Source organism: Podarcis liolepis (assembly GCF_965112155.1).
Source record: "Podarcis liolepis genome assembly, chromosome: 7".
NCBI lineage: Eukaryota > Metazoa > Chordata > Lepidosauria > Squamata > Lacertidae > Podarcis > Podarcis liolepis.
In genome coordinates this window covers 31071157-31207126 of record NC_139561.1, presented here as the reverse complement: position 1 = coordinate 31207126, position 135970 = coordinate 31071157, and the positions used below count along the sequence as shown (strand labels likewise).

The 135970-nt window shown below is 45.9% G+C and overlaps 6 protein-coding genes and 1 long non-coding RNA gene across 10 annotated transcripts; 2 read left to right on the top strand and 5 right to left on the bottom strand.

Annotated features, from left to right (window-relative positions):
• Window positions 1-1431: 1431 nt before the first annotated feature.
• Window positions 1432-13937, bottom strand: YBX1 (Y-box binding protein 1). The gene is made up of 8 exons (XM_083513230.1): window positions 13447-13937; window positions 10752-10815; window positions 7238-7271; window positions 4538-4627; window positions 4061-4363; window positions 3537-3619; window positions 3171-3436; window positions 1432-1806 (listed from the first exon to the last, which is right to left on the bottom strand). Exons 1-7 carry the CDS (start codon window positions 13703-13705, stop codon window positions 3202-3204), a joined length of 1068 nt encoding a protein of 355 aa, XP_083369356.1. The 5' UTR covers window positions 13706-13937; the 3' UTR covers window positions 1432-1806; window positions 3171-3201.
• Window positions 13938-19385: 5448 nt separating this feature from the next.
• PPIH (peptidylprolyl isomerase H) lies at window positions 19386-30157 on the bottom strand. The gene is made up of 10 exons (XM_083513350.1): window positions 30007-30157; window positions 29829-29893; window positions 27082-27105; window positions 25977-26021; window positions 25439-25481; window positions 23989-24081; window positions 22002-22089; window positions 21062-21102; window positions 20493-20579; window positions 19386-19512 (listed from the first exon to the last, which is right to left on the bottom strand). Exons 1-9 carry the CDS (start codon window positions 30070-30072, stop codon window positions 20511-20513), a joined length of 534 nt encoding a protein of 177 aa, XP_083369476.1. The 5' UTR covers window positions 30073-30157; the 3' UTR covers window positions 19386-19512; window positions 20493-20510.
• A 1667-nt stretch (window positions 30158-31824) lies between these two features.
• CCDC30 (coiled-coil domain containing 30) lies at window positions 31825-71942 on the bottom strand. 3 transcript variants are annotated; one of them, XM_083512888.1, is made up of 26 exons: window positions 71111-71942; window positions 67307-67489; window positions 62657-62777; window positions 57769-57959; window positions 56664-56753; window positions 55909-56062; window positions 54137-54190; window positions 51890-52005; window positions 50889-50999; window positions 49684-49775; window positions 48789-48981; window positions 45394-45486; window positions 45102-45227; window positions 44719-44835; window positions 44237-44406; window positions 43449-43695; window positions 42205-42366; window positions 41292-41501; window positions 40361-40518; window positions 39532-39697; window positions 38755-38876; window positions 37950-38091; window positions 34849-34985; window positions 33531-33645; window positions 32765-32832; window positions 31825-32484 (listed from the first exon to the last, which is right to left on the bottom strand). In XM_083512888.1, the coding sequence occupies exons 1-26, from the start codon at window positions 71126-71128 to the stop codon at window positions 32277-32279; spliced, it is 3564 nt and encodes a 1187-aa protein (XP_083369014.1). In that variant the 5' UTR covers window positions 71129-71942; the 3' UTR covers window positions 31825-32276. The 3 variants fall into 3 exon arrangements, with proteins under 3 accessions (XP_083369014.1, XP_083369013.1, XP_083369015.1); XM_083512887.1 differs by having other exon boundaries at window positions 70549-71177; XM_083512889.1 differs by lacking the exon at window positions 71111-71942 and adding an exon at window positions 70744-70865.
• LOC310711505 lies at window positions 40490-43356 on the top strand. Its single transcript, XR_014528510.1, has 2 exons — window positions 40490-40564; window positions 43012-43356. It is a non-coding gene; the product is annotated as an uncharacterized lncRNA (long non-coding RNA).
• A 2376-nt stretch (window positions 71943-74318) lies between the features above and the next one.
• PPCS (phosphopantothenoylcysteine synthetase) lies at window positions 74319-77762 on the bottom strand (the record flags this gene model as incomplete). The annotated part of the gene is made up of 3 exons (XM_083513266.1): window positions 74319-74866; window positions 76543-76646; window positions 77246-77762. 3 exons carry the CDS (start codon window positions 77760-77762, stop codon window positions 74549-74551), a joined length of 939 nt encoding a protein of 312 aa, XP_083369392.1. The 3' UTR covers window positions 74319-74548.
• A 125-nt stretch (window positions 77763-77887) lies between these two features.
• ZMYND12 (zinc finger MYND-type containing 12) lies at window positions 77888-88486 on the top strand. 2 transcript variants are annotated; one of them, XM_083513221.1, is made up of 8 exons: window positions 77980-78121; window positions 83292-83433; window positions 83733-83904; window positions 84488-84657; window positions 84877-84999; window positions 85296-85416; window positions 86205-86350; window positions 87872-88486. In XM_083513221.1, the coding sequence occupies exons 1-8, from the start codon at window positions 78006-78008 to the stop codon at window positions 87989-87991; spliced, it is 1110 nt and encodes a 369-aa protein (XP_083369347.1). In that variant the 5' UTR covers window positions 77980-78005; the 3' UTR covers window positions 87992-88486. The 2 variants fall into 2 exon arrangements, with proteins under 2 accessions (XP_083369348.1, XP_083369347.1); XM_083513222.1 differs by lacking the exon at window positions 83292-83433 and having other exon boundaries at window positions 77888-78121.
• A 394-nt stretch (window positions 88487-88880) lies between these two features.
• On the bottom strand, window positions 88881-129892 carry SLC2A1 (solute carrier family 2 member 1). The gene is made up of 10 exons (XM_083513085.1): window positions 129561-129892; window positions 106908-107000; window positions 99732-99892; window positions 98370-98610; window positions 96226-96388; window positions 95659-95846; window positions 95168-95272; window positions 93732-93833; window positions 92344-92551; window positions 88881-91498 (listed from the first exon to the last, which is right to left on the bottom strand). Exons 1-10 carry the CDS (start codon window positions 129579-129581, stop codon window positions 91302-91304), a joined length of 1479 nt encoding a protein of 492 aa, XP_083369211.1. The 5' UTR covers window positions 129582-129892; the 3' UTR covers window positions 88881-91301.
• Between the last annotated feature and the right edge of the window lie 6078 nt (window positions 129893-135970).

Below are 135970 nucleotides of genomic sequence, written 5' to 3'. Positions count from 1 at the left end.
AGTTGGGCAACTGGTTAATTTTCTAGCACTTTGGAATTATTATTTTTTTTAAAAAGAACCGTTCCACTGACAAAGTTCCTTTTTACAATTTGCAACAAAGCCTGGCTGATCGTGACGCTGTAGATTTTCAAGGGAAATTCATGAAACTAGTTTGTTTAGATGCAATACAGTGGTGCCTCGCAAGACGAAATTAATCCGTTCCGCGAGTCTCTTCGTCTAGCGGTTTTTTCGTCTTGCGAAGCAGCCCTATTAGCGGTTTAGCGGCTATTAAAGGCTTAGCGGCTATTAAAGGATTAGCGGATTAGCGGCTAAAAGGCTATTAGCGGCTTAGAAAGGGGGGGGGGAGCGAAAAAAAATCGGAACACTTGCAAGACGTTTTCGTCTTGCAAAGCAAGCCCATAGGGAAAATCGTCTTGCGAAGCAGCTCAAAAACGGAAAACCCTTTCGTCTAGCGGGTTTTCCGTCTTGCGAGGCATTCGTCTTGCGGGGCACCACTGTATGTGGATTATGAACAAAAAAAATTGGGGGGAAAAGGTATCCCAAAGCAATAGAAATTAGGGGGGTGGTATCGCATTTCTAAATTTCCAAGATGCATTGGTAATGCTGTGCCATCTTCTTGGCTTGTCTGCTGGGCCTTTGTTGTTGCCTCCTCAAATAACCCCCCTTCCTCCCAACTTAGCATCAGCAGCCATAGTTTCTTTCAGCTCCACATTAATAAAGGTTGCTATCAAGGCATGAGATAAAGCAACCTCCTTCTCCAACTGCTGAATATGCATTTAAAGAAACCAGTTGATACTTTGTTAAGAGCTAGGGAAACTCTTCCAGAGTGCTAAAACTTATTGGCAAGTATGAGCCCCGCGTGAAAAAAGGCTATTTCCAAAATATCTACAATGACTCCACCCCCACCACAAGCCTACAATGTTTGCAGCCGGTGCTGAGCCTCCACAAGCCAAATGATGCAGTATGCCAAAGGGAGGATAGCCTGCTTGAGGATTAAGAGAGTTGACAGTTTCCCAGTATAGGGAATCACCTCACACACCAACACCTGGATACAACAAAGATGCACCTGAAGCTGGCAAGTTTACACCAAGCCCAAGTCTTCAAGAAGTGAAAAGGCCTGGTTTAAGTATGTCCAAAAAGCCCCAACATCTCAAATTCCTTGTTAATTTGGCCCCATTTATCTGTGTTCTGATTTGTGGTGGCAGGTTCCACCCCAAAATGCCCCCCCCCCATTTTTCAGAGCCTTTTGTATTAATACTCAACTAATCCTTTAGTCCAGGTGGTTTAATTTCAGCACTATGTTTTACATCAGACTCACAACACATTAATGTCTGGGGTTTTGAGAAAACATGTCCTCCTCTGAGCTTCTGAAACCATTTATGTGGAGAGGGTGGGGAGGATCAGTTAAATCATAAACACACAACACCAGGCAATTCTTAAGACCTTTATTAAGAGATGCTTGCAGTTTGACTTGAAAAAATCAGGTGTATATTTCATACAAATTAAAAATGAGGTTCTTAAAAATCCGAACTGACCAGATATGAAACAATTTAAAAACCTTTAAAGGTGTATTGAGAAAAAACAGGCCTTTAAAAAACATGTTTGTCGCTCCAAAAAGGAGACCACTTTAGGTAAAAATAATAAAAATCCCATGCTGCATAGATAATGCAGAGAGTTCGAGTTATCTGGTCAACAGCAAAAAGCAAGCACTTAAGGTCTTCAGTTCCAATTCTTCTGTTCATTTCTTATTGCTGGAATTTCATATTCTCTTTAAAATTTCATATTCTCTCTTCTTTGATGACTAAACTGTAAAGAGAAAAACAAGAAGTCGCCTTACCATACTGGGTAAAACCCAAACCCCACAAGAGTAGGTCCACAGATGGCCTCTGGGCTCCACTTACACACCACCACCACATAGTGCAACATCTCGGCTGCACAACCAAACCTAGGCATCATGCATAACACTCTTTGGACTACAATGGGGAACTTACAGGGTGGTATGCTCCTCCAGCACTGAAGTGCTCTTTGTGCATAATAGAAAAGGAGACTGCCTGGGAGCACAGTTCTAACCTATCCATCTTGCCAGGCTACTTTTCTATGTGCAGGATTTCTGTTCTAGCTGGCGAAGAATGCAATCATGCCATTCACCACTTGAAGGCTATAGTGGTTCAATCCAGACTCAAATTAATGCCCTTAACTGTGGAGTGACAGAAACTAGGGCTGTGATTCAGCCTCAGTCAGGACATGTGGTTTGGCAGCTCTCCAAGGGCCAGGATTCATGAATCTTAACACACTACTGACTGCTTCTTGGAAGCCTCATTTAGACTCAGTACCATCTAAACACGAACTCAGGAAAGTTGCTTGAAGGAAATCCTGTTAAAGCCTTTGGGGTGAACTTCCAAGCATTTATTTCAAAGGGCTTGTGTAAGGATCATCTTGTAAGCCTTCCTAAAAAGACCACAAGCTGTCCAATGGGAGTGCCCCCAAGAGTTTCTTGGCCGATTTCCCATAAATTTTGTCTTTCCATGTTTGACCTCTAGAAAACTAGAGGGAAGGCCTGCAACTGTCTCCTGTTGTGAGTACCACAGAAGGTTACTGCTTGGCCTTGCCAATTCAAAACATTTCATCTCAGCTGTAGGACGTCCTTTCTGGGGTCTCTCACCCTTCCCAATTTCACCCAAAGTGACAATGAACATCTACCTGTCAAGGTGAAAACTGTTCTACATGTTGCAGACAAAAAATACAACTTTGCCTGACCGTACACACAGCTCTTTTAATCTTCACAGTGCAGTGAGCCCCCTTCTGGGCTATTCACTTAAACCTCTGCTTGACCAAGGTTTCTAAAAGACCAACTCAGATATTCACAATTTAGACTGCATTGGACTCCTTTCACATGGCATCTTAGAACAGCCAGGGGGGATCACTACCACCCCAAGCCCCTTTTTGTTTTTCTTACTACCCAATGAATTCAAAATCTCATTTACTCCTTTGTGTACTGTGGTTGGTCCTAAGAGCTTTCTTATGAGCTGCATTGTGTTTTTATCACCACCTCCAATTCATTTAGCAGGTTTCAAGTGCCTATCTAAGGGCAACATTCCTGCCAGCTGCCTACTAAACAGGGCTCTGAACCCATTTTCCCTCTCTCCTGGTGGGAATTGCAGCCCACTTACCCGGATGATGGTAGAGATGGTAAGCCGGCATTTACTCAGCCCCGCCCTGCTCGGCCTCGGGAGCGGACGTGTTCTCAGCTGATGGTTCGGCTGCCTTTGTCTCTTTGCCATCTTGTGGTTTAGGGTTTTCTGGGCGTCTGCGTCGGTAATTGAAGTTACGGCGGTACCGACGTTGAGGTGGCTGCTGACCCTGGGCCTCATCACCCTGGTTCTCTTTGTCTTCTTCATTGCCTTCCTCCCTGGGCTGTCGTTGGCGAGGAGGACCCCTGAAAGGTGCAGCAAAGCTGTGAGCATCTTACTCCCACTTCTAGGGGCAAAAGCATTTAAAGCGCCTGAGGGTAGGACATGCTCTCTGAGGGAACTCACCTGCGATAGCGTGGTCTGTAACCCCGATACACGTTCTGTCTGACAGGTCTGCCTTGTTCTCCTGCACCCTGGTTGTCAGCACCCTGGAAGATGGAAGAGGTTATAAAATGGATTGTGGTTTGCATTTAGGAAAAAATCCTGCCCTAGGCAAACTGCAATAAAAAAGCAATTCATTTTAATATGTAACGAATTCTGAATTTGACTCACACCAAGATTAAACTGATTTTTTTTTAGGGTCACCTCAGTTTAATAGAAATAAAGCTGTATTACTTGGCTTCACTGTGAGGAAAGAAAAATGCCAAAATGTTGTAACTTGCAGGTAGCACAGTGTAACCTGCTGGTTTGGCAGGTATAACTTAAGAATATAGCAACCCCCTGAATTTCAAAAAGGCCAGCGCACAAAAGGCAGGTCTACTAGCTTCTGGTCTGGGTATGTGCACTACTGGCAAGGAATCCCATTATTCAGGCTAGAGTTTCAAGTTTTCAAACCCGGCTCTCAAGAAATCTTCATTAGTAAAAATTACCTCCACTATCTCGCCTTGCACAGGAGCATTGGAATACTGTGGCCGCCGGCCGTAGGGCCGACGCATGTAGTAAGGTGGATACCGCCTCCTGCGGTAGGGGCGGCGCTGTTGGGATTGGCCTTCCGGGAGGCTCTCTGACCCCTCGTTCTTTTCCCCACTCTCACTGTTTTGGTAATTTTGCTGGTAGTTGCGTGGAGGACCTCGACGCCGTGGATATCGTCTGTACTGGTTACGGTCTGCTGCATATTTACTGCCTTGCACTGGAACGCCACCAGGACCTGTAACGTTGGCTGCCTCTGCTCCCTAAAAATAGCCATCAAGAGACAACATGAGCAAGTGTCAGCTGCGCCAGCACAAGCACAGAGAAACCTCCCTGCTGCACCCCAGACAGAAGGAAGCTGCTGGCCTTCACTTGCTCAGCAGCTGAGATCCAAAGAGCAGGAAAGCCCCAGAGTCAGTCCAGGACAGCCACCTCACCTTTTCTCCTTCAACCACATCAAACTCCACAGTCTCTCCATCTCCTACACTGCGAAGGTACTTCCTGGGGTTATTCTTCTTTATAGCAGTCTGATGAAAAAACATTTCAGATTTAGACTTGTAGACATGTTGTGAACTCACCTGAGATCTATGGGTGGTTCACAAATTTAATAAATAATAAATTTTAAAAGTGCAAGTTTTCTAGATTAGTGATATACCCATGAAAGACCAACAGCAGATGTATACCCTGCAATATTGAACATATAGAAGGAGCCATCAAATGTGTGGTAGGTCCCCTCCCAGTAACCTGTCCAGGGTACCTTGGGAGTAACTATGTGCCACAAAGACTTTGCAGTCATGCCAGAGATGTATAGGAAGTACATTCTGATTTACTATGTCCCTTCTAGCCCTAATTTTCTACCCCAAAGACATTAACAAGAAAAAAAATTAACTGGTGTTTCCTTCCAGAAGTCAATGTAATTCAGGGCAATCAGTGTAAAAACTCACATGAGTGTCATGAGCTAGTCTTTCTCTAACTAATAGAACAAATTCTGTCTTTTTGAGTGGCAGAAGCTTTAATTCTCAGCCACTCATGTGATCACACTCTATTAAACTGACCTTCATAGTTTTGCTTACCAAACAATTTTCAGTGTCAATAGTAACAGCTGCACTAGGAGCAAAGTTAAATAGTGCTGACAACGTATTCCTGGTACCCTGCTTCTGAATAAGCAAGCACCACTAACCCCATTTGCAACTAACAACCCTAATGCCCAATTCTTAAGAGACAGAACTACACCAGGGGAAAGAACAAGTTGTTTCTCATAGGGCTTTCATCCATTTAGGCCTCCCAGCAAGGAAGCCATCAGACAACCCAGGGAAGGGAAATTTATCCACCACCAAGAAACAGATGGAAATGTATCCCAAACAGAAATCAAAGAATCACAGAATCATAGCTGGAAGGGACTCAAAGGGTCATCAAGTCCAACCCCCTGCAATGCAGGAGGACCTTCCTTAATCAGACACCAGAGAATGATACATACTTTTTGAAATTGAATTAAGAGTCCTTGAATTGAGAATAAGACATTTGTCTTTAGCTCCATCCATTCCTCCTAAACAAAAACTGAGCACTAAATCATATTAATTTAACAACTGAATCAAAGCCAAAAATTAGTTACTGCCCCCCAGCCACTCTTATCAAGTTCAAAATGTTCCTCCCGGGCTTTTCTGAGGAAAAGGCCAGTAGGGAAAGCAGTTGATTGGCTGCTGCTATTGGAAGGGCTCTGTGCACCTCCAGCAGTGATGACAGTCCCCTGACTGCTGGTCTTTCCAATGAAAAAGTTTGGCAAGGAAGACATGAAGGCACCCTGAGCACCTTTCAGCAGCTAGCTATAACTCTCCCCCCACCAAACATTCCTGCTTCATAGCAGGAAATGCTGGTGTTTGCTGGGGCTTTGCTGATTTGGAACCCACAGCCTTCCTCTGCGTGGGGAGAGCCATAAAAGCAGTGGGGCAATCTCTGCCCAGCTTCAAAGCTGGGAGGGTGGCTCTTTGCTGAACAATGGATGGCCTCACACTTGCTACTGCAGATAGAGCAGGGGTCACCAACCTAAGGCCCATGGGCAGGAAATCGCGTCTGTGCATGCGCAGATGCTGAAAATCATGTCTGCACAGACACTGAAAATCATGTGTTAACAACTGCGGGTGAGCATGCTCATGTAATCTGGCCCACGGAGGGATCTCCACGGGACTGATCCGGCCCAGACAAGATAAACCTTGCCGACCCCTGAGCTAGAGGAAACCTGTGCAGTGGGCAATGTTTCCTTCTCTTTTATCACTCTGCTTTGCCCCACCCCCAGAAAAATATTCATATTTGACAAATTATCACCCTGGTTCTTTGTTTACAAAGAAAAGTATCCTTAAGGAGAAGGATTCAGCTAACTGGTCCTGAGAAGACCTGGAGGAGAAGGGGATTGTTCCATCTGGCAAACTGAAAAGCATTGGCTGAACAGAACAGCTGCTGCAGTGCTACACTGAATTCTTCCCAATGTGTCTGGCAGAGGCACCCAAGCAGCACCATTAATTTTTCAAGTGGAGACCAGGTCATATAAATGACAGCCATTGGTGTACAGGAAAAAGCAGGCGTCCCCAAAAAGGTTGGCACCCAACCAATATGAAGTCCCCAAAAGCCTGTGAGTGCAAGGATAGGTGATAAGAACAAGGATAGTTTTGCTATATTTTTTTAAAAAAACTTAACAGTACCCAATAACCCAATCAGACAGAACAAAAAATAGGCATAAGCCATTGTGTGACTTGCGGGACGCAAAAGCAAAGGGATAAAGACCAAAAGAGGACAAGCAGGACATGGGTGGGCTGCAGGGAAGTCCTGACCACTTAAGCACTGCAGGCAAAGAACAGAGGGAAGAAAAGCACAATGAAGAGAGAAGGGGCTTGAGATGCCAGGTAGGCAAACAGGCACAGTGTGTTGAGCATTCATAGGCTCTTAAGACTGGGTTTTGGCTACCTTATGTCAACTGGTTTCCCCTATAAAAATTCCACACTTCATAACTTCAGTTCTGAGGCAACACTGACTTCTCCCAAGAGCAACAGAACTGATACTTTTCCACCCCTTTCAGCTAATGCACAAAGTGTATCATTTCATCAAAATCCAGCATATCTTGTTGTACAAGGAAACAGTCTCACCTGGTGGACAAACACATCTTCCTTGGTGTCATTCCTGTAAAACAAGGAGTTTCATATTCAGAAAACATGACACAAAAACCCAGCATTTTCCAGGAAGGAGTGGCACTCAATTTTGGACGGAGGCCAGCCTGTAGCATTGGGGGACTGCCAAGGAACAACACATATCACTCCTCACTCCACACCCATGACTTTCTTGTGCTAAAAATACTGGGAGTGTATTAACTTGGAAGTTTCGTATTTCTTTTTGCGGACTCTTGCAATTCTGGCTACAATGATCAAGCAGGTGTAAGTTGAAAGTTTGCCAAAATGCCTTTTTGACAGACCTTTCCTGCAGAAACGTTTTCATTAATATTTGATTTACAAACACTCTCACACTGGAACACAAACATTAAAGGAATATTCCAATATATGCCTTATTATTCTATTATATTTTTACTTCCTAAAGAGGGATTATTCTACTTTCTCAGTAGAGATTAAAAAAGAACAAATAAAAGCAGGTAGGGTTTCTACATGTCTCAAAGCACCAAGTATAGTCATCAACCCTTCCCCTATCCTGCAGTCACAGAGCTGTACAGGAGGAATTACAGGATGTAAACACAGTCACTGCCAGAAGACTTTCCTACCACACTGTATTGCAACAGCAGAATGAACTAGGTGGAGTTTATGACTGGACACGGGTGGGGCTACAAGTAGGACAAAGATTTTCAAGCGTGATGTGGATAAATACAATGACTTTGTACAGAGAGTGATTTCTGATCAGGTGTATCAACTACACAAGGAAGTTACATGCCAACATTAATTCATAGAATTACAGAATTGTAGAGTTGGAAGGGACACCAATGATCCTGTAGTCCAACTACCTGCAATGGGGAATCACAACTATAACATCCTTGACAGATGCTTAAAAACATCCAATGAAGGAAAGTCCACCACCTTTTGAGGAAGTCTGTTCCACTGTCAAACAAATCTTCCTCATGTTTAGTTGGAAACTCCTTTCTTGTATCTTGAACCCATTGTTTCCAATCCTACCCTCTGGAGCAGAAGGAAACAAGCCTGCTCCATTTTCCATGTGACAGCCCCTTAGAAATTTGAAGATTGCTATAACTCCTCTCTTTAGCCTGGTAAACACACCCAACTCCCTCAACTATTCCCCATAAGGCTTTGTTTCTAGACCCTGGACCATCTCAGTTGCCCTACTCCATACATGTTGCAGCTTGTCAATATCCTTATTAAATTACAGTACCTAGAACTGGACATAGTATTCCAGGTGTGGTCTGACCAAGGCAGAATAGAGCAGTACTAGGACTTCCCTTGATCTGGACAGTGGGCATCTACTGATGCAGCCTAGAAAAGAACCAGCTTCCCCCCCCCTTTTTTTTTTGCTGCTGCATCACATTGCTGATTCATGTTAAGACCCCTAGATTCTTTTCATGAGTGGCTGGGTATAAATAATAAATTATTATTACTATTATAAAAAATATAATAAAACACTGTTGGAAAGCCAGGAGACCCCCATCATATATTTGTGCACCTAGTTATTCCTTCCTAAGTGCAGAACATTACATTAGTCCCTACTGAAATTCATTTTTTAGTTTTTGCCCAGTTTTCCAATCTGATAACCCTGATTCTATCTTCTGCAGTATTAGCTACCCTTCCCAGTTTGGTGTCATCTGCAAATTTGATGAGCACCCCCTCAATATCTTTATCCATATTGTTTATTAAGATGTTAAGCAATACTAGTCCCAGGACAGAACCCTGTGGCACCCCACTTTTTACAGGATAATGAGGAACCATTAGTGAGCACTCATTTGGTTTGGCCCATCAACCAGGAGCTGTCTCATTTCAACTGCCATTTCCTGAAATAACTCATAGCGCCTTTAAGACCTGTGCATGGCCCCTTTTGCCACACTGCCCATGTAATATCATGGCCCTGCCAAGTCATATTCAGAAGTACATGACTAATGGAGCCCATCTCAATATCTATCAAGGCCCATTTCAGTCCTGCCTACCAAGACCCTCAACTGATTGGCCTGAGGTAAACCAGACCCACCTGTATAGAGGCCAAACATACTAGAATAACTACTGTTTCATACATGACTGCTATTGAAACACTACAAAAAGTGCTGCCAGCTGTAGTGATGTGGAGAAATGTCCCCAAAGAGGCAGCAACAGCCGCCCTGCCTTTGCACTTAATTGCAGCCATGGCATATGAAAAAGCGAGAGGAAAACTAATCAAATTCCATATAAACTGAAGTCACACTAATCTAAGGCCTTAATATAGATCAATGCCATTCACAAGACAGATTTATATATGGCAGGCAATGCAGCAGGGCACCTACATGGACAATCTGCCAGAAGGTACATGTATGGCAGAGGTGGAGGAACCATTTAAGCTTTTTATTGTTTTTTAATTACCTACATGCTTTTCATTTGCCATGTACTTTAGAGAAGCCCCTGGGGCATTTCTCTGGGTTAGGCATAATGACCAGGAATCTAATTAACATAGTTTACTCACACCTGGTTTGAAAAACAACCCAAGGTAGACCCAACCCAAGGCAGACAGCTAGCAGCACTTTATTTTAAGTGTGTATGTTATACACACACTCTGTAAGAACATCTGTAGATAAAAATCAACTACCCTGTATGACCAGGGGATCTGGTTTGCTGTGTGCTCCTTTGGCCAATGTTCAGAGGCCAATTAGCAGGAACCGTATGGCTATTATCACTGTGGACAGTCCTCACCAGCCTTTATAGATCTTTGGACTTGCCTTTCACTCTCATTTCTGATTTCCTTATTGAGACTGAGGGACCCCAAAATGAACAAAACCACCACATGGTATTTTACTAGCCTTCAGCCAAGTATAATCATTTCCTAAATCTGGCTGTCTCTGTTACAGTATGCTTGTTGAGTCATGCTCAGTTTAGTTCTAGCACTCTCTAGAAGTTCTCCTGTCTCAACTGCTCTTTCTCATAGTTCACCTCCCTTTTTATACTTCTTGGCTCACATTTGATTTATTATGCCCAGTCTTCCTCTAATTTACATGTTGGAAGAACAGAAGTTACGAAGAACTGCCAAGGTACCATATTAAGGAAGCCATCTATGAGTAACATCTGCACATACAGATACTAGACCAGTGGTGGCCAAACTTGGCCCTCTGGCTGTTTTTGGACTACAACTCCCATCATCCCTCGCCAACAGGACCAGGTCAGGGACTGTACTAAACCAATCCACTGAGATGTACAGCAAAGAAGCTGAAGCAGAGTGGAATCGGTATCATTAAATCCTGTGCACAAATCTAGCTCAGCCTTCAGCCATCTGCTTTTGAACTACAAATCTCATCAACCCCAGCCAGCATGGTGCCATGATATGAGTTTTAATCCAAACAGCTGGAGGGCATCAAGCTGGGAAAGCCTGATCTAGCTTGATACTCAGAGGACAGCTTTAGAGTGAAAAGGCACATTTCACTAGCCTAAATCAGCTTTCAAAAAATGATCACATCCAGCCCCTTCTCACCTGTTGATGAAGCCGTAGCCGTTCCTTACGTTGAACCATTTCACTGTCCCCAAAACCTTCGTTGCTACAAAAAAGAAAGAAAGAGTGACTGCAAGTTAAGATGTATGCTCCCCCTGCTCCCCCCCCCTCTCTCTCACACACACACACACACTATGAGGGGCCATTCAAAAAGGTCTAAGCCACATATAGATGTTTATCACTGGACTGCAGCATCATGGCTGCTGCTCTCATGTACCAAAAGATGAACTTTCCTGATGCCATGGGTCACACATGAGTAAAGAAGCTTGTTGCCTTAGCCATGAGTTCAGTTTTGTGGCCTCAGGCAAGGTACCCTAAACCCTATCACCTGCAATAAGGGATCTTTATTGAGATAATTTTGTACTGCATTTGCACACACATATAGTGCAATTACATATGTGTGTGTGTACACACACTATATACGTGCGTTTATAATTAAAAACTAATTTATAATTAAAAACTAATTTATAATTAAAAACTAATTTATAATTAAAATATAGAATTTATAATTAAAATATGATGTATTTCAATCTATTTGAAAACATGAAAGGAAATGAAGATAAGACACCGTCAATATTAAAAGAACTTCACAAAACATGCAGCCCGTTCCTATACATTCACTATACTATACCCATTCAATAAGGTAGATGTATGACTGCAGCTTTCAGATTTTTTAAAAAAAGATATATATAATTTAAACAAACTTTAACAGTTTTTTTAAAGGCTTTAAGTTGCAGGAATGAAACTTCAAAACTGACTCCAATGGGCCTTGTGACATCCCAAAGTCCTGAATCAAGGGATGAGCAATCAAATCATGTGAACATTTCTGTCAATTTGCCAACAAGCCCCCAAAAATAACAGCAGCAAAGCAGAGCCTGGCCTGCTCTTGTGCACTGAAAAGCCATTTGATATGTGGAAAACAGATGCAGCTTTTCACAAGGAAAGGAGCATGATTCACCCGCACACCAAATGGCTATTTAAAAATGGACAAATAAAGGGGAAGGGGAGACTCAAAAGATGACAACCTGCTAATGGACAGTGGCATGGGAAACGCTACTGTCATTGGTGGGTTTTTTTGTAAAAAGAAAAAAATGGATGTAGCTGAGCACATACTTTAGCATGCAAAAGGTCAAAGAATTAATCTCAAGCATCTGCAGCTAGGGCAGAAAAAGTCTCCTTTCTGAAACCAGGCAGAGCTGCTATCAGACAGCAGATTAATATTGAGCTCAGTGTAATTCAGTGTAAGGCAGTTCTTCCTACTCACACTTTAATGGCAAAACACAGCTTTTGAAGCTGGAAGGTCTCATGTTCAAACTCCAGCATCTCCAGGTGAGGCTGGGAACATCTACTGCCCCAAACCCTGGAGACCTGCTTCCAGTCAGTGTAGTCCATTCTGAACTGCATGACCCAAAAGTCTGACATGGCAAGAGGCAGCTTACTATATCTCTATAACCCTCAACCTGAATCTACTCCCCATCCCTGATTAAGGTATTTTTTTAAAAATATTAAAACTGGCACTCCAGTAAATAAAACAAGCAAATTTAATTAAAACTTGCAGTAATAAACTATCAGTTATATACACAAGCACACACACTCTCCCCTCAACTGTCACACGGTGGTAACCATTCCATCAGTGGGAAAACTGAGAAGCAGAGTTCACTCAATCAGCTCTGCCGTGACAGGCCTCCTCTCCCCTCAACTGTCACCTAGGGGCAGCCATTCCATTAGGCTGCGCCAGTGGGAAGAACAGGAAGCAGGGCTCATTCCACTAGCTTTGTTGGAGGCCCAGCTTCCTCAAACACCTCCTGCCCCGGAACTGGTGCCTAAATTTAGATTCCCCCCCTTCCCTTGTGTGTCATTTTTTTAAAAAAACTGTAAGCCTGCGGGGCATGGACTGCCTTGATTTGATTGTATGTAAGCAGCTCTGGAAGTCTTTTTGGCCCAAGAGCATGGTATTAAAATGTACCAAAAATTCAACTACATGAAACATCACAGCTACTGCTCAGAGAACAATCTGCGGCTCATAGCATCAATAACCGGGATTAAAGGAGAGCAGGGAGGGGGGGCTCCCCCATTGCAATCACACAAAGGCTGCGCGCGTGGCGGACATCTTGCGCCGTCTTCTCGGCCACGCCCCCTCCCACTCGCACGCACGAGCCGCTTGCCTTCCCTTTCCCCACCAACATTCTTTCCGCGCAGGCGCGCTAAGGAAAGGGAGCGCAAGGCAAGGCGCCTCAACGGCCGGGGCACGCGCTCGGACCTGAAGGGAGGAGGGGGGAGTCTTATTAGAATATGAGGAACTAGGGGAGGAATAAAAAGCCTCAACGCGGCCAGCCAATCCAGGAGGGGAGAACGGAACGGAGGCGGCGACAAGGAAAGGCACGAGCGCGAGCAACCAGCCCACCCTCAGCCAATCATCGAGGCGGGAAATGGAACGTGAGTGAGGAGTCGGGAGGGGGGAGAGTAGGGGATAAAAAGCGCGCGCGGGAGAGGAAGGGGGACAGAAGCCCACGGAGCTAGCCCAGTCTGTCAGTCGCTCAGCCGCGCCCCCGTTAGAACACGCGCGCGCCCGCAGGCCCCGCCCACCCTCCCCTCCTCTTTCGCTCCCTCTTTCCCCCGCCCGTCGTCCCTCACACGCTCCTTCCCTCCCTCTTTTTTTCCGAGCCCCCAGCCTCACCGATGACCTTCTTGTCCCCGCCGGCGGGGGGCGCCGCCGAGCCCAGGCCGCCGCCGTTGGATCCGTTGCCGCCGCCACCGCCTCCTCCGCTGCCGCCGCCGTTCCCGGGCTTGGCGTCCGGGGCGACGACGATGGCGGTTGTGGGGGACGGGGGTGCGGGCGCCGCCAGGGGGGCCGCCGCAGGCGCCGCCGCCGCTGGTAGAGGGGCGGCTGTGGCTGTGGCGGCGGTGGGCGACTGGGTCTCGGCCTCGCTGCTCATGGCGGCGCCGGTGTCTGTCGGCGGACGGTGGTGGTGACTGGCTTTCGCAGCAGCTGCAGCAGCGCCGCCTCCCGCGCGGTGTTGATGGTGACTCGGGGGCCGGCCGTTGGCGGGGGGGGGGGCTGCTCCCTTGCTCCGGGCTTGCTGGGCTCCGCTCTCCGCTCCCGATACCGATCGAACTGGCCACAATGGCGGCGCGCACTCGCTAGCCACCCCGCAGGCGCCGCCCACCGTGCGGCGCCTATTGGGCGCCGGATTCCGTCAGTCAGTTGATGCGCCTAGCGATTGGGGTGTCAGGGCGCGCCTGAACGTTCGGGCCTATTACATTGGCCTCGGGAGCCCGTCTGTCAGAAGCTGCGCGCGGCCATTCGCTGGGCTCCAGTCCTCTTTTCCTCCCTCCTACTCTGAAAAAAGAGTAGATAGGTTGTAACAGGCGCTTGCTTGCCTCGCACAGTCTGCCAGTCGATGGGTTTCGGGTGGTGATTGGGCGAGAGCGCTCCCTTTTCCTGCCCCTCCCTTTTGGGGAAAGGCAGAGTCAGGAAGTGCCCTTTCCTAACCCTACATGGGGACCATGTGGCCGAGGGAACGTAGGTCCCCTTGCCTTGTGGGGCCGCTGCCGCCCTTCCCCGATCAAGGCCTATACATTCTTTGCCCATGCGCCCACGTTTACTCAGAAGTCCCATGTGGTTTAGTGAGTCTTACTCCCAAGTAAATGTGCACAAGATCGTGGCCTCTTGTCGCTTCGTGTGTTTACTCAGCCTTCGTTATTTTCACCGGGGCTTGCCTCTCAGGTAAATGTGGCAGAACAACGGTGGGGAACCGGTTTCGAAGACCCAAAGGCTTCCTTCCCTCGCGGGCCAGCACCTAAGGGCCGCGTGGAATGGGTGGGCGGAGCCGGGGCAATAGTGGGTGGAGCAACAGGTGCGACTCTTACCTTTGTATGGGAGGCTACTTCCCCTCAGATATTTACCTTCCTGATCCCACCCACGCATTTCTCGCCCCAGCAAGCAGCACTCTTGCTATTCTGTAGCGTGCAGAAGTCTCCCGAAAATGGTGTGGAGCCAGGATGGTGAAAAGGGCATGGCCGGGGCAGAGTCCCAAGAACCAGGTAGTGGATAGCTACGATCTGCTTTTCAGGACCTGTGGTTCTACACCCCAGAGCCTTAGGGCAGCTCCACACTAAACATTTTAAATACATTCAACGCACATCTAAACCACATGGAAGGAGGACAGATCCTGAAGCTGAGGCTCCAATACTTTGGCCACCTCATGAGAAGTGAAGACTCCCTGGAAAAGACCCTGATGTTGGGAAAGATTGAGGGCACAAGGAGAAGGGGACGACAGAGGACGAGACGAGATGGTTGGACAGTGTTCTCAAAGCTACCAACATGAGTTTGACCAAACTGCGGGAGGCAATGGAAGACAGGAGTGCCTGGCGTGCTCTGGTTCATGGGGTCACGAAGAGTCGGACACGACTAAACGAGTAAACAACAACAAAAGCACATGGGTTTTCTCATGCTTTTTTCTGGGGGGGATGCAGGGGTACGCATACCCGTAAACATTTTTTGAATCCAAGTTTGGCTTCATTGGGGGGCAGTATTTCAATATGAATAAGAAAATGAGAGTACCCCTAAACATTTTTAAAGAAAAAAAGCACTGGTTTTCTCAAAGACCTTACAGAACTCTAGTTTTTCCCTCAAAGAGCTACCATTTCCAGCACCCTTAATTCCCAGGAATTTTTTTTTTTTGGGGGAAATAATGTGCTTTAATTGTATACTGCGGATCTGCCCTTAGTCAGTGGATAATAATAATTTTATTATTTGTACCCCAGCCCCTCTGATGGGCTTGTGCCAGCCAGTCTGGGAGGCTTCCAGCAAATATAACATAGCACGAAACATTAAAAACTTCCCTATACAGGGTTGCCTTCAGATGCCTTCTAAAAGTTGTATACGTAGTTCTTTATCTCCTTGGCATCTGATGGGAGGGCATTCCATAGGGAGGGTGCCACTGCGAAGAAGGCCCTCTGCCTGGTTCCCTGCAACTTTTCTTCTCACAGAGGGAACCACCAGAAGGATTGCTATTACTCTTCTAACTTGGAAGTAAACCCTGCTCTTTTCAATGGAGTTTTCTCATGCATCCAAAGCAGAATTACCTAAATGTAGTTCTTAATTGTGGGTATACTTGCATAGGACGGCCACATGCAGATAGAAATGGCTTTATTTTCCCTAATGTGAGTGTTCTATTGCAATTGACTTCAATAAGGCTCGGAGCCTGATGTACACTTACCTGGAAGGGAGGCCCGCTTACCTCAGTGGAACTGACTAGTTAGTAGATAGACATGCATAGAATGACACTGTAAAACAACTCACTCCAGCACCTGAAAGACGTCCTCAGTTTTGTTTTACCTATCTGTCTATGATCACTTAGGAACAGAGGAACCTGGCTTATATAGTCAGAACATTTGTGCTATCTACACTGACAGTGAGTCTCCAGGGTTTCAGGCAAGCCATGTCTCAGCTCTGCCTGGGGTGATGGGGTATTGAACCCAAACCTTCTGCATGTAGAGCAGATGCTGGACCACTGTGCCTTCCACCACAAGAAGACTGGGACTGGCAGTGTTCACAAGCTCTGACCCAGCCTTAATGAGAAAACAGATGGGTTGGTTTGTTCAGCCTTACACCATCAACATCCTGTTAGAAACCAGAATTTTGTATAATTAATGACACACAAAGCACCCCCATGTAATTTTTACTCAGAACTAAGTCCAACTGTGTTCATGTATGATTTGAATCTGGTTCCCCAAGGTCCTGTTCTTTACTAACAATCCTTGAACATGCCTGGGAACTTTGTGTCCCTCCTCATTTGAACAAACCAAGGAAACTTTGCCAAAGTGAATTCTAGCTTCCCCCATTCATCCTGAAGCCCCTGTGAACATGATGGCTTTGAAATAAGCATGGTTTAGATTCATTTGACCCTCTTACTCAGACCACATTTTGTCCAACCCACATCAGCTCATCTTCCCAGGCACCAGCTCCTAGTTCTTACCTTGAAAGTTCTCCCCAACTTTTTCTATCTGCTTTCATTTCCTTTTAAATGTTTGTCTGAGACTTTTGCTCCTCCAGCTCTGCCACCCTCAGGCCATGCAATGTCAGCCATTCTGCATTGTTTGCCCTTAGGCAGCAGTGGTGCCAAATTTGGGGCGCCCTCTGCAAGTGCACCTGCTCCTAGCATCTGGTTGCTCAGTATTTCAAAGAGTAGACAGACCCGTGTGTTACTTTTCTTTATTTTTACATGTCCGAGTTCTGATCGTGCTCCTCAACATTGAAGACAAAGAGCTAAACACCAGGAAGATCTATCTGGCAGTAAGAACTGCTTGACAGTGGAACAGACTCCCTCGGAAGATAGTGGACTCTCCTTCCTTGGAGGTTTTTAACCAGAGGTTGGATAGCCCCTCTGCCATGGATACTTTAGTTGAGATTCCTGCATTGCAGGGGGTTGGACTAGATGACCCTTGGGAATCCCTTCCAACTCGGATTCTATGAGCAGATACACTTGCATGACAAGGACTGCTGGCATAGTTCAATCCCAGTATTGGGCTATGGAAGCATCTTGCTTCTCTTCTTCACCCAACCCTTTGCCCATTCCCCCTCTTCATGGCAGGGATGGGGAAATATGTGGCTTTCTGAATGTTGCTGGGCCATGGTTTTCACTGGGGGAATTGGCCATGGTGTCTGGGGCTAACAGGAGCACAGCATCATCTAAAGGGCAGCAGGTGTCCCATAGACTAGTGCTTGAAACTGAGTATCTGATGGAACCTGCTGCCATAGCAGCATGGAAGACTCAGCTGCATCTACACCCTGTGATCATTGTCTGATCAAAATATCTGGCAAGCCAGGAAGCTATTTTGCCAAAGATCAGAAGGGTAAGTCTGTGCCACACGTGATGCACCACAGGCTGGCTAGCGTGCAGGCACCACCTGCAAACAGCACATTGGGCAGGTCCATGGATGACCGCAAACAGGAAGCAAGTAAGAGTTGGCAAAGACATTTCTGTAATCTAGGAGAGTGCTAGCTCTAATCCCTCTCTCCTGGTCTGCCAGAAATCCCATTAGGATGTTATAGGCACACGGGCTAGCAGAACGTTATAGACAAATAGCTTTTGTGGCGTATTGTGCGATTTCTCAAAAGGGACACTTTAGATCTGTATCTGCTCGCTCTATTACTTCCTCTCCCCCAGTAACCCATTAGCCTCTGCTTGAAAATCGGGAGGTAGACATTTTTTTATATATAAAGTAGGGTGAGATCCAATAGGCATTTGCAACTGTGGCAGCTTAGCTACTGCCCCTGCCAAAGCTGTTGCCTCCCTCCAATTATTTTGCTGACTTTTATGCTGTTCCTTCAGTTAATTGCTTATTTCAACCTATAGCTATACAGTGGTACCTCGCAAGACAAATGCCTTGGAAGACGAAAAACTCGCAAGATGAAAGAGTTTTTCGTTTTTTGAGTTGCTTCGCAAGACGAATTTCCCTATGGGCTTGCTTCGCAAGACGAAAACGTCTTGCAAGTTTGTTTCCCTTTTCTTAAAACCGCTTGAAGAGGTGCAGTTGCGACTTGACCGTGCTTCGCAAGACGAAAAATTCGCAAGACGAAAAAACTCGCAGAACGAATTAATTTCGTCTTGCGAGGCACCACTGTACTGTATCCTTTTTGGTTTTTTGGGCAATTTAGGATATGCTTTTAATAATAAGGGGTTTTGTGCAATGCTAATTCTACTGTATACCCACTTAAATTATCGAACATGACGTAGGCCCATTTCTTTCACTGAGAAAGTTAGATATAACCCATTATTCCTGTTAAACCCACACAAGAGGAAAACACCAGGCTGTGTTGCTGTATACTCCTTGCTATGCTCTTCTGGGGAGAGGCAGTGTCCAAATACCCAAACAACCACTTCCTGGGCATTGTGCTTGCTGTCTGCTGAGGATTGTATCCAGTTCTCGCCCTACTCCGCGTAGGACCACTGGAGTTAATGAACACAATAACTTGAGTCCACCACTTTCAGCAAGTCTCCTCTCAGAGTAGGACATCATTGGATACACCCTTAAGATTGAGCCGCAGGTGCTTAATGAATCACACAAGGTTTCTCAACTGGATTTTTTTCCTTCCTATTTCTCTCGAGTAAAAAATGGACTGCCACACCTAAAAATAAAATGACATATATCTAGCATATATACTGAGAACAAACTTGATTCTCCATGCCATTCCTCATGTAGCCAAAACAGCACCACCAATGCAGAAAAGAGAGGGAGCAGCAGGGCTTGAGTGAACCCAGTGGTTTGCAAAAATAAATTTCATGGGGCAAAAGCTTTTTTTGAGGGGGGAGAATTCAACCCAGTGAGGACTAAGAATACTCAGTGGTCCAAAAGACTAATTGTTGGAGGGTGGGACGGAAAACGGGAGAGGGAATGAAATGGAGAGTTCAGGAAGAATCCTGGTGGAATCCTGACCAGGAGGCATGGTGCACTGCAATCTTTTATTGGAAGCCTCACTTGCAATTGACCCAAGTCCAGGTTCCCTGGGATGACTCACTCGATGGACTTTGCTGATGTCACAAGACAATGGCCCCCAATAATTCTTCCCATTTGGCAATTCCTTGTGCATTCCAATGGAACAACAGACACTTAACCAAATTCCTTTATTTACAATGGGGGGAGAAAATTAGTTTGGAATGTGGGGTAGATGAGACACCACAGGAAAAACATGGAGCAATCGGGAGGTGATGGTGATCCAAGATGGAAAAAGACTAACCTGGAATCAGGAAGAGGCAAAGAGTCAGTCATCATCACAGCTGTAACACAGTGTACCAGAAACAGCACATTCCAGCCCAAATAAGATGCTTTGTGAATGGATCTTGGCAATGCCACTAGAGGTCCGTGTGGGGTTGCAGCACCCAGAGATACTAGTGATCCACTCAACTATGTAGCTGGGGAGCTCACAGGATTGGTAAACTTTTTTCCCAGCTGGAGGGTCGCATTCTCCCTTGTCTAACCCTACATGGGACTTTATGCCATTGGTGGATGTGGTCACACCTGCTGTAGGGGTTGGTGATTGCCAAAGCCTAAGAAGAGTCTTAAAGGATGGATTTTATGCCAAGGCAGCTCACACAATGCAGTATATGAATGTTGTCAGTAGACAGACCTGATTTCCTTTTGATTAATATTTTCTGCATTTATTGTACTTAATAGAATTTATTTAGCAATGTGCTGTGGGAACTTGAGGGCTCTCAAGGAGAGTGTAGCCTCCACTCTTGACCACTGTAAATCTTTATTCAGCAATTGGTCTGTGTTGGAGACTCCACCAGGCTGAAACAGGATTTCAAAACCAGATGAGCAAAACACTCTGTTTCAAAATGTTACGTGATAATTACATACCTGCCTCTAGTTTGAATGAATGTTAAGATTCCTACAAAGCTGAATTCTGCACTTTTATGGAGCACAGCATACACTAAGGTTTCATTCAACTGAAGTCACATTCAAAAATAGACCCACTGAAATTGATGGGCATTATTAACTTAAGTTTGACGATTTGATGTGGTCTACTTTGAGTCTGACTTGGCTGAATACAACCCTTGGCATATGCTGTATTCCATAAAAGGAAAGAATTCAGCTTCCTAAAAATCTTTATTTTTTTACTCAAGCTAGAGATAGATATGCAATATAGCTTATCCACCCTCCCCAGCTTCATTGGGCCAGGTTGCAGCTATCTCAGCTATGGAGATGGGTACCTACCTTGAGAATCGTTTCCCCCTACATCTCACCGCATTGGGCAATCACCACTGGCAGCTTGGGCTTGTTATTTGGACCGGTGGGCACGTTCTGAGGAGGGAGCAAAAGGCAGCATTATGAGGAGACCCTCGGCCCCTGCTGGGAAGAGCCATTATATACTTTTCCCACCCCTTAGCAAGCCATTTTCAAGATAATTTTTCTCATCTATGATTGGTTGGTGTCCTCAGGACCTTATTTTTCTACTGGCAAACCTGCAACCCACAAAGTTGTCTCTCACAAACTGACGGAGATCCTTGAACTGAAGAGCTGCCTGCCACTTTGAATGATGTAAAGCAGCAGCCCCATTTACAGTTAACAGATCAGAATGGTTAGAAAGGCAGCAGAAGTCAAGCCTGATCACTCAAGCCCAGGGTGGTCAACATCTTCATGTGCTTTACATTCTGCCTCAATAAGGACTAGAATCTTAACTTAGATTCCTAAGCTGCCCAATTCTGCATGGTAATCAGACTGCCGACTTGTGCACCAAACCCGCAAATTAGCACAATAGTTACTTCTCTGGCTAAAATACTTACTTCAATTTTTCTCATGACAAGCAGCCCGTCAACTATTTTACCTGCCGGGTTTAAAAAAAGAAAGAAAAAAAGGATGATTTTAATTTTTCCAAGTATTTCCAACTCATCGTCAGCAAAATTAAGGTCAAACAATGCAATATACAGATGTGTCCTTGCTTGACCATGGAGATCTGCAGGGGAATCTCTTCTAGGGGTTCCCTATGGCTCTGACACATGACTCATATCTACTAGGATCTGTGCATCTGGTATTGTAGGATTGATTCTGTGGAACTCCTGACTGAGACCCCCTTCCTGTTAAACTTCTGATGACTGATAAAGACCTTTCTATTTCAGCCAGCATATAAGTGAACTCTCCTGTTTTTATTATTGATTCTATCTACTTCATTTCCTTTGTAACTTTATTGTATGCTGCTTAGAAGCTATGCGTTACAGGCTGAATAAGTTGCCTAAATAAATAGAGGGGGGGGGAATGAATCATTCAAAAGCAGATAGCAGTATGGGGATGGGCGATGGGTTGTTTTTTTGGGGAGGGAACTAAAAGAATTCCCACAGGCCCTCCCAAGGCCATGGACACACCTAAAGGAGCTTTTCTAATCTTGGTCCTTGCCCAGATTGGAACTAAGAGCATAAGAAGGTAAGAAGAGCCCATGGCCCATCCAGTCCAGCATCCTGTTCTCAGAGTGGCCAACCAGATGCCTCTTCTGGGAATGCTGCAAGCAGGATTTAAGCACAAGAGCGCTCCCCCTTCCTGTGGCTTCCAGCAACTGGTATTCAGAAGCATTACAGCCTCTGACCCCTGGGTCAGACCACAGCCATCTATAACCCTCCCTCCTCCATGAATTTCTCCATTCCTGTTTAAAGCCATCACTGCCTCCTCAGAGAGAGAGTTCCACAGTTTAGCATGAAGGTAGGACTTAAAAAATTTGTCCCGACTACTCACCAAAGACTACATGCTTCCCATCCAGCCAGTCACACTTGGAGCACGTGATGAAGAACTGGCAGCCATTGGTGCTGGGTCCACTATTTGCCTAGCGGGGGGGGGGGGGAATCCACATAAATCATGGAAGGCAAAGGCCCACACTCAGCCTCGCTTTGCCACAGCTGGTCTAGTGCACAGGATCCCAAAGGAACAAATAAATAAAAGGTGGTCCACCCTACTGATATGTCGACTAGCACAGAAGGTCTGATCTGGGCAGAGAAATGAAAATCACTTCTTTTCAGGGTGAATAAGCTAAAAACAGATTAAAACATATACCTGGACATGCCTGACTAAACCATAATACTTTTAGCAGGTGCTACACCAGGCCTTTATGATGGCAGGAAAGGTGAAAAGAACTCTGAGCCCCTGCTGAACGACCGCAGTTTCAGACAGCTTATGAGGAAATTCTGTTTCTTAAAAACTGTTTAATGAGTATTGTGCAATGTATCTGGTTATCTGTATTATAATGTACATTGTAATGTGTTTGGCAGAGGAAATCTTTTCTCTGGTCAACTGAAAGTTAAACTGTCACTGGGGGACCTTAACTGACAGTTGGGGAGGGGCTGGAGATAGAACTCTCAGTATGCAACTGAAGGACAGAAGAGATGTATACTCTGATTGGTGGTTGCTGGTTTAGAATTCTTAGACTGACAATGTGATTGGATGAGGATAGACTGGGAGGGGCCAGAAGAAGTGAATATAAGGCTGGGTGCTAGTTAGCCGGAGTCTTTCTGTGCTGGACATCCAGAGGAAGAAGATAGCAGAGGCTGAGAACTGAGGAAGAGCGGAGAAGACCTGAAAGGAAGGTGGAAGGGCTTGGAGGTCAAAGAGTAGCTGGGGTAGCCAAGTGACTTGACTAGCCAAGACAGGGGAACATAAACAGGTCTGGGATTCAGCAGGGCTGGAAACAGAAGCTTCAATGAAAGCTCTCAGTTAAAGTGTTGGTGAAGTTTGACTGAGGTGGAGTATAATATAAGATCAGCCTGTCAAAAGTTTTATTAGGATTCCTCAAAGATGCCTTTGTTTAGTCATAGTATTGTAAAATAAGCTGCTGGTATTAAGTATATACACATTCAAAGACACAGTAACTACATACGCTTGTGCATTGCATCATAAATGTTAGTACCTTGTCAAATACAGTCATACCTCGCAAGTCAAATGGAATCCGTTCCAGAAGTCTGTTTGACTTTCAAAATGTTTGGAAACCAAGGTGCGGTTTCCAATTGGCTGCAGGAAGCTCCTGCAGCCAATTGGAAGCAGTGGAAGCTGTGCCAGATGTTTGGGTTCCAAAGAACGTCCGCAAACCGGAACACTCACTTCTGGGTTTGCGGCGTTTGGGAGCCAAAACATTCGACTCCCAAGGCATGACTGCATTTGACAAATATATTAACGACATGATTGGCTTTGCCCCATGTTTACATCTCACAGGCTTAGTGGTCGTAAGGGTGTAAGTTATACTAAATGGTGTAAGCAGTATAGGTTCAGGAAAACCATTACAGTGGGAGTTGGGTTTTCTTGTTATTAAGAAAATTATCACCATGGGCTTCAATGCATGTACAACTCTCACATGCCGCAAACTGATGGCTCTTAAGGGCCAGGAGGGACTGCTACCTTTGCACATGGGCAAGAGCAACCCCAGCTGCACCCTAGTTCCAAATGTAGCCAAGTTGCTTCCAAATCTAACTGAAACGTGAGGTGGTGGATGTAGGGTGTATCCCATTCTATCCTTACAGTCACCCAGCAAGGTAGGATGTGTGAGTGGCTCAAGGTAATTCAGCAAGCATCATGCCCAAGTAGGGTACTCCATGCCAAAGACACTTGACGTCCCACTGCTTTTTAAAGGCACACCAAATGGCAGGCCAACCCCATCCCTTTATAGGGGTCAGAAAAGGGAGCCTGAAGACAAATTAAATTGCTGGACCACAATAATTTTCTCCAGGCTACTTACCATGGACAGCAGACCAGGAGCGGAGTGTTTCAGCTTGAAGTTTTCATCTGCAAAGGGACCCCGGTAGATGCTTGCCACTCCGGTGCCATCTCCCTGTTTTAGAAAATGGTCATGCACTCAATTCCACAGCTGAAGTTTTATTGGGAGTGAGTAATGTTCTCATTTATTGTTTATTCTGGATGCTGACAAGTGTCTCTTGATAAAACCAGCCACATAATTAGAACACTTGCAGAAATGTGTTTTGGGAACCTCTTTCCCTGAACAGCTACATGGTCCTCCTCTCTTCCTTCTTTCAAATCCGCCCTTAAAAAACAGACTTTCCTCAAGTGGCCTTTGGCTCATCCTCTTAAATCTGTTTCCAGCAGCAACATAGTTTTGCAATACAAGTGTAAAGGCACATTCTTGGGCTGCCCAGGTCTGTTCCTGACACTTTGGCCACACTCATTTTTATCCTTTGACTATGTCCACATTTACTTGTGGCCCTAGGGCAGTTGGCCACTACTCAATGTGGCCCTTGGTCTGAAAAAGGTTAGCCTGCCCTGATTTACATAGATTGTATGCAATAGTAATAATAAATAGCTAATTGAGGAGTTTTGTGTATGGTCTAAATCAAAGTGCTGTGGGCTGATTATTTATTGCATTTACAGTGGTATCTCAGCTTAAGTACTTAATTTGTTCTGGAGGTCTGTTCTTAACCTGAAACTGTTCTTAACCTGAAGCACCACTTTAGCTAATGGGACTTCCCACTGCCGCCGCGCCGCTGGAGCACGATTTCTGTTCTCATCCTGAAGCAAAGTTCTTAACCCAAGGTACTATTTCTGGGTTAGCGGAGTCTGTAACCTGAAGTGTATGTAACCCGAGATACCACTGTATATACTATTTTTCTGTCAAGGCACCTAAGTAAGTTTACAATTTTAAGGTACTAAAGCAAATGATATAACATCTAAAGTTGGCTGTGGGGCAACTGAATGTTGTCTGTGCCTGCCTCTCTTGACTTCCTCTTCCCTCTTATTTTACAACTGAAGTGTTCTATGCAATATCAAGGCTTGTCCATTTAGACACCAATTCAGGTAAGTCTGCCAGAACATATCAGACTACCTATTTTGTGAAGCTTAAGGGCAGTTACACAAAACTTTCTGCAGCCTCAGTTAGCTTTTCTTGAGCACCCACCAAAGAATTATATTTTGTTGGGCAAAACATGGCTTAGGGTGAGCATGCAGACTCCCATAGAGGAGCTCATAGCTGCTTTGCTCCTCCTCTGGCCCTGCTTCTGTGGATTAAGCCATGGTTTGGCACAGCATGTCGCCTGAACTTGGGTTCAACTCAGCCAGATGGGCGGGGGTCCCAAAAAGCAACAGGTTGTAACTAAAGGTAAGATTCCAAGAGGAAACACTGCAGTGTCCTTCCCCTTGATGACAACAAAGCAGAATGAAAAAAATGGAGCACTTACATTTACAAAATCGCCTCCTTGGATCATGAAGTCCTTAATGACCCTGAAAAAGTGGGTGAAATAAATAAAGTGTAGGCTAGACAGACAAAACAGTTACTCTTCAGCACACAGTTGGGAAGATTGCCAGTTGGCTGTGTGTTCTTCAGTGGCCTTGCAACCAGCCAAAGAGCAAAATTGCACCCACAGGGCCACCTGCTGATCATTGCCGGCATTGGAGTAGTTGTTAATCTTACTCAGAGCAGATCCACTGAAATCCATGGTCATAGCCATTTCTATTAATTTCAGTGTGTTTACTCTTGAGTAGGACTGATGTTGGCTACAACAGACACCTATTGTTTTTAATGAAGGAATGGGAAGAAACTATTTGTGCTGCTTTTCCCAAATCCTGCTAAGCCTTGTTTTCTATATCAACAGTGGGTGATCCAAGACAAACTCTTGAGAAACCCTTCAAGGCTTGCCCCTTGAGCAACACTTCCCAAACATTGGGTTGCTGCCATGCATCGAAAGCTTCACTTTAAGAGTCAGACAAGCAATGTACCTGTGAAAAGTGCTGCCTTTGTAGCCGATAGGAACTCCATCTTTCCTAGAATACAAAGATACAGACATGGTGAAGTTGTGCAGCCTCGGACCACAGGAACTACCTCACCCCAGTCTTCAAGGCATTCACATCTGCAGTGGGTCTTGAATTGGTGACCTGAAAGATCTCAGATGTGGTTTCAGTTGTGCGCCACCAATGAGCTTTGGTCAAAGAAGTGGATTGCCAAAGGCCACCCAGCCCCAAAAGGTCAAGGCAGGTCATGTGCTACTTTCTGACCCTCAGCAGATGTGTCTGGGTCATCTGGCTACATATGGAAAGCAGTCATAGAAGCCAGCTTGGACAAAGTGAGAGGCTGGCTTTCTGTAAGATGGGCAGAAAGTGTCCTCCTCCCCCTTCAGCCTAGTGGAAGTCTGCTTTGATTAAACCAAGAGGCCAAGTGCTCTTTTTACACCTGTCTGCACACCCAGGTGAAGGGCAAGAGAAAATACCACCCAGAGAGGCATCAGCGTTCTAATTATATTTAGGACTTATTAGACCAACACTCATCAACACACAAGGGACTCAGACTGCAGAAATAAGAACTTGCGGCTTAAATTGAATGGGGAAAGTGTGAGGGAGAAATCAAGGCACAGTATTTCTGCAATCTAGGAACTCATCAAAATCCCAGTTTTCAAACTTACAAATTCCCAGTTCTCAAGGAATGTATACACCAAAGAAATTGCTGACTTATGACCACTGTAAAATAAACTCCCATGTCACTCTCTGAGCCTTTCCTTTTGCACTCCAGGTGATAAGAAAACAAAAACTCCAAACAACAACCAAGTACATCTCCGGAACCAAAGAAATGTTGTACACAAGCAGAGATGAGGCATTTGCAAAGCCAGGTAGGTTATTCTTTGGGGGTTTTTGATTCTTCTTCCAAGGCGACAAGCCACCATTTGATCTTTAAAATGGTTTGTCTCCTTGATGTTGTGCACTGCTGCAGTGAAAAGTGCAGCCACCTCTGGTTCTCCTAAGTATATGTACCACAGCTTTAGAACCCAGCCAGGGATGAAGGTTTTCCTGCTTGCTCAAATGCTTATTTTTTTACACCGAGACAACATACCTGAATTCACCTGTGCAAAACTGCCTGAAAAGAAGAAAAAAGCTACAAGTTAGTTCTTCTTACAGGGATGTTCTTTTTTAGATCCACAAGTTTAAGTACTCCTGAATACTGGAATAACTGTTAAGATGGAATTCAGTATTAAGTTGGAATTCTAGAATTCACAGTGATTGCTAGAAAACCAACTTAAAACTTTTAAATTATTTCTGTTACAAAATAGTACATACCAAGTAGTAAGGGACCAATAATAATCTAAGTTCAGTGCTGAGCAAATATTTTTTGGCTTGTGGGCTACTATGAAAAAGACAGAGAAAAACCATTATGTTCTCCCTCCATGGTATGCCATATTCTTTTGAAAAGGATGGAAGTTTGCTCTGCATTTAGAGAAAGACGTTTAGTCCAATACAGTGATATCTTGATTCTCAAACTCCTTGGTCCTCAAATGCCTTGGTTCTCAAATGCTGAAAACCCAGAAGTAAGTGTTCTGGTTTTTGAACGTTTTTTGGAAGCTGAACGTCCGATGTGGCTGTCGGCTATTGTTTCCAGGGCGCCTGCACCAATCAGAAGCTGCGCCTTGGTTTTCGAACATTTCAGAAGTCAAGCGGACTTCCAGAACAGATTACGTTTGGCGCTTTTGTTTTTGGTGGTTTTGTGTTTTTGAGGTTTTTTCAGTTTTTGTGACTGTGTGGGACCCAGTTCAGCTACTGATTGATTGTGTGATTGCAGGAACTGATAAAAGCCCCACATCCAAACAATATCATCAGTGCAGGTAAGAAAAAAAGTTAATTTTTATTTTTATTATCTACAATACTATCTTATTTATTTTATAGTATAGTACATTGATTATTGCTTTCATTTTATGGATCAATGGTCTCGTTAGATAGTAAAATTCATGTTAAATTGCTATTTTAGGGGTTGTTTTTAAAAGTCTGAAACGGATTAATCCATTTTGCATTACTTTCTATGGGAAAGCATGCCTTGGTTTTGGAATGCTTTGGTTTTGGAACGGACTTCCGGAACGCATTAAGTTTGAGAACCAAGGTACCCTTGTACACAAAGAACAGATTATGTGTAAGTCTAGTCTTTTTCTCTTTCCACCCATTGCTTTCTCGCACCATGTGACAGATTGCCTGGGAAAGAGATGAAGAAAACCCAGAAGCCTTCCCAATCTAGTGCCTTTGTAGTTTTGAACTACAAGTCCCATTAGACCTCCTCGTATAGGGTGGTATATAAATTCAATAAATAATAATGATCATCAGCCCCAGTCAGCGTGTCTAAAGGCTGACAATGATGGAAGGTGCAGTCCAAAATACCTGGAGGGCACCAGATGGGAAAGACTGTGCCAGAAGAATGGCATAAGGAATAATATTTTTTCACGTGCACTGGCTGAACCAATCTGAGGAAGGGAGGGGAGGTTATTTATCTGGAGATGGTGAAGACCAGATTCAGCCAGTGACCTGCCAGTTACTGACCTCTGATCAAATCCAACCCTACAGGCAAGAACTAGCTGTGTGGTGAGAGAAGACAGTCCCCAATCAAGGTTTATTGCTGTCTTAATACAGATCTGCCTATGAGCACATTTTGCCATGACAGGTTTTCTGCTTGGATGGAGAGCAAGCCAGTAAAACCAGTGGTTGCATTGTTTACTAGACTCTATTTAAATTCTAGTCAACATGAAAAGGCTGGGGAAATCCAAAGTGCCAAGTCACTATGATAACCAGTGACTACTTGAGCAAATTATTAGTCATTGGATCACAATGAGTAAGACTTTAAGGGGCTTCCCATTTCATGAATCTAAGAGTTGACAAAAGCATAAAATAAGGAAGCTTTGCTTTAGGGAACCTGTGGCACTCTTAATGTTACTGGATTACAAGTACCACCAGCCCGCAACCAGTATGGCCAATAGCCACGGATGATGTGAGTTGCAGTCAAGTGACATTTAGAGTGCCACATAATCCACACAAGACTCCTGGTTTCCAACAGTCTTTATAGAAAGATGCCTTCAGTGGACTTCCTGAGTGGGCCCATCAGCTGCCTCCTCACCTTTGTTAATTCATGCAGTAGCCCCTTCATCTGATGTCTCCCCTAAAACCAAGACTGTGCAACTGCCTAGGAAGGGAAAACATCTGAAGGTTGGTCTCCTGTCTCACCACTCCCCTGCGAACTGGAGACAGCAGTTACAGTAATGGAGGGGCCACAGGAAGAGCAGGCCCAGGAGGCTTTAGGGTTGGCAGTGGGGTCCCTGCAGCTACAGGGCAAGTCCAATCCGTAGCACCAGTCCTAGGAGCAACCCAGAGTTGTGACTGGTCACCAGAACAAGCAGCATCAGCGAGGAGCTTCTGCTTTTTCTAACTCAGCATTTCTTGTTTGTTTAAGTACCCACACAAAACAAGATCAGATTTTCTAAGCAACCCCACTTGGCTAACCCCATTTCTGTGTCGGACGTCTAGGGTTGCCCGTGCCGATTTCGACAGAAAAGGGGATTTTTTAATTTTATTTTTTAAAAGGGAAGGAAATCAGCCACGTGGGACCAGCGCAGCTTCCCGCGCGCATATGGGCCGAGACGCGTCGCTCTAGGCCTGCAACTCGTTACCCACCGCTACCATCATTGGCATAAAAGGGCTGCCGGAAGAAAAGGAGGCCGGGGCCCAGAGGTGCCGCTCTCGCCGCGCATCTTTATGGCATGCCGTATTGTCTGTCACACACAAACACACGACCAATCCTCCGCCGAGTTTTCTCCTCAGGCTTACCTGAAGTTCTCCGCCGTCTTGGGTACCACGTCGGCGAAGAGCTCCACTTTCATGCGGCCGACCTCCTGGGCATGGGCAGAACCGTCAGAGCCTCCTCTTCCTCCTCCTCGTGCGCCCCTCCCTCCACCCCCACGCCCAGACCCTTCCCCCCCTTCAGCCTCCCCCGAGCGAGCCTTACCTGGCCGCCTATCGTGACATCAAAGAACACCACAGGGTTGTTAGGATTGGAAGCCAACACCGCCATGGCGACCACCTCTCACCCGGAAGTGGAAGCTCGGCCCCCCCTCGCGGTTCACGGAGAGGCACCCGGTTGGGAAATACGTCACATCCTGTTACTTGCCGGAAATTTTAAATGCTCACCGAGTTAAAAGCTGCCTCGCGGTCTTTGTTCGGGTTTCCTGTCTGCCGTTGCGCTTCTATTCGTTCGAAGCTTCGACGGAGGATTTTTGTTTCTTTTTGTAGAGATGAGTGGGCTTACCTGTTGCCCTCCGTATGGCGCTGGAAACCCAACTCTTTATCAGCCCCCTGCTAGCATGTACAGCAGTCGAGGTTGATGGGAGTTGTAGTCCAGCAGCGTCAAGGCAACCACGGGGTGGGTGGGGCTACCCTGATATGTAGGTAAGGAAGAGACGCTGTTCCACGCGTTTAAGGAGCTGTGGTGAGAAGAGTTTCCATTCCCCCCCACCCACCCATTGGAAGTCTCTTAAATTTGACTACCCAATTAGTTAATTAATTAAAATCAAATTTGTATACTGTACCATAGCTGTCAACCTTCCCCTTTTTTTGCGGGGAAATTCCCTTATTCCAGTGTTGTTCCCCGCTGCTATCTCGGATTGTTAGATATCCCGTAGACTGTCCCCGGGACAGGTGAGGCTGCTGATCCCTTATTTTTGAGGCTGCTGATCCCTTATTTTCAAATCTGAAAGTTGACAGCTATGTACTGTACCGTCCTATACCCGCAGTTCTCGGGGCAGTTCACAGGATAAAATCACAACACAGCAGCTTCCTTTGTTGGCACAGAGCCACGTGGCAAATATATCTGTGTGGCATTTTAAGTGAGGCAAGGAAAACATGAAGGTGCATGTTTTACTCTAATACACATTCAGAGATTAAAGATGGAAAAAATGAAGATGTTGGATGTGAGCACAACAGAAGGACATGTAGTGTTGATGAACTTTGAAGAATGTTGCCATTGACTGATGAACTGATAGTTAATGGTTACAACTTGGCCCTTGTGATCTACATGGTATTGTTGGATCTTCAAAATCTTCATTCAAAATGCTGCTCAAAATAGTGCTTTAAACGGGGCTTCTGAAGATTCCTGCAGGCGATGTCATTGTGATGTTGGGTGATGCACATTTGGACTATCAAACCTGGCCTGTGAGGGCTGGGGAACATAAGCACCTGGCTTGCCAGGCTAGAAAGGTTCCCCAACCCTGTCCTACCTCAACAAATCCACCTTGAAAATGGAATTCCTCAAGTTTTGAAAGCAACAGGAAAAGCACTGGAAATATAGGATGAATGTGTAACTATCCAGGAGGCAAGAAAGAGCTAACCTGCATAAGCTTTGTGAAAGCCAGTTAAGATGAATGCTCAATAAACATCTGGAAGGGCCCTTCATCTGCGATAAAGCTGAGATTATATAAATCCATGCTACGAGATGGAAGGCATTGGACTTTGCACCACTGAAACCAAGTGTGTTCCTCTGAAGCCTGTTGCCTATGGTGTGATCCCTCCCATATTTTGCATTGACACTGTATGAGACGGCAACAGCATCTCAATACCATTCAAGCTCCAGGGGTTTAGGGCCCAGAAAAAGTAAATGCATATGGAGGCCCAAGGTGTATGTCCAATGTTACTCTTACTCAGAGTAGTCACACTGAATATAATAGGCATGACTACCACAGGACTATTAATTTCAGCAAGTCTATTCGGAGTATACCTTAGTTGGATGCAACCTTCTGAATCCTCCTTTGTTCAAAAAGTTTGTCACAGATACATTTCTGGAATATTTATTTAAAAATCTGGCACAAGATAAAAGACTTATAACTAAAATAATATGTGGCATATTCAGCAGGAGAAGACAAAACAATTACAGTAGTTTCCTTTCAAGTGGGCATTTCCTTAAGGTATGGAATCCCCACACAGACATGCCAAATGAAAAAATGAAGGAACGAACAGTTTTGCTGTTTTCTTCTCTTTTTTTTGTATGTAAAACTATCCCTCTCGTTATAATTTACAAATTTTAATAAAATATATATATATTTTAAAGACTCATAACTACATCTGTACAAGTCACATTTTTAACAAAGACAGTAAGGTCTTTAGAAGGCCTTTTTTAAAGCTAAAAGTCTGATAAAGCAGCCTGACAAATGGAAGCAATACTACCTAGCAGTGACAAGAGGTTTCTGTACTGTTATTCCACTTCGGAATTTCCCCCTTGTCCCCTTAGACGTGATCACAGCACAAGGCTTGACTCTGCTCCTCTGTGCGTAAGTCTGAGGTTTCCCCGGGAGAAGCCACGTTCAAGTAGCCAATCTCCGAAGGTGGGCAGGGCAAAGAGGCAAGCAGAGACCTTTCTGTGTGGTCCTCGGGTTTGCCATCCTGGACAGCTTTCAGAAGGCCGTGAGAGTCCGAAAGCTCCATCACTGAGAAGCTGGAAGAGAAACCATTAGCCTCACATGGGCCACTCAGGCTCATAGCATCATCTGACTGAACCTAAACACATCTCCGAGTCCCTGGAGAAAGGCTAGGAGGCCTGCTAAAGAGGTTGGCAGAGCTTTATGCATATTAAGCATAGAGCCAGAAAACATGGGAGGCAGTTACAGAGAAAACAAATGCACCTGAGCACATGCAAAGGGCATTTTCTATTATTACTATTCCCTCCACCATCCCTCCACCCAGCCCCCCACATGTACAGCTCAGGGGCACAGTACCTTACGCTGCGAAGGGGGAGAACTTTGCTTTGCGGTTGGAATTCAGAGAAGCCGATACTCTTCAGCTCCTGGAAAAGGGGAACATGCACAAAGTAAGACCTTTAACAAAAAAAGAAGAGAGAGGGAGGAAGAAATCGGGCTGTTATCCATAAATGCTTTGGGCTGCAGCCAACTCAATTTTCTCAGAGTAGACACAATGAAATTAATGGACCTAAGTTAGTCCTGTCTAATTGCAGTGCGAGGAACAGCCAGCCGGCCCAAGAAAGCAGGGAGAGGTCCTTCACCCAGCAGTTCAGTGAACTGCTCTGTGCAGCAGCCTCCTCTCATTTAAAAGGGGGTGGAGTAGAGGGGCAAGGAGATAGGGAGGCTGTAAAGATTTGGGGGGGGGGGGTGTTGGTCAGATGCTGCCAAAGTGGCAAGAGGAGTTGGTGATCAGAGTAAGCAGGGGCAAAGCTATGATACAGGATATTTTGTGTGTGTGTGTGTGTGTGTGTGTGTGTGTGTGTGTGTGTGTGTGACTAGCTATCTATACTGAAATTCTTGGTGGCAAATGAAATACCACGAGGGAAATCATGGCTGTGATCTGAGTATAGGTAACTACTAGAAAAAGCCAAGTGGCAACCAGAGAGAGGAAACGGAGACCTGGTGGACCAGCTGAAAAGGCCCAGGCCTATAAATAAGATGGCCCATAAAGACACTGACTGAGCCGCAAGCCCTGATTCTGCAAAGGAGAAGACCAAAAGCCGCCACAGCAGCCTATCCTTACCTCCAAGCTGTGGCTATGAATGCTCCTCAGCGCCCGCTCCAGGAGCCCAACCTGACCCGTCAGCTGCAGGGTCCATTCCTGGAGCTGCTTGTTCTCCTCGTCCAGAAGCCGCACTCTGGAAAAAGCCACAGGGAAGATGCCTCAGTGGCATGTTCATCCCTGCCAAGACGGAGCTGTGGGAAAGGATGTGGCACAGGACTGCAAGGGAGGGAAGCGACCGGGGCCAGAAGGAGAGAGGAAGGGGGAAGTCGCTCTGGCTGGGACCAGAGCCACTTTCCCCTTTCTCCATTTGGCCCCAAGTGTCACCAGGAGGAGGTGACGTCCCCTGCCTCCTCCCGGGAAGGGAATTGTGGCATATGGAGAGCAGCCTGATCCCATCCGTCAACCAGAGAAGGGGCAGGGTGCTTGCACTCCCTGCTTGAAGAAAGCTAAAATAATTAAATCACCTGTTCAGGCCTCTTCACAACTGTCATTACTGAATATATGGACCAATAACATGAAAGCTTGTTGCTCTAAAGCGCTTTTGACATGGATGTTAGCTGCAGCTAGGATTTCAATAGCTCAGCAATGGAAAGCCCTGAGAAACCTGCGGTATAAGAATTTATGGACTTTGGCTATTGCAGAAAAAATAGTCTGCAGAGGGATAAGGGCAGATACAAAACACTTGTATGTCATCTGATCTGCTTCAGACTTAGATGCCCAACATTCACCATCCATGGCAGCTCAGGAAATATAGATATCTTGATTTATATTGGTGTGTTACCACTTCTTCCTCTAATTATTTTTTGTTTCCTTGCTTGCTTTGTATAGGATATGGTGTATTACCCTGCTACTGCACCTTTGGGTTGTTAGTAATGGTCATCATGTTACAATAAAAAAATAAAGAAACAATTAAAAGAAATACTTATAAAAGAAAATTTTATAAAAGGGGAAAAAAAGAAATGAAAATATGGGGTGCTGATTTATCTTGTCTCGTTTTTATCCAAGTGCTCCTCTTTATCTGTCTTGGTTAACCTCATATCTTTCTGATGTTTTGAACTACAATTCCCATCATCCTGTGCAAGCGAGGTGTGTATGGGAGGTTGGTGAAGGCTGTTCTATTACAAAGGAGACAAATTTAATATTTGGACAAGGTCTTTGGACAAAGCGTGCATTTCATACATTTTAAACAACAAGGGTGAGACCAATGTGGCCAAGATGACTCCTGCGGCTGAATGCCAAACAACACAGACACCTCAAGCTGCATGGCACTGAATCACAAGGCTTGCAATTCCTTTTTAAGATTTTTTTTTTTTAAAAAAAACAAAGCTGCTGCTACCTGCTCTGGATTGTGGAGAGTTCCTGCTTGCTGCTCCGCTCCGCTTCCTCCAGTTTGTGGAGCTGCTGAGTGAGCTTCCGCTTTTCTTGGAGTAAACTGTCGTTCTCAGTGGTCACCTGCGCGATCAGCATTGCATCCTGCAAGGAGGGATGCCACACAGAGAAGCCCCGTCATGGGATACGTTTCCAGCATTCTCTGCTCCTCTTCCCTTCCCCTCCAGAATTGTAACCCCATCAAACCATGGTTAAAATGCAGAGGGGAAAGGGAGCCTCCAGACCGTCAGGATTTTGCATGAGGCATTCAAGCAAACAGGAAAACATCTAAGAGTTGGCACCTGGAGGATTTGAAAGCTTCCACATTATTTTATGGTGACATTTTGATGGGCCTAATAAAGGTCTTGCTCTATTAGGGATTTTGGTGTTATTATTCTGCTACATGCTTTTTTTGTCTAGCATTTTGGCAGACTAAACTCCTTTTTCTTCTTTGACATTTATGATCCAGTGTGACTGGGGGTGCAGTTGTAAAATAGAATAGAATAGAATAGAATAGAATAGATTCTTTATTGTCATTACACAAGTGCAACATTGCACAAAGTGCAACGAAATTGGATGCCATCCCTTAAAACAACAAAAGCAAAACAACAACAACAACCAAACAAACCACATTCCAGCCACACCCACACCACACCCATCAAACTCCCAGGTCACACTATCGAGTTACAGCATTCAAAAAGGCCACAGCTCTTGGATAGAAACTGTTTTTCAGTCTATTTGTCTTTGACTTGATGTTTCTATATCTCCTGCCAGAAGGCAGTAGTGCAAACAGACAGTGTCCCGGGTGAGATGAATCCTGCAGGATGTTATTTGCTTTCCTAAGACAACGGGAACCGTACAGTTCTTCCAAAGATGGGAGAGGATGACCAATAATCCTTTGGGCTGTGGTTATGACCTTCTGGAGCACCTTCCTCTCCCTAGCTGTACAACTGGAGAACCAAGCACAGATACAGTATGTAAGAATGCTCTCTATGGAGCCTCGGTAGAAGGACACCAGCAGTCTCTCACTCAGATTGTTCTTCTTTAAAAGTCTGAGGAAATAAATTCTCTGCTGGGCCTTCTTCACCAGAGCAGTGGTATGTGCGCTCCAAGTCATGCCCTGATCGATAGCTACTCCCAAAAACCTGAATACCGCCACCCTCTCCACCCGTTCCCCGTTGATATACAAGGGCTGAATGTCCGCCTTTTTTTTCCTGTAATCCACCACCAATTCCTTGGTCTTAGCCGTATTAAGAGCCAGATTGTTCTCTCCACACCAAACACAGAGCCGCTCCACCTCGTCCCGATAGGCGGACTCATCCCCTCCTGAAATGAGCCCTACCACCGTAGTGTCATCAGCAAACTTGATGATTTTGTTGCTGGAATAGATGGCTGTACAGTCATACGTATAGAGAGTGTAGAGCAGGGGACTCAACACACAACCCTGTGGTGAGCCGGTGTTAAGGCTAAGGGCTGTGGACATGTGTGACCCTACTCTAACCCTCTGGGAACGTTCTGACAAAAAATCCAAAACCCAGAGACAGGTGGAGTTGGAGAGTCCAATCGCCTCTAGCTTGGACACCAGTCTATGGGGGAGGATAGTGTTAAAAGCAGAGCTAAAATCCACAAACAGCAGCCTCACATAACTCCCCGGCTGCTCCAGATGGGACAGAGCAGCATGGAGAGTGGTATTGATGGCGTCTTCTGTGGATCTATTTGCTCTGTATGCAAACTGGTAGTTGTCAAAAGTTGATGGAAGACAGGAAATAATGTGACGGCGCACCAGTTTCTCAAAACACTTCATGATGATTGGAGTCAGTGCAACTGGTCTATAGTCATTCAAACTACTGATTGTGGATTTTTTAGGCAGAGGGACAATAGTTGACGACTTCAGGCAGGGTGGGACAATAGACTGGTGTAAGGACTTATTGAAGATCTTAGTAAAGACCCTCGCCAGCTGATCCGCACAGCCCTTCAACACCTTTCCAGTGATGCCATCAGGTCCAGCCGCCTTCCTCGGATTCGCCATCCTCAAAACCTGTCTCACCTCATGTTCCTCTACCGTAAATGAGGGGCCCCTATGGGCTGGTGGCTGTAATACCGGCGTCTCAGGTGGCTCCTTCTCGAAGCGAGCAAAGAAGAGGTTAAGCTCCTCTGCCAGCAAGGGGTCACCGTCGACAGCACCAAGGTTAGGTTTGTAGTTGGTAATATGCTGAATCCCCTGCCACATCTGTCTTGTGTTGTTGCTCCTTAAATTATCCTCAATCCTCAGCCTATAATCCAATTTTGCCCGTCGAATACCCCTCCTCAAGTTTGCTCTTGCTACACTGTAAAGCTGCACCTCGCCTGACCTGAAAGCCCTGTTCCTTTCCCGCAACAGGCACTGGACCTCTCTATTCATCCAGGGTTTCTGATTGGGGTAAAACCGGATGGATTTATTTACTGTGACAGTGTCTGTGCAGTGATTGATATAGCACAGAACTGCCGCCGTGTGCTCCTCCAGGTCTGAACTATCGAAAATATCCCAATTGGTTCTCTCAAAACAGTCCTGCAGCTGGTGAATAGCACCTTCAGGCCAGATTTTAACAGATTTTAATATTGTGGGAGCCCGTTTCCTGAGTGGGATATATGCTGGTACCAGGAACAGAGACATATGGTCGGACTGGCCCAAGTGTGGCAGCTGTAAAGCCCTATAGCCGTGATTTACATTCGAATAAACTTTATCCAGTGTCTTGTCCCCTCTTGTGGGACATTTCACATGCTGATAGAGCGTTGGGAGCACTGTTTTAAGTTCAACATGGTTGAAGTCTCCCGCAATGATGTGCACAGCTTCAGGATACTTGTCTTGCTGGCTGCTGATAAGGTCCTGCAGGCATCCCAAAGCCAAGTTGGCATTGGCATCTGGTGGCACGTACACACCAGTTAACATAACAGCTGTGAACTCCCTAGGGAGATAGGCTGGTCTACATATCTAACAAGAAATTTTATTGGAAAGCTTCTTTTTTTATATAACAATTCAATTACTGTTATTATTTTTAGAAATAAACCACCATCTGAGAGGGCTCTCACCTTTTCTGACTGACTTTTGGAGAGCTTGAGTTCGTTCTCGAGGTGCCTGATGCGGACATCACGCTGCTTCACTTCGCAGATGAAGGTCTCCTTCGCTCGCCGGAGCTTGGCCTTATGCCGGAGCTGTCGCTCTTTCTGTTTCCTGAGAAAACAGGCCGCAGCCATCAGAAAGGGGGCCCTGGTGCCCCAGACACACAGCCAAGTCAGCGGAGGCCTGGCAATCCATACCCAGCCTCTGTCCTCCCTTAGTCAGCACCCAACTCCTGACTTCCAACCAGTCCAGGGGGTGGCTTCCTCCTCATCAGTGGCACTTAGATCTATAGATGAACATGAAAAGGGAAGAAGCATATGACCCATCCCAAAGACTCGAGACATGTAGTATTTATTGCCACTGGTGCATGCAGGAGAAACCCCCTATGGATGGCCACTCTTGCCATTAGCCCAGGGCTGAGGAATCTTTCCCAGCCTGAGGCTACATCCTCAAATGGGCAACCTTCCAGAAGCCACAAACCAGTGGTGGATGAGATCAGAGGCAAAGGTGGGAAGAGCAGTGACTGCCCAGTAGGCTGGTTTCTGCATAGGGACCCCTCTCTCTGCTGTCCACCCAAGCAAGCAAGAGGCACGATCAGAGTTCAAGGACACAGTCTAGGCAGACAAAAGTATGCAAGGAGGCTGCAAAGCAGAGCCAGGAAGGAGTGTGGCCTGAAGATAATCCCAAGGGAAAGGCAGATAAACCTGGAGGGCTGGATTCAGACCCCAGGCCAAAGGTTCCACAGCCATGCTTTAATCTCATTTGTGTAGTCACCTGACAGAAATGGCCACCTCCTTCAGGATGTGCTCATACTCTTCTCGGAGGGTTTCCCTCTCCTGTTGCAACCCCAACAGCTGCCCTGAAATCTTCTGGCTGTATTTCTGACACTGGAGATGCTGAAAAGGAGATTTGGCATGGGGTCATCAGTCAATTGCCAACCAAATTCAGCCAGAGGCCAGCCATGTGGACAAGCAGGCAGGTGGTCACTTGTGACAGAGCCCATGTAGCTGCTGTTCTAAAAGGACAATCCCTGGTCTCAACCTTGCAGAGCCTGGAACCAGAGCATCTAAGGGCTACCTGCTCCCATATGCTTACCCAAGAGGCACCTTTAGGCTACCAGGAAAGGGTCTCTGTGATACCTATAGTTCAGGTAACTATAATACATGATTTAAAGTATGTGTTAGGTTAGGAGGGGAAGACAAAATGTGCTTGGAAGTGATTGGTGATTGAATAAGCGTTTGAAAGGGAGTTTGAATGCTGATGGGCTCAGTTTGGGGTGGGGGTCAGCTGAGTTTGGGAGTGAGTGGCAGTGGAGAGAGTGTTTGGATGGTAGCAGGGCTGGTTTAATAGAATAGGATCAGTACTGTTATCAGCCACTACTTTATATGAGACAAAGTAACAGGTAAGAGAACACAAAACTGAAACCATCTGCTTCTGTACACTAAGTAATCACAAAAGCCTTATTTATTATTTCTGTCTTCGTAGATTGAAAAAATGATAAACTGAATTCATTGCTGGATTTGTCCATCCCTAGCAGCGACCTTTTCTCACCTCATTGGAGAGGGTTTTCTTCTCTTCTTCCAGGATCCGCAACTGGGCCTCCTGATGCTGATGCTGGATCTGCAGCTCAGCAAAAGTCCTGGCCAGTTGCGCCTCATTCTCCTGGGAGTGCCTGAGCTGCTGCTGCAGATCTTCTGTCTGCTGATCCAGGAGCTTCCTGGCAGCCAACAAGGAGAAAATTCCGGTGATGCAAAACAGGAAATCATCCAGTGTGGTGGATTTTTCCATGGTCATTAGTAACAATGGGTTGTATCCAACTAAGTTCTACTCAGAGTAAACTTATTAATGTACCTGGGTTAGTGAATATCAATGGGTCTAGCTTTGAGTAGAGCTTGCACTGGACATAACCTAATGACTGGATGCCAACTGCAAATATGGTATTTGGCAAGTTTGACATTTTTGAAGCTTTTCATTTTGTTTACTAAAGATAACTAAAATAAGCATGCTAAATTGGATCACTCTCTGGGGCATCACCATTTTTTATTTATTTTTTGGTAATGCCAATTATCCAATTCAAAAATGCAAATTATCCTTTGTATCTTATCCAATTCAAAATAGCCCTATGCAGATTACCCCGTTCATAGTCTCTCAGCCAAGCCTACTTCATAGAGTTCTGAGGATAAAATGGGAGCGAGAAGAAACGTGCGTGCCACCTCAAGCTTCTTGGAGAGAAAGTGGAATGAAAATGTAATAATTAATAAATAATAAAGAGCAAACTTTTCCTGGCCAAATCCCTGCTGATTATCAGCTGGCCAAATCTCCCTACACCACAGAATTTGTTCCTGTCTTACAGAAGAGAAACTGAGGTGATTTCTGCTACCTTTTCCGCTGCTCCTCTTGGAACTGCCGCTGGGCCTTGGTTTCCTCTTCCCTGGCCTCCTTCAGCTGCTCCTCCAACTGCTTCCTCACCAAGACGTGGGTCTCGGAGAGCCGTACTTGGTGGTGAGATTCCTTCAGTGTTTGCTGCAGTTCCAAAATCTAAGAAGAAGGTGATGCGAGACAGCAAGGGCTCTGAGTGGCCCAGGTAGGTAGCCATTAACAAAAGGGACCTGAAGAATTTAGGAACTAAATAGTCACAGCTGTATGGGATGTACCTTCCCAGTCTGCCAGAGAAGTTGGATGGGAGGAAAGAGCAGCCTCAGGAGCAGCAGAGATTTGGAAGGAAGAGATACACAGAAAGCAAAGCATTGCTTCAATGTGGGAGATGGAGCAGGAATGAACAAAGAACTCTTTATGGGCTACAACAACCCAATGACACTCATCAGGAAGCAGCAAGAGGGTTGTAGGAGGATGTTTCAAACTAAAGAACATTACTTAAGAACATAAGAAGAGCCTGCTGGATCAGGCCAGAGGGGGCCTGTCTAGTCCAGCATCCTTTTCTCACAATGGCCAACCAGAGACCTATTATGGGAAGCCCACAAGCAGGACTCGAGCACAACAGCACTCCCCCTCCTGTGGTGTTCAGAAGCATTGCTGCCTCCAACCATGAACGCAGAGCGCAGGTACCCTGGCCAGCAGTCCTCAATAGCCCTCTCCTCCATGAACTGGTCCAGCCCTCTCTTAAAGCCATCCAAGTTGGTGGCCATCACTGCCTCCTGTGGGAGCAAATTCCACTGTTTAACCAAGCCACATTGAGGCACATAGTGCAAAGCAGGGTCTAATTTTTTTAACTAAACAAATACTTCTGCAACTTTTCAAGATGGCATTGTCGAAAGCAGCTAGGGACCGTGAACCCAGCTGTGGCCACTGACCTTTCTCTCAGCCTCAGTGGCCCTGGCTTTCTCCTGGGTGATCTTCTCCCTCAGGCCACTCAGCTGCTTAGCCGCCTGCGTCTGCCTGAGCAGCTCCAGCTCCAGCTCTTTGACCTTCTGCTGGCTGAGCTCCCACTGTGAAGTGAGTGACGAACAGGCCTTGGCGGAGTCGGAGAGCTTCAGCTGCATTTGCCTCAGCTCGGCTTTGACCTGACAGGGTGGGACAGAGAAAAGGTGGCACTTTCAGGAAAGTAGGACAACAAAATGGCAGTTCCCTGATAACAGTCCAGGCCCTCCTTGCCAGGCAAAGAACTCCAACTCCCAGCTATGGGTCTGCCAAAGGCTTCAACACTCAAATTGGACTGGGACATGAGGCAAACAGGAGGTGACACAGTTCAGCTGGTACATAAAAGTATTGATACAGGGCTAAGTGCAAGCTAAAATGGTGATCCAACAAGCAACACCTTTCGTTTGGAGAGTTATTTGCATGACAAGACTAGGCAAGCAAATGCCAACCGAGTCTTACTCAGAGGAGACCTACTGAGATTAATGGACCTTAAGTTAGTCATGTCCACTAATTTCCAAGGGTCTGCTTCAGGTGGAACTTGGTTGACCACAGCCCACAAAATCCAGCCTGAAATGGCCAGGAATAAGCAAAGAGTTGTCTTTTCAAGAAGCACCTCATGAATATCATAATGAAAATTACGTGTTAGTCAAGTGGAGATGCTTTGGCCTAACAAAGCCAGGGCATAAATCTGTTCAATGAACACATGTCTTAAAAGGAGGAAGAAAAAGAAGGAAGAAAAGGAGGGAAAAGAGGAGGAATAAGAAGACAAAGAAGAAGGGACATGTCCCCATCTTTTTCAAAACTGTCACTTGGCTTTCCTGCCCCTATGGGGATGGGGTCACCTACCTTGATGTTTTCTTGCTGAAGCAAGATGTTGCATTTCAAGTTCTTCTCCCTTTCGTACCTCAGCTCCTTCTCGGCAGAGCTGCCCAAGTTCTGGATGCGCTGAACATCCTGCCAGAGAAGATGCCCGTCCTCCTTCTGCTCAGGTCTCTCCCCCAGCAGACCCTGTGAGACAGAGCAGAAGCTGTGAGGAAGGCAGCTGATACAGTTGCCAGATGAATGCAGAGAGGAGCAACACAGGGCTTGGACTGGGACTGGCACCATTTCCTGCTCTCTGTGACACAACCTGAACAGTATTGGCCACATGAGTTGGGGACATGCCCAACACTGCCTAGGAGCCTTCTGGGAACCAAGTGATGTTCAGTAGCCAATCCCATGCCAATACCTGCCACAATGCTCCCAGATCTGCTGAGCTCTCTCAGCCTTACCAACAGACCACTGAGGGTTGCCAGTAGACCATGGGTTGTATACATCTATCCAATGCAAGTCCTACTCAGAGTGGACGCACTGCAATTAATGCATAGTTCAACAACAGGAGGCAGTGAAAGCCACCAACTTGGATGGCTTTAAAAGAGGATTAGAGAAATTCCTGGAGAAGGCTCTTGATGGCTACTAGCCATGCCAGCTATGCTGGAAACCACAAGAGGAGAGAAGGTGCGTGAGCTCTGGGTCCTGCTTGCTGGTTTCCCACAGGCATCTGGTTGGCCACAGTGAGAACAAGATGCTGGATGAGGTGAGCTGCTAGCCTGCTCCAGCAGGTTCTTCATATGTTCTTAATGGGAATGACTAATTCGGGTCCATTCTTTTCAGTGAGTCTAGTCTGCATAGGGCATACACCTGTGACTATGGACTATCCACTCACCGCCGAAACATTAGGAAGAACTTTGAGCATAAGAGCTGTTCAACAATGGAACAGACAACCTCAGGAGGTAGTGAAGTCTCCTTCTCTGGAGGTTTTTCAACAGAGGTTGGGTGGTCATCTGTCCAGGATTATTCAGCTGTTATTCTTGCATTGCAGGGGGTTGGACTATAGGACCCTTAGGGGGCCCCTCCCAACTCTACAATTCTAAAAAATAGCTTTGGAAAGTTCTAGGTTCCTCTGTTTACATCTGCATCTGCAATGATTACGTGTTCCTACTGAGACCCCCCCCCCAAATCACAGTACTTTCTCTTTTTTGCAGGAGGCTGTCTTACTTTGGGGGACCTCTGTCTTGCAGAGAGGTATTTCATTCAGGAAGCCTTCTTACCTGCTTTGGTTCCCCATCTGTGCTCCCCATGGGAGTCTGGGTCTTGCGGGGTGGATTCTCTCCAAAGCCAGCCTCGCGCTTCGCCCTGACGTTTGCCGTGCTCTTGGTGTCAAGCTGACACTGGAGATCCAGCATGTCTTTCCTTAACTGCATGTTTTCTTCCCACAGGCGTCTTCTCTCTTCATAGCTCTCCTTAACCTTCTTTTCTAGTTCCTCCGTTTTCTTCTTGCTCTCTAACAATTTAACGCTTCAGGTTGAAGGTGGAGGGGGGAGGAGAGGAGAGAAAGAGGCCAAAAGACATATGCCATTTACTGCAGCATAACCTATTAAAAATGGGGTGTGAGTTTTGTAATTCCCCCAAAATAAGGGACAAAAATATAAGCATGGATACTTGCTGGAGTATTGGTGGCTTCTTGACATGGGCTGCGTACAAACCATCCACTTAAAGCACATGATATACCCCAGGGAATCCTGAGAACTGCAGTTTGTTAAGGGTGCTGAGAGTTGTTGGGAGACCCCTCACAGAGCTACAGTTCCCAGCACCCTTAACAAACTGCAGTGCTCATTTATTAGTGTGGTGGCAGGGAGAGACATGACTGCAAATGTGCTTTAAATATATGGTGTGGAAGTGAGCCAAGCCCTATTCAGAGAAGCCCTATGAGAGTCATGTCTACTTATTTCAGTAGGTCTGCTCTGAGCAGGCTCGACACTGGAGACAGCTCAGTATGCTTAGAAATGCATACATTGGGATAAAATATACTTTTAAAATCTTTATTTAGATATTTTACCGCAGCTGCTCTCTTTCTTCTCCCTGGCTGTGGATCTGATCTTCCAAAGCCCTCTCCTTAGCTGTCAGCTCAGGGCACATCTTCCGGCTTGCCAACAATATTTCCCCAGGTTTTTTCCCTTCTGTAAGAATGTGGTTCAGCTGCTCACATTCCTGGAAGAGCTCTGACACCTGCAAGGTTAGGAATGCAAATATCCCAAGTTTAGAGTGCTGACCCAGGACCAAGTAGTGTGGCCCTAAAGGGGTGGGCTTGTGCAACTCAAACAGCACCCTCACCTCTTCCAAATATCACATGGCAGTGTTCTGAAAATGTTGGGGGACCTCACTCTGTAATATGATGTGGGTCCTCCTGGTTCAAGGTGGGGAGTGGGAGGCTAAGATCCAGTCATAGTGTACTCGATTGTCTGTCTCAACAGAAGGAAGCTTATTCATGGGCATTGTTTTCAAAGCACGTCTGATTACTAAGCTTCCCACAAGGCTCACCTTCATTTCCAGCATCACATTCTCCTGCTGTAGTTTCTCAAGAGTCACGTGCAGAAAATCTCTTTCCTCAGCTGCTCCCCGAAGCCGCAGAAGCTCTGACTTGGAACTGTGCAGCTCCTGGTTGAACAGCCAAAGGAGTTAGCTGGGCCGGCTTGCAATGAGAGCTCTTTAGCTGGCAAGTTACTGTTATAGTTTGGGGGGTGGGCTCAGTCTGGATGATACCCAGGGGTCCTTTCCAAGCCTGTGATCTTGAGTATGTGAGGCTGGAATCTCTAACAGGAAACTTGCTGAACCAAACTATTTCCTTTGTCAAGGCATCAGCTGACCTAGTCCTTGGAGGCTCTCTAAAAGCAGCTGACAATAGTAATTTGGGGACCACTCACCTTCTTTCCATCTTTCAATGCTTTCTGTGTCATTTCGAGGTTGCAGGCCAGCTGCTTCCTCCACTCTGCCTCCTCCAAGAGTTTGCTTTCCAGCTCTTCCACTTTCTCTCGCTTACTTTTCTCCACCTGAGACCAGTGAAAATTGCAACCATTGTCAGCCTGCTGAAAGGGGAGGTCTGCAAGTATGGACCATGCAACCCAATGGTGATGGGCCTCAGAGGTGCACCCCCACCTTCCACCTCCTTCCCAATCTAGGGGCCCCCAAAACACCCCCTTCAACCTTGCTCCTTGCCTCTTGGGAATCTGCCACTTTGCTTGTTTCTTCGTCAGCCATATCGGATTTACTCTTCTGCGCTTTCCAGAGTTCTGCTTCTAAACGAGAAATCTTGACACACACCCCAAACAAGAGGGAAGAGGTTTTATTTTTAAAAAAGAAGTGCCTTTTTCAGTCCCCCAAACCCTTCACACAACTCCTGATGTTGGAATACATGGCTTGGGTGCCCAGGTGACCTGAAAGCTCATATGTCCCACTACAAGCCTGCCCTAGTTTTAAGATCCTCAGGGGAGTACCTTCTCTCCGAGAGGCATGGCTGGTGATGACATGAGAGCCTTTTCTGTAGCTGCTGCCATATTGTGGAATTCCCTCCCAAGAGAGGTTACACCCTCTTTATTAACCTATCGCCAACAGGTTAAGACCTTCCTGTTCAGATAGGCCTTTGGAAACGAAGGGGCAGATGATGCTGACCTGAAGTCAGGGCAAACTGGATTTTAACTGCTGGTTCTGAATGTGTTTTGATATATTTTAACTATTATTTGTATTTTATAACAATGTTTTTAAATGTAACCTGAGAGGAAGGTGGGATAGATGTGTTATATATATTAATAAATTATATTTTAAGATGTGGTAGATATAATATTTAATATGCTTTATACATTTGCTGAAATTTCAGCAGCCAGTATTCTTTGTATTTTGATTTTGGGATTCATTGTTTAGATTGTATTTTTATGCTGTTTACTGCTCTGAGCTCCCACAGGAGGAAGGGCAGTATAGAAATGGAATCAACCAACCAACCAACCAATCATTCAATCAATCAATCAATCAATCAATCAATCAAAGAAAAGCTGGTTGAGAGTGTGAGCTGAGAACTCATGAGCTCAAACCTCACCTTCCCTCTGAATCCTTTGGAAAGTGGGCTATGCACCGCCACACATGCATGCAAAAAAAGGCCTGGTTTCAGGTGCCGGCATATCTCATGTAGCAAGGACCACACAGGATCACTGCCAGTGGGAAGACACAGCTCTGGGCTAAATGGAGCACAGGCCTGACTCAGGACCAAACAGAAAATACGTTAAACTGGGGCTCCAGATCCTGCTATACTCCAGCCCCCATCAGTCCTAGCCATCTGGGTCAATGGCAAGAGATGATGGAATTGCTGCCCCAAGCCCTATGTTACGGTAAAGGACAGACAATAATTATGATTAATAATAATAACAACAATGTCCTATCCAGGAGACTTTCCCCATGAGAAATGTCAGCCACCCCACTCGTTCCCTCATTTTCTATTGCTGTGGCACCGGAACAGAACCCCACTTAGGAGCAAAACTGAGAATTATTATAGATCCGTTCAGTGCTTTTTTTCTATTAAAAAAATGTTTAGGAGTACTCTCATTTTCCTACTCATATTGAAATACTGCCCCTCAATGAGGCCAAACTGAAATTCACAAAATGTTTAGGGTTATGCGTCCCCCTGCGTCCCCCCAGAAAAAAGCACTGGTTCCATTCACCTAGGAGAGATAGGATTGTTTTTGGTTTTGCAAAGAAGCCTCCATCTCCATCAAGAGATGAAACCCAGGACCTTGTGGTCTGGATGAGGCCAGGAACTGGGCTTAGTAAGAAGCGTTGGCCCTACAGTTAGGCCAGGGCTAAGGAACCTCTCTGAGCCCCCAGATGTTGTTGAACCACAACATCCATTACCCCTGACTGTTGGCCATGCTAGCTAGAGCTGATTAGAGTTGTTGTCCAGGAGCATCTGCAGGGCCACCCTTCTTACAAAGTGAGGAAAACCAAATGAAAATACCTGTGTGCCATGTTCTCTCACTGATCTCCTCCAATTGAGCTACTCCTGGGTATATTAGGTTTCTTTCTGGCTCCCTATCACTGAAGTATTCCTGTAGCTCCATCTTATAAAGGGAGGCACACGAGGCCCTTGGCTCAGGAAGACTCCAACTGCTCTTGACAGTTGGAAACTGTTAGCTCAGCCTTATAGCTTCCAACTGTTCAGGGTTCTAGATCGCTTTCCTGCCAGGGAGATTTTCCCTACATTGGATCCAGTGATCATGCCCCACATCAGTCCTTTTTACCCATCAGTATATATTCACCAACACAGCATACAAAAAATATGTTATGTAAGGGCAAATGGCTGACAAGAATGTGCATATTTATTTATTCAGAAGCCTTCTTTTTCAAATTTTAAAATGCCTGCTGAAAACCCTTTTATTCTTCAGTCAGACTTACTGCAGGCAGTTAAGAAGACATGTTTCCACAATAGTACAGTACGATGATTTCTTATTTTAACTTTTCAAATATGGTTTTTATTGTGTGGCTTTATGTGCAGATCACTGTGATCACTTTTGTATTTTTAAAATGAATTAGCATCATATAAATGTTTAAATAAATAAAACATATGCCACTTGATTGTAAATTGGGAAAAACTGTATATAATGTGTATGTTACGGGAAATGTGCCTGAATTTATTGAATAAATAAATAAATAAATAAATAAATCACAAACTGATGTGGAAAAGGGGTGAACTGAACTCAAGGTTGTTAAAAAAAAAGGAACTGAAAGAAATCAAAACTGATAGATTGTCTGTCCTAATAAAACAACAACAACAACAAATTATTTATACTCCGCCCATCTGGCTGGGTTTCCCCAGCCACTCTGGGCGGCTCCCAATAGAATATTAAAAACACGATAAAACATCAAACATTAAAAACTTCCCTAAACAGGGCTGCCTTCAGATGTCTTCTAAAAGTCAGATAGTTGTTTATTTCCTTGACATCTGATGGGAGGGCGTTCCACAGGGCAGATGCCACTACCGAGGAGGCCCTCCGCCTCATGTCCCAGAACTTAGAGACTGTCTCCTCCCTCCAAATCCTACCTCAGCCTCTACCCTTTTTCGAAGTTCACTGCCTGCTTGCCCTCCAGTTCAACCAACCATTTCACACCGTACAGATATTCAACCCCAGCAGAGAAAAACAACAACACAAAATGCCTTGATGGTCAACAGGAGTCCAGCTTGCAAGAGTGTGAACTGGGCTTTGAAAGCCCCTCCTGGACCCCAAGGTCTAGAGAAAAGACAACCCTGTGACTTGCCTCAGTGGGAGAGACAGGAAGCAGAAGGCTTATTCCATCAACTTTGCCAGAGCTCTGGCTCCACCAGGCACCTCCAGCCCCTGAAACGGGGCAGCTGATCATTATACGAATAACTGTCTAGAAATTGGTGTCTGAGTTTTGATTTTCCTCTTCCCTCCCTAACCCTTTCCCCCTGCATGTCATTTTTTTAAAAACTGTAAACTTTCGCAGGCAGGGACTGTCTTGTTTTGGTTGTATGTGGGAGCCTTTGGGGCTGATGAGCGGGGTATAAAAATGCTCTAAACAAGTAACACCTGGCCAGTCGGGGTTACCTTCCTCTGCAGTCCGTCTATCTCACACTCAAACTGCTCCCGCTCATCCTTAGTCTGGTTCTGTGTCTCCCCTAGGAGGGACTCCAGTTCCTCATTCCTCTCCACCAGGTCCTCGTGTTCCCGCTCCAACTTCCGGAGCTTGTGCAGGAGCTGTGAGTTTTGGCATTCCACGCCTTCAATGGCTTGGCGGCACCTACGTCAAAGTGAAACACATTGGCAGGAGGCCCCTGAAGCAGCTGGTACAGTTTAAGTTAAAGATTTGAAATTACAGTGGTACCTCAGGTTAAGTACTTAATTTGTTCTGGAGGTCCGTACTTAACCTGAAACTGTTCTTAACCTGAAGCACCACTTTAGCTAATGGGGCCTCCTGCTCCTGCCGCGCCGCCGGAGCATGATTTCTGTTCTCATCCTGAAGCAAAGTTCTTAACCTGAAGCACTATTTCTGGGTTAGCAGAGTCTGTAACCTGAAGCGTATGTAACCTGAAGCGTATGTAACCCGAGGTACCACTGTAATGTTGCCATCTTCAATTGGGCCCGGAAACTGACTGGCAATCAGAGGTGCTGTGCTACCTGATGTAACCTGAGATTCTACCAGTATCCGCTGTGTGAATGGACCAAAGCAGAAATTCACAAAATGTAGTTTGCGGAAGCAAGGATCGTGGGCAATGAAACAACAGCATCAAAGAAAGCAGCACATTTACATAATTTAAGTGGTCACAGAATCACAGAATTGGAAAGGACCACAAGGATCATCTAGTTCAACCTCCTGCAAAGCAGGAATCTTTTGCCCAATGTGAGGCTCGAACTCACAACCCTGAGATTAAGAGTCTCATGATCTACCAACTGAGACTTGGTGGAAATCATTTGCTTTTTAACATTTGCTTAGCTTATTCACCTCTGATGAAGGGCCTTGTTATGTTCAGATTCTGAGGCAGCTTCGTCCAAAAAGCTTGTTTCTTCTTCAGCTTTCAGCTTTCCATTTTTATCCTGTGATCCAAGAAAATTTAGGAGCATAGTAAACTTATATCCAGACAGACCACAGGTCTATCTAGCTCAGCCTGGCCACCAGCAGCTCTCCAGGTTTTTAGGCAGGAATCTTTTCCAGCCCATCTTGATATGACCCCATGCATGCATGTATTTAGGGGCCCTAACTACATTGTCCCATAGTTGCAAATCCTATTCAGCAAAGGTCCTCCTACAATGTTAATTAGAAGCTTCCTTCTCCAATTACTTTTGTTCATCACAGCTAATGAACAGGCTCTTTACTGGTCCTTAGTTAGCCAGTTCTGTTCTCTGCTTGAAGGCCCATGTTAATTACTGCTTTTTTCTAATTTTTTGTCTATTCTTTCAGGTCTGTTTCCTACCCTCCATGAGAAGTGGGGTTCCTCTACAAGTGTTGCCAGGGCTGGGGGTAAAGCACTCAAAACATATATTTAGAACAGCATGATTCCACTTTAAATAGCCGTGGCTTCCCCCAAAGGATTCTGGGAGCTGTTGTTTGGTTAAGGGTGCTAAGAGTCATGAGGCGGCCCCTTAGTCCCCTCACAGAGCTACAATTCCCAGAGTTCCCTATGAAGTGGGATGGATTTTTAAGCCACTCTGGGAACCTTAGCTTTCGGAGGGGACTAGGGGTCTTCTAACAACTCTCAGCACCCTTAACAGACTATGGCTCCTTTGGGGGAAAGCCATGACTGTTTAAAGTGGTGCTTTTAATATTTCTCTAACTGTATGGGGTGAATGTGGCTTAAGAGCTGGAAATAAGTGGTGGGTAGGGGAAGTGTTGAAGATTAGCCCCTTCAAATCACAACCTCCCCTCTACCACTTAAATCTGACCCTTATGTGGGGTGGGGTGAGAAGAAATAGACTGCCAGTATGGCATAGAGGATAGACAAGACTGGGAAGATCTAGGTTCAAATCCCCTGTTGGCCCCAAAGCTCACTCAGAAAACATGGGCCAGTAACTCTCTCTGACTAACCTACCTCACAGGGTTGTCATGAGGATAAAAGGGGGGAATCAATTTATGCCACTCTTAACCTTCTTGGAGAATACAGGGGACACAAAAATAACAAACAAACATGCAAACAAACAAATTTAAAATACCTGCAACAAGCAGCCTTCTTGTTCTTTAGTTTGGTCCGTCCTGGCTAATACATATCTTGGCTCTTCCTCAGTCACCTGATACTTGGGAACCTCCTCATCAAGCTTTTCAGCCTTAAATGCCAAAAAGAAAGAAAGAAAGAAAGAAAGAAAGAAAGAAAGAAAGAAAGAAAGAAAGAAAGAAAGAAAGAAAGACTTCCAATGGTTTTCATTCAGAAGAGAGAATTCACATCCAACCTCTGCTCTCCTGGGCCAGTTCACCCAGGTTAGAAAGACCCTCTCAGAGCAATTCCTCGCCTGCTGAGGATTTCCCCCTCCAAAATGATCTTGCATAATCTAAAAACAGTTTCTCTCAGTTTCTCATTTTCCCATTCTTCAGTTCTCCACAATTCACATATTTATGTGATTTTTTTAAAAAGTAAATTCTCATGAAAAAAGTACCAGAAGTTTGGTGTGTAATTCTCCTAATACACACATTTTTGCAAAGCAATCCCCCCTAATCTAATGCATTTTGTATGCTCCCCCTCCCCAATATATGCACTTAGATGCAAACTTTACCCTAGTACTGTATAAGTATTTTTGTACACATTACTTGGCTGGAGAGCTGCATTATAAAATTCAGAGACGTCTTAATTTCAGTTTGCCTCTAAATGCAAACTAAATCGGAATTCTCCCCTATCCCTCCTCAGCACTGAGAGGACCACCAAGCATGGGTAGCTGCAGTTAGCATTTTGGGTCGGCAGTGTAATAGGGTCAGCAACTTGGGCCATTGGCAACTGCCTGAGGATGCCAGCCCTTAGCGGTGAGCCTGTCTGAACAGATCAACACAACAGTTTAACAAAAAGCCAATCTGGTGCTCCAAAGGTTCACGTGCACAACCCCAACCTCCCCTGCCCTGCTCAGGTAAGATGCAGCAACGCTGGTGATGGATGGGTGGCTCTTCGGCTCCACCACACCGGCAACTATGGTCACTAGTACTCCAAACATTAGTGACCCAGACTGACCTGCTCCAAGAACATTTGTCTCTCCGTGTCGAGGAGCTGGACTCTGCTGCGTAGTGCCAGGATTTCTTGGTCCAATCGGATGTTCAGCTCCCTGGCCTTCTGTAGCTCTGACATTTCTAAAGGCAACCAGGGGCCATGACCAGCAGGTATCCAAGTAGACGCTGTTCTACATCTCAGAAATGGCACCGCTTTGCATTTTGTGACAGTGGCTCAGGCCACGATTGCCAAGTTTTGGAAGTCTTTTATCTCAACAAGCTGGAATATTGGTATTCCAAGGCATGGCATAAGGTAAAAGTGCCCAGGGGCCCAATTGCTTCTTTGCCATAGGGTCTAATCTTATTTTATATACAGATAGAGAGGCTCAGGAGCATCAGGTCCCACAGGACCATGCGACTGTCTTGGGTTTAGTGCAGTTCAAGGTTACTTTTTATCTTTTTTTCACATTAAAAAACATAATTGTTTTTTATGTTTTTGTTTTTTATTGTTTTTATGTTATGGAAGCCTTTGTAATTATAGATGACATATCCTTTCCCTCTTGGTATGTTTTACTACTGTATCCTCTACTTATTTGTTGGCAATGTGACAATTTTTTAAAAAAACGGGGAAAACTTGTTGGTTATTACTAAAATTCAATTTAAAAAAATTGGGAAACAAGAAAAATTAATGACCTAGTTCTTTAGAGGAGGCACACAGCCCATTATGTTTCCTCCACCAAAATCCTCCTATTATCACAGCAGTGCAAATTCCTGGACACATGACCAGGATATTGTTACTGAGTTGTGTCATAGAAAGTGCTTTTTCTGGGGGGGGGGGGGGGACACAGGGAGATGCATACCCCAAAACATTTTGTGAATCTTTGTACTTCTGTCCATTTACTGTATTTATTTTTCCCAATTTGAACTACAAAATGGTGATTTTCATGAGTGAAAATGAGAGTACCCCTAAACATTTTTTTTTAAAAAAGCACTGGTCATACCCCTGCTGGAAGAACCCTCTTCAGAGTTTAGCCTGGCACTCCCAAAGCAAAACATCACAGGGGAGCAGTCTGTGAGGCCAACCAGGGAGATCCAGGGCCCTCAGGGGAACTAGCAAGCCAGCCTACCCCGCATGTCATAAGTAGCCCCTTCTCAGGCTGCATTCAGATGACACTTTATTCTGTCTTCTTGTCATTTCTTTACATGCTCAGTTTTCTGTTTTATTTGATCTTTCATCCAGCATAAAAACCACTTCTGGGAATTTAGTGGAAGTTTAATGCTCATCCACGTTAATTGTTTCCGGGAGGAAATACAGCTGTACCACTTCAGGCTACAGGCGGGGCTCAGTTGACTGGGTGCTCTTTCTGCACAAAAAGGCTCCTTCTGCCTAGAAGACTAGACGATGGCTCTAGCCCAAGCTTTTCCCCTGGCATGTTTTCAAGTACAACTGGGGGTTGAAGGAACACCCAGTCATGCCTGTTCCTACAATGTGGAGTGGTGCAGCTCAGGTGCTAGTTGACTGCCCCAGTGAAAATGTCATCAGAGAGGGACTGGGACTGAGAAAATACATGGAGACACTGCTAGGCAAGGCCAGGATTTGGCTGTTGCCCAGAAACATTGATAGCCAATGAGGGGGAACCAATGAGCTGCCTGGGCAGATGCAGCTATGATGGAACTGAGCAGGACAGCACAATTCTCTCTAATAACAAAATCAGCTGGTTGAGTGCCAATAGGATCATGCTCTTAAAAGCCACAAAGAAATAAGAGAGGTATGCCAGCATGCTTGTGGGGAATCCTAATGTTTGCAGAAGTACAAAAAAAGAAAGAAAGAAAAAAGAACAAGGATCTTAAGGAAAATCCTTGTGGGGGAGAGAAGGGGAAGCTAAGGGAGCAAACAAACCCTGAAATATTCTTCAAAATTTGTTCATTCACCCCATCCCCCCAAATTGTTAAGTGATTTTTAGGAAAAGAAAAGGAGATGAGGAATGGAACGGAGTATCCAGGTCGCGAGCATGCTGGGGCAGGAGAACTCCATGCTGCCTCTAGTCTCCATTTCAGATGATGAGTACGACATTTTGTTGCAGGTCCCCCCACTTACACCTCTGAAAACCAAATGCAGAGAAGGCTGTTGCCTTCATGCTCTGCTTGTTAAGCATCTCTTTAGCCACTGCTACAAACAGTAGGCTGAACCAGACTGTCCTTTGGTCCAATACAAATCATAATTATTCCTGCAAATGTGCTAAGCGAGTGATATACACAGCATGCAACTTACCACTGTCTTTCACCTTATCCACCTCTTCTTTCAAGCTCTCTGCCATGGATGGAGCTGATTGAAAAATAGAGCAGTTTTTGGGGGTGGGGGGAGGAGAGTTATAGATTACTGCTGTCCCTATAATTAAACACATACACAGTAAGTACAAACAGTGTGCTGGAACAGTGTTCTTCAACCTTGGGTTCCCAGATGTTGGGACTACAAAACCCATGATCCTGGTCAGGGATTATGGGAGTTGTAGTTCAAAGGCATCTGGGGACCCAAGGCTGAGGAACGCTGCTAGAAGAACAGTCCCAGAAATCTTCGATCAGGGGGGTCTGTGTGCTTTAGGCAATGCTTCTCTATTTACTAATTTTTTTAAATCCATTAATTTATATTTTAAATGGATGTGTGTGTGGCACCAATAAACAACATTAAAGCAATTGCTAGGGACTAGCCACATTCATCTATCGTTGCAAAAACAAGAAATAATATTGTTGTTAACCTATAATAACCCACAGTGATCTATTAAAAGTGAAAAAGGTTAGGAATAGCTGCTTTGTACCTAAAATAAATCAGGGATTCCATCTGATTTGTTTTGAAGAGGTAGAATAAATCCTTTACAACAGATTTCACAAATTATTAAAACACACAGGTCTTCTTAATACATCACCCAGAAGCCCAAGTTTAACCTAAAGAGCCTATCTGGATAAATTTCTAACCTTGAAAATGGAATGCCACAGAATAACATAAAATTCAAAATACTAAAAGCCATAGATACACAAACAAGTGTAAAAAAAAAGAAAACACCACTTGCAAATTGTAACAGATTTCTCACTGGCTCAATGCACTCGAGGGTCACCCAGAAAATGAATCCACCAGCAGCTCTGATGGGGATCTGGCGGCGCACTGCTGTCGGGAGGCTGAGGCACATTGTGCAGAACATGCCCTCTGAGGCAAAAGCTGCCCTGAAAAGAAATTGATCAACCAAAGCAGAGCAGGAGATTGGACTGTGCTGAGCAGAGCAGCCAGTCTGGGACCCACACTAACTGACAGTTCTATGGTGATTTTGCAACACTCTCTTCCTTAAGGAAAAAAGGAGTTTAGAGGGTCACATTCCCAACTTGTCAAGTCTTCGGGGCGGGGGGAGCCTCCTGTGTTTCACAAAACAGCTTCCACGTCTTTCTCCTGGAAAGTAGTTATTTTGGGGACAGAGGCTGAATATCTCTCTCCTTGAACTCAGTTTCCAGGTGAGAGTTCTTGACTGCCTTGAATGCAAGTTAGAAATCTGAGCTGGCACAGATACCAAAATGTGTGTCAGGCTGTGTCCATCCCTATTTCCTCTTGATGGAGATCACCTGGTCACAGTGGCCCATGCTCTGACAGCACCCAGATTAGACTCCTGTAATGTGTGCTACATGGGAAGCTGCCTTTGAAAACATCTCAAAAACTCTCTTGGATAAAACCAAACCAAACCATAAGTGCTACACCACTAGTTGTGGCTGGCTATATGGAGCACATACTGCCAGTCCTTAAACAGCAGTGCAAATTCTTGGACATGCAACCAGGCCATTGAGGGCAAATAAAGAGAATAGATCTGTAGCCCCCTTGGCCATTGCTAATATTTTTATATGTTAACATCATCTTAATGTATTCGTTTGTGTTTATATCTTATGTAAGATGGGGGGGGGGGTTGACATAGTGTGCCATCTTCCGGAGAAGAAAAATGGATCACAGCCAAGGTCCGCCAAAAATGTTTGAGTTGTCAGCGGCTGCAAGCAGTTGGAACTCACCCAGTTTGCTCTGGTTTTCCTTCTGCATGGCCAATTCTTCTGTCAGCCTCCGGATCTCTGCCTGCGCCAACTGCAACCTGTGTGTGGCTTCCTCCAGGTGCTGCTCAGTGTGCCTAAGCAAGGCACTTTGTCTAGCCAGCTCTTCAGCATGAGACTAAAAGACAAAGTAAAATATTTAGAGGAAGGGCCCTGGCTGGGGATGGCCTCTCTGCATCCTAGGTGACAGAACCTTCATTTTTTACAGATGGACACAAGCGGGCAGAATTAAGGGCCAATGACATTGCTTCTCACTCAGGGATGGGAAGGTGGTTGTGTGTGGAGCAAAGCTTTCTTAAAACTGGTGGCTTCATCTTACAATAGCACACAGCCCTAGTACAGAGGTAGCAAATGTGGTGCCTTTCAGGATTACAGCTCCCATCAATTAAAACAAACAAACAAACAAAAATCTGTGGGCAAAATAGACCAATCTTCTCCTGATTTTGTACAGGACAGCTTCATAAATTCACATAGATCTTCATCCCATAGGGGACTTTCCATTTCATTTCCCAAGGTTTCTGTCAGTGCTGTGTCTGGTCCTTCCACTACAACTTCTATAGACAACTTTTTCCAGGAATTATGTGATACCTTAAAAAAATCCATGCATGGCTGTCTTTCAATTGACACCATGTTACCCTTGATGCGCCCAAGATACACTACGACGCTAAGCAGCATGAGCAGAAGTGAAAAAGGTTGGACCAATTTCTTCTCTTTATTACTTTATGCGTCATCTCTTTGGTGCACTGCATAGATTTCCGTTGCTCCTGAAGCTCATCTTCTAGTGTCCACTGGATATGATCCAACTGATCCTTAGACAAAAAAGAAAAAGTAAGTAAGAAAGAAGAATTATTAAAAATACATAACTTCACCAAAATACTTCCCCTTGCATTTCTTCATAGTACTAATATAAATAACACGGAGAGTAAAAACAAACATAATGTTTTATAGGGTGAGCAGATGTTATCTGAAAACACCTCTTCTGCTCCTTGAATATACATACTTCTCCCCTATCAATCTGGAGGGAAATTAACTGGGAAATCTTATGTTTTCCTGTCTTAGTGAGACCTGGAAACAAAATGGACAATATATATTTTTTAAAGGAAAATGCCAGCTGAGGTGGCTAGCACATTAAGAACATAGGAACAGCCTGCTGGATCAGGCCAATGGCCCATATAGTCCAGAATCTTGTTCTCACAGTGGCCAACCAGATGCCCCAGAGGGAAACCTGTAAGCAGGATTCGAGCACAAGAGCCCTCTCCCCTCCTGTGGCTTCCAGAAACAGTTATTCAGAAGCATGGCTGCCTCCATCTATGAAGGGCAGAGCAGAGTCATTATGGCTAGTAGCCTTCAATAGTTCTCTCCTCCATGAGAGGTCACTGGTCTTCAGCTGCTGAGTCAGGACCCTGTGCTACAGGGTGGGGAGCTTGTGGGCCTCCAGATGTTGTTGGACTCCCGTTCCCATCAGCCTTGGCCAGCATGGCCAACAGAAGTTGTAGTCCTCGTCAGAAACCACTGCTGATCTACAACACATCACCTAGAGACCTACCAGTAGATTGCAACCTAGCTTTTGTCCACCGCTGGTGCAGACAATACTGAACAAGGAAGACCAATGGCATGACTTGGTATAAGGCAGCTCCCTATGATTCTAGGGCAGAAAATGCTGCCTCAGTAATCCTGGTCCCATATGGACACCATGGCATTTCTGTTTCCGATGCTACACTTGAATGAAGACTATACTATGACTCTTTCGCAAGTTGCTCTGGGAGCCTCTCAGGGCTTTAAGGCAGAATACAAAAGCATTCCAAATAAAGAAGGATGATGTACCTGAAGCTGAGCAGCGCAAAGGCTTTCCAAACAGCTGGGGGACTGCAGTTTTTGCTCCAGTGCATCTATCTTCTCCAGCAGGGTGCTTCTCTCAACCAGCAAATAAGCAACCTGTTCACTGGGGCTGCTGTGGGCGATATCAAACAAGCCTTCCTGCTCCAACATTTCTTCCACTTCCTTCTGCTGAGATTCTGGTGGGGAAGAAATGCACACCTAAGCATCCTAAAAAAGGAACCAGCTTTCTTGGAAAGAGTTGCTGGGCTTCAAAACAAGGCCAGAGACAGGAAAGACCCACCTCCAAGATCCATAGCCAAAGAGGGGGCTGCCTCCACGCCTGCCCAGAGAGCTGAAGGCAATTCAGCTGCTGCTTTGTTGTATTCACTCATTCCACTTCCACCTCCAGAAAATAAGATTTGCAAGATTTTTGTCCCATTTAAAAACAAAACAAAACTCTGTTCTCCACACTTGTCTACCTCTATTCATAAAAAAAATATCACTATCAGAGCACTTTACAATAACCAAATACATATACAATAAAACCCACATAAAACCATAAAGGATAAAATCAAAGATCATCAACTGTCTGCAAAAATTTGGTGGCACAGAAAAGTTTTGAGCAGACATTTAAATGTTTAAACAGATGGCACTTGCTAAATCTTTATTGGAACAGCATTCCACAAGACTGGGCCAACAACCCTAAAGGCTCAGTTTTGTGTTACTGTCAGATGAGGCCTCCCAACTTGGGGAACAACGAACGATGCTCCTGCAGGTGATCTCCATGACTGAGCTGGGTTAAAAGGGTTCAAGAAGTATCCAAGTACCCTGTGCCTAAGTTGTTTAGGGATTTGCAAGTTAATACAAGGCCCTTGAACCCAGCATGGTAGTAAGTGGGCATTCAGTGTAGCTGTTTCAACAAGGGGGTCACATGTTGTCGGACAACAGCTCCCATCAACAGTCTGGCTGCTGCGTTCTGCACCAGATGGACCTTCCGAATCAGGCCCAAGGGCAGCGCATTGCAGTAACCAAGCCTCATGGCTCCCAATGCATGGACTGCAGTGGTCAGGCTATCCCAGTCCAGGAACAGCCATAGCTGGCAAACCTGACAAAGATGTGGGATAAATCTAGGGTATCATTTGGCTACTGTCTCTAGTTGATCTCTGATTTTAAAATTTTAAGTCATTTTATTGAATGGTTTTATGTATGATTTTTATGTATGTCTTTCTTCATGAAATATTTTTATAAACAAATAAATAATCCATGCAGCGTGATTCTAGCACAGCCATTTCTGCTCCCCTCTTGCTCCCTTTTTGGTTGTTACTGCCTATCCTCGGCCTTTTGTACACCCCCTTTATTAAACTGCAGTTTAAAATCAAAGGGGATAGTACAGAGTGGAAACTGCAGAGATGTTTTCGATTCCAAGAGCAAATGAAACCAGCAGCAGGGCCTCTGAGTGGAAACATGCAATTGATTTGGTCAGGGAGTACACAGTCTGGCTTTTGCTCTGTTTAAGCATGTGGAGCTCAGGGAGTGGATGGAGGAACAGTCGTGCCTAGGTCCCACAGCAATGATTCCTATGTACTTTCTGTTCACATAGAAACATAGGAAGAACCCTTCTGGACCAAAAAGAGCCCATCTAGTTCAGGATCCTGTGGGAAACAAGCCAACAGGATTTGAGCACAGAAACCCCTCTCCCCTCCTGCAGCTTCCAGCAACTGGTATTCAGAAGCATTGCTGCCTCCAGCTGTGGAGGCAAGTAGCCATCAATAGTCCCTCTTCTATTTGTCCAGTCCTCTGTGAAAGTCATTTAAGTTGGTGGCCATAACTGCCTCTTGCGGGAGCGAGTTTCATAGTTTAACTTTGCGCTGTGTGAAGAAGTCCTTTCTTCTATTTCATCTCAATCTCCCAACATTTAGCTGTGTTGGATGTCCACAAGTTCCAATGTTATGAGAGAGGGTTTTGTTCACTTTTGTTCTGTAGGCAAAACCACTGCTGTTCTCCTCTCTAGATTCTTTCCTTCTTTCCATGTGATAAGCCCAAGCTAATCTGGATGGTTCAGACATCAATGTCACTGGACAGATTCTTTTGCATTCACTGGGCTCACATTCCATAAAGATGGCACAGGTCTAATGACTGACTCTACTCTGCCAGCTGCCTCAGGCCAGTGGAGAGTAAGTCGTAGCTCTTCAGAAGTTGTTGGACTCCAGCTTCCATCAGCCTCACCAGCATAGCCAGTGGCCAAGGATGAAGGGAGCTGGATCCAGCAACAGTGAATCTTGGATCTTCTGCATGAAAAACAGATACTCTGCTGGCGAGTTTCAGCCTTTCCCCTTACTTTTTTCAGCGGCCCACTTAAGTGGTCAGCTTTCCTCAGTGGCTGACCAGATGCATTTGGGAAGCCAGGAGGACCTGAGTGCAACAGTGACTCTCCTCACCTGCGATCCCCAGCACACTGCCTTTGATTCCCTGCTTCCCCTTCCAGTCCTGGCAAGCACCAGCCACCAATGGTCACTTGGGAGGTGTGAAACAAGGGCATTTGGGGAAATATGCTTTTGTTGGGAACCTTATACTAAGAGGAGAAGAGAGCGCTGGGAACCAGGTTTCAAAGTTAAGATGTGATATGTGGCATGGGTTGAATCAGATGAAAGCTGGAATACCATTACTGGTTTTGAATATGCTGGTCTCTTCTACTTCCATCTCTTTGAGGACACATTGAAAAGGTGATGCCTGTTTTATCTTGCTGCTCTCTTAATTATTTTCCATGTAACTTTCCTGTGCATTGGCAACTGAGATTTAAACTGCCGTAAGCTGCTTCAGGAGGCCAAGTTGGCTGCACAGCCAGGCACAAATACAATAAATGAGCAGGTCAATTTTAAAAAACACTTATTTGATTCTAAAACATCAGCAAAAACATCTACTCTGTGAACGCTTAAATTGCTCCATTCTTTTTCTTAGTTGGTTTGTGTGCAGGGCAATTTGGGCTTTGTGGTTTGGAGGCTGAGCACGCCCCGCCCCCCGCACTAAAACTGTTGATCCATTATCACACAATGCATCGATCCACTCAATAAATGCATAGCACGGGTTAGGCAACAGCTGTGGAAGTAGCTTCTTCCTCAAGGTCAGCTCTCCGCTTGCGGCACTGTTGAGAACCACTGTGGGCAATGAGCAGAGGAAAGCAGCAAGAGCTCAATTCTGGTTTTGCAACTATACTCATGTGTATAGTTATTACTTTCCTAACTCATGTTCAACCCTTTAACTTAACCACCTTATGTTCAACATTTATTTAACAGGAAGAACAGGGTTTAACAGCTAAATTGTAAATATATTTAACAGGATTTAATAGGTTATCAATGGCTACTAGCTATCGATGGCTATACTCTGCCTCCACAGCTAGCAGCAGCGATGACTCTGAATACCAGTTGCTGGAAATCACAGGAGGGAGAGTGCTCTTCCGCTTGGATCCTGATTGCTGGTTTCCCACTGGGGCATCTGGTTGACTACTGTGAGAACAGGATGCTGGACTAGGTGGGCCATTGACCTGAACCAACAAGCTCTTTTGTAATTAAATTAAAGCATACTTATTGCATCCACATTTACTGCCTGGTTTGTTTTATATTGATTCCAATGCAACAAAGAAGGAGCCAATTTTTCCTTGAAGCCTCCACTGAATGAATCTGTCTCTTTTGTAGCTGTGTGTCAGAACCCAGATATTTGCCCACTTCCTGTTTAGTCATTTTACAGAGAAAATATGTCTCCAAAAGGGGCCAAATGAAAGCCATTCTGTAGTCCAGAAACATTTGGAGGGCCACAGAATTCTTTGCCCCAGTCCAAAGTCAGTATACCTCTAGATAACAGATGCCGAGGAGGGGAAAACTTCAGGAGAGGTTCTGGCCCTCAAGCTCTGTTTTAGGATAAAATACATTTGGAAATGTGTACACTGAGATAAAATGCAGGTTGTATTGAACTAAGCTGTACTCAGGATAGAATCACTGAAATCGCAGAAGTTAAGTCCATTGACTTATCTTATTTTTACGATAAAATGCATATTTAAGAACATATTTAAAACATGGATTTCTGTACAGACTTAAAACCACAGATTAATCCAGTAAGCACATCACAGACACCTGGACTGTGGTTCTCAGGGCTTAAGCCATTTCATGAGTTTCCCCGGAACAGTCAACAGTCAAATAAGAGGTGCCCAGCACCTCTTATTTAGGGAAACTGGGGGTGGAAGTATAAGAGGAAGAAAGTTACTTCATTGGGAGAGATGGGAAGCAGGGCTCATTCCATCAGCCAGCAGAAAGACCAATTCCATCTGGTGCCTCCTGCCTCTGAGCTGCTTCCATGCCAGCTGGCCATTATATTTATTATTTATTTGTAAAAATATTTATATACCACTGTATCATAAAAATGTGCCAAGCAGTTTACAATATAAAAACAGAAAACCAGACAATAAAGCAAATATCAATAGACCATTGTAGTCTAGTTATCGTCTTCCAAAGCAACTACTCTATTCCGAACTTAAAAATGGAAAGCATAATGCTGGTGGTCAACAAAAGAGGTTTAAGTTTGCTTTTTTCCTCTTCCCTCCCTATCCCTTTCCCCTTGTGTATTGCGTATTGTGCTTTATACCTTGTAAGCCTGTGGTCAGGGACTGCCTTGTTTTAATTAGTTGTATTTAAGCCGCTTGGGGAATATTTCTGGCTGAAGAATGGGGTCCAAATGCTCTAAGTAGATAAAGTAATAAAAAGCAGGTCTACGCCCCACTTTCCAGTTTGATCAAGATCCTTGTGAGCAATGGGCTAGCTGAGGGAACACTTTTGGGAGGGTGGCCTCAGCTTCACGGTGCTGGATCTGACACATTCAGCAAAGTGAGGGGGAGAGAGAGTACCTTGCTCAAGTTGTAGCTGTGTAACTTCCACCCTAAGCTGCGCATTTTCTCTCTCAAATGCAGTTGCCAAAGAATCCCGCGCTTCCGTCAACGTATGGATGTGGGCCACGTAATTTTCCACCTGAAAAGAGAAGGACAAAGCAAGTCTGTGATTCCCAATCAGCAAGGACAGGTCAGGCTGCATTATTTGCCCATTTATTTATTTATTTAAAAGTACATGCCGCTAAATCATAAAAATATATCTATGCACTTTACCAACATGAAAAAGATAAAAACCGCACAATAAAAGCATAAAAAGGGGGAAACAATTTGAAAGCAAGAAAGTTAAAAACAAGCATCAATAAACCACTGCAGAAGGATGAACTCTCAATTGCCTGCATAGGCCCTGAGGAAAGGTTTTCAGCAGGCTTTTCAATACTGGTATAGAAGGTGCCTGAATCACTACTGGAAGAGTTCTACAGAACCTGACCGATGACACTAAAGGTTCCATTTCTTGTTGTTGTCAAATGAGCCTCATCAACTCGAGGAAATACCAGAGATGAATAGCTGTCAATGTTTCCCATTTTTTAAGGGACATTCCCTTATTCCGAATAGGATTCCTCACAAGAAAAGGGAAAAGTTGACAGCTATGCAGAGATGCTGCTGTAGATTATCTCACCAACTAAGTTGGGTTTAAGTGGTAGCTGTAAATTAACACAAATCCCTTGAACCTGTGTCATTAGTAAATGGGGAGCCTGGGCAGCTGTTTTAACAACTTTGCTGTATGTTTTCTGCCAGAAGCTCCCATCAGCAGTAACATCTACTGTGACTGGCACTAGCGCTCCAAGGTCTCAGGCATAGGTCTTTCCCAGCAGCTAATAACTGAAACTCTTTCGCTCATGCATTCATTCATTCCTGTCTTCTATGGCAAAACCCAGTTTTTGTTTCTGGGCTCAATTTAAAGCGATGGTATTAAACTTTAAAGGCCTGATTTATTTGGGATCAGGTTGTTTGAAAGACCATATACCCATACTAATCTGCACTGTGCTGAAATTAGGTAATTTCTTTAACTGTCAGCAGATGGAGTCATTGCTTTGCTTAACTCTTGCTGTGACAAATGAGTTTTTTTCAGCGGACCAACTCACTTCAACACTCCTGAACTTGCTTCAGGATCACAATGCAACTTCCTGTCAGATCGTGCAGCTCTCCAGATCTGACTATGCGGTTTAATGTACAAAAGTAAGGGCACACACAAAAATATATATTTTAGCTAAAATAAGGCACACAAAATGTGTAACACAGATATGAGTTTGGGGCACATTTTCTTCAATGAAGCTGTACAAGACAGAATGGCACAGGCCTATGCCTTAGCACCCAGCGAGTCAGAGAAAGAACAGAATTAGGTTGCTCAGTCCATCCCTACGAGTGCCCTGCCTGAAAACACTATGGGACTCCCTACACCAGAGCTTTCCAAACTTTTCATGTCAGTGACATACTTTTTACACAAGCATCATTTCGCAACACAGCAATTCAGTTTTACTAGCAAACTCGAGGTAAAACAAACTCCTTTCCAGCCCCGGGAATAGTGTAGGGAGCATTTGCGTGACACACGTATACGCTGCAGCCGACACACTAATGTGTCACGACATACAGTTTGGAAAGCTCTGTCCTATCTTCTGCTCAATACTGAGGTTAACCTTCATGTGGATTTTCACATGTTTGAGAAATCTTCAGAGTCCCCTAGATCAGAATGGATTTATGCCGTTCATAGCTAAAGAAGAAGCCTTCAAACTGTCTAGTGCTAGAGAAGAATTTCCATGTTAACTGGTGGGCATGGGACCATTGGTACATCTGCCACAGAGAACTCCTGCACATCACAGAGGATTCAGGTAGCTTTCTTGGATTATGCCCATTTAATCCAGTGCTCCACTGTCAGAGTGGCCAACTGGATGTCCTAAAGGGAAGCCTACAAGCAGGTCTGGAGTGCCACTTTTCAAAGGTGGCAGTACTCTTCCCACCTATGAATCCCAGCAACTGCTATTCAGAGGCAGATTACCTCTCACAGGGAAGAAAGAACACACCATTTTTGGGCACATAGATCCATCATGACTGATCTTCCCCTTATAACCAAATGGAAAAAAACCAACAAAACACAGTTGAAAGCCACTGATCTAAAGTTTGAAATCAACAAGAGTTTAAGGTCAAGACAAGTGAAGCCTGAAGCCCCCTGCCCACGCCAATATATTTCACTAGAACAAAAGAAGCTGTCCTATACTGTTAGCTCAGTATTGTCTGCACTGAATGGCAGCAGCTTGTCAGGAGGGCTTCAGGCAGAGGCATTTCCAACCCTATCTGGCATTGATAAGAATTGACAGGCTCTTCCCCACTTTATCATTTCCAAAGGAGTCCAGGTCTGGCTGTGCTTGTTGACACTTCCACAAGCACTTGGCCTCAGACTGTGATCTGACCATTTCTTAAGTGGACTCCTGGCATCCTTAGCCCCTGAAGCAGGACACATCCAATGAAATGTGCACATGTTCAAAGGGTCATATTCAATCCAGGACAGGTTGAGAAGTGCAAGTAGGAACTGAAACCACCTGGATCACTTTTAAATTATATATTTCCAACTGTTATTTTAGACTGCCAGTTCCTTAAGTGCAAGGGTCCCATCTTTTTTAAAAAAAAATTCTTACATTTCCAGAAATGTGAATGGTGCGCGGGGCCAGGAACAGAAAAGCCACACAAAATGGTTGCTGTCTGTACTGTCTCTTTGAAACACTTTGCTGATTTGAGGATTTGAACATACTTCTCCATTCATGCAAGGGGCTTTTGCCACGTTGGAAGCCCATTAGTCCACACAACCAGCTTTCTATGCTGAGGGGGCAGTTCCAAAGCAAACAGCTTTGGCATCATCCCTGCAAGCCACCCCACACTCCAGGCCCTGTAAGGGGGTGTGGGAAATTGCCCTATCTCCCGGAGCGGGCAACATAATAGCATAGGAAGAGACTACTGGATCAGACCAATGGCCCATCTAGTCCAGCATCCTGTTCTCATAGTGGCCAACCAGATGCCTGTGGGAAACCAGCAAGCAGGATTCGAGCACAAGAGCACTCTCCTCTCCTGTGGTTTCCAGCAAATGGTGACACAGGAGACATCTGGCTGGCCACTGTGGGGAACCAGGACACTTTTCTGAGATGGACTTTTGGCTCTTATCCAGCCGGATGATTCTGGCGTCCTTCAAGTCTGGGAAAACCACCAACCTGAGACATATATTTTGCTCCTTTTCCGTTCAATTAGCACAAAAAAGTCAAATGGCATATTAAATATATCCAGACATATTTTACAGACATCCTCTGTTCAAAGCAGGAGATGTGCTTACACAGCCTTCTGTTGCTCACAGTGGGCAGGGGGTTCTTTACAACTGTGATGTGGGCAGATTTTTCTCTTTGTGGACATTCAAGGCACATGGCAAAGATCTAAATTTCACCTTGTCAAGCTGACGACAGTTGAGAAACGCAATCAATCCTTTGCGTCAGACATAAGAAAGACCCTACCACCTGCTGTTCCTATTATTTTTGCTCTTCTCTTTGAAGGCCACAGGGAAAAAACCCACCTAGAACGATTCCCATCACCAGCCAGGCTGAATCAAACGGGACTTGCCCAAGAACAAAGGATGCCATCCTGTGCAAATCCTGTTCCTTTCAAGAGACCTTGCACAGGAAGGTTCCCTGTGAGCTATGCACTATGAGTACTTTTCCTCTCCTATTGACAACATACCAAACACCTATGACAACCGGATGCAAATTCCAAAACAAAAACCAGGAAACCAACAGAAATCATGGAAAATTTTGCTCCCCTGCCCCATGCCAAGGTAAGTAGGATTTTTTGTTAAAGGGACAAAAAGATAGAGCTGTGTTTATGGACATCTTTGGGAGGCCCTAAAATATGAGAGGGATAAGCAATGGGGTGAACTGGGACTCATTCACACAAAGCTAGCCCTCTCTGGAGAAACCACATCAATTCCCAGTAGCTGTCACGGTAAGCCTGGAAGATTAAAATGTACAGTTCAAACATGCTCCAGCTCTGTTAGAAGATTTGTGCTGGGACAGAAACAAACCACAGACTTCTATAACATGTTCACACAGCAGCTATATCAGCCTTCGCTAACAGGGCACCCTCTGTGGGTTCTGAACCACAACTCCTCTCAGTCCCGGTTGAGAGAAGCTGAGCTAAAAGCTCAGTTCCTGTGCTGTGCCAAAGATGGAATGGAATGCATAAACAAGCCCAGGTCCTATACTGCACATTATTAACATTATGGCCCAGAGGACAGGCCCTCCATGCCCCTCTCGTTGTAGTCTGGGCACCTTGAGAGCAGCCACTTTCAGAATAAAAAACATTGTAAAATAAGCACAACATGCCCAACAACTGTGGTGTAACATCCACCATATGCATAAAAATGGCACACGACGTATGTTCAGTCCATGTACCCAATACTTATTTGCTGTGGGAAGTTCTTCAGCATGGACTTCTATCTTGAGCAAATTGTCCACACCTAGCTTGGAACAATCCCAAGGGCTGTAAACCTGAAAGCATCTACCTTTGAAAAACCCTTTAGAAGTGGTTGGCCTACTCCAGTGTCAGCAGCCAGTGGCTGACAATCTTCTCACCTACCTCTCTCATCTCTTCCACTTGCTGTTGCCTGAGTTTCTCTAACTCTCCGGCAGCAGAATGCAACTCCTCTTGACTACGTAGGAACAAACTCCAGACATAACAGAGCTGGTCCTTTGCAGGCGCTGTAGTGTCAACCCCTTCTTCCTTGAGCTGCTGAGTTATGTCTTCTATATGTGCTTGCTCCTGTATAAAGGAATGTAAAGGAATCAGAAAAGGGGTCTTCCCTAAACAATTAATAAATATTTTTAGTTATTTATTATATTCAGTCTTCTCAGCTATACTGCTTCAGCAACTGTATTTGGAAACATTCTGCTAGCCCTCGTGGCTAACAGCTATGGATAGATCTCTCTTCTGTGGAGCAGGCTGTATCTTTCGACACTGTAAATCATAATGCCCTGTGGATTGTCCTTCTGAAAATTGGCTGCCCAGATAAATTTGTGAACATCATTCGGCTCCTCCATGATAATATTACAGCAACAATCGCAGATAACAATGGCTCTCAAAGTGAACCATTCACAAGGGGATCAGGTGTTAAACAGGGTTGTGCTACTGCACCAACTCTATTCATTATTTTCATTGCCATGATCTTACACTTTGTCCAAGGGAAACTCCCCACCGGAGAAGAAATCATATATTGAACAGATGGAAAGCTCTTCAATCTGAGCAGGCTGAAAGCAAAGAGTAAGGTTACCGTAACTTCCGTCATAGAGTTTCAGTATGCTGATGACAATGTAGTGTGTGCACACACTCAGGGGATGCCCTCCAAACCATCCTAAATATCTTCGCAGAAGTTTACGAAAAGCTTGGCCTATCACTCAACATCCAAAAAACCAAAGTGCAAAAAAGTGCAAAAAACCACCAAGTGCAAAATAACCCTTCTGCAGTGCCACAAATCCAACTCAATGGTGTAGCGCTGGAAAATGTCGATCACTTCTCCTACCTGGGCACTTATCTTTCCACAAGGGCTGACATTGATGCCAAAATCTAGCATCACCTGAGCTCTGTGAGTGCGGCTTTCTCCCAACTGAAGTGCAGAGTGTTTGAGGACCAGGACATTTGTAGGGAAACAAAATGCTTGTTTACAAAGCTATTGTACTACCAACCTTACTGTATGCTTGTGAAACATGGACCACTTATAAACACCATCTCCAGCTCCTTGAAAGATTCCATCAAATGTGTCTCCGAAAATTTTTACACATCACTTGGGAAGACAGGCGAACTAATACCAGTGTACTGGAAGAAGCAAAGATCACCAGTGTTGAAGCAATTATTCTTCAACATCAGCTTTGTTGGACTGGTCATGTTGTGCAGATGCCTGATTATCGTCTTCCAAAGCAACTACTCTATTCTGAACTTAAAAATGGAAAGCATAATGCTGGTGGTCAACAAAAGAGGTTGAAAGACTGTCTCAAGGTAAATCTAAAAAAATGTAGTATAAACACCAACAATTGGGAAACACTTGCCTGCAAGCGCTCCAGTTGGAGAACAGCCTTTACCAAAGGTGTCATGGGCTTTGAAGTCACTTGACCTCAGAACGCAAGGGAGAAACGTGCTAAGAGGAAGGCACGCTTGGCAAATCCACACCATGATCAACTCCCGCCCGGAAACCACTGTGGAAGGACATGTGGATCCAGAATTGGCCTCCACAGTCACTTACGGTCTCATTGATAAAACCGTGTTTATGGAGGACAATCTTACTTGGCTACGAGTGAGCGCCACAGAAGGACAAATCTCTGGGCCCAATTCAAAGTGCTGGTTTTGACCTATAAAGCCTTAAATGGTTCAGGACTGCAATACCTCAAGGACCACCTCCCCACATATGAACCAACTCAAACCCTGTGTTAATCATTGGAGGCCCTTCTTCATGTGCCCTTTCCACAAGAGGCTCAGAGGGTGGCAACACAAGAATGGGCCTTTTATGTGGTGGTTCCGTTTGCAGAATGCGCGTCCCAGGAAGGCTCCCCTGGCGCCTTCATTACATATCTTTAGGTATCAGGCGAAAACATTTCTCTATAACCAGGCCTTTGGCTGATTGAACATTCCATGGCCTTTAAAATGTGTTTGTGGGTGGGGGGTTATTGGTTTGTTTTGGTTCTAGTTTTATTATGTATTTCATGTTCTCATTTTGTATTTTTGTGTTGTGAACTGCCCTGTGATCTTTGGATGAAGGGTAGTATACAAAATAAGCAAGCAAGTAAGCAAGCAAGCAGTCACATGCTCTGCATGCAAAAGGTCCCATGTTCAGTACCTGGTATCTCCAGGTAGGGCTGGGGAATGCTCCCTGTCAGAAACCCTGGAGAGGGGCTTCCTGGCTACTGACTATGCTGGCTGAAGGAAGTCTAGCAACATCTGGAAGGCCATAGTTTCCTAATCCCTACTGTAGACATTACTGAGTAAAGTGGAGCAAGGGCCTGGCTCGGTATGTAAGGAAGAATCCTATGTTTCCTCCTCCCTTCAATTAATGCATTTAATTCCCTTTTGAAGCCATCAAAGTTACTGCCCCTCACCACATCTTGTAAATCAACATCTATCAGCTGCACTTGTCAATTTTTCAACCAGTCCATGTAGCTGCAACTTTAACAGCCGCATTATCTGCAACAATTGGCCAGTTACAACACTGGTCTCCAAAAAATTCAAGACACATCTAGAAGAACATCTGGGCTCTTGCCAGATTGTTGGCACATTTTTCTGTCTTTGGTGGGAATGCTCCTTGGTTTCTAAATTCTGAACTGCCGTTTAAATCTCTAATGTTTGTTAAATCTCTGGGGTGGCTAAGTGTGTAATACACACCTGAAAAGATCTGATAACGTGGATGCTGGCTGCACCCAGAATCTCAGTTGCCACAATGGTGGAAAACATCGAAGCACTGACATTTAACACAAATATAAAAATACATGGACTCTAGGGTTTTTCAGAGAAACCTTCCCGATCTCCAGGGGGTCAGAAGACCTGGAGTGGTTTCACATTATACGGTGGGACTTTATTTCTTACACTTTTGAAACAGATGCACAAAATTGATGATGGAAATCAGGTTGTCTTGATGGACCCTTTTCCTGAATACGCATGTATGATGCAAAACTTACTTTTGATATTCCGATCCAGGAATCACTTTTTTTTTTGTAATTGTTTAAATAAAGTTGTTGGTGTTTTTGTTTTAAAGAATCTCACACAAAAGAAAAACAAGGGCAGGGCAGGGTGCGTGTGTGCAGCAGTTCAGAGGTGCACTTTTACAAGAAATTTACACGAAACAGAAACTTGGCAGCGTAGAGCGATCTTGTTCCAGTTTTCATTAACCCAGCAGGGATTTTTTTAAATCTAGCCAGTATGATGTAGTGGTTAAAAATTTGGGGCAAGACTTGGGAGACCAGGATTCAAATCCCACCATTTGGCGGCTGGGTGGCCTTGGGCCGGTCATCCTCTCTCACGGCCCAACCTACTTCAAAGGGTTTTTGGGGTGACTTTGGGTCCCTTCCAACTCTACGAAAAGGGCAGAAATGTATCTACAGCAGATATGTATCTTGTCAGGCAAATTCACCGTTGAGCCTCCCCTGGCCAGGCACAGTCTACCTCTCGCTGCCGGCGCGAAGACAGCAGCACAAGGGGAGGTTCGCCGGGGGCTTCCGTGGCCGCTGCTTCTCGGCGGAATGCCGCGCGGCTTTTTTCTGAGGCGCTTGTAGTGTGTTTTGTTTCTCTCCCGACCAACAGCCTCGCCGGGGCAAGGAAGAAGAGAGCTCACGCTCCGCTCCCCGCTACCCTTCTTTTGCCTTTCCCGGAGGAGCCGCCTCCACCCCCTTCCGTACTCACCGGCTGGGCTCCCTCCATGCGAGCTCGGCAGCGCCAGTTGAGAGCCGGTTCGGATTACCCGAGCCCAAAGCTAGGCCGCGGTCACCATGGCAACGAGGCCTACCCTCCAGGCCCCGGCTAAGCCTCAGCGCAGTGGGGGGAGAAGGGCGCCCCCCTCCCGCGGAGCATGTAGTCGTGGCAATGTGACAACGCCCCCGCCCCCGCCGCGGGTAAAACCCATTTCGCTTGCATTGCATGCGTTACTCGGAAGTAAACTTTGCTGCTTTTCTCCGTAAGGCAAGCACCCACAGGGGTTTATTATTTCATTTATGTCCCATATTTTCCCGCACCCCCCCCGCAAGATGTTTAAGATGGTGAATAGTTCTCCCCAATCTCCTTTAATCCCCCCTCCACGACAACCCTGCGAGGTAAATTAGGCTGAGAGGCAATGACCGTAAAAGGTAATGTGACTTGCTAAACGCACACAGGGTTGTGTTTGCTGTGGGAATTGTGCTTATTTGGAAGTTAAGTTGCCCAGCATTCAATGGGGCTTACTCCCAGGTAAGCATGCAGGAATGGTAGTCACGCCCTCGTGGCAAGGTAACAGGGTAAATTCAAAGAGTTCACTAGGATTTGTACGTAAAAGACATGCATAAGTATGAAGCTTTCTGCTAAGAAGTAGGTGCCAATTTCCGCTTTTGAAACATACGACCAACCCTTAAGCATGTTGACTCAAATGTTAAGTTCCAAAGAGTTGCTGGGATCAACTCCAATGCAAGATAGCACAGAACTGCAGCATATGGGGTCAAAATAATCACAGGAAAATCCTATACATTTTTGGATGAAAGACAACTGGAATGGAGTATTCCCACATAAGGTACGTATGTATGTATGTGATTCTTATTCTATCTGCCACACATGCCAAAATGTATGTATAGGATTGCAGCCACACAGCTTAGACAGATACATTTCTAACTCTGCTTTGGAAACAGCGGAACTTACCTGTGCATAAATATGCACAGGACCCAGCTTCAAAGTCAGATATCAGACCAGCCTGCATAGAGATACCTGCTGCTCTCCACTGTGAGCCAACCTTTGCCCATACCCATGTCCCTGTCCCTTGTGGGCATTCAAGATTAGTGTGTGGGATGGAGAAATAATAGGAAGTCTCAAAACCCAGGTTTTGCCACCCTAGCCAGTTTTTGTGACATTGCTGCTTGATTTTCTGGCATTGAAAAATCAGAACATTAATTCCAATTGTGGGTGACTTTTTCACAGGCATTACAAACCTATGCTCCAGATTTTCTCAAACTAGATACTTCCATCTCCTGGCACTGCTACCTTATGGTAGGTTGTTTCCTGAGGGTTGTTTCCAACTAAGTCCTAGACAGAGTAAACCCAATTGAATTAAGGGGTCTAATTAGTCAAGTTCATTCATTTCAATGGGCCCACTCTGAGTAGGGCTAATGTTGGATACAATCCATTCCTCTGTCAACTATCCCCACAAGGAGACAGAATCTGGATCCTGTATACCTGTGTACTCTGTTATCTGTTATTACTGCTGTTGTGAAATCTCGCTATGCTTGTTTTCAACATATATATGCCATTGCAAAGTTTTGTACTTTACATATGGAGGCATATGGATGTGTGTACCCCGATCCCCATTTACTGAAAGACATTAGAGATTTAACTTCACCAGGATTGAAACATTTAAAGAACAATTTTAGTCATCTACCTGGTTCTGAATCTGAACATGAACAAATACATCAGGCCTTGAAGCAGCCTTCTTCAGCCTGTTGCCCTCAATATTTTCGGCTAAAAAACCCATCATCCTCAGGCAGCACAGGCTACTGAAGAGTTGCTGATGGGAGTTGTTATCCAAAAGGTCTATAGTGCAGAAGATGGGGGAGGCTGCCTTTCAGACCATCTAGCACATATTCTTCTTATATAAATAGACTTTAAAATAAATGCAACACCATTTTGGTGGAGCTGTGCACTCAAATAAATGAACATAGAAAGAACTGAGGAAGCATGGAATCACATGGCAGGAAATGGACAGACACAACATTCCTGTACTGACCTGGGAGGAAGCACTGCTGAATTCAAAGGGGTTTACTTTTGTGGAGACATGCATTGCTCCTGCACTGATGTTCTGTGCTGCTCTTTTGTTACCTTCATCACTGATTAGTTTTGTGATTTCATTTTATGATTTTAATATAATTTGTACCTGGCTTAACTCCGGCATTTTTGTAACCTACTCTCGGACCATTTGATTAAAGTCCAAATAAATATATGTAAGATTATGCTTTGTGAAGCTAATGGGATTTGTAGTAGAAAACACCTGACAGGCACCAAATTGGGGAAGGCTAGCAAAAAATGGTACTACATACATCACTGCCGCCTTTCAAATCCATCCTCAAAACCACCCTCTCTCAAACCCTGTTCTTAATTCCCAAATGGAAAACTCCTCAGTATAATCATTTCCTTCCTTCCTTCCTTCCTCTCCCATCACACCATCATCTTGTCACCCCCAACTATTGAAATTCAGATTACTGTATAGCCTCGACATGACATGGCTGTTGTCATTTTCAGTGCTTATGGTGCCCTCAACTGTGATGTACATGAGGCACCGTATACCAATTTAAACCATGGAAAGTACAGCTGAATACACAGTATTTTACTCCTTAGCAGGAGTAAAAACCTGAACCCAAATTAGTGGCACATGGCACAAAGGTGAACATCTCCAAGCCAGAGGTGGGTTTCATTCAGTCCTACAGCCTGATTTCAAAAGCCCCTATGCGCAATCAGCTCAGGCCTCCAGCAAGAGTGAACTGCTCCTTCCCCAGCAGCCCACAGGGTGGAAAAGAAAAACCATGCCAACTTCTGGCTCTGCCCACGGCTGGCTTCTGTCCCAGCCACTGCCAGCACACAGTTTACCACTGACAGGAATGCAAAAGGAAGGTACCTCGGCCCTGCTCTAACCCTATATAGTATTTTAACATAGACCCAGAAGGTTATGTATTAGCAAGAACCTTTATATGGCAATGCAAACAGCACCAGGGCCAGTCCTGGTCAGACTATGACCAAGTGAAATGGCCAGAAGTCATCATGGTCAAGGTGTAGCCATCTAACCTTGCTTGCAAGGAGAGAGTATGCAAACATTCCCTGAGGTTTGATCACACAAGGCTAAACAAAACAGGAGATAGGGATGGTACACTCAGAAAAGCCGTGACTTAGGAATGTTTAGATTTGTATGGTATATATTTCTAACAAGCAGCAAACGTGTGTTGTGCAAAAATAGCCAAAATTATGTCAGAATTTCACCCTTTTGATCCTATACACCATTGTAGTAAAGTTTTGACACGATTTAGCATTAATAAAAACATCTTCGGTTCACCTCTTAACCATTTGTCTATTCTGTTCTGAGGAATCAAAGAAGTCACTTTTACTCAGGAGAAGTCATTTCTCCATAAAAGCCCTGTGCTGGGACTCAAGATAGCTGACAATCTTCTCTTCTATTTCCATGCCTTGGGCCACTTCGTCATCAGAAAGCGACAACTGAGTCTCCAAGTCCTTGGTGACCACAATCACGGAGGTTCTCCGGGAGTCCAGCACGTTGGCAACCACCACCTGGTGGCGGTATTTCTCCAATGCCTGCTTTGCTTTGTCAATCAGGATGGAAGGGTTTGTTTCCAGCTTGAATGAGATCACAAACGCCTCTGGAGCCCATTCCTTAACCAGAGGGGATAACATCTTTGGCACCATCTTCATTGTGATCTGCAACAAGGAAAGGAGTATTAGACAAATTCACAGAGGAGATGGCCACGGCTGGAGACAGTAATGATTCTGCATGCCAGTTGATGTAAACCACAGGAGGGGAGTGCTCTTGTGCTCAACTCCTACTTGACAGTTTTCTACAGGCAGCCAGTTGCCCACTGTGATATAGGATGCTGGACTAAATGGCCCTGTGACTTGATCCAGCAGTGCTCTTCTATGTTCTTAAGAAAGAAGTTCAGCATAATGCACACACACTAGGCCTGGGCGATATATCACCCAGGACCAGTATGAGGAGCAGACCGCAAAGTCGGTTTCACTCAGCAGTACATTGCTGGTGAAACAGCCACGGCTCCTGAGTCCTTCTGCTAGCAACGATCACTGGAGGCACTTGCAGGCAGAGCCAATGCAGCTCATTTTTTCAACTTTGCAGTATATAGCCAAAACGCAATGTTTAGCTGGTGATACACCACGAAGTTGAAAAACTGATATCGCCAAGCCCTAACGCACACATGCTCTTGATGCAGTGATAGCCTGAGCTTGGGAAAGGGATGGGTTAGCACAGAGAGAACAACAAATAACCCAGCCTTTATAAGCAGTCCTAATTTAAAAATCAGTGAACCATTTCTACCTACTCATTGTTTGACAGAGGATATAACTGTGTTGCAACCCTCTCCCTTATTTCCACATTTCAAGCATTGGGTATCTTGCACACCTACAGCTATCACTGGAGCTGCAACTCTTGTTGTTTACACATGGACTTTGCTGAGTTTCCAAACACACATCCCCAAACCTCCCTATAAACTAAGCTCCTTGCCTTTAGCTTCTCTTGCACTAAGAGCAACTAACTTGATTATGATCCAAGCAAGGTAGGTTTGCCATGTATTGGACTAACCACCTTCTAATACTCTATAACTGCACTGGTGGTTCTGGCCACAAAGTCAGTTTTCTTCCCGCCTGCTATTCTGTGAAAACAAACATTGGTGTTCCTTGGGTTTGGTATTTATTTGTGTTTTCTCATTTGTCCCAGTGTGATCATTCCATGAACACATGTACAGTACAGACAGACAGACACACAAGCAGATCTAGTAACAGGGCCTAGACTGCCCTGTCCACCCCAGTTTCCAAGTAAGAGATCCATCCCAGGGCAACAGAGGAAAAGCTGATGAGTGCTTCTAGAGGGGGAATATCAAAAAGTGGAGCAAAGTAACAATCTTGTACTACAATCCAGGATTCTGGTGCTTGGCTACAGGCCTCTGTAGCCAAATATATTGAAGTATATGTTGTTAAGTAGCTTACATGTGAAGAAATACTGTTAGGAAAATCTGTGAGTGTTTGTGCAGGGGAAAACTAAGCTTAGGACCAGTTTGACATAGACACTGAATTCTTGCTGAATCAGGCATCCATCTCTGATAATGCAGGCATGCTTCCCCTCTGAAAATATTATTTTATTTCTATGCATGCGGAAAGCAAAGGCAAAGGAATGCCTCTATATAGGCCTGTCAAATTTACAGGCCTTTAGCCACTACTTTTGTGGATTCCCAAGCAGCCCCTGTGGCTCTGACAACATAAAAGTAATCTTATACATCACAACTGGAGTGCTTAATTGAAGAAAAGCCACTACACCTTAATGGACCACAAGTCTCCAGGAACAAAATTACAGTACCTGCTGACCTCACCTGTAGAGGTCCATCAGTAGACTGGATCTTATGCTCAGGCATCTCTGAAGCTGGGATGTAGAAATCAGACACAGCTGCTGCCAAGTAAAACATGGCACTGGAACCTGGTTGAGGATTAAGCAAGTGAGAAAAATTGGTACCATAAGTGGTGCTAGTTGAAAGACCTCCACAACAATTTCCACATGAATGTGCAAAATTTTAGACTGGAAGGTTTTAAGTTATTTTGAATTTATTTAGTTTCCAGAGTGTTAATGTTAATAGAAAATTTTAAAAAAGTAAATGTAAAAAATCCCTAAATCATAAAAGCGGCCATGGGGGAGGCAGAATGTATTTAAACTTATTATCTTAGTCTGTTTTAATTCAAATTTATGATTGTTCTAGACTGCAGTCCTGAGCACGCTTACTTGAGTGTAAACCCCACTGAATCAGCAGTCCTACAACAGAGCAAATGTGCTCAGGACTGGGCTCCACAGCTGCAAGCTTCAATACACAAACCTGGATCCATATTACCCAGTGGAAAGCACCACCCAACAAACATGCTCCAGATCCTGACCCGCAGAAAACGACCATAGCATTGCTGGCTGGAACTCCAAGGCTCACACTTGGAACCCAGGAGAAAACTGCTGCCGGCAATACTAAGGTGGACGAGCAGGCGCGGGCACCACGCCCTCCTTTCCTCCGACCTCCCACCACCTCCGCTTACCGAGCGGTGCGAGGGCCCGGGCGGCAGCGCGCAGGAGCGCCAGGTACTCCACCAGGCCGGTGAATTCGAGGACCAGGAGGGCGCCCTCCTCCTTGGCGCGGTGGTAGGCCAGCAGCGCGGGCACGAGGTCCGGTAGCGCGCTGCCGCTGCAGTCGACCAGGACGCGCTGCCCACCTGCGCCGCCGCTGTCGTCACCATCGTGCACGCGCAGAACGTCCAGGAGCGCGGGCCCGCTGAGCGGCAGGGCGCGCGCCCAGGGAAAAGCCGACCGTGTGCGGTAGAGGAAGCAGACGCCGTAGCCGGCGCGCACCAGCCTCTCGGCCGAGGCCGCCCCGCGCCGCCCGCTGCTGAAGTTCTCCAGGAAGCGGACCGCTCGCGCCTCCAGCGGGACCTGCGTCCCGCCCGACGTCACCAGCGCCACGCGACGGCCCCGCGCCCGCTGCACCTCTGCCCACGCCCGCACGCATCGCTCCGCCTCGACCTCCACGGGAGACACCGGAGGCACCTGCTCGGCCATGGCGGCGTCGGCAGAGAAGGAGCTGCTCTGGCTCCGCGAGCGTTGCAGCTGCTTCTGTTTGCGCTACTTCCGCTTCCGGGAGAGGTGCGTTCATGCTGCGTGTGTCGCTCTAGCCGCCCCTTCTCTATGGGCGCTCCTTGAGGCTTCAGGATTGGTTGGTTGTGCCGGAAGCAGAAGGAGCGTGTCGGAAGTCCGGCCCGCCGCCTTAGCGACGGCTCCCCTAGCAACCGATGCGTCGGAGCGATGCAGACGCAGCAGCTGGTGCCGCTCGCGTTGCCTCGCGGGCAGAAGCTCTTCTGCGAACTGTGCCGCGGGCCGGCCACGCTGCGCTGCGGATCCTGCGCTGTCACCTACTACTGGTGAGCAGGGCTGCGCTCCCTACTTCCCTGCCCCCACCTATGCCCGTAGGCACGGCAAGCAGGCAGGCATTCGTAGGGTGAAGCTGGGGAGATGCTATGGAGCGGCGTCCTCAGGGGCAGTCGCCTCCTGTGGGCTTATTTATTTAGTTCTTTATTTTGCATTTACATGCCACCTTTTTCTCAAGGTGGCGTACATGGTTCTCCCCACCCTCTTTTTTTAATCCCCCACGACAATCCTGTGAGGTAGGTTATAGGCTGAGGGGTCGCCTAGGTGAGCTTGAAGGCGACCAAGCGGCGATGCGAACCCTGGTCTCTCCCAGGTCCCAGTCCGACAGGAATAAGGAAGGGCTAGGTCTGGTGATGTGTGGCTTTTTAAAGGTCTATCCAGCAACCCCTTTAATCAATTTTGAATGACGGGGATGGATCCATAAGCAGAGCAAGCTTTTTGTCTATATTTTATTTGTTTTATTTTTTTAACAAGATTTATGTATCACTTAAGGAAAGAAAGAAAAAACCTCCAAGTGGTTTACAAAGAATATAAAATATTTGTTGATAATAAGGAAACTGTAAGCATGATAAAACCCAAATATGGATAAAACTGTCAGTTTTACTATATATATGCACACTGTTATTATTTCTGTTCCTTGAGATTATATATAGATAAATAGATATATGCAGGTTTTGGTGTCTTCGGGTGTCTTCCCGTGTAAGAGTTGGGGTGTCTAGGCGACGTTTCGACGAGGTCTCACTCGTCATCTTCAGGCTGGTGCTTTCGGCTTCTTGTTACTGGAACAGAGCAGGATCTCAGTGTTTGAGTTCCTATAAATACTGTTGAGGGGGTGTGGTGTATAGCCTCCAACGTTCTGGGCAGAGAGGAAGTTCCCAGGTTAGTGTGCCTTTTCTTCTTTTGTTCTTTAATTACTTGAGGGATATCTTGAGTGATTTCTTGAGTGATATTCTGAGTACCACTTAGGTGGGTCATTAAGTGTGGATTAGTTGCTAAAGCTTTCGTGTCTTGACCTCTTGAGCTTGTGAAGAGTTTTTCTGAGAAGATGGCTGTACTGCACTTAGTTGTGCTCTGGCTTGGCTTCGTGTATAGGGGCGAGCTGTGGTTTTGTGCCCTGTGCCAGCCAGATCTGTGTAGGGATTGCAGGGGGGTGCAGCATCCGGAGGTGCCACTATGGTTTGGCTACTGGATGGTGTCTGTAATTTATCTGTGGAGAGGGTCTGGGTTTGGGTCTGGTGTGGTTGATTGGTGATGGCGTTCTGTGTGCCTCTGGTTCTGGTGTCGGTTTTTGTGGGGAGGGCTAATTTCCAGATGTCTGGCAGGCGGGACGTGTCGTCACGCTTGTTCATGTTGTGAGGGTGTTTCTCTATCTCGATGGCTTCCATGATTATTCTCTTGTGGTGATGTTCCATGTTAAAGAGCAATTTGGAATCTGCAAAATTAATTTCGTGTCCTGTTTCTTTCATGTGTTGGAAAAGCGAGGAAGTTTTTTCTTCTTTTTTGACGGCATTCTTGTGTTCTGCGATACGTGCATTTATTCGTCTGTTTGTTTGTCCAATGTACGTGGCTGGGCAGACTTTGCAGGGTATTTCATAGACCCCTTGGTTTTCCAACTGGATTTTATCTTTGGGGTTTCTGAGGATATTGGCTATTTTTTGGTTGGTGCAAAAGGCTGTTTTGATATTGTGTTTATGGAGGATTTTGCTAATTTTATCTGTAGTGCCCTTGATATAAGGAAGGAGGGCCATGCCATTGTTTTCTTCTGTGTCTTGGTTTTTTTGGGGTGTTTCTTTTTGGATTAGCTTCGTAACCCTGTTTTGCTGGTATCCATTGGCGATTAATACATTTGAGAGATTCTGTAACTCAGTTGTCAAGTGGTCTTTGTCAGCCAGGCGTTTGGTTCTGGAGATGAGAGTCTTGGCTACGGAGTTTATTTGTGCAGGGTGGTGGTGTGATTGTGCATGTAAGTAGCGGTTGGTGTGTGTTTTTTTCCGGTAGATAGTGTGTCCTAGGGAGCCATCAGGTTTTTTGTAGATTAGGACGTCAAGGAAGGGAAGTTGGTTGTTGGCTTCTATTTCCATAGTGAATTGTATTTTGGGGTGTAGGCTGTTGAGATGTGTGAGGAAGCTATCTAGTTTTTCTTTCCCGTGTGGCTAAATTACAAAGGTGTCGTCAACATATCTGAGCCAAAGTTTGGGTTTGTGTTCTGACTTGTCTAAAGCATTGGTTTCAAAGTGTTCCATGTACAAATTTGCGATGACCGGTGAGAGGGGTGATCCCATAGGTGCTCCTTCTATCTGTTTGTATCTTTGTCCATTGTGGATGAAGTACGTGTTGGTTAGGCAGTGGTTGGTCAGGTCCAGGATGTATTCGGGGGGATTGTATTTGTTTTGAATGGCTGTCAAGGCTTCATTAATGGGCACTTGTGTGAAGAGAGATACAACATCGAAGCTCACAAGTAGGTCATCGGGATGTAGGTTTTGCTTCTTTATTGTTTCTATGAACTGGAAGGAGTTAGTAACGTGTGAAGCGATGGATTCTGCATAGGGTTGAAGTTGCTTAGCGAGAAATTTAGCGAGATTTTGTAGAGTTCCTCACACATCTCAACAGCCTACACCCCAAAATACAATTCACTATGGAAATAGAAGCCAACAACCAACTTCCCTTCCTTGACGTCCTAATCTACAAAAAACCTGATGGCTCCCTAGGACACACTATCTACCGGAAAAAAACACACACCAACCGCTACTTACATGCACAATCACACCACCACCCTGCACAAATAAACTCCGTAGCCAAGACTCTCATCTCCAGAACCAAACGCCTGGCTGACAAAGACCACTTGACAACTGAGTTACAGAATCTCTCAAATGTATTAATCGCCAATGGATACCAGCAAAACAGGGTTACGAAGCTAATCCAAAAAGAAACACCCCAAAAAAACCAAGACACAGAAGAAAACAATGGCATGGCCCTCCTTCCTTATATCAAGGGCACTACAGATAAAATTAGCAAAATCCTCCATAAACACAATATCAAAACAGCCTTTTGCACCAACCAAAAAATAGCCAATATCCTCAGAAACCCCAAAGATAAAATCCAGTTGGAAAACCAAGGGGTCTATGAAATACCCTGCAAAGTCTGCCCAGCCACGTACATTGGACAAACAAACAGACGAATAAATGCACGTATCGCAGAACACAAGAATGCCGTCAAAAAAGAAGAAAAAACTTCCTCGCTTTTCCAACACATGAAAGAAACAGGACACGAAATTAATTTTGCAGATTCCAAATTGCTCTTTAACATGGAACATCACCACAAGAGAATAATCATGGAAGCCATCGAGATAGAGAAACACCCTCACAACATGAACAAGCGTGACGACACGTCCCGCCTGCCAGACATCTGGAAATTAGCCCTCCCCACAAAAACCGACACCAGAACCAGAGGCACACAGAACGCCATCACCAATCAACCACACCAGACCCAAACCCAGACCCTCTCCACAGATAAATTACAGACACCATCCAGTAGCCAAACCATAGTGGCACCTCCGGATGCTGCACCCCCCTGCAATCCCTACACAGATCTGGCTGGCACAGGGCACAAAACCACAGCTCGCCGCTATACACGAAGCCAAGCCAGAGCACAACTAAGTGCAGTACAGCCATCTTCTCAGAAAAACTCTTCACAAGCTCAAGAGGTCAAGACACGAAAGCTTTAGCAACTAATCCACACTTAATGACCCACCTAAGTGGTACTCAGAATATCACTCAAGAAATCACTCAAGATATCCCTCAAGTAATTAAAGAACAAAAGAAGAAAAGGCACACTAACCTGGGAACTTCCTCTCTGCCCAGAACGTTGGAGGCTATACACCACACCCCCTCAACAGTATTTATAGGAACTCAAACACTGAGATCCTGCTCTGTTCCAGTAACAAGAAGCCGAAAGCACCAGCCTGAAGATGACGAGTGAGACCTCGTCGAAACGTCGCCTAGACACCCCAACTCTTACACGGGAAGACACCCGAAGACACCAAAACCTGCATTCCTGTACCCGTGAAAATCTACGAAAGCAAATAGATATATAGATATATATATAGTTGCAGGTTTTGGTGTACCCGTGAAAATCTACGAAAGCATATATATAGTTGATATAGAGAGACTGTGTGGTGTAGTGGTTAGAGTGCCAGAGAGACCAGTGCTCAAATCCCCACTCCTCCACAGGGTTGTTGTGGGGATTAAATGAGGGTAGGGAGACCACCTTGAATTCCTGGTTGGAAAAAAGGTGCAGTATAAATGTAAGAAATAAATACAAATATATTAAATAAAAAGCAAGCAAAAATTCTCTCTGCCACTGATTGGGATGCTTTAAACTGGTCACTATTTTTTGTTCTTTCTATCTCTGATTGTTGTCGTTGTCCCCCCATTATATTATTTATTAATTTATATCCCACCTTTTCTCCAAGGAACTGAAGCTACCTTGAGTGTTATGTAAAGAGATGCAGGATATACACCAGAACAATAAAGAATTTGTTTATTTTTTCAAATAGGGTAATATCCGACACTTTAGTGTACCAGGTGGTAAGATTGGCCCTGTCTAAATTTTTCCAAAATTGTGTGATTGTCATTCTAGCCACTATAGAAGATGCGCTTTTTGTTACTCTTGACAAATATAGATAAGAGTGGTAGCTGAGAAGTTGGGATAATGTGGCAGTTTAGCATCTTAGCAATTTCTCTGAATGCTGCTGCCTAAAATTATTGCACTCTAGTACATCCCTACCATAGGTGGAAGTTTATCCAATTTCTGTACATCCCCTCCAACACCATAGGGATGCAGATTAATTTTTATATGAGAGTTTTCTAGGAGTCATGTAGCACTTATGAATCAACTTTAATGACAGGCTTGTGTTTAACTGAGTTTTAGTGATAATTTTAAGAGAATATTTTATGTACACTGCTTACAGGTTTTTGCAATTAAGCAGACTATCAATACCATTAATTTAAAATAAATAAAATGAATAAACAGTTGTTTTTTTATACTAGTAAACTGCTTAAAGCCTATTTTGGCAGGAAGCACTATATAAATTACCTAATATTATAATTCATGCACGCATCACAATTTGTGCTGCTAATAGCCATGTCTCTCATCTTTTCTCAGCGATGTAGAACACCAGAGTGCCGATTGGGTCAGCATCCATGAGAAAATATGTCAACTTCTCATCCCTTTGCGTACAACGTTACCTTTTTACAATTCGGAGGAAGAAAGGAAGCATGGGCGAGAGCAGAAGTTAAGAAGAGAGGTAAGGGAGTGGTCCAGGTCCGGGAGGTTCACGGATGGACAGCAGGGTCCCATTCAGTTCATATGGGGAGAGGTGATCCTTGAGGTGTTGGGGTCCTGAGATGTGTCAGGTTTTATAGGTCAGAATAGGCCCCGAAGCAAACTGGTGGCTAGAACACCGCAAGTACCAAAACTACTCATCAGAAATAAACAACAACAATAAAAGCTCTCTCTCTGTGTGTGTGTGTGTGTACGTGTACATGTACATGTACCTGAGAGTGGCATGTACATATACCTGAGACAATCCATGCTTGTCCACAGAAATTCCTGGCCGAGTTGACCCAGGCAGTCGCTCAGAAGTTTCTTCTTGAAGGCAAACACGAAGATGCCATTCCAGCTGCGTTGCATTCGCTGAAGTTCAGCATCAGCGTACACAGTTCAAATGCTGTGGAACTGGTGCCAGCGTACCTCATTTTAGCTGAGGCAGGTCTGGGTGAGTTTGGCTGGAGCTGTGCTGAAGTAGTTCTGTGTCAGTTTCTAGATAGGGACAATGGTCTCTTTTTTAAAAACATAATCGTGTCTTGCGCAGGGATTACGTTTTGGGGATGGGGTGTATATGCTAAAACGTGTATACTCAAACTGCCCCCTTGGAACCACTCCCACGTGAGCATCCTTACCTTTCTGTTGCCTGCGCTGAGTGGGCTTTGCCCCCCAAAGCAATGCAGAGAGCAGATATATACAGTATGATCACAACTTGCACATGTATAAGTTGTGCGGCATCAATCATGCACAGTTGAAGGCCTCCTGGTTGAAATTGCACAAATTAAATGCAGACAAGGTGCAGATCTTAAAAGCTCTTTTTCGCATCAGCAAAAGCTCTTTTTTCCTGGTGCAGGAAGAGCTTTTAAGCTCTCTGCCTTGCTTACCAGGCAAGTCCTGCTCAGTTCACAGGCTCTGGGGTGCTCTCTCAAGATGTCTCAGGGTTTTCCGAGATCTTGATCAGGATACTGTTTGCACTACAGACACAGACCACTACAGATTGCTGAATCTTTCTTGGCTTCTCTCCTTCCTGCCAGGCCTCGGGCACCTTATCCAAGCAGAGGAGTACCTCTCACAAGCCCAGTGGATTATCCTCAAGAATTCCCACTGCAGCAACGCCATTCAGTCTGACTTTCATCGCAACCTAGGCCTCCTTCACGCTGCCAAAGGGAACTTTGAGGACTCTTTGTACCACCTGGCTAATGACGTAAGCCTCTGCTAAAGTGCAAGGTGGACCTATGTGGCCCCCCCAAATGGCTACACAAAGCTGCTTCTGTTGGTGGTTGGTTTTTTTTAAAAAAATAATTTTAGTTGATTTCATCCACTGTATGTTTTTAATAATCTTATTGTAGAGCCCTTAGAAACTTTGGCGATTTCAGTGGTGTACCGATAGCTGAAATAAATAAATACATTTATCCCATTTCAGATTTACTTTTCCTCTTGTGCCTTTGGAACGAACCACATGGCCGCCTCGGGGGGATACTTCCACATGGCCAATGTCTTCTTCCGTCAGAACAGAATGGACATTGCCGATTCCCTGTACACTGAGGTCAGTCGGCTTGAGACGGCTGGGTTGGAAGTAGAGGTGATGCTGAACGCGGCAGCCTCATCTCAGGTTCCATCTGTCATATCCCCATGGAAAAGTGTTATTTTTCTCAAGTGTGCCTCGCGCACACACACAGCCAGCTGTGCATTGTTGGTAGTGGAAGTGGTGGGATATAGCAGCTATATTCTGGATCAGTTCCAGGAAATGTTCAAAGGTGGCCCCAACATACAGTGGACGTTAAGGGGACAGAGATCACCACACCCTTTTCTTCCTTGCTTAATGAGCCCTCTTCTCATCAGGTGACCAATATTTGGCACCACCATTTCAGCCACTTCATCGGCCTCCAGTACCACACGCTTATGACTCCGGCAGAACTTGATATGCTTGCGGAAGAAGAGGAGACTACAGAAGAAGTCCTTGGTAACTTCTGCTCTTTCAGATGGCTTCCGCTTCTCCCCATTCAAAGAAAATGGGGTGGTTTAAAATTCAGGCTGCTTCCCTCCTCCTGCCAGAGAGTTAGGTGGGGGCAGGGCAGAGAGATGCCTCTTCTGAGCCTGCTAACTGTGGCACATGGCTACATCTTCTGAAAAAGAAATAATATTCCTCCCCGTTCCTTTTCTGAGCTATTATAACATCCACAAGTGGGTGCAGATTCAGTCAACCATATGAGGCACCTCTTTTTGCCACATATCTGTATTTTGTTTTCTCTTAGGTCAGGGGTGAGGAGCCTTCATCCCACGGGGCTTTTTAGGCTCTCCAGGCTCACATGGATATTTTGGCCATGTCACACTCACCTGCCCTGCACCTGGTGTCATATATGACACCATCGTATACGACATCAGGCACAGAGGGCAGGTGAAGACTGAGCTCAGCCAAAACAGTGTTTGCAGGCACCGTCAACCAGCAGTTGGTAATGCCCTGCAAAACCTTCTCAAAGCAGTGTACAAAACGGGGCTTTTCAAAAGTCACCTGATGTCCTAATGATTGGCAAGTAAGCGGTCTTGACAGGTGCATGGAAACTTTGCCTACAAGGGGTGGATGAGATAACAGCCCGATCCATTGTGCTAAAAAGAGAAAGGTCCCCTTCAGCTCGGTTTGGTAAGGCTCTTGCCTAAACAGGTCAGCCAGGCCAGCCAGGCCCAGAGATGGACCGTGCTCTCTTGACTGCAGTAGATCCTCCTTCATGGAGTTCCCTTTCTCCCTTACAGATGCAAAGCAGCGAGCTGAAGCAAAACAGATGCTGAGCGCCATCTTAGAGATCCGAGAGCAGTCTCCGCGACCTCAGCTGGCTCAAATAGCCAAGATCCTCCATACCCTGGCCATGTTTCATTACTTGATCCTGGATGTGCCAAAGGCAAGTTGACAATGCTGTCTGTTTGGGTTGAAATACACCACATATCCCAGATCAGTGTCATCACCCGGCATCCCTAAGCAATTGCATCCTGACAGGGCCTGCCAGCAATGTTTGCTCTGGTCTTTGTGTAGTCCCCCCCCCCTCGCTCTGGCCCAGCATTCCGAACAGAGTGCAGCATGGGAAATTAAAATGGGGGCTAGACCCAGCTGCTTGAGTTGTTGCTGCCCCCTGACCAGTTTGTGCTTGGTCCCTTGAAACCTAGAGTTTATACCATGTCAGATTATTTGCCCACCTAGTGCAGCATGGTCTGCTCTTTCCTAGTTTTGGATCAAATATTTCTTCTGAAACTTATCCTCTTGACAAATTAAAGATGCAGATGTGGTGCCCAACGTAGAATGATACTCGGAGCTGATTAATTTTTGGGGTGTGTGTGTGTGGTTTCCCCCCCAGCGCTTAATATGTTCAGAGGAGGCTACAGAAATGCCTTGTTGGACATCATTGGGAAAGGAATTGAAAATAGAACTGCCAGTATTGTAGTGACCTTTGTACGAATAGATGGGGAGACCACACTTAGAAGGTTGTTTCTCAGTGCCACACCTCAAACATGACATTATAGACCTGGAAGAGGGACCTAAAAGAGGAAATGAAATGATCCAAGGGCTGGCAGAGTTGCTCCTGAGGAAAGGGCTTTTCATTGTGGAAAAAAGGAGAGAGTATAAAATGAGGCATTTGTGTGGTTTGAGAGATGTTTTCTCCCTGTCCCATAACACTAGAACTTGAGACATCTAATGAAGCTGAATATTGGAAGATTCAAGACAAAGAAATTAGTTCTTCACACAATGGAAAATGCCCCTATAAGAACTAGCGATGGCCAACAACTTGGATGGCTTTGAGAGAGAGCTAGACAAATCCATGGAGGATAAGGCTATTGGTGGCTACTGGCCACAGTGTATCAATGGCTATGTTCTTCCTCCAGTGGTGGAAGCAATATGCCTCTGAGTGTCAGTTGTATGGAGTCATGAGCAGGAGAGGGTCTTACTTGGGGGCTTCTTGTAGGCATTTTGATAACTGCTGTGAGAAATGGGATGCTGAATTGATCTGCTCCAACAAGGCCTTTTGCCTGCTTCCTTTTCTTTAATGAACATACTTCGCTAAACTACCCATTGCCACTTGAAACAGCAGCAGAGTTCCCTCCCTTCTTCTTCCCCCAAGTGGCCCAATGGGAATGATGTTACATTATGACACAATGTGGTTCCCAGGGGCATTGCTGGAGAAACAGACAGGAGTGCTTTGTGATGCAACATTTTGTTGCATGCCCAGCTTACCTATTTAAAGAAGCAATTAATGATCATCCAACAACAGAGATTGTGTGAGGAAAGGAATATTATGTTAACTGGAGCCAGGGCAGGGCTAATAGGAATCAGGCATTTAAAAGAAAGTATCCTTTTTAACAATTGCTAAGGAATAATGTTGCATGTTCTTTCCTTCATTCCTTCTCTTCCTCTTGCTTGTCATTCTCAGGCTCATGAACTTGTGATGAAACTTCTGCAAGTTATGAAGAAGCTGCCCAAGTATGAACCAAGTGAATCACTTCACCAATTGGTTAAATTGTTGAAATCCAAACCAATCTATGCAAAATAGACCCACCACTGCCACCCTCAGGCCTGGCTTCCCAGATGAACATTAGATGCCAGTCGCTAATCATCCTTTCCTGTTTCTACTTCATTTTAATTAAATTGGCACTTCTTCGATATATCTGTAGATTATATTCTTCAACCTGGAGAGGAGCAGATGAACCTCCAGTCCATTTCTTTCCAATTGCCAGAGGCCACTTATCATCCCATCTGAGCCCCCCACCAGCTGAGTAACAAAATCCAGACGATGATAAATATGCCTTGGGCAGAGAGCAGGCAGGACCCAGACATCCTTTGCAGAGCCAGTTGCTTCAGATTCCTCAGCCAAATGGAAGATAAAAACTCACACACACACCCTCCAAAGGTGAGCTGCTGAGGCTGAAAGCAAAGCATGGCATTTAACTGTATCTAGAGGGCTCTCTGCCCTCACTGCTGTCCCAAATCACCCAGCTGCACAAAATTTAAAGCTGTGAAAATTAACCACCACATTGGTGTGTTTTTTTTTTTAAAAAAAACCTCTGTGCATATGAACGTACAGTTGCACCATGTCTATATGGGGCATGGTTTGGCTAGAGCAAGGCAAACTCCAGAGCCCAAGCTCAGGCAATATGCTATGCCATGATTGCTCTGGGTAGCCCAGGAGCAACAGGATGTAGGGAGGAACGAGACCCGCATGCGCTTGCTGTGGGAGGGAATGATGTTCCAGATTTATTATAGCAGCTCGCTGAGAATTCCCTCAGGGAAGAAAGTAGAGGGCCAATGGAGAGGTGGCCTCCAACCCTCAAGGTGAGCAGGCAGGAGATTCCTTCAGAGGACCCCCCAAGCCCAGGCTGACCCCACCCCCTCAAGGCACAGAATTTCCTGCAAGGGATGAAATGAAACAACATGACACAGTCCAGGGTTCTCAAACGCTCATTTCATTTATTCTGTCCATACAAGGTTCTCCTTTCTGTGTGTCTTTTTTTCTTCTCTTTACCCTCCCACCCCTTAACCATTGGCACTTTAGAAAGGAGTTCATTCTGACATCACACCATACACAGCAAATGCAAAAAGTTAACATTTCATTTTCTTTGCAATTCCTAAAAACATATTGTCCTTTTTTTCCAAGTGTGGTCGTGTCTTCAATTTAAAAACAGAAAAATAAATTTTAAAAATACTTATTTTTAAATAGCTGTGTGTCCATTTTCTCTCTTTTATTTTTTTGCAAACCTGCCAAGAGCTTCTATCCAAAAAACACACTTGCTCAGGGTCCTTTAAGGGCTTGGGGTAGTTGACTATATGGAGGAAGGTCTAAAATGTCAGTGCATTCAGATGCCACTACAGTGCATATTAATTTTATCTATACAAACAAACGAACAGTCATCTTAGTTAAATACAACTCTTGCTAGAGCAACTAAGATCTGTTTTATCATATATTTATTTACAGTAAAGTTGCTTGTCCATCTGAAACCACACTATAACTTAGTGCTCTATTAACATGGTGGAACAAAATAAAATACATACATATATATATATATAATATAAATATTTTCCAGTCTATACACAGTAAGCAGGAAATGTGTGCAGCCATTTTTCACTGAGTCTCTGTCATTTCAGTGAGTCCAGGGTGCTAAGGGAGAGGAGAGGAGCTTGCCAGAGGCCCTCTGCAGCAGACACAATAGAACTGTGTCTTTATGGAGCCTTTTGGTAAAAGATCAATATGTGAGGTTCAGGGTGTTCTTTTGGATTCCTCTCCTGCCCCCTTTTCCAAGGCATTTGTCACACCGCATGTCATTAAATGTCTGGAATTTGCTGGCAGAAGGAACAGCCGTGGCCACCGGCTGGCTTAGAGGGCTCTAAAAGGAATTTAGATGAGAGGTCTTTCCAGCGCCAGGCTTCTGTTTCCATGGCTACTGGTTAGTGGAACCTCCGTCTTCAGGAGCAGTCTACCTTTGAAAAGCAGAGGTGGGCAAAAAGCTAGCGGGGTGCTTGTCAACTTCACGCCCTCCCCTTGTGACCTCAGTAGAGGCAGCTCATTTGTCACCATTTGAATACAGGGTATTTAATGATCAGATAGACCTTTGGGTCTGATCCAGCTGGACTCTCCTTATAGGGTGGGGAAGCAGTAAGGAGGGAGGGCGTTAGGGCTGAACAAGGAAACCTTGGGTTATGTCTGCTTTGTTTCCTCCCGTCCCAACATGTGGTTGTCACTAAAAGCTAAGCTATGTGGAGCAAGCCAGGACAGGTGAAAATACCCTCACCATGACATAATAGCCTCAAGGGTCTAGCCCTCCCCCCACCTACAATTTTAAAGAGGGAACAAATGGCTGCATGATAGCTTTAGGGCAACAGTGGGGAAACTTCCAGGCTGAGGGCCACATTCTGGATGCAACCAGAGGCAAAAGTGGGCAGAGCAACAAACATTCCTCTTTGTAGTTTACCTTTCAGACATGCAAAATCAGAGGTGGATACACACACACATATGTATATGTATACAGATGCCTCTCCCCAGCCAAACAAGCAAAAGACACTATCACACTGCAGGGTCAGAAAGGGGCACGGCCCTGCGAGAGTCAGCTCCCGGGCCTGAGCCTTTTAGGGCCTCTGCTCCACCAAGCCAAAAAAACGATTAAATTTTTCCTAAACTGACTCACTTCTCTCAGCTTCCCCTCTGGCTGCAGCCTCCTCTCTCCTCCTGTTGAGGAAGGGTAACCGACAGAGAGGCAAATTAGATGTGGGTGTTAAAGGGTAAGGGTCCTCAATCACTGACCTTTTAAGAAAATATCAAACCTCCTTTTTGTAACAGCCTTATGGGAAGGATAAAAGAAGCAACCTCAATCGTTTCAGGGCCCAACCCAGCAGGAAATTCTTTTGTCATCATGGATCAGTCCTACAGTCTCCCCACACCCCTTCAAATTTTTTTAAGTGTCTCATTAAAATCAGAATTGGAACAGTTGTCTTTGGATTAAAATGGGCTGCTTCTGTTATTGCAAACTTGGAAGGTGTGTGTGTGTGTTCCTGCTGTTCTTTTTTTTCCTTCTAAAAATAAAAGTGAGGGCCTGGTCACTGGAAGGACTCACTGCTGCCCCACGGAAGAGGCTTGGCCTCAACCACAGCCGCGGCTTCCGAACCTTGTCAGCATTGAAATCCTGGACGTGAAAAACCAGCTAACCGTTCCTAGGGCTGGGCGTCAGTTCATCGCCTGGAAACCAGGCGGCAGCCCCGAAAAGGAGGTCTCGGCGCCTGCTTCGCCATGAGCCTGGCTTCTGTTTACAAGCGTCAAGAACAGGCAGCAAAGGAAGTGAAGCGAAGGGAGGAGCCGGTCGGGGCTTCGGGGCTTAGACTTGGGAGTCTGCGCCCAAGCTGTGAAATTCATCCGGCGTCTTGTTGTCGCTCTGTCCACCGCTCCCTTGGCGGAAGCCGGAGGCAATCTCATCAAAGGTGCGGCCCTTTGTCTCGGGCACCTTGAAGTAGGTGAAGATGAAGAAAAGGATCAGGAGCACCATGAAGATGATGAAGACGTAAGGACCGCAGACTTCCTGCAGGGAAAGAGAAGGGGCGTGTTTCATATTGCTGGATCTGCCCTATCAGTTTGGGGCTGTAGTTTGGGACTGCTGCCAGTGTAGGCAATAATGAGCTAGTTGGACCGATGGTCTGATTCAGTGTAAAGGCAGCTTCCTATGTTCCTGTTGTGTTTTCCAACCTTATACCCCGCCCCGGCAATTTCACTCCCTCCCTATTTTATTTCATAATTTATTTTATTTCACAAAATGGATACACTGCTTGAGTGTAGAAAACCTCAAAGTGGTTAACAAAAAGAATTTTTAAAAATTGGTAAAAACAATTAAAACCAGCAATTGTAAGAGTTAATTGACAAATGCTTCTCTTTCATACTTTTCTCATCATTTAAGGGTCCTGAGCATCCTCCTGTTTTGCCTGAAAGGTCTGCAAATTAAGTGTACTTTAAACAGCCACAGGTTCCCCCCAAAGGATTCTGGGAGCTGCAGTTTATTAAGGGTGCTGAGTTTGAAGACCCCTATTTCTCTCAGAGAGCTACAATTCTCCAGGGTTGTTTAACCATCCATCCCTCGTCACAGGGAATTCTGGGAATAGCAGCTGCAGTTCCCTCACAGAGCTACAAGCAACGCGACAAACTACAGCTCCCAGAATTCTTTGGGGGAAGCCATGACTAAAGTATTGTAGTGTTTTAAATGTGCGGTGTGGATATTGCCCTAATAACATTGCAGTGCAATACGAATGTAAGTTGACCATTAGGAGGTGCTTTGTAAAGAAACACCCAACCCTTGACTCAAGGGACTGAAGCCAGAATCTATGGGGAAGGCTGCCTTGCCCAGAGTGAAACTGGCCCAGTAAATCAACTTGCCTCAATGTACTGAAAGCTCATCCCCACAATGAAGTTTGACGTCCAGTTCGAGAGGCCAGCCACAGCAAAGGCTGCAGGCCGGGGTCCTTGGCTGAAGAGCTCCGCCACGATGAACCACGGAATGGGGCCTGGGCCGATCTCGAAAAACGCCACAAAGCCAAAGATGGCAATGATGCTGAGGTAAGACATCCAGGCCATTTGCTCCTAGCGTCGAAAAACAAGACCAAGTCAGAGCCAAATACACACAGGGGCGTCGGTCCTCATTGCCCACAACAACATTTGACCCTCTATCCCATGAGACATGTGAGCCTGTGAATGAGAGAGCGGCCAACCTAAAGTCATACAGGGAGCATCACAGGGAAACCAAGCCCCAAATCAAATATTTCTGTATACTGACCACACGTAAGCTTATCCTCATTGAGCTGTTTCGTGCTGCCCTAAATTTTATTTTTTTTAAAAGGATGTATTTTATTTTTTTACTTCTAAAAAACCTCAGAGCATTCCCCCAAGTGTGCAGACAGCACCTTCTGGCTTCCATTACTGCAATTAAAAATGTATTCATTACTTAAAATGGTGCTCCTCTGCTTTTCCAGTGGCCTCTTTCACCACCCATTTCTAGAGCTAAGGCTGCTCCATCTGGTGTGCAGCTTTGCTACCTGAATGTAGTAGCAAACCAAGTGCTCTGAAGGGCATGCTTACAGACCAGGGGTGGCAAACGCAGCACCCTCCAGATCTGGTCTGGCTTCCAACTCCCATCAGCCCCAACCAGCATGGCCAGTGGTCAGAGGTGATGGGAGTTGTAGTCCAGCGACTCCTGGAGGGCACCACGTTGACTAGCCCTGTGGTAGATGAAAAATAGGGACCCAGCCTATTTTTCTTATTTATTTGCTCCATAAAATTTATACACCGCTTGATTGTAACACCTCAATGCAGTTTGCAAAAATAATAAAAAATATAAAATCAATAAAAACAGAGACTTAAAACATGCAAAAAATAATTAAAACAAACTAGAAACAGATATACATCTGTCCGGAAAGGCTTTCCTTTAATAAAGTGCATTTAGAAGGTGCTGTAAAGAGTACATTGAAGGCGCCACCCTGGTGTCTATAGGAAGGGAGTTCCAAAGAGCCAGGTGTTGCTACAATATAAGGTTGATTTCTTGCAAGTACAGAATGGCTATTATCTGGCAACTATAGCAGCACCAATTCCTCAGACTGAAGCGGCCGAGTGCGCATGTATGGGGGGAGACAATCTCGCAGGTAAACTGGTCCCAAGTAGTTAAGGGCTGGGGCATTGGCCAGGATACTCTGCAGTTATTTCAACCCCAAGAGGTGGAGGTATACTCTCAGCTTATTTCATTGTCTTCTGATCAAATGCCACTCACCAGAAGCGCCAAAGCAATGGTCATGAGGACTGCGCACCCTGCCATTCCGGCCAGGCCCACGAGATGCAGAGTCCGCCGTCCGGCCCTCTCCACCACAAACAGCTATCAAAAGGGAGAGAAATAAATGAGTTCCTCTTTGGAAGGATGAATAAACCAGAAGGGCTCTACCCAGAGCAGTCTGTCCTGAGAAATAACTTTAGTTAGAAGTTCCTGGGAAGCCCAAGGGACCCACTCATAGAGGAGCTGCTTGTTGTGTTTCTGCATGACTTAGAAGTTGTTTTAAAACATAGACCACTGGTCTACCTAGCTCTATACTGTCTATGTTGAGTGGCAGCAGCTCTCCAGCATGTCAGACGAGGGGAGTTTATTCTAGCTCTACCTGGAACTGCTGCAGGGGACTAAACAATTGATGGGATAGCTCAATTGATAAGAGCACGAGACTCTCAATCTCTGGGTTGTGGTTTCGAGCCCCACGTTGGGCAAAAGACTCCTACACTGCAGGGGTTGGACTAGATCCCTTTCAACTCTATGATTCTACAGTGGTACCTCTGGTTACATACTTAATTCGTTCTGGAGGTCCGTTCTTAACCTTAAGCACCACTTTAGCTAATGGGGCCTCCTGCTGCTGCGCCGCAGCATTATTTCTCTTCTCACCCTGAAGCAAAGTTCTTAACCTGAGGTACTATTTCTGGGTTAGCGGAGTCTGTAACCTGAAGCGTATGTAACCTGAAGCGTCTGTAACCCGAGGTACCACTGTATCTGCATGCAAAGCAGGCAGGTGCTCTGCCACTGAGCTACAGCCCTTGCATCCTCCTGCCAATCAGTCTCTGCTGCCGGAGTCAGTCATTTGAGTCACTCCTCCTGCAGCAAAGTGGCAGAATGACTCCAGAAGAGACAGACCTAGAACAAGGACTCGTGCAGAAACACAGTGGGGCATATTCCTCTGATAGCATAGGACAGGAACGGGCAAACTCCGGCCCTCCAGATGTTTGGGACTACAATTCTCATCATTCCTGACCACTGGTCCTGTTAGCTAGGGATGATGGGAATTGTAGCTCCAAACATCTGGGGGGCTGGTGTTTGCCTATGCCTGGCATAGGAGCACAAGAGCCACCCGTTTCAATTTGGACAGCAGAGGTCCCATACAGAGAGGGACTTCCCCCAGTGTCTGCCTCCAGGAACCCTGCACAAATCTCATTATCTTTAAAAACATTAGGGAACTGTATTTGGGAGGGGTTAATGAATGCAACTAACATGGGTCTGGTCTGAGTAGCACTTACTTGGATACAGCCAACTGCAGATAGAGACTGCAAGATATTTGGGACACCATTGCCGCCAGTGAGCTCCAGTATTAAAATAGCCCCTGGCATAAGGATGCCCCCTGCCACTATATTTGGAGCACCCCCCTTCTGCCAACAGCAAAGGAAGGCACTTACCGAGACCACCGTGAAGGCCGTGTTTACAACTCCAGACCCGATGGTAGCATAGACGGGCTGCTGCACCCCAGATTTTTCAAAGATGCTGGTTGAATAGTAGAATACCTGGGGAAAAGAAAGGAGAAATGTAAAGAGGTGACCTGCACAGGACCAGTGCCCAGAATCCAGCATCACAGGGCACGGGGAGCTACCTTATACCAAGTTAGAACATCAGATTAGCTCAGCATTGCCTGGTATGCCACTGGGGATTGAAAGCAAACCAAGTGTTCTGCTACTGAGCTATGGCCTTTCTCTAAAAATAAAACAAGATTCTAGTCCTCACCGTAATGCATATAGGATTGATTTAATCAGAAACTAGCCCTGGTATAGGAGGAAAGGGGCAAAGAGAGAAGATTCCTAGCCACGAATGGTGTTGTGTCAGCAGACCACTCACAGAGCCTCTTCACCCTCGAACCAACCACCAGCTCCTCCGCTCCTCTGCAGCCACTTACCGCATTGATCCCAGAGAGCTGCTGGGAAAGCTGCAAGACCACGGCGATGAGGATGGGCTGGCGGTACATGGGCGAGCGGAAAAGCTCCGGGATGGTGACTTTCTTCTCCTGCATCATCTGCCGGCTCTCCTCCTTCATTTCCTGGAGGTCGCTGCTGACGTCGGTCGTCCCTCGGAGCTTCTTCAGGACTGAAGAGAAATGAGGGAGGAATCAGGTGAGATGCACTCATGACTTGCAGGTGAAGTAAGGAAGGGGGGAAGAAAGAATAAAAGAGGGCTCTTACACCTTTAATAGATACACATAGTAAGCTACACATTAAATGTGCACAAGCCCTGTGTTTTTTCTCTTTTCAATCACACAGTGTTTGCAGCAACTATTTTATTTACTTGTGACATTTCTAAACTACCCTTCATCTCGAGGGATCCCAGGGCAGTGGATAAGACAGCACATGACCTCAGTCACATAGCTCCACCCAGAAGCATGCTACCACTGTGCCACATGCCTCCATGGGCACTGAACATGTGCAGGCCCACTAAAGGCCTCTTTCGCAAGGAGGCGGCTGCTCACCACTCTTGGCTTTGTTCTCCTCATTGCGGTTGATAAGAAGGAAGCGGGGACTCTCTGGGGCAAAGGGCAGCAGGATGCATTGCGCCAAGGCAGGAACAAAGATGAACCCCAGCAAGAGCGGCCACAGGCTATCGCTCCCCATGATCAGATCCATGCCGAACACCTGTAGAGAATGACATAATAATAATAATTTATACCCCGCCCATCTGGCTGGGTTTTCCCAGCAACTCTGGATGGCTTCCAGCAGAATATTAAAATACAATAATTCATCCAATATTAAAAGCTTCCCTAAACAGGGCTGCCTGACATAGTAGGGAAGAGGAGGCAGGTTTAATCTGGGAACTCTGAATCTCGGAGGGGTAACAGTGTTTGAGAGTTCAACATTTGCCTAGATCTCTTAGGGTGTTGTTATGGGGTAGCTGACACAAGCACTCTCTCTCTCTCACACACACACCGTCTTTTGTACCAGGCCTCAGATCTCCTGTCCTGACTCCCCACTTAAGAAAAAATTCTTGCAAAAAATATTGGGTTCTAGCCAATGCTCCTCCTACACAGAGCAGACCATTGAAATTAAAAGACAGGTCCATTCATTTCAATGGGCTTACTCTGAACAAAGCTGAGCTGGGTACACCCCAAAATAGTTACGAATAAAACACACACTAGAGGGTTGTATCCACCCGAATTCTACTCAGAGTAAGCCCCAATGAAATTAATGGACCTAATTTGACCGTGTCCATTTCACGGGGTCTGTCCTGGATTGGACCAGCGCTAGGAACAACTCACAATATTTCATCTACACATGTAAACACGGTTTCATAAAGTCATACATCCATTTACAAGAAGTCAATCACAGTTTATCCACTGCGTATATTTATTGGGGGTCTTTGCTTATTGTTCTTCTTTAAGCAGAATGTCAGATTATAGGAATTAAAGTAGAGAAGGCTGAATACATTTCCATAATTAACAGACTCCATTCTTCAGCCAACATGTTCAGTGCACATCCTTCAATATCTCTTTCATAATATGCAAGTGCTATAGCCCATATGGGTGGTAGTGTTTTTTCAACACTGTAGGATGGTCAACTCCTTTATCTGACTTTTAATGTCTTGCGCTGACTAATCTGGCTGCAGTGATCACAACCGTTGCCAAACTTTTGACATTTACTATGCCTTGCAGCTACTCCAATAAAGTATACCTACAAACGTGTGAGGACACACACACACACACACACACACACACACACACACACTTTGCTTACAGAGGAACTTTCCCTGTGAAACTCAGCTTTAATTTGCATCCATGTGTTACAAATCAACATGCGGAAGTTGTATGCTAAACTGTCCCTTTTTTATTGCCTTCCCCTTTGACATTTATACTTGGAACTGAAGCAGGCAGCCTCTGTGCATCGTAATTGCTTGGCCCAGTGCAAAGCATCACCACACCCGTCCCTGGGAGATTTGTGTAGCTGGGACTCTGGTTTTTTGGACAACAAAAACTCTGATAGATAAAGCACGTTCCTTCTCCAAACTGAAATCAGAGGTTTCACCCAGTGTTAGAAACTGAGATATGAAAACTAGGAGCTAAATGGCACCTTAAACCTAGGTTATGGGCACAACAATGGAATGTCTAGGCACACATTTCTATAACAAGAATACAAAGCTGAAAATGAATGAACTGCAGCTAAAATATTATGTTCATTTTTCACATGGTCTAGTCTTTCCCCTGCCCACCCCCCTAATATTCATAAGAGGGTCTCTTCTCCAGTCTGCAGAGAGTAGCTGGAAGTGGAGAGGCAGAAAAAGGTCCTCCTTTCCTTCCCCTTTGCAGTTTTAATCTGAAATCTTAGGCGCAGTACTGAACCCAGAGCTCGGAAACTGCTTGTGCTAATGAAATTCCGTCACAAAATGCGCCTAGAACAATGGGAGTTTCAAACACTGGTTTCACCTCATTCAGTCAAGTGGGCAGGTATGCATGCATTTAAGGGGAGCCCAGGAGGCAATGACTTTTTGCACAGGATAATTATCACCCTCAAAAAGAACCAGTTTCCCATCATCCCGGAAAAACCATTTGCCCCCATCAACCCCTTTTGCAGGTGCACCGTTTCCCATCCCCCAGCAGAGGGAGCCACCGATAGCCCACCTCACCTGCGCTATGAGGATGCCTAGGACGATGCCCAGCTGGTGAAGCGTCCCCAGAGCCCCCCGAAGGGACGTGGGCGACACCTCCCCCACGTACATGGGCACGAAGCCTGTGGTGAGGCCAGAATACACCCCAATGACGAAGCGACCGAGGACCAACATCTCAAAGGAGCTGGCTATCTTCGAGAAACCCATTAGCGCTGCAGCCAGGAAGGCAAGGCTATTGGACATCAGCATAGAATTCCGCCTGCAGGAGGAAGAAAGTTGGGTTAAGTGGGGGCATCCGTAGAAGTAGAGTGTCCAGCTCAAGGAAAGCGACAGTACTGTTCTATTCCACCTTGGCCCAGGGTGGATAAAAATCAATTTTTTTAAAAAATCAGATTTTTTTATTTAAATTGAATTTTTAAAAATAAAACGCTTTTGGAGGAAAAATCTTTCTAAAGATAGTTTTCTGTTTAAGTTACATTATAGTCCAAAGGCTATTCATCAGGTAATAAGGATTTGTCATGTGTGCTAAAACTCTTAGTTTAATTGTTTAACCACATCAGTTAACAAACATGGATACATATGCCATAATGTTATTGTTTTAGTTAAATAAATTGCTTAAATTTTTATTAAGGAAATAATTATTTTTCTCCTTCCAATGAAGTACAGCAGAAAAGTTGTCCAAATATAAACAGTTAATTTATTAAACCTCGCAATAATTTCATAATTATCTGTCTATGCATTTCTAATAGTATAACCAAATCAGTAATTTTTTATGTAACTGTAAAAACCACTCTGAAAATTTATTATTCCAAAACCAAAACCTTCATCTGGTTGTCAATATTAAGGTTATACCAGCAAGAATGAGTCTTTCTGTTAAAAAAAAAAAAAAGATTCAAATCAAGTCTTACGGACTAGTGATTTAAATCAAATCCACCCTGCCGTGGCCAGACCCCACCTGGAGCCCTGTGTCCAGTTCTGGGCAGCACAATTTAAGAAGGATATTGACAAGCTGGAAGGTGTGTAGAGGAAGGAGACCCAGATGATCAGGGTTCTGGAAACCAAGCCTTATGAGGAATGGTTGAAGGAGGTCTGGATTGGTGTTTACTCCAGAAAAAGGATGAGGGGGTGTTGAAACAGCACCAACGGAACAACCCAGGAACATAAGGAGCTGTCTAATACTGAGCCATACCATTGGCCCCTCAAGCTGAGTATCTCCTGCACAGACTGGCTTCTCCAGAATTCTGGGCAAGACTCTCCCCCAGACCTACCTGGAAAAATGCCCTTGGGAGTTGAACCTGGCAACTTCTGCACAGAAAGCAGGTGCTCTAGCACCAAACTAGGGCCCTTAACCGCGGAAAGCCAAAAAAGCTCAGTGCTCACCGTCCAAAGCGGTTGACAAACAGCCCCACCGAGAACGACCCAATCATCCCGCCCACCGAGAAGATGGACACCGAGAGGGACCAGAGTGTGGTGAGGGTGCCGCGGCTGATGTACTCCCCATAGCGGTTGTACCACGTGTAGTTGTAGAATTCCTCAATCACCTGCAGAGGAAGAGAGCAAGGAGAGACCCGGTGAATTGAGCCATCCCTCAAGGCGGCCACTTTAACAGATTGGTAGCTGCCCTTCAGAGGTCCTGAAAAGGTTGAAACGCGAAACACCAAGCCACCTGGTAAAAACAAACCTCTTCCCAATATTAGGGTACAGTGGTACCTCGGGTTAAGAACTTAATTCGTTCTGGAGGTCCGTTCTTAACCTGAAACTATTCTTACCCTGAGGTACCACTTTAGCTAATGGGGCCTCCTGCTCCTGCCATGCCACCGGAGCACGATTTCTGTTCTCAGCCAGATGCAAAGTTCTTAACCTGAGTACTATTTCTGGGTTAGTGGAGTCTGTAACCTGAAGTGTATGTAACCTGAGGTACCACTGTAAATCCATTGTGGGTTTTAGGGGCAAAGAAGTGTCGTGGGGCTAGGAACTGAACTGAATTTTATGGTTTATTTGCTGACCACATTTTGTATCCTTTAAGAAGAGCCACAAGGCTTGATCAGGCCAAAGGGGGGGGGTCCTATCCAGTCTAGCACCCTGTTCCCTGCAGCGATGCCTCAAAGGCAAGCCTGCAAGCAGGGCGTGAAGCCGGTGACCCCTTTCCCACCATTTCCTATTAAGAATATAGGCAGAATCTGCTGGATCAGGCCAGTGGCCCATCTAGTCCAGCATCCTGTTCTCACAGTGGCCAACAGATGTCCACTATGGGAAACTCGCAAGCAGGATCCGAGCACAAGAGCCCTCTCCCCTCCAGTGTTTTCCAGCAATTAGTATTCGGAAGCAATGCTGCCTCGGATTGTGCAGCCAGATAATAGCCTCCATAATGGTTATTAATGGCTAGGAGCCCCCAATAGCCCTCTCCTCTACGAATTTTCCCAATCCATCCCTGTTGGTGGCCCTCACTGCCTCTTGTGGAAGGTAAATTCCATACTTTAACTATGCACTGTCTGAAGAAGGACTTCCTTCCATCTGTCCTGATGATTAAATTATGATTTGTTGGACTTACTAGTCGCTTTTTAAAAAATGAGATATAAACTCAAAGTGAATTGCAATATAATAACATACCCTAGCATTCAGTAATTCAGAGGCGATCAAACCTGGAGGCTTCATGATCTGCAACCAGAGCCCATTTTACCTGCCAGTCTTGCAAGACCTGCTGCTCAGGACGCCTAATATAAGGGCAGGGTGCTGTTTAGGAGATTTGTAGGGGTCAAGATTTAATTTTGTAGATGCTTGATTTTTTGGCTCTTATTGGTATCAAAACTGCAATGGTCAGTCAGTCTCTGATTTTAGATGTTTTAAAAGTTTTTTTACTGGATGGTTTTATGAACAATTGTTGTGATCAGCTCTTTTTCTCCCCAAAGACTAGCTTAAATAGCATGGAGGAGCTTTAGTCCCAACACATCTGGTGAGTAAAATATCATTTTGGGGCTTTAAGGTAGTGATTACTCTCTCCACTAGGTGGCAGCAAGGAGGAGCTTGGCAGGGCACCCAGCCAACCAGGTGACCCTCACCTGGAAGGAAACAAGAGTCTTGGACAGGTGCTTTTCTGTCACCAGTTCATAAAAAAAATAATCCTATGCCATACAGTGCGACTTCCTGGAGCTTTGGTTCTTTGCTGAGTCACCGTGGGATGCTGAGTCACCGTAGGCATGCAGGAATGGCCTGGGGCAAAGGGAGGGGGGAAGGCAAGGAGAATACAGCAATGGGGAAAGAGATCACCCTTCTGTCCCTCAGAACTGCATTTAAATTCTTAGTTTCTTCACAAAAAAGGGCAAATGCTGTTGTTGGAGGCCAGCCTCTCCATCCTGGAGGGAACGTACTCTTTGCCATTTGCATTTCCAACAGGTGTTTTTGTTTGTTTACAGTATTAAATATATATATATTTTTATATATATTATTATTTAAACAGGATTCCAAGAATAACTCACGAGTCAGGACCCAACAGCTCACATTGCATGTTCGGAATAAGCAATGGATTCCTTCTTTCCTCTCTCACCCGAGGAGACGGCAAACCCCAACTGTTTTTGGACAATTCTGCTGCATTTAATGGTGTTTTCTTTTAAGCTCATTTCTCCCCCATGGGAACCAAATTGGGAAGGGGGGATTAAAGAAACCAAAGCTCCGTGCGAAGAGAAGGGAAAAGGCAGCAGTAGGCCTTTGGAAGTGGCAAGCGAACCACTGCTTTGCTCGTCCCCACTCAGGACTGTGCGCTAAATCAGCTCAAACCAACCTGAAACCTTAACAAGCAGCAAACTTGCCTCATGTTTTCATGAATCAGGGATGGGAGACCTGTAGCCCTCCAGGTCCTGCTAGGCTACAGCTCCCCTCATCCGTAGCTGGGGCTGATGGGAGTTGAAGTCCATTCCCATCTGGACAGCTGCAGGTGAGCCCACACCATCACCACAGAGCAATACTGCAGGGGTGGAGAGTCTGTGGTCCTCCAGGTGGGGACGGACTCCAACTCCCATTAGCCCTGGGCCAGTGTAGTCAAAGTCAGGGATGGCGAGCGCTGGAGTCCAGCAACATCTGCCCCCTACTCCCATCCTGTTTGATGTGTCTTTAAAAGAAGACTTCATCAAATGCGAGGCACCTAAAAGGCAAACACACGTCTTATTCCAGATGCTTTTATGAGTCCATTCCCTCAGATGCAATGCCCCCCCCCTTATTCATCAGATAAAGCTTACAGCGTAATCCGTTTGTTAGTCCTGTGGCACCAAAAAGATGCTTGACTGGTTCTCCCACAGCAGCCTTAGCACAGCTGCTTTTCTGGGAACCATTAAATAAGGCTCTGGGCGGGTCTATGAAGGGCTCGATGAAGAGATAAGACAGAATTGAGAGACTCTCCTCCGCAATCGTAATAAGGGCTGTTCAATTGTGTTCAGCATTGTCTGCACCAATTGTCCAGGGTTTTAGACAGGGTCCTTTCCTACCTTGTGATGCAGATAGGGATTGAACCAGGGACGGCCTGAATGCAAAGCAGATGCTCTACCATTAAGTCACAAAAGCCCTGACGATAATAATGTGATAATAATCTATTATTTATACCTCGCCCATCTGGCTGGGTTTCCTCAGCCACTCTGGGCGGCTCCCAACAGAATATGAAAAACACGATAAAACATCAAACATTAAAAACTTCCCTAAACAGATGTCTTCTAAAAGTCAGATAGATGTTTATTTCCTTGACATCTGATGGGAGGGCATCTGACATCTGATCTGATGCAGAAGGATTCTATAGCACAGCATTTTACAATGAACAGAGCTTTGTTTAAATTTAAATGGTATATAAGCGGCTCAAATAAACATTTTGTTTACTTGACAAAATTCAAGTAAACAAAAGAACCCCAACAAAACAAAACAACCTCTTATAGAATCAGAGTTAGAAAGGACCACAAGGATCACCTAATCTCCTGCAGTGCAGGAAGCTTTGTGGCTGACAACCATATACAACATTAAATGTGCCAGTACAGTGGTGCCTCGCAAGACGAAATTAATTCGTTCCGCAAGTCTCTTCGTCTTGCGAGTTTTTCGTCTTGCGATGCACGGTTTCCCATAGGAATACATTGAAAATCAATTAATGCGTTCCTAGGGAAACCGCCTTCAGATCAGGTCCGGGGACAGTCTGTCCCCGGACCTCTTCTGAAGGCTGGGGGGGGGGGACAAGGGCTTTTCTTCCCACCCCCAGCATTTTAAAAAACCCCGGGACAGCGGAGGACTTCTCCGCTGTCCGGGCGATCTTAAAATGCTGGCAGGCGGCATTTTAAAATCGCCCCAGGACAGTGGAGGACTTCTCCGCTGTCCGGGGCGATTTAAAAGCCCCTGGGAAGGCGGGCGGGGGGCGAAAGTCTTTGCTCCCCCCCGCCTGCCTTCAAAAGCCTTCCGGGACAGCGGAGAAACGCGCTGTGTTTCTCCGCTCTCCCGGGAAGGCAGGCAGGGGGGAACAAAGACTTTCGCCCCCCGCCCGCCTTCAGAAGGTGTTCCCTCCCCGCCGCCCGGCTTCGGAACAATGCTCCGAAGCCGGGCGGTGGGGGCAGGTGTTCCCTCCCCGCCGCCCGGCTTCGGAGCATCGTTCCGAAGCCCGGCGGCGGTGGGAGGAGGCGTTCCCGCCCCACCGCCCGGCTTCGGAGGAGGTCCGAGGACAGTGGGGAAGACGCGCTGCGCTTCCCCGCTGTCCCGGATATTTCCCTATGGGCTGTCGTCTTGCGAAGCAAGCCCATAGGGAAATTCATCTTGCGAAGCGCCTCCAAAACGGAAAACCCTTTCGTCTAGCGGGTTTTCCGTCTTGCGAGGCGTTCGTCTTGCGAGGTACCACTGTATTAAAAATATTCAAAAGCACTGGTTACCAAAAAGAAGTAAATACAACATTCCACATTATCTGGACAGGCTTGCCTGAACACAGAAGTCTTTTAAGGAGGCACCAGCTTGATGTCAATCGGCATGGAGTTCCAAAGTGTGGGTGCTGCACCCCAGAAGATCGATTTCTTACAAGGATGGAACTGGGTATTATACAGCACTTTTAACAGCGCCAGTTCCATGGACTGGAGCAGTCAATTGGGCATATGTGGCGTAAGACGATCCCGCAGGTAAACTGGCCCCAAGCTGTTAACTCAGAAAGCTGTTCCTCAGTTGTTGCAATGAAAGAAGTGATTACTTAATTAGCGACGGGGCAACCTCTCTTCAATTCAGTTTGGTTTAATATCTTAAGTAGCAAGTGCACAGATTAAAGCACGTCTAAAAGAGGCAGCAGGGAGGGTATTAAAGGAATCTCAGAACAATAAGCAAGGGAATATAATTTATGCCAGCGGTTCGCAACTATCATTGGCTGGCAATTCAAATAAACATGTGTCTAACCTCAGCAGCTCTTGGCTATGTGCTTAGTACAACAATTATGACTTGGGGTGGGGAGCTTTTGGCCTTGGATTCTATTATTCTGGAATAATCAGGGTGAGGAAGGTCAGTTTTCTTAGTTTGCCAAAGGAGCAGCCCCCTCTGTCACATCAAACTGTGGTGCATCTAAATCCTGCAGCCTGCATCCCGTGAGGAACAGCCCAGGAAGCCCAGAGACAGAGCACAAAGGAAAAAACTCCTTCCTGTTGCTGGTCCCCCAAGCACCTGGAAATCAGAGGTCTCTGGCCAAGGAAGTTCTCTTTAGCCACCCAGGCTGCTAGCCATGCCACACTACTCCTCTTGTGGCTGTGGGCTCCATACACTCAAAGGCTGCAAGTTCTATCCCAGCTGCGGACCACCTGCTTTGCATGTCAAGCTCCATGGTTCAGTCCAAGTGGGGCTGGGGATGCCCCCCAACCGGAAACCCTGGAAAACTGCTGCCAGTCAGTGCAGACAACACTGAGCTAGATGGACCAGTAGTGTCTGACTCAGTATATGAAGCCGCTACTTATGTTCCTATTATTGGAACATATGCATCATGTATATGCAACAGCATGCATCGTTTTCTAAATCTCTACTGTGCCCCTGGCTAATCAAACTGACAGTCCTTTCTCGCAAGGAGGGCTCCAGCTCCTCAGTCGTTTTCGTTGCCTTCTCCAAAGCTTTCCCAGCTCCACGTTATCTTGAGATGGAGCTGATCCAGACCACGGTCTGAAAATTATCCTGGGCATGCTTAAATCCCACTCTGGAATCCGTCTCAGGGGCATTGGGTGAGTATTAGCCGAGAAGGGTTGAGAATGACGCAGCCGCACCCCCCCCCCCTCCTGCCGCCCTAGTCCTTTTAAACAAAACACTCAGCACAAGAGGGACTGTTAATTCTCCTGGGAACCAGCTTAACAAATCCCATTAGAGTTGGCAGTAAGCTGGCTAACCGGATGTGCTATTTTTGGGGGGTGGGCAAGGGGGGAAGCAGAGGGAGGGAGCCTGAATTTCCCACCTTGCACAGCATTTTCTGCATTTCGAAAGGCAATTTTCCTGTATAACCAGGCCTTTGGCCTTTTAGAATGGGTGGGATATTTTTAATGTATTTTTCCTATTGGTTTTAATGTCTCTGTGGGGTGTTTTGCTGTTGGCTTGTGCAAGGAAAAGCAAAATAACTGATAATTATTTTTGCAGTTTTGCAAACCGGGGGCTTATGAGCACCCCTTTAAAAATTATTATTATTAACTAAAAGGGGTGCTCATACACCCCACTTTGCAAAAGGAAACTCTATGAAACTAATTCATAGCCCGTTCATGCACAAGCTGGAAAAAAACAACTTTTTTAATGCTAGGTTGCTTGGACACAGTCCTGACTCACCACAGGCAACCGTGCAAGCAGGTATGGACAAGCCTTGGATATATACAGCATGTGCTGGACCCACACAGAAGGGCAGGAAGACACCGGCACTGTGCGGATAATGTATCCACAAAGCACCTCTGCACAACCAGTCAAACCAGGCTACATGCAGCCCACACATTTACAAGGGCTATTAAGTCCAGATATAACCTCCATAGACAGAGAAATTATACCTGCGGTTGCTGGGGTACAACACCAGGGAAAGGCTGCTGAGGGCCTTTCCCAGAGGCCACTATGGAAAGCAAGGATGCTGAACTAAACAGACCTTCGGCCTGGTCCAGAAAAATAAGAAGCTGCTTTATACTGATACAGGTCATTTGTCCATGTAGCTCAGTACTGTCGGCACTGACCACCAGCGGCAATCCAAGGTATCAGAGATGGAACGTTCCCAGCCCTACCTGAAGATGCTGTTGGGGCTTGAATCTGAGACCTTCTGCACGCAGGGCAGAAGCTATACCACTGGGCTACAGCACCCTTGGGGAAATTGTTGAGGCCTGGGGCACTATGTATCTGTATACTCTGAACCCCTGAAAGAGCAGCTGCATTCTCCTAAGGAGGTCGACTGAACATGCATCAGATGTCCTCCCCACCCTGCTAGCACATCTTTCCCTACCATGAACAAGTTGCCTCCTACAAGACCAGCACAGAGGCCACGTGGCTTTGCCCATCAGATGGTTTGCCCATCAGAGAAACTGCAAGCCATTCATTCATTCCTCCAGCTCTCACCTTCTGTGGGGCGTTGATGACTCCAGTGTTGTAGCCAAACTGCAGAGATCCTAGGACTGCTCCTCCAACAGCCAGCATCAACTGAACCGTCATCTGCTTGGGACGGGGGTGGGGGGGAGAGAAGAGAGAAAACAAGGCAGATTTTTAATCAGCGGGCAAAGCGACAACTTCCGGCACTTGCTCCCCGGGTACCTTCAGACAGCCCCTTGAACAAGGGTTCCCTTAAACCGCACCTGTGAAGTCAAACGTTTGCATCATTCTGCAAGCTGTGGGCAGGGAGTCTGCTTCACTGTTAAACGGTCCTTAATCTCAGAAAGTTCTTCCTAAGGTTTTGTTGCAATCTCCTTTCTTGTCATTTGAATCCATTGGTTTGAGTCCGTCCCCCGTCCCCCCCCCCCCGTCCCCGGAGCAGCAGGAAATAAGCTAGCTCCATCTTCCATGGGACAGCTCTTCACATATTTGTTGAAGGTGGCTATCATATTGTGTCTCATTTTTCCCTGGGCTCGTGTGTTCCATAAGATGGAAAGCAAAGATAAGATTTTAAATTAATAATAATAATAATGATGATGAAGAAAAACGGTCCTCTCAGGATATCAGCTCTGAGATGGGATAGGAAGAAAACAGGCCGCTATTGTTATTCCTCCCTAATGAAAGAGGGCAAAACCGGGCATGGAATCTCTCCAGCAGCTCTTTGGCAAAGCCCCTTCCCCACCTCCTTTCTGGCTAAGCCGAAAGCAACAATTAGGGGCTTGTTTCAAGCTGGAGGTTAACAGGGGCCACCAAGTTTGGACACCAGCCTGATTGTGGAGGTGGGGGTGGAGGTGGAGGTGGGGTTCTCCCTCAGCCGCAACGGGAAAGCAAAACAGGGGCCCTGATTTTCGCAGGCTGAACTAAGCCGCTTTGGGTGCCCAAAGCCCCTTTTCTGTTCCCACCCACGTCACAGTGGCTCTTTGTTTTGGGAGAGTGGGATCTGGGATCCGGCCTTGGCTAATCCCAGATGGTCTCTCTCTCAATTTGGGGTGGGAGGAATTTGAGGAGCCATGTGAACCTGCTTTTAGGACAATCTGGCTATACCCTTAAGCTTTATTGCCGTGAGGTAATGTTCTCTCTCTCTCTCTCTCTCTCTCTCTCTCTCTCTCTCTCTCTCACACACACACACACACACACAAATGCCACATTCACTCCATACACTCAAAGCACGGCAATACCACTTTAAATAGCCATGGTTCTCCCCCCAAAAAAAATAATCCGGGAAGCTATAGTTTGTTAAGGGTGCTGAGAGAGTCATTAGGAGGACCGCACCCCTATTCCCCTCAGAGTGGGTTAATAATCCATCCTCCTTCACAGGGAACTCACAACTTTCAGCACCCTTAGCAAACTGCCAGTTCTGCAGGCAAGGGGCGACATAACTGGGCTCCTGAGCCCCACAGGGGTGCCACAGAAAGAATGGAGTTGGTCAAGGGAGCTGTGGACTCAAAAAGGTTGAAAACCTCTGGATTAGACAGTTGCACCAGGATCTTTCTGGTCAGGGTGGGGGTGTTTGAACCAGGCGCTCTCTCTCTCATCTCTCTCTCTCCCTCAGCTGTCCTCCTCTGATAGTCTAATGCATTTGATCAGCCTTACAGATCTGAATAGAAAGGTTACCAGTCCTTAACCCTACAAGGTCAAATACTGCAATATGGAACGAAAGCTTGTTTTAAGAATAAATGGGCGCTGAACAGTTTGTAGCCCTCATTACGGCCAAACACTCTGATTTCCTCAGTTTCTACATGGTAACACCAAGGTCTGCATTTCCTGGCCAAAATAACAGCAGCTTCCCAACGTTACCATTCTGCATGGCAGGAGAGTGGAGCAGAGATTTCAATGTGGGAGAGCAACGTTCAAATGCCCATTTACAATCTCCCCAAAACAAACGATCCGATTTTGTTACCACCCTGTTACCACATGTTGAAAGCTGCATGTGCTTCTGAGGAATACATATGTTAAGGTTTAATTCACACCTTTTCTTCTTCATTTTCCTGAAATGTATCTCAATACTGCCTGCACTGACTGGCAGTAGCTCCCCAGGGTCTCAAGACAGGAACCTGCCCCAGCTCTAACTAGAGATGTCACTGGAGATGGAACCTGCATGAAAAGCAGCTGCTCTGTTTGCTGAGCTACAGCCCTTCCCAAGATTCCAGATTTTCAAATTTTGCAGGCTTACCTTAAAGGCTCACCACAGCATCCCCAGATATGTTCGTTACTGCTTGATTTTTTGAAAATTTATTTTGCAAAGACAAAAGAATGTTCACCTACATGCTAACTGCAAAGTTCTATGAACCAGGGATGGGCAAAAGGGTCTTTGACTATAACTCCCATCAGCTCCTGTCCTAGCACGGCCAATGCTTAGGGACGAAGACAGACGTGGTCCAGCAACAACTGAGCATCACAAGGTACTCTGTGCTACATCACGTGTTTTATGCCCTTGGAAGTGATAAAAATGCCGCAGCAGAAACTGGCCGGCCGCACCTGGAACCAAGCAGCTGCAGTCTGCTGGGCTAGCATCCAGCTTCTGTTAGTGTTGGTTGCAAAGCTGTCAACCTTCCCTTTTTTGTGGGAAATTCCCTTATTCCAGCGCCGTTTCCCACTGCTTCCCGCTGCTATCCCGGATTGTTAGATATCCCGTAGACTGTCCCCGGGGCAGGTGAGACTGCTGATCCCTTATTTTCGAGGCTGCTGATCCCTTATTTTCAAATCTGAAAGTTGACAGCTATGGTGGGTTGGGTGGCCACATCTCTGGGGCTTCAGGGCTGTCCCTTGTGAACAGAGTGCACCTAGCAAAACAAGGGGAGACCCAGCACAACAAACTCCCAGTCTTTTCTGCCACAGCAGCCCTTGTTACATTCACTGTTTTATTCTGGGTTTATCTGATGTTTTGATGTGTTGCAAACCGCTTTTGAGATTCTTTCTTCAAAACATAAAGCGGCGTAGAAATGAAATGCATAAGATTAATGAATAATATTGGAAAAGTTATAAAGAAAAGCTTTGGGGAAAAAAGAAAGAAGAAAAGAATGGTGAGAACCTTGAGGAGGAGTCACTAATAAGCTTCCAAGGAATCCCAGAACAGTCTGGGAAACCTCTGCCTGCTGCAAAAAAAAACCTGAGCATCTGTAACAGTCCATGATGCTCTGGGAAAGATCATAGGATTGTAGAGTTGGAAGGGACCCTAAGGGTCATCCAGTCCAGCCCCTGCAATGCAGGAATCACAGCGAAAGAATCAGTGACAGGAGCAGAACACATGTTTGTGCCATCTTCCAATGCCCTCGTTTCCCATTTCTCCTCCCTCCACATACTTTTCTCAAATCAGCTTTGGAGGCTCGGGAGTGGGGAACCATAACAAATTTAGGGGAGGGGATGTGTTGGGGGGGGGAGAGAATGTTCCATTGCGCAAGGGCAAATCCGAAACGGGAAACTTAAGAACTGCTTTGGATGCAAGCCCATGTCCGCAAATTAACCCAAACCCGAAGGCTTAGCAAAACCCCAAGGGACCAGCCCCGCAGCGAAGGAGGTTGTCAGAAGGAGCGGGGGACTTAGCTGATGTTCCCATTTCCTGGACCAGCCTTCCATCAAAGCAGGTAGGAAAAGCCTCCTGCTAACTGGCCTCCCCTAATCTCAAAGGCGCCCACACAGCTGTCAGGCCCTGGCAGGAGTTCATAGAAAATCCAGCACAAGAGAACCACAAGCATTGTCCAACATGCTTCCATTCAAACTTGAAAGGAAAAAAAGGGAAAGGGCAGGAATTTTTTTATTATTATTTTTAAAAAACCCTAAACACAACCAAGCTTGCACACCACTCAGGAGGTGTCTGCCAAAATAAGATAACTTGGCATAGCCTACTAACTAAAGGAGAGAGAGAGCTATATAGAAGCATGTCGCTGTGTTTCTATTTCCTCTTTCTTCCACAGAGCTCAAGGCGGTATACAAGATTTTTCCTCCACCCTCAATTTTATCCCTAACAACAACCCTGTGAGGTAGGTTAGGCTGAGAGTAGGCAGTGACTGGCCCAAGGTCACCCTAGGGAGCTTCATGGCCGAGTGGAGATTTGAACCCTGGCCTCCCAGGGCCCTGGTCTGACACTCGTAACAACTATACCACACTGGCTCGAGAAATCAAGACGGGACCCCTGGTTCGAATCTAGCCTCTGCCAGGAGCTCATGCTTCAGTCCTTCCTGACTGCATTATGGGGGCTCATAATTCCAACTTTAAGAGAGGCGTGAGGAGCCCTCCAGATGATGCTGAACCGCAACTCCCATCCTGCCAGGTGACTGGCCATGCTTGCTGGGGCTGATGGGAGCTGTAGTCAGGCAACACCTGGAGGGCCTGCAGGTTGCCCACGCCTGCTTTAAGAGAAATGCACACAAAGCACTTCAAAAGCCACAATGCCTGACTGCCCTTTCCCCAGCAGTATTTTGGTGCTCTGCAAAAACTGTATGTGGAGACAATGAGGACTTGCTCCTTGAGGTTAAAGAGAGTTTTGAAATGTTGTTGCGCCCTCCTTTTTTAACCCTCCCCCCCAGTAGCCTCACTTCTTCAGAGACCAGTCCTTTGGTTCCCTGCTGTTGGACCCGACTCAACCCATCCTCTTGCACTTCTTGACCAGAAGAAAGGGGCAGCACAGTTTTTGGCCTACTGCACTTGGAACTTGCCCTGCCCAGGGACAAATCCCATCCTCTAGCCCCACAATAAAAGGTAAAGGCTAAAGGGACCCCTGACCATTAGGTCCAGTCGTGGCCGACTCTGGGGTTGCGGCGCTCATCTCGCTTTATTGGCCGAGGGAGCCGGCATACAGCTTCCGGGTCATGTGGCCAGCAGGACTAAGCCACTTCTGGCTAACCAGAGCAGCGCACGGAAACGCCATTTACCTTCCCGCTGGAGTGGTACCTATTTATCTCCTTGCACTTTGACGTGCTTTCGAACTGCTAGGTTGGCAAGAGCAGGGACCGAGCAACGGGAGCTGACCCTGTCACAGGGATTCGAACCGCCGACCTTCTGATCGGCAAGTCCTAGGCTCTGTGGTTTAACCCACAGGGCCACCTGCATCCCTTATCCCCACAATAACCCCGTGCAAAAGCAAAAACAGGGACTCTACAGGATGCAGGTACTATTCCCTTCTCCACAAAGCAAGTAAAATTTGTGTGTTTGTGATCTTTGGTTGCCCCTGCTGAGCATCTGAATGGGTCAGTGGGGGAGCAGAAATGACATCATAGTGTTGGAAGGGACCCAAGGGTCATCTAGTCCAACCCCCTGGTTCACAGCGATGGCAGCGACTCCTAACCCGCTGTTCTTTCTTTTCAGAGTCTACTTTTATGAAACAAAAAAATTCATTCTGGTTAAACAGAAAACTTTTAACTGCAAAAAAGGTATGCGTCATACAAACAAACAAACCCATCCCGTGTTAGCACAACAAGTTATTGCAGCTCAGTAGCCAAGGCTGAAATCTAACTTACACTTACTTGGGAGTAAACTCCTTCTGCATCAAAGGGGTTGGGATTGGGAAGCCTGTGCTCCCCCCCCGAACCAATCCAGTAGAAATAAATGTCTCATCCGACACAACCCTATGCCTGTTTGATCAGAAACAATTCCCCCTGTGTTGAGTGGGGCTTAAGGTAAAGTTAAAGGGACCCCTAACCATTAGGTCCAGTCGTGGCCGACTCTGGGGTTGTGGCGTTCATCTCGCTTTACTGGCTGAGGGAGCCAGCGTACAGCTTCCGGGTCATGTGGCCAGCATGACTAAGCCGCTTCTGGCAAACCAGAGCAGGGCACGGAAATGCCATTTACCTTCCCACTGGAGCAGTACCTATTTATCTACTTGCACTTTGACATGCTTTCGAACTGCTAGGTTGGCAGGAACAGGGACCAAGCAACAGGAGCTCACCCCGTCACGGGGATTCGAACTGCCGACCTTCTGATCAGCAAGTCCTAGGCTCTGTGGTTTAACCCACAGCGCAGGTGAAGTGTGTGCCTAGGACTGCAGCCTTGATTTTAGACAGAGGAAGACCTACAGCTGACGCAGTGGGGAAGCAAAATGGAGACACCAAAACAAGGAATACAGTTATGTTGGAAACAGGTGGGGTGAAGGAACTCTTCACTCTTCCCCTCCTAATAATAAAAAAACTCACAATTTATCCAAGGTAAAATTTGTTGGAGGGCGGGAATCACCAGCTAGCTCTGTTCCTGTTTTGGGGGGTGGTTCTCAGGCTGCTCCAAAGCTGAAGTAGTTTGGGGGTGGGGTTGATGGGGATCCACAGAATTGTAGAGTTAGAAGGGAACCAACAGGTCCTTTAGTCTAACCCCCTGCAATGTAGGAATCTCAGCAGGAAAAGCAGAACCAGAAAAAGTAAAATGCAATATTTTTGAGTCCTTCTCTCGCCAGGTGAGAATCCTAAGCAGGAAATCACCATTTAGAGGCTCCATGACGATATCTGCAGAAATTGTGCCCAGCCTGCCTAGCCACAATAAAACAGAAGAATCAGAGCAGTTTGAAACCCAATTTGGGGGCAGGGTGGGGGAGAAGGGACCCCGAATAAATCATCAACCAATCTGGTTCTGATGCCATCTTAAGGCCAAACTGCTTGTCAAAGTTAAACACAAGTGGAGGGGCGGATCAGGATATTGCAGCTGCCTCCTATTTGCATTGGAAAGTTTCCTTCTCAGTGCAAACAGCAACTGCGTAAATCGTGATGTCTGCCGGGAACTGGAGAAGGAGCGAAAAAGGGAGGTTCGCCCTTTCCATACCTGCTCCAGCCTTGATCCCGGTTCTCTCTCCAAACCCACAACTGGTATTTGTCATTAAAAGCAAAAAAACAACAATTCATGCCTACTGCCACTTGCATTAATCTAATAGGAGAGCGTTCCCCCCCGCCCCCCGCTGCCTGCACACAAACTCATCACTGACCGTTCAGACACTTTTTGATTCCTGCCTGAACAAACTCCAGGAAGTCCACAGGGAGGTCAATTTCTTTGATGACACAACCTGTGTGCATTTGCGTTGCAACATACAGAGAGGGACAGGCAGGGACGTTGCTCTAACTACTTTAAAGTTAAGTCAGAGACATGAGCATCAAGGCTCATAGAATGGTAGAGTTTGAAGGGACCTTGAGCGTCATCTAGTCCAACCCCTTGTAACAAGAGAATCTCAGCTACAGCATCTATGACCGATGAGAGGGTCTTAAATTAATGTTGGTGACTTTTTTGTGACGATTTTATTGTTTGGAAGGTTGGTTTGTTTTTTTGTAAAACACTTGGGAGGTCAGTTTGTTTTTTATACAATCAAGCGGTTTATCAATTTTATGAAACGAAATTAATTTTGCGAACTAAATAATCAAACCGCTCCCTTCAATTGCTCACCTGGAATGCAAGGTCCATCTTTCAACTCGACGAACTTACGTCAGCCATGTTCTTTGATTGCAATGGGCCTACTCAGAGCAGCATCTGGTGAGATTCAGTCCCTGAAATTGGGGCAGGATTTCTGTCTGCCTCTGGATCTGCTTGTTTTGTATTTTGCTATTATTGTGGTTGTTACAGTATTTTAGATGTGCTTTTAATTTAAATTACGTTCTGTTCTTTTGTTGGATACCCTGGGATCTATTTGAATGAAGGGTGATTCACAAAAGAGAGATAGATAGATAGATAGATAGATAGATAGATAGATAGATAGACAGACAGACAGACAGACAGGTAGCAGGGTCTGTCCTGCCAATGAGCTTCAGATGGGAGTGCCTGTTGGATCTCTTCCCTGCTCTGGTGTTGTTTCCTTCCAATAAGCCTTTGCTGGAGGAACGGAAGAGGAGCAAGAAAGGTGTTGCAACTGGGAAGCAACAGAATTCGTCCCCACCCTCAAGTTCCACAGCAGATCAATCAACCACTCACTCCAGAGACAGAAGCATCCTAGAAATAAACCCAGGGGAGGCTGCCCATGGCAGCTCTGCATGAGTCCCTGTTCTCAGCAACTGGGTCTGAAGAGGAGCCACACACCTGAATTCTCAGAAGTGAGCCATCTGAGGATGTGCAAGACAGGCAATTTAAACATGCATGCTAGGTTGAAGGAAAATGTTGCTGCATGCTTGCTTTTCTTAGCTTAAAAAATAATAATCTGGCTGATAGGTCCTATTTCAAGATTTTGCACAGGTGTGCATGTGGGGAACTGGTTCACAGATCAAAAACAAAGTGAAACCTCACAACCCAAACTTTGTGCATTCCTTGCCCCCCCCCATCCCCTGCTCCCTGACTGATGAGCACCCTAGGTCATGTTTCATCATCCACCCTTCAGACACCATCATCGCCCGACTCACTTCCTATGACTAAGCATTCTCAACGGACAAAACTAAAGTGCACCAGCTGGTTTATAAAAATGATCACTTGTGTGGCATTTTCTGTTTGCAAAGGAGCTCAGGTGCTTTAAGAAACACCCACCAAGGTGTGCTACAAATTCCTACCATCACTATTTAAAGACACTTGGGACAGTCAAAGTTTGGATTGTGAAAGCAGAGAACTAATTGGCTACTTGCTAATGACAGCAAGATGGAATATCACACACACATGGATAAAGCCACAGTGGAAATTTGGAATGATGAAGTCTAGGTTTCTGACCATGTCAGAAAAGCCAATGCAAATAATGATACTACTACTACTACTAATAATAATAACAATAACAATAATTTTATTATTTGTACCCTGCCCATCTGACTGGGTTGCCCCAGCCACTCTGGGATGCTTTCAGTATATATAAAAACACAATAAAACATTACATTAAAAAGCTTCCCTATGCAAAAAGTTCACTTACTGAGAGGTACCTTTTATCCAGCCGGATTTCACTTTATTTAGTATATAATGAGGGAGAAAAGCCCCCAAATACCCCAGCAAAATACTGAATTTATTAAACTCTTAACAGCAAAAAAATGGCTCCACATTAGGGATCAGTGACCTTGATCTTGGGAATTCTATGCTGCACACGATAGAACATGTGGCAGAGAAACAGAAAAATCAGACATAAGAATGTAAGTGGAGCCTTGCTGGATCAGGCCCACTAAATGAAGAAGCGGCTGGTAGGTCAGAACTTAAACCAGGTTTACTGTAGGAAGTATGAATGGGGATACAGTGGTACCTCAGGTTAAGTACTTAATTCGTTCCGGAGGTCTGTTCTTAACCTGAAACTGTTCTTAACCTGAAGCACCACTTTAGCTAATGGGGCCTCCCGCTACTGCTGCACGATTTCTGTTCTCATCCTGAAGCAAAGTTCTTAACCCGAGGTACTATTTCTGGGTTAGCGGAGTCTGTAACCTGAAGCGTCTGTAACCTGAAGCGTATGTAACCCGAGGTACCACTGTATTTGAGCTACAAGATAGGGATGCAGAACATGTGGCCACCCAGATGTGTCTGGATTACAACTCGCAACATCCTTGACCGCTGGCCAGGCTATAGCTGGAGCTGTTGGGAGACCCACAGCATCTGGGGGGCCACCAGTTGCCCACCTCTCAAATACAGCATCCCGGCTACGAGGTGGGCGTAGATGATCTCACCAACCCTGAGTCATTCAGAGGGGGATCCGAACAAACGACAAGGTGAACAATCCCCTGCAACTTATCCGGAGGAAACAGCACAGCGGCCAACATTGTGGCGGGCTTACAGCTTTGAGATTAGTTTGCGGAGCAACAAAAGCCGCCGGCCGCTATAAATCCCCACCGAGGTGTAGCGTGGGACCGGGCAGGCCAACAACCCGTCTGCTTCTGGTTGTGTAACGGCTATTTACCACAATCACATGCCGGAGCTTTTGCAAAAGACATAATAAGGCCCAGCCAGCCCCTCCTGACAAAGCTTATGACAAAGGATTAGGCCACGTGGAGAAAGCAGCACATAGTCCAACTATGGAACTCACCCTGCCCCCAAAGAGGGCCACCAATTTGAATGGCTTCAAAAGAGGACTGGGCGAATTCAAGTGATAGGGATGCTCTGCCTCTACAAGCAAGGCTTCCGAATACCAGTTCCTGGAAAGCACAGCAAGTGAGGTGTGCTTTGGCGTTCAGTCCTGCTTGCCAGTTTCCCACTGGGGGGGGGGCGTCTCGTCCGCCACTGTGAGAACAGGATATGTTGGACTGGGTGGGCCACTGGCCTGATCCAGCAAGCCCTTCTTCTGTTCTACATATCCATCACGACCAATAAGCCAGAGGCAGTCCTCTCTTCCTCTTCTACCCCGATTGATTTCATCTCATTTATGAATCGCTTCCCAACGTGTTTTAGCATCCTTCCGCGAATCTGTCCAACCCCCTTTTTGAAAGCCAGCATTCCGTCCCATTCACTTAGTACCGTATCCAGAAGTGTTTTCCTTGGTCTGTCCCATAAAAGAATAAAATTAAATTTATTTGCTACCACTTTCTCCTCACCAGGCATAATTTTGTAAGTAGAGCGAGATAAATCGGTCTGGCTCCATCTTATGTCCATTTTGCCTGCACTCATTCAATATCCTGTTCTGTCCTATCGCCACCACAATCCACATTTTTAAAATTTTGAGAAATCTGCACATAGATCAGTATCCATGTGAATGTTTCTCCCAAAATGGTAACACATTTCTAAATACTGTTTCTCTTGAGATATGCAGCACTTTCCTCAAAGCAGAGGACAGCATTGCAAAATTCAAAAAAATATGAAATCTGAAGGATAGACTGTCCCAGGATACTGGGGGCGATAGAGAGTATTTAGACTCCATTTCTACCTCCCAAGCACTCAGCAGGAGTCAGTATCATCTCAGTAATCCTTACAACACCCCCCTGGAAGTCAGACTAGGGTTACCAATACAAACTAGAGATTATGGGAGAGTTGAAAAGTAAGAGCTTTGGAAGGGCGCATTACGAGTTCACAGTGGAAAGGAAGATCTGAACCAGAGTTTTTCTGCTTCGCTGCTCGCTCTCTTATTAGACAGTCCACTGCCTCTAATATCCATCTTGGAAATGTAATGCATTTTATTTCGGCTTTTGGGTGGGGAGGAGGGGCTGCCACCTTCTGCTTGAAGTGTTCACCTAGCGGAAACAGTTAAAAGCACCAAGGAAATATATTTCCTCCCTCTTCCTTGCTCGGGCAAGGAGGGGGGGAGGGAGGCCACGGAAAGAAGATTAAGTGGGGGACTCATTTTGCTCTCCGAGACCAACACCTCCCTCCTTCGTCCCCCTTCGTCCCCGCCCCCCGCCCCCCGGGACGTGCAAAGGGTCATGTACACACCCGTTAGGTTCCTCAGCCCAGCTCCTGCCTACAGATTACCCACGACACTGGACAAGGCTTATGCATTTGTACACCTCCCCCAGTACGAACTGGACTCCTCACTAACTAAAAGAGAGAGAGAGCTCTGACCTCAGATCTCAGGTTGCTGGGGGCTCGTCCCCCCACAGCCAATCAGGACGCTGATCCTGCGCATGGCCCTCCCTTCCCCCCTTGTAATCCAGAGCATCATGTTCACCTTTCGCCCACATTCGCTGGGCTGCTTCTGCCTGTCAGCCCCCCCTCCCGTCCCGCCAGGCGGACATGCCAGCAGCACCCTCCCCAATGGAGGAGTGGGGGTGGGGGAGGGGGAGGAGAGAAAGGGGCCTCCCCATTTCAGGAGGGGGGAGGGAAGTATGGCAAGATGCATCTACTTTGAATATGCCCAAATGCCAGAAGCAACCGGAAACAAGCACATTCTCCCATCAGGAGGGGTGAAGGCCTATCCCGTCGCAAAGACTCGCTCTTGCCAGGGTACAGACCCTCCCCGCCCCCAAAATTCAGGAGCTTAACAACATGGCTCAAGTTAGAAACCTTTTGTCATTTGCTTTCCAGACAGAAGCTTGCACAGGCAGAGCAAAAGGCTGGGGAACTGGAGCAGTGACGTCTGACAACTTAGAGGCAGGGAAGCAGCTAAGTTCCTAGTGGGGGGGCGGGAATTACTGCTGCTACATCAGGTCCTCCTTGCAGGCTTCCCTTTGGAACACTTGGACTGCCACCGCATAGCTGTCAACCTTCCCTTTTCGTTGCGGGAAATTCCCTTATTCCAGCGCCGTTTCCCGCTGCTTCTGCGGATTGTTAGAAATCCTGTAGACTGTCCCCGGGACAGGTGAGGCTGCTGATCCCTTATTTTCAAATCTGAAAGTTGACAGCTATATGCCAGCGTGAGAACAAGATCCTGGACTGGTTGGGCCACTGGCCTAATGCAGGGTCTTCTCACGTTCTTAAAAGGCTTCGGGACCAACTCAGCTCAAATTCAGCTGCTTCACACTGCTGGAGGTGCAGCCTCAAGCAGACCTTTTTCTTTCAGCAATCGTTTTAAATTAAATTGCATTATGGATCTTGTGATTTTACCTGTGGGGTTTGTGGTTGTTGTTCATTAAACACATTATATCCTTTTGAGTGTTAAGATTGTTTTATTGATCTTACATAAAACTCTCGAACTATCTATGGTGACAAGTGGCTTAGGGATACAGTATTATCAATCAATCAATCAATCAATCAATCAGCCAAATGGCCCCAACCTGGAGAAAACAATGCCTGCGGATCTCACTTTCCATCAATTATGTGATTTTAAAAAAAGAAAAGAAAGATTAGAAACATGCCTTACGTCCAGAAATGCTATTATAAAATTGACCTTTCATCTACAGCACAAGATCTGCACCCTCCCACCCAAAAAATTCCTTCCTTGCCCCAGGTATAGTGTTGCCAACTAACCAGAAAAAGAGACGCTGTGAGCTGCTCTTGTGCCTTTTAATAGCATGAAGTATCATCATCTGCCAAATGTCTAGAGATCAGGCGTTAGAGAAGCAACCCATTCACTGTAAAGAAAAACACTTTCCTAATCCAGATCAAGTTGGTGTTAAAGGGTTAGAGCAACTGCAGCCAAACCAGAAATTGGCAACCCAGATCTCAATCAGGACTGCCATTTTGGATTTCAACACCAAGGGAGACAAGATGTTCAGCTGGGCTTCTTGGATTGTTCAATATTAATTTGCTTTTTAAAAGAAGAAGTGTACTTTAAGGAGATTTGTCATGGGTTACTTTGCTATACCTGATCATCACTATAGCAATGACATCAGTGCAGGATACGTCCCTTTGGTGCAAATGCTTAGTACACAGACCCACTGAATTGCAGGATAATCATTGCACACAGTCTTGTGTCTATGCAGAAGTAAGCTCATTGTATCCAGTGGGGCTTACTCCCTAGTCAGAGGGTCCAGGATTTCAGGCTTAGGGTGTGTTTTGTGGTGGAGAGGGAGAAACAGGCCTACTGCCTTGTCTAAGCTCCTCCATCACCCCTACCTTGAGTGCTCACTGTCTGGGGTTTCCTATTCCACCGTAATGAAATTTTCTTTATATTTACCCCCCCCCTTTTTTTTACTCTTCTGCCTAGATCAGACTTGCAAGGAGCGACTCGCCTCTTCGCCTACTGCGCAAACTCAGAACCACCAGCAGAAAATTTCCATGAACCAAAAGATGCTCCTTTTCGGATGGAAAAACCCCAGAAAAGGCCCCGCGCCCCCCTGAGCAATTGTTTTTAAACTGGTGCAGGATATCTGGAGCCCAGAGGAATCCTGGAGAGCAGCAAAGCGTATCATGATAACAAATGCATTTTGTCAATATTTATTATCCCCATCCTTTCCAACAATGATCCGGGACCAACTCCCAGTGACCCGGGTCTGGTCTAGAGGGGTCTTTGTCCAGGAGATCAAAGGCTGCCCCATTGTGTCCCAGGCCTCTTTGATGAAGGAGCAGAAGAAAAAAGAAGGAACGCCGCCCCCCGCCTTCTTCATAAATTGTTGTTTTAATCCTATCGGCTTCCGAAATTTTTGGCCTGGGGGGAGCAGAGAAGGAAGCGGACCACGAAAGTGCCCCGCTTGTGAGCTTCTCCATCCTTCCCCTGCAGGACGAGCGCAGTGGTGTGCTCCCAGCTGTCACGTCCCACATTCCTGTTCCAAATCCACACCTTATGAGCAACTCAGCCCGTGGCGCTGCCAAGATTCCAGCCCAGCTCTTCCCTGCCGCCACCCTCGCCCCTGCTGACTGTGTCATCAGCAATCAGGGTTCCATCGGCAGCCTTGTGACCAGTCTCTGCACACAAGGGGGGCGGGGGAGACACACCACGGCATGGAAAGGAAGCAATTGACAACCCTCTTGCACAATTTAAATCTTTCAAAGCATCCTGACCCAGAAACATTGGATCACACATGAGCAGGGTTGCCTCAAATGCCCTGTGATGTGGGTGAGGCTGTGTCTTGGGCCGGTCTTCCGCCTTTGGAAGCCTAAAGCAGGAACATTTTTTGCAAGCTTCATTTATCAGTGCGATTGGGCCATATGCAGGCTCTATGAATGGAAAGTGGAGACGCTATAGGCGCTTTCTCTTATTTGTTTATTTTCTTAATGGAGAAAAATCTTCAATGAAAATGAATAATAATACAGTGGTACCTCGGGTTAAGAACTTAATTCGTTCCGGAGGTCTGTTCTTAACCTGAAACTGTTCTTAACCTGAAGCACCACTTTAGTTAATGGGGCCTCCCGCTGCCACCACGCCGCCAGAGCAAGATTTCTGTTCTCATCCTGAAGCAAAGTTCTTAACCCGAGGTACTATTTCTGGGTTAGCAGAGTCTGTAAACTGAAGCATATGTAACCTGAAGCATGGCAAGTATGTAACCCAAGGTACCACTGTAATAAAAAACTTAAGCAGGAAGAGAAAGCGTTTGCATTTCAGGATAGCAAATGGACCTGAGAGACCCTTTAGCTACAGAAAGATAAATGGCTCAATGGGTTTGCCTCTATGGCAGCAGAAATGAAGAGCAATAGCAAATGCCCCTTTATTAAAAAGGGAGATGGCCCCATAAGAGTCGGACCACGTCTGCAGAGACACGGGTTTAAATCCTCACTCCTTCTTGGGCCAGTCACACACACTCAGCAATACCAACTTTATGGGATCAGTGCAAGGATAAAAGGCAGAAAGGAAACTGTATGTGCTGCTTTCGCTCCTTGGAAGCAAATGTAATTAAAACGATGAGTGAGTCTGCGGTTACACACAGGCTTTGAATGGAGAGAGAGCCCTGGGCTCAATTTCTAGCAATTGTCACTGAAGTGTCTTCAGTTAACAGAGCTGAAAAGGGCCTTGTAAAGCAGGGGCGAGGATCTCTCAGATGTAGCTGGGACTCGAACTCCCATCACCTCTGGTGACTTGGACAGGGCTGCTGGCGCTTGTAGTCCAAAAAACATCTGGAGGGCTACAGGATACCCGCCACAGCTGGAAAGCCACCACCAGCCCCTTGGTCTGACTTGGGAGAAGGCAGCATCATAGTTCAGAAGGCAGCCCTATTGAATTGCATGCAGGTTACATGTCTAGCACAAGCCTGCAACTTCATCTAGATAGCCCTGGGAATCTATGTGCTGCCTACCCTAATAGTCAACAAGTGAAGGCACATGGGCTAAATCCAGCCGCTTGACTTGCCAATATAAGGACTGCCTTATACTGAGTCAAACCTTTGGTCCATCAAGCTCAGTGCTGTCTACACTGGCTGGCAGCAACTCTCCAGGGTTTCAAGCAGGGGACATTCCCAACCCAACCTAGACTGAACCTGGGACTTTCTGCATGCAAAGCCACGATTCTTCCCCACAGTAAACCCAGAAAACCACAGTAAGCAGTAAGGTCTTCGCTTGCAGCGGAGAAACAAAACTGAGACCTCAGGTCCAAACAAAGCAGGCCTGCTGCATTATACAAAATGAAAACAAGTATACCAATGTACTTTTTTAAAAAAAGGCAGACGGAAAGCATAAAACTAAGGAGCAGGATAAGACAAAATTGCAATAGAAACGGCACCTAACGAAAGGATTTGCCAGCATCCTAAATCCAGGCTCGGAAGGAAATAAGCAGCCAATTCAACTCTTTTAGAACAGGCATAATGCGAGATGCCCATCAAAATTCTGGTAGGGAAAGACCTGCCAAAAAAGTTGAAAAACATCTTCATGTATGCGACAATGGCCGCGAGAGTTCTGGTAGCACAAGGATGGAAGACTGAAGAAACCCCAAGTAAAGAATCATGGCAAGAAAAATTGATGGACTATGCAGAACTGGCAAAACTGACATATAAGCTACGGGACAAGGATAACTGTGACTTTAAGGAAGAATGGGAACCCTTTACAAAGTATCTGAAGAGGCAACAAAGCGAACTGGACTCCTTGGCAGGTTTTGAATAAACATTCACAAACTTTTTATTGACAATAATCAGCTAAATAGTTTGAGGATCTATACAACTTTGTAACATGCAGAAAACAGCATTCTTAGAGAAACCAAAGACTGGAACTGAGGGAAGTCGGGGGGTGGATTGGGTTGGGGGGGGAGGAAAAATGGGGGGGGGGAAACAAGGATGATATGTTTTTGGATAATATGCCTTGTTATAATTTTGAATAATTTTTTTTAAAAAAAAAATCTGGTAGCAGCGGTCTGCCCCGGTGGAATTAATATCTGCCTGCCACACCAGGGCTTCCCTCTCTCTTAGGAATCACCTGTGACCTCGTCTTGGTCAGGGTGAGCTGAAAGCATAAGGGAAAGTAACCAGAAGATGGGGTAGCTCCTAAGTAACTGCTTCAATTGCTTTTGCCTGCTCTCTCCTTTTGAGAATTAGAAACCGGGCCAGCCCTACCGTTAGACAATCGCATTAGGTGGCAGGCACTTGTGGGGAGCTGGAGGACAGAAGCAGCAGCCATAGCTCTTGAGCCCTGTGGTCATTCCCCTCTGTTAGAGATCAGGGCTGTGTGCACCCCCTCAGCTCCACTCAGGTATAATGGAGGGTATTATCCCATTGGGGCATCTCTGTTGTGATGGATATGCAAGATAGGGGTCCAAGTCCACAGCCTGTGAGCTTTGTTGAGTTGCCATCTGTCAAGCCTGCCTATCTCACAGGGTTGTGGAGAAAGCTTCCTCCCGAAATTTCATGTCAGGAGTTTACCTGCCCTATAGTTCAAACCCTGCACTACAGCTCATCTTCAGGCATCACACAGTAGGATTTCTGCTGTTTTATGTCAGTCGTTGCCAGGATACTGACACTCCCCAAATGTAACCCGTGAAAGAACTCAGTTCCAGTTTAGAAACTAGTCTCCTGCCTGAGATCTCCATAAGCCAGTGGTGTCCAAACATTTTTCAAAGAGGGCCAGATTTGATGAAGTGAAGGGCCGTGAGGGCCGGCCAAAGGGCCAATCAAAGTTGTTGACTTTTTTAAGGATTGAAGTGGTTGGCCTTTCTTTATGATTTTACCCCATAGTTGTTGAACTTTTTTTAGGATTGAAGTTGTTGAGGTTTTTTTAGGATTTTACCTCAGGAAATAAACTGCTACAGGGGCCGGATTGATTAAACCGACCGGCAGGCTGGATTAGGCCCCCAAGCCAGACTTTGGACATGCCTGCCGTAAGCCAACAGAAACCGAGAAATCCACTGTTGACTCAAATGCATTATTGGCAGGGATCATAGGAGCCAACTCCTAGGAAACGTGGGGGCTTTGGCCCCCACAATAAAATATTTGAGGGGGCTGAACAAAGTTGATGGGTATTCCCATTCAAACGGTGTGTGTGTGCACTTTGTCATGTGATTGATTATGTGGTGCGGGGCTTACCTGGGCCCCCCACAATATTTTATTCAAGTCGGTACCCCTGGCAGCAATCCAATGGAACATTTGTTTGGAAGCTGTACGCCAGCTCCCTCAGCCAGTAAAGCAAGAAGAGCGCCACAACCCCAGAGTCATCCACAACTGGACCTAATGGTCAGGGGTCCCTTTACCTTTTACATATACATTGCAAGGGGTAGACCTGATGACTCTCTACAATTTTAAGTTTCTATACTGTAGGTCTACTTCTCAAACTGTGGAGATTTGGGCTGAAAAGTGGATGGGAGACCGCCCAACAGCAATATCCCTGCTGCTTTCATCTCTTTGCAGGACAAGCAGCGTATTTGGTGTAACAAACATATTAGGTCACCCATTTCACAGACAGAGAACTGAGGCCAGGAATATAGGTGGGAGTTAGACCTCAACATTCGAAAGGTGAGCACCACAGATGATTCTTGAGCAGAATTTTTTCCCCTACAACACCACGCTGAAGAACAAGTGTGAGATTCTAGGAAAGCTCTCTTTTTCATTAGTGACAGGGACAATAAATTGAAAAATAAAGATGAAACGCTTAAAGCATCATTACAGATCAATGATAGGGAAAGCGAAAGAAGCCGAGGTAGCAAGCCTATACATGCTTACCTGGGAGTATAACCGTTTGAGCTTAATAGGGCTAAACTTTTTATAGGATTGCATTGCACAATTTCTAAAGAAATTTGCAACTGGCTGCCACATAATCCAAGTTCATTAGCGATGGAAAGGACATTCCTAACCCAAGCTCAATGTTCGTTTTAGTGCTGAGGTTTCACCCTCCATTAACCGAAATGTACGAGACAATTTTTAAACACAAAGCCATTCATTTTAAAGAATGATTAAACATCTCTCTATTACTCCTGGGGAGGAATGTCTGCAGATATTGCACAACTGTCATTTCCTAGATAGGAAATGTTGCAGAACAGGTATGTTTGACATTTTGAGAGGAGAAAAAGTCCAATTACAGACACATCAGTCTGGACACTTGCAGACATGTACACCGTAAAAGCAGAAACGCACCCTGAACTTAACTGTATTTTAACTGGTTTTCAAGAGGAGGATTTCGGAGAATATAAAATGTGATTGTGTTTAATCAAAATATATTCTGCTGGATCTTCAAAACAGAAACTAACCAAGTTACAATGTGTGGCGGTACATGACAGGCAATCCCCACAAAAAGAGGGATGGGATTTAAAAAGTGAAAACAATCCAGTTATCCCTCCCCCTTGTGTGCCTTGTAAGGAATTTTAAAATGATTTCAGAGTCTAAAAAAATATTTCTAATATAATGTAATAGAAGGCAACATTTTACAGATTAACAACAACAGCATAGCCCTACTGATATTAATGGACCTAAATTAGTCATGCTCACCAGTTTCAATGTGTCTAGTTAGAGAACAGCTAACATGGGACCAAACCTATCTGTAAACTCAGGGGAGAGAGTACAAAAAAACAGAACCGTCTGCCAATAAAGGTACGTGTGAGAAATAGATTACTTGTTCCCAAAATAAAAAGTAAGCCTTACTAAAACACTAGACTGATGGTGTGATCCACAAGCCAGTTAATCTCACCAAAGTCACCATGACTAGCAGACTGCCTGACTTATTTACTCTAAGGCTGCAAGCCTATACCTTGGAGTAAAAGCCCCACTGAACTTAATGGGGCTGACTTCTGAGCAGACATGCAGAGGAGAACATTAAGCTCAATGGGATTTACGAGCAGCACAAAATTGCAGCTGAACCATGCAGACCAAACACAGTTCTTTCCTATCCGTAAGCCCCATTGAACCTATTGGAATTTAAACACCAAAGGAGAAAACATGCATAGGGGGCAGGCATGGGCATAGCCAAGATGGGCTGCCCCCTAACAAAAATCCTGGCTACACCCCTGGGGACAGGTTACACAGTGCGCTTCCTTGCGAATAAGACCCAATGCACATAGTGCAACTTACTTCTGAGTCAACATGCCTATAGGCTTGTTGGGTGTTTAATCCCAGGTCTACCCCAATCCCATACAAATTCAGGGGTGGGGTCCTCAGATTTAAGAGCTGGAGTGATGTTGGTAAGTGTAGCTGGATCTTCAATACTTCCCAGAGACCAGCCTTTCTCAATCTTGGGTACCCAGATGTTGTTGGACTACAACTCCCATCATCTTGCTAACTAGGAATGATGGGAGTCGCTGTCCAACAACATCTGGGGTCCTAAGGTTGAGAAAGGCTGCACTAGACTATTTCCCCTACCCTACCCTGTCTTATTTCTGGTACCTGAGCTCAGAGCCCCTCTGGCTGGGAAAATCAGCTCTCCTCCATTTCACCTGCCTTTATACAGCAACGCAGGTGGCGCTGTGGGTTAAACCACAGAGCCTAGGACTTGCTGATCAGAAGGTCGGCGGTTTGAATCCCCGCGACGGGGTGAGCTCCCATTGCTAGGTCCCAGCTCCTGCCCACCTAGCAGTTTGAAAGCACGTCAAAGTGCAAGTAGATAAATAGGTACCACTCTGGCGGGAAGGTAAACTGCGTTTCCGTGCGCTGCTCTGGTTCGCCAGAAGCGGCTTGGTCATGCTGGCCACATGACCTGGAAGCTGTACGCCGGCTCCCTCGGCCAATAAAGCGAGATGAGCGCCGCAACCCCGGAGTCAGTCACCACTGGACCTAATGGTCAGGGGTCCCTTTACCTTTACCCTGTCTTATTTCTGGTACCTGAGCTCAGAGGCCCTCTGGCTGGGAAAATCAGCTCTCCTCCATTTCACGTGCCTTTATACAGCAACTAAGTACAATGCATCTTCTGAGCCTTAAGCTGCAACCTCGTAGTGTACACTTTCTGGGTAGTCCCACTGAACCCAGCAGCATTGCAATTTCAAATAGACACACGTAAGACTGAGCACCAGAACTGGTTTGCAAATCCTCACACACTGCTAGTTCTGGATTTTGCCTGTGCAGAGCCGCACACAACTCAATCCAAGCACCCTGAGTTTGTGGGCTTGCATTACTAGTCAGCTGTGGCTGCTTCTCCTTTTTGCAAATATCACTGTCCAACATCTCAGATAGCCAATATGATGAAGTTTGCCAACCTGCTGCCCTCTGGATATTTTGCAGCCTGGCAAAGACTGGGACAGAGGCTAAAAGACTGGACAGGAAACATCGTGGGTTCATTTATTGTATCTTCTGCTTTATGCTCACAACAGCCCCGGCAAGGCAGGTCATGGTCAAGATAAAGCCAGGGTTACAACATCACCCATGAACTTCCCAGGAGAGCATGATTTGAACCAGCGTCTCTCCTGTCCTGGCCTAACCATTTAACCAACACACCATGTCCTCTGCGTAACTTGAGCCCAGACAATTGCAGGGTTGTTGTAGAATAAAATAACCCCAGATAAGTGACATACACTAGCCTGATGACCTTGAAGGATGGAATGCACTTTTTTTGTTTAAAAAAATGTAATTTAGGAAATAAAGCGGAAACTGATGCACACAGTCAAATATTCCAGCTTCTCAATCACGGCATCATCAACAAAAGTTGCCATTTCTCCCTGTTACAGAGGCTGCAGATTTTCTGACAAATTTCCAGCTGACTGTTACAATCATAGTGGGCTGTCCCAGACTCAGGGGTTTTTGGAACACCTTCTGCAGCCCCAAAAAGGCACTTGAACCCTGTTTAATAGGGAACACAAGCACACAAAACTTTGCGAATTGCACCCCATTAATGAATAAACCAGTCACAGAATATTGACAGGCGTAAAGTTGCCAAACATCAGGATAGCTTTAAGAAGTCCTCATAAATGATACAGGTGTCCCCCCAATTTCTTTTCATTCTTTTCTCTTCTTCAGTTTCAGAAAAATATAGATCTACTGCACATCAATAAACCTGTTCAGTGTGTTGCCAAGAGTTTTGCATCCAAACACAAAATTTCCATTCAGTAGAGGAAAATTTAGACGCTGAAGTAGAGACAAAAGGTGGAACAAATTATTCTCTGTGGAGGTGGGAGCCCCTCAAGCTAAGAGCGGGCTAACAACACACACACACACACACACACACACAGGCTCCAAACCAAAAATTTCCACTCTGCCTCACCACCCACTCAGATCCGGGCAGCAAAGGAGGAAAAGGCAAAGTTGGACTTTCCTGCATTTTTGTCCAATGTTAAGAAGGCTGCCTTTATTTATGTTTCCTTATTTCACCACCTTCATCCTGATGTGTTCCCCCCCATCCCATTTAAGCACAAGGCCCTGAAACCAAAAACCCCATTTACAACCATTGTTTGAATCGGAAGCAGAGGCGGGACATGAACGCTGCCATTCAAGCCATCACCCTAAAAACTCAAACAAATTCCGTGGGGGGGGGGAGGAGTGGGGAAGAGAGCGGACCCATTTGGTTTCCAGTGTAGAGATTGCCCCCCCCCCCAAAAAAACCCAGTCCCTCTAAAACCAAAGGAAAGCCGATTTAAATATCAAAACAGCCGAAACCCCGGAGACAAAGGACACCCTCCCAGGAGCCTTTTAAAGGAAGTAACACTTTTTCTCCATCAGTGGTTCGTTGCTGATTTTTTGGAGGGTAGGGAACAGTTATTTTGAACTTCAGCCCTTCCTCGACTTGCTTGAGAGTATTATGGGTTGCCCCACGGCCAACCATTTGGAAAGCGACATGATGCAACGGGAGGCAACGGGGGCGGGGGAGAGGAGCCCGAGCGGTGGCGGGACAGCCTGGTGGGGGCGGGGAGCAGTAGTAGGCACGGCACGGCGTTGCAGCGCGCTCCCTCCCACGTCGCCTTGCCGGCTTCAGCCACACGGGGGAGCCGCTGCCAACCGGCTTTCTCCGGAGGGGTCTAGCGGTCCGGCGCGCGCGCCCGCTCGCTATGGAAGCCCCCCGCCCCCGATCGCCTGCTTGGACGCCAGGAAGGCGCGGGGATCGGGGGATCCGTGACGCGGGAGGGATTCCCGGGCAGAGACCCGGGGAAAGAAAAAGAGGGAGAGAGTTGGAGAGGCACCGCGCGCTCACCTTGCCGCCGCCGGACTCCATGGCGCTGCGCCGTGCGCCCTCGTCGTGCGCTCCGTCTCTCCAAGTGCCCGTCGAGCTCCGCCGCGCTGCTGCTGCTTCTGGGCTCCTCGGGGCTGGCTACTTCCAAGCCTGGCTGGCTGGCTAGCGGGGTTGGCTGGCTGGCTGCACGCTCCTTCGCTCGCTCGCTCTCGGCGTCGTCGTCCCCGCCAAGCTCCCGTCCGTGGTGCGGCTCTCCAAAGTGGCCGCGCGTCGTGCCTCGCCTCCTTCTCCTTGTCCCGGCCCGGCGCGTGGAAGCTGCTTAAGTGACGGCGTGTGTGTCACGCAGGCCCGCCGCGGATTGGCTGGCCCGGCCGGGAGGTGTGTCGGGGGTGTGTGGGGCCGCTTCCCGAGGAAGCGGAGCCGAGATGGGGCGGGGGGCGCCTCCCGCGTCCTGCGTGAGAAACTGCAAGGCAGAGATGGCGAGGGAGCCGGACGCAAAGGAAAGCGGCGGGGGCGCGCGCTCCGGAGGCTCCTCTGGCCCGCGCAGCTCCGAAAAGAGAGCAGGCGAGGCGAGGGGCAAGGAGAGAAGAAAGCACATTTTAAAGCACATTTTAAGGAAAACGCTTATTTTAAAAGCACTTTTTTTTTTAAAAAAAAGCACATTTTTACTTTAATTAAAAATCCCACATGCGCGCCTAAGAGAGAACATCGTCGGCATGACGTTGTTGCTTTACTGGTTTTAGGCAGAGTTTCGCTTTAAACGGTCCAGTTATTTTCAGACCTTGTGCCGCGTAGAGGATTTTGTTTTCTTTCAGAAATATTGAGCGTTATATAAGCAGTGGAACTATTAAGCGTTGCGCCTTCGCATTTGTCTGCCGCTTACATAACGCTTGATATTTACTATGGTGCACGTCATTTACCGTTTGTTTGTTTGTTTGTTTGTTTCGTTCTTTTTTTTAAAAAAAAGTCTATCGTGTTTATTTGGTCTTTTAAAACTGCCACTCCTGGGATTCTATTGATCTTTTTTTACAGTTGTATTCTCAAAAATAAAGATATATTTAATCGATCTTCTATACATACTGTATATAGTTTTAATTCTAATTATAGTGTTCAATTGCTTTTTAATGAGTGTCTGGAGAAAAGATGGGACATTAATATTATTTAAAGAAACTGTTTTTGTTAGTTGCTTAATGCACATTTTAGCATATACTGTATCTTTCTATCTCTCACAGGTTCAGCAAGCCAAGTTTCTTTTCTGTTTTTATAAAATTATGTTGCCAAGTTCAAGATTCTATTGCATGAAAATACAGACTGTATCCAATGCTAGTCCTACTCAGAGTAGAACAACTGAAATTAATAGCACATTCATACCAACTGGTCTACTCTGAGTAGGACTTGATGCAGCCTTGCCTATGCATAGCTGTCAACTTTCAGATTTGAAAATAAGGGATCAGTAGCCTCACCTGGGATAGCAGCGGGAAGCAATGGGAATAAGGCAATTTCCCACAAAAAAAGGGAAGGTTGACAGCTATATGCCTATGCATATTATATTGTACATACAAACAGTACAATAAACATAAGAAATGAAAGAAGCATCTATAATTAAAGATGCCGTGGGCTTCTTGGACCATGGGTGGGTCTAACCCCTTATGCCCTCAAGGTATAAAAGCAGGGAGGGATTTTGCGTAGTAAATGGTATATAAATATTGATGATGATGATGATGATGATACTCAGGAATGTTGCTGGTGGGTGGGAGAGAATTCTAGAGTAACAATCTGATCCTGCATGAACTTTATTTGTTAGTTCATCCCTGCCTGCTGTATCTGTACTGGAGTTGTTTCAAGGATGCTTTTATTGTCTAATTTAGTGGTTCCCAATTAGCTTAATTACTCAGGACCCTCTTTTTCAAAAGCCAAACCACAGACCCCCTACTTTTGAAAATTTTGATAACCCTACAGTAGTTAACTCTGCAAAGCAATTTTTGGAATAAAATGTGGGGTGTCCCTAATAAACAAAGGATTTTAGGCAGTGGCGTAGCGTGGGGGGTGCAGGGGGGCCGGCCGCACCGGGCGCAACATCTGGGGGTTAGGGTGCGCAAACCCACGGGTTAGGGGGCAGAAATTACTTGCCTTGCCCCGGGTGCTGACAACCCACGCTACGCCACTGATTTTAGGTATACTTTTTTTAAAAAAACAGACCCTAAAAATTGTGATATTACAATGCAAAAATGACAAAAAACTTAGTTGAGGGAGAGGCAAGGGATGGTGCCTTGGAACCCCAGGGGTGCACAGACCCCTAATTGGGAACCATGGGTTTAATTCCTTGTAAATTGCTGCCCTGGGCTACTTTGGGAGGAAATGAATACCAGTTGCTGGAAGCCACAAGAGGGGAGAAGATTCTTGTGCTCGGATCCTGCTTGCTGGTTTCCCTTTGGGGCATCTGGTAGGCCACTGTGAGAAGAGGATGCTGGACTAGATGGGCCTTGGGCCTGATCCAGCAGGTTCTTCTTACGTTCTTATGGCAGAAGTATTGCATGCTGCAGAATTACTAACAGGGGGGCCAGCTGGCACAGCTTGGGCAAATTGGGGCTCAAGAACCCTGAGGGCCGCATTCCCTTCTGAGGGCTGTATGATAGCAGTGGGCGCGGCCAGAGGCAAAAAGTGGGTGGGGCCATGAACATCAATCTTACCTTTGTTCCTAGAGTTTCTACGCAAACTCAGACCAGTGGCGTAGCGTGGGGGGTGCAGGGGGGGCCGGCCACACTGGGCGCAACATCTGGGGGTTAGGGTTAGGGGGCGCAAATCCATGGGTTAGGGGGCGCAAATCCACGGGTTAGGGGGCGCAAATCACTTGCCTTGCCCCGGGTGCTGACAACCCACGCTACGCCACTGACTCAGACATCCCTTTCTGTCTTCCACCTGGGCAAGCAAGAAGCAGTATTGGAATTCAAGGACACATTTCCAGACAGGCAAAAGCAGAAGGTGCAAAACAGGCCATTTAGGGGTGCAGCCTGGATAAAGTTCTGGGATAAGATTACCAGATTTTTTTTTCAATGAATCCGGAGATGCTTTTCAACTTCAGTGGATTTTGTATAGAGACTGATTTGTAAATCCGGGGACTGTCCCCGGGAAACGGGGATGTCTGGTAACCTTATTCTGGGAGCCAGAATGAGATAAACAGGGGGCCACCTTTGTCCAAATGCCCCCAACCCTTGCAGCAGCAGCTTTTTACTATCTTGCTCATATTGCAACCAACCAACCCCCTTGTCTTGAGCCAGGAAGGCCTTTTTTCCCTAACATCAAGTGTCTGATGACATTAAGACGTTCAACTCGTTTTTCAGCTTCCTTGGCAGGACTCGCAGAGCCTCCCGAGCTGTCCAGGGATGATATGCAAAGTTTATCCACGCCTGGCGCGGCGGCTCCTGCCTCCTCCCATTGTGGCGGCCTCTGGGCTGCACACGAAAGAACAAAACACAGTGGGGCTTGCTTGCTGTCCTTAAACATAGCAAGTAGGTTTGCTTAGAATATCTCAGTGCATCCCACGATTCGGGGTCTCAGAGGTTCTAGCATCGTAACAAATGAGAAGGGAGTGGGTGGGGGGAGGAAGGAAGAAGGAAAACAAATATATAAATGAATAAATTTGCAAATCCAAATGCATCCTCTAAGGTGCATCCCATGACATGGGGAAATAAAACCTCTTTTTAGAAAATGGCCTTGAGGATTCCTAACGCAAAAAGATTGGAAATCTAGATATACCGTATTTTTTGCTCTATAACATGCACCCGACCATAACATGCACATAGTTTTTAGAGGAGGAAAATCCACAGGCATGCCACCCGTAGGGATTCCCTCCATAACACGCACAGACATTTCCCCTTACTTTTTAGGAGGAAAAAAGTGAGTGTTATGGTGCAAAAAATACGGTAACTGATTGTATGAACTGTGGCTACTTTTTAAATTAGATGCTACGCTTATTTTTATTAGGTTTTTTGTGATTGTGTTTTGTTTGCAATTGTAAGTTTTTTAAATGGTTTTCGAAGTTCCATTTTTAAATTGTTTCCCTGGGAAGGGGGAAGGGGGGTGTAAAAATAATAATAGTAATCATAATCATATCAGGTCAGCTCACACAGAACATGAAGTCATAGCTCCTTATTTTAAAACAAACCCTTTGACCAAATTAGGGTTTACCTGATGAGTATTGGCCCTGATCAGATGCAGAGAATGATTAGAAAGTCATTCAATGTCAAGAGAGGAATCAGCAATAAGAGACAAGATTTTGCAACTGCTCACACCGTGTGTTCATGCTTGTGTTTGTCTGGTGAGCTTCAACAAACATGACATGGACTTGATTTCTGGAGCAAAGTTCACACACCCACAGTTGTGGCAGAGGTGCAGAGGGGGTCAGTTTGGCACGGACGCGTGATTCTAAGTGAATGTAAGGTACCCACTTGCCCTGAATCAAGGTTTCCTGCACGCATTGCAAGCATGTGTCTTCTGTGGAATTTATCAGAAGAGGGAGGGACAGAAATGAATCACCAGCAATCATATATTCTATTAATAGGCCTATTTCTTCAAATGCCACCTGTGCACAAATGGGGGGGGGGGAATAGGTGCCTGCAGCTTTGTATGTGTGGAGGGGGCGGGGTGCACTTCAGTGGGAAGAAGAACACAGAAACATTGGGATTAAAACTCCAAAAAACCTAATGGCCACTGGTTGACTGTTTCTGGAAGAGGACAGTGATGGAAAAATCACTGAGGAAGGTGAATGGAATGGAGTATTCATGAAAAGGGCATGGCTGGCCGGCCAGAACCCTACAAAGGAGCACTCCATGACACTGCAACATTCCTTTGCAGATCCTGCCAGTTGTAACTGTCTAATGTTGTGTGGGAAAGGTTTTCATTTGACGTATGAACCAAGGATAACTCCCCTGCAGAGATCATTAGGGTGGAAACGGCACTGCTCCACCTGTCCTGATCTACCAGAAAGCATCTTCTGGTTTTTTTGTCCCATTTGCTAGCAAATCACTGTCCTGGTTTGCGGTCTCATGGAATGCTGTGCATACATGTGTGTGAGCGGCATGTCTTGCCACTTCTAGGGTTAAGCTCTCTTCCTCTTTCCTAGGAACTAAATCTCTAGGTGGGGAACAGATGTATCTACTCCCTAGTGCACATGTGTCCGTGCATGAACACAAGAGCACGCCATGCATTCCATGACATCCCTGCTATTTAACACCCTGCAGCTGCTGCACAGTATTCTGAACCACTGATCAAATATCATAGGAGATTTTCACTCTGAAGAACACAAGAAGAGCCCGGCAGGATTGTGCCAAAGGGAGCCCATCGACTCCAGCATCCTCGTGGCCTTTGGGAAATCCCCAAGCAAGACTGGAGGGCAAGAGCACTCTCCCCTCCTATGGTTTCCACAAGAACATAAGATGAGCCTGCTAATATACTTTAGCTCTGATTTCTGCATTGCAGGGGGTTGGACTAGATGACCCTCGGGGTCCCTTCCAACTCCACAATTCTAGGATTCCCACATTTCCCATGAACCTTTTGGTTAAACACCCTGGGAGACAGTGACACTGGAAGATGCGATCCCGGGTGGAATTCACAGGGAAGTTTACAGTGGTACCTTGGGTTACAGACGCTTCAGGTTACAGACTCCGCTAACCCAGAAATAGTACCTCAGGTTAAGAACTTTGCTTCAGGATGAGAACAGAAATTGCACGGCAGCAGCAGGAGGCCCCATTAGCTAAAGTGGTACCTCAGGTTAAGAACAGTTTCAGGTTAAGAAAGGAGCTCCAGAACGAATTAAGTTCTTAACCCAAGGTACCACTGTATTCTGTTTCCTTGCCCTTTCCCTAACTGTCCAATTCCATGTTACATTTGAGCTTTCACACAATGCAGTAGACCACAGCGCAGGTTTGGCATGTGTTTCTGTTACTTGCAAGTGTATCTCAGCTACCAATTTTTAGTCTCTGCTAGCAATTAAATTAAGTAATTAAAAGCAACTGAATTCCATGAATGGCAAATAATTCAGTAGTTCTAAATAAAAAATAAGAGAGCAGGAGCAAACTAAAAATGAAGTGCAGAATGGCTTCACCCTCCATCAGGATGATCACTTAATGCAGCGGTTTTCAAGCAGTGTGCCGTGGCACCCTGGGGTGCCTTGAATGATGGTTGGGGTGCCGCGGGCAACACCTGTCCCTCTTTCCTTCCCTCCATTCCTCAGATGTTGTCCCTCATCTCTGCCTCCCAAAGGCTTGCATGGCTGTTTGGTGCAGCAGCCCTGGCTGCAAGCTCCCTAAGTGAATGGTGCTTCTGGGGGTGGGCAGGGGGTGCTGCTTTCCAGGAACTGTGACCCCCGGGACTAGGCAAGCAAGTGGGTGACTGAGGGAGCCCAGTCAGGCAGTCCACCAGCCCTTGCTGTT

What these genes read in the sequence shown, in the direction of transcription:
- YBX1 (XM_083513230.1), bottom strand. Translation starts at nt 13,705, where the DNA reads ATGAGCAGCGAGGCCGAGACCCAGTCGCCCACCGCCGCCACAGCCACA. An exon ending in GGCTACGGCTTCATCAACAG is followed by an intron (nt 7,272 to 10,751) that starts GTGAGAAGGGGC and finishes CTTGTTTTACAG; the next exon opens with GAATGACACCAAGGAAGATG. An exon ending in TACAGACCACGCTATCGCAG is followed by an intron (nt 3,437 to 3,536) that starts GTGAGTTCCCTC and finishes TGCACCTTTCAG; the next exon opens with GGGTCCTCCTCGCCAACGAC.
- PPIH (XM_083513350.1), bottom strand. Translation starts at nt 30,072, where the DNA reads ATGGCGGTGTTGGCTTCCAATCCTAACAACCCTGTGGTGTTCTTTGAT. An exon ending in AAGGAGGCGATTTTGTAAAT is followed by an intron (nt 24,082 to 25,438) that starts GTAAGTGCTCCA and finishes TTTCTAAAACAG; the next exon opens with GGAGATGGCACCGGAGTGGC. An exon ending in CTCCTGGTCTGCTGTCCATG is followed by an intron (nt 22,090 to 23,988) that starts GTAAGTAGCCTG and finishes CCCCCCCGCTAG; the next exon opens with GCAAATAGTGGACCCAGCAC.
- CCDC30 (XM_083512887.1), bottom strand. Translation starts at nt 70,596, where the DNA reads ATGAAAACTGGAACAAGATCGCTCTACGCTGCCAAGTTTCTGTTTCGT. An exon ending in GAGGTGGCCATTTCTGTCAG is followed by an intron (nt 38,092 to 38,754) that starts GTGACTACACAA and finishes CTGTTTTCTCAG; the next exon opens with GAAACAGAAAGAGCGACAGC. An exon ending in TTCATAGCCACAGCTTGGAG is followed by an intron (nt 32,833 to 33,530) that starts GTAAGGATAGGC and finishes CCCCTTTTCCAG; the next exon opens with GAGCTGAAGAGTATCGGCTT.
- ZMYND12 (XM_083513221.1), top strand. Translation starts at nt 78,006, where the DNA reads ATGCAGACGCAGCAGCTGGTGCCGCTCGCGTTGCCTCGCGGGCAGAAG. An exon ending in CCGATTCCCTGTACACTGAG is followed by an intron (nt 85,000 to 85,295) that starts GTCAGTCGGCTT and finishes TCTTCTCATCAG; the next exon opens with GTGACCAATATTTGGCACCA. An exon ending in TGATCCTGGATGTGCCAAAG is followed by an intron (nt 86,351 to 87,871) that starts GCAAGTTGACAA and finishes TGTCATTCTCAG; the next exon opens with GCTCATGAACTTGTGATGAA.
- SLC2A1 (XM_083513085.1), bottom strand. Translation starts at nt 129,581, where the DNA reads ATGGAGTCCGGCGGCGGCAAG. An exon ending in TAGGCATCCTCATAGCGCAG is followed by an intron (nt 96,389 to 98,369) that starts GTGAGGTGGGCT and finishes CATTCTCTACAG; the next exon opens with GTGTTCGGCATGGATCTGAT. An exon ending in CCATTGCTTTGGCGCTTCTG is followed by an intron (nt 92,552 to 93,731) that starts GTGAGTGGCATT and finishes TTTCGACGCTAG; the next exon opens with GAGCAAATGGCCTGGATGTC.